Source organism: Syngnathus leptorhynchus, chromosome 11, assembly GCF_054491065.1.
Source record: "Syngnathus leptorhynchus isolate UIUO chromosome 11, UIUO_Slep, whole genome shotgun sequence".
Classification (NCBI taxonomy): Eukaryota; Metazoa; Chordata; class Actinopteri; order Syngnathiformes; family Syngnathidae; genus Syngnathus; species Syngnathus leptorhynchus.
Window position 1 is genome coordinate 9,389,040 of NC_141205.1, and position 122,013 is coordinate 9,511,052.

At 40.9% G+C, this 122,013-nt stretch overlaps 7 protein-coding genes across 13 annotated transcripts; 4 read left to right on the plus strand and 3 right to left on the minus strand.

The window, feature by feature from the left end:
* Positions 1-9,244: 9,244 nt before the first annotated feature.
* hrh1 (histamine receptor H1) lies at positions 9,245-11,199 on the plus strand. The gene has a single exon (XM_085924458.1). It carries the CDS (start codon positions 9,266-9,268, stop codon positions 10,877-10,879), a length of 1,614 nt encoding a protein of 537 aa, XP_085780584.1. The 5' UTR covers positions 9,245-9,265; the 3' UTR covers positions 10,880-11,199.
* An 865-nt stretch (positions 11,200-12,064) lies between these two features.
* atg7 (ATG7 autophagy related 7 homolog (S. cerevisiae)) lies at positions 12,065-37,173 on the plus strand. 3 transcript variants are annotated; one of them, XM_085923239.1, is made up of 19 exons: positions 12,065-12,499; positions 13,268-13,436; positions 13,748-13,802; positions 14,092-14,209; positions 14,268-14,345; positions 14,425-14,541; positions 15,374-15,520; positions 15,602-15,690; positions 16,412-16,554; positions 17,048-17,138; positions 17,389-17,533; positions 17,613-17,771; positions 19,684-19,878; positions 19,955-20,194; positions 21,174-21,289; positions 22,019-22,094; positions 23,222-23,302; positions 25,628-25,750; positions 36,806-37,173. In XM_085923239.1, exons 2-19 carry the CDS (start codon positions 13,283-13,285, stop codon positions 36,836-36,838), a joined length of 2,160 nt encoding a protein of 719 aa, XP_085779365.1. In that variant the 5' UTR covers positions 12,065-12,499; positions 13,268-13,282; the 3' UTR covers positions 36,839-37,173. The 3 variants fall into 3 exon arrangements, with proteins under 3 accessions (XP_085779365.1, XP_085779367.1, XP_085779366.1); XM_085923241.1 differs by having other exon boundaries at positions 12,066-12,499; positions 16,412-16,533; XM_085923240.1 differs by lacking the exon at positions 12,065-12,499 and adding an exon at positions 12,550-12,657.
* A 531-nt stretch (positions 37,174-37,704) lies between these two features.
* On the minus strand, positions 37,705-59,282 carry vgll4b (vestigial-like family member 4b). Of its 2 annotated transcripts, XM_085923243.1 has the most exons (6): positions 59,025-59,282; positions 57,717-57,790; positions 46,298-46,523; positions 40,983-41,232; positions 40,783-40,900; positions 37,705-40,263 (listed from the first exon to the last, which is right to left on the minus strand). In XM_085923243.1, the coding sequence occupies exons 2-6, from the start codon at positions 57,778-57,780 to the stop codon at positions 39,974-39,976; spliced, it is 948 nt and encodes a 315-aa protein (XP_085779369.1). In that variant the 5' UTR covers positions 57,781-57,790; positions 59,025-59,282; the 3' UTR covers positions 37,705-39,973. The 2 variants fall into 2 exon arrangements, with proteins under 2 accessions (XP_085779369.1, XP_085779368.1); XM_085923242.1 differs by lacking the exons at positions 57,717-57,790; positions 59,025-59,282 and adding an exon at positions 50,652-52,772.
* Positions 59,283-60,011: 729 nt separating this feature from the next.
* tamm41 (TAM41 mitochondrial translocator assembly and maintenance homolog) lies at positions 60,012-62,737 on the minus strand. 2 transcript variants are annotated; one of them, XM_085924205.1, is made up of 8 exons: positions 62,376-62,737; positions 61,785-61,967; positions 61,607-61,699; positions 61,283-61,433; positions 60,881-61,026; positions 60,641-60,806; positions 60,384-60,446; positions 60,012-60,282 (listed from the first exon to the last, which is right to left on the minus strand). In XM_085924205.1, the coding sequence occupies exons 1-8, from the start codon at positions 62,511-62,513 to the stop codon at positions 60,191-60,193; spliced, it is 1,032 nt and encodes a 343-aa protein (XP_085780331.1). In that variant the 5' UTR covers positions 62,514-62,737; the 3' UTR covers positions 60,012-60,190. The 2 variants fall into 2 exon arrangements, with proteins under 2 accessions (XP_085780331.1, XP_085780332.1); XM_085924206.1 differs by lacking the exon at positions 62,376-62,737 and adding an exon at positions 62,050-62,369.
* Positions 62,738-66,569: 3,832 nt separating this feature from the next.
* On the plus strand, positions 66,570-100,443 carry syn2b (synapsin IIb). Its single transcript, XM_085923795.1, has 13 exons — positions 66,570-67,012; positions 83,279-83,336; positions 83,575-83,666; positions 84,557-84,713; positions 85,427-85,516; positions 94,033-94,095; positions 94,286-94,428; positions 94,522-94,596; positions 94,677-94,779; positions 95,798-95,977; positions 96,074-96,140; positions 97,063-97,792; positions 98,021-100,443. Exons 1-13 carry the CDS (start codon positions 66,570-66,572, stop codon positions 98,175-98,177), a joined length of 2,358 nt encoding a protein of 785 aa, XP_085779921.1. The 3' UTR covers positions 98,178-100,443.
* On the minus strand, positions 87,560-93,058 carry LOC147049413 (metalloproteinase inhibitor 4-like). Its single transcript, XM_085924339.1, has 5 exons — positions 92,926-93,058; positions 89,228-89,325; positions 88,490-88,604; positions 88,286-88,410; positions 87,560-87,757 (listed from the first exon to the last, which is right to left on the minus strand). Exons 1-5 carry the CDS (start codon positions 93,056-93,058, stop codon positions 87,560-87,562), a joined length of 669 nt encoding a protein of 222 aa, XP_085780465.1.
* Positions 100,444-101,652: 1,209 nt separating the features above from the next.
* On the plus strand, positions 101,653-119,176 carry pparg (peroxisome proliferator-activated receptor gamma). 3 transcript variants are annotated; one of them, XM_085923132.1, is made up of 9 exons: positions 101,653-102,425; positions 112,196-112,483; positions 112,677-112,843; positions 113,625-113,763; positions 114,542-114,741; positions 115,962-116,079; positions 116,202-116,386; positions 116,673-116,916; positions 117,752-119,176. In XM_085923132.1, the coding sequence occupies exons 1-9, from the start codon at positions 102,374-102,376 to the stop codon at positions 117,997-117,999; spliced, it is 1,641 nt and encodes a 546-aa protein (XP_085779258.1). In that variant the 5' UTR covers positions 101,653-102,373; the 3' UTR covers positions 118,000-119,176. The 3 variants fall into 3 exon arrangements, with proteins under 3 accessions (XP_085779258.1, XP_085779256.1, XP_085779257.1); XM_085923130.1 differs by having other exon boundaries at positions 101,653-102,045; positions 112,193-112,483; XM_085923131.1 differs by having other exon boundaries at positions 101,654-102,425; positions 112,193-112,483.
* The last annotated feature ends 2,837 nt before the right edge of the window (positions 119,177-122,013 follow it).

Consider the following 122,013-nt stretch of genomic DNA (forward strand, 5'->3'; position numbering starts at 1 on the left):
ACAGTGGGCTACGGGAAGGTTGGTGGTGGTGGGGTAAGCTTCAAGCTGCACACAGAGATAAAGAGCACACATCGTGTGTGTGTGTGTGTGTGTGTGTGTGTGTGTGTGTGTGTGTGTGTGTGTGTGTGTGTGTGTGTGTGTGTGTGTGTGTGTGTGTGTGTGGAGAGAGAGAGAGAGAGAGAGAGAGAGAGAGAGAGAGAGAGAGAGAGAGGGGGGGGGGGGGGGGGGATTAGGCTGACTTTGACTGGCTGTGCTCCATTGTGACAGCAGCTCCAAAGAAGCTGCACACTGCCACATGATGGACATGGCTTGGAATTGCACAGATAACACCCCCCAGCCGCCGCCCCCATATAAACCCCCCCCCAAGCCAACTCTCTCTCTCTCTCTCTCAATCTCGATCTCTCTCTCACTCCCCCTGTGTGTGTGATAATGTCTCTTAGCCTCGGGATGCTCAATTTGTGTGACAGAAAAAACATGCACTGAAGGTCATTGGTTCTTGAAACTATGCAATTACACACTTTGATTTTCAGTGTGTGTGTATGTGTGTGTGGGGGGGGTGCAAAATGTGCATGCATGTCACGAGACAAAATGTCAGTGGCCATGTCACTGTAAATGTGGTCTTTGCAATTATTTCAACGCCCCCTTTGCAGTTTGCTATTTATAAATTCATGTCACTTTTTTCTACTCAACTGTCAAATGGTATGAAAAAATATATTTATTTTGGTTTTATTACAAAGCAGTTACCATTATTGTGATAAAAATGAAATGGGCAAATTGTACCTGAAACTGTATTGGGATAAGAACACAAAACGTAAACATGCATAGCGTCACCCGACAAGTTTTCATTATCATATTTTTCCACCTGTCTAGTTAGTTAATATTAAACATGAAACTTTGCGCTAAGTCCTGCCACCGTTAGACTCGCTGCTGTACGCGATTAAAACTGACATTGTCGTTGCAGTATAACATAGAAGAAGCACCTTCAAAGGGAAAAACAATTTCAGTAAAATATATTTCAACGGGGATTTACTTAATAACAATAATACTATTATGCAGTGATAAGCAGCAATATTGATTTTCATGCATTTGCATTTGTTGGAAAGTTTAGGGGGCACTGTGTAATTTCAAATAAATTTGGTTTATATCTTTTCATGCAATACTATTGTTTAGATATCAATATTTCGAAATTGTCTAAGTGTGAATGGAGGAGGGATTATTTCTAATGAGGACAAACAGCACACAGAAGGAAGGAAAACTATTTCCGTATTCATCCACTAGATAGAGCTACTTTTTCGTATTTGAAGCATGCAGCAAAACCAACTGTTTCCTGCAAAATGTTGTCAGTCTGTGCCATGTATCATATCCAACTTCACCATTCAATAAATATTCTTGCATTTTCTTGCATGTGGCATCTCAGCGATTCGCTATCATGTGATTGGGCTATGATAACAGCACCTTATCACTAGTGAGTTTTGACACACACCTGAAAACTTACCTCAGTCTCCAGGCAACAGTGCGACATTTTTTCACGGTCGAATCTCACGCTTTCAAAAATGGATGGGGGGAAAAAAAAAACATGTGCCTCCAGTCTGGCTTCTTACAGAGGAGTCTTTTTTATATATCGCTCGTTCCACATTTTCGGATCAGCTACGGTGTTGGTTTTGAGTTGTGGCATCTCCCCCCCCCCCCCTGCGGCGCTGATAATTCCTGCAATGCACAAATGCAGCAATAAAAATGATGAAGTTAATCTACCGCTGATGAAGCAAAGCTAGCGCTAATGACCTTCCATTAATTCTTGATTTGTTTTTGTCTTTTTATATTTTATGCATACAAACACATCAAAATGGAAAACAATGAGGCTTTTAATTGCGAGCGTGTGTGTGTGTGCGTCAGCGAGCTATTAAACCTTCTAAAGTGTTAATGGTGCCAGCGGGGTCTTGTCGCGTACGCCACCATCGCCATATGTTGACTGCATGCCCTGCATTGTACATATATTATGCATGCATGTATGATTTTCTTATGATTGTGTGTGTGGGTGCATGTATGTATGTATGAGCATGTGTGTGTGTGTGTGTGTGTGTGTGTGTGTGTGTGTGTGTGTGTGTGTGTGTGTGTGTGTGTGTGTGTGTGTGTGTGTGTGTGTGTGTGTGTGTGTGTGTGTGTGTACATTTGTGGGCTTTTTGTCTGTGTCCAGTGCATTATTCTTCATTAGAAACAGATGAGTGCCTCTGTCTATTCCCGGACTGCCCTTGGGTTCAAGTCAATCCACCACCCAGGCACCCAATACACACACACACACACACACACACACACACACACACACACACACACACACACACACACTGGAGACACTCAATTTAAGAATGACCTGGTTTACCAAGAATTATTTGTCATCCATTTTTAAGAGAAGCTGCCTCGATTAACACAGAGAATGTATAATGTATTTAGAAAGAGATTCTCTTCACAAGGTCTTTAAAAACATCAATTCATGACATCAATTGACCTTCGGCGTGCCTTCCTGTCTCCATTTTCATAGCTAATCATCATCGGGTAGCTTCATTTGACTTGAAAAACGGTTCGCTGGCTGGTCATACAAAGTTTTGCGCGATCTCGTCCGAGACGGTGAATCTGTATCAAATAAGACAAATTGACACAAATTCTCCCCCTTAATCCTCGCCGTAGGAAAAATAAGCGGCAAATCGGACAGCGGCGGTGGTGGCGGCGGCCTGCCAGTTAATTGTCAAATTAACACCAGTGAAAAGATGAGAAAGAAGGCAACATGAAGAGACTGCAGAGCAGATTACATAAGTCCTTCATTCACCTCACATGCCTGACTGTGTGACTGCAACACACGCCCAGCGAGGGGAGGGAAGCGGAGTAAATTGGAGAAAATTAAGTAGAAGAGGGATAGAGGGAGAGACGAGGGGATTGGGAAGACGAAGAAGAGGAGGAGGGCTATTGCATGAGAAAAAAAAAAAAAGCAAAAATGATGTAAAGGGCATATGAAGTGGGGCCTCTTGTCATTGCATTTAATGAGTGCTGTGATATTTGGCCTGGCACAAGAAAAGCACTCATCACATGTACTAGAAGAATTCAAAAGAATGCTGACAGAGAATGCAGAAATCAAGACACATTGATCAGCCTATTCACAGAATGAGTTTCATCATTATTTTTCAGAATTCTGCACATTTTTAATTAAAGTAAAAAAAAAAAGAAAAGCTCACCAATTATGTGAGTGAATGAAAAAGAACAACTACGCTTCTTTTGTGCTTATTATTAGTGTGTCCTTAAAAAAGAAATGACGCTTGCGCTTTTTGTCAGCGGGTGTGTGAATCATGCTTGTACAAATCCAAATGAGTGGATCTGGCAAGGATGAAGCATCTTGCTCAAGGACATGATAAAAATGGCACAGGATTCGTTTGAAAGGTCCAAACCACTGCTAACGTGCGCCCTCTGCTGGAGGAATATGTAATAACGTGAAAGGAGACTGGGGGGCGTTTCAGTTACTGGATGAAGGCTGCAATGCCATTCAAATACATGTTTGAAAAAAAAAGTCAAAACCAATAATCATACGTTACATTCAATTGCAAAATTTACAGAGGCCCAACTAAAGAAAATTTGAAGATTCTTTGGCTTTGCAGTAAAATTACAACCACGGATATCAACAACCAGCAGAGGTCAGTGTTAACTTCCAGAATAAATTTGCTCACGTTTTTCTATGGCGCCTATTTTCCATACATTGCTACTGTTAGCCCCCCAAATAAGAGTGAGTAAAAAAATTAATAAATATAAATAATGTTATGGATATTTATTAAGTAAAATTTGACTTGATTTCCCACACTAACCATTAATTAAATAAATGTGACCTATAATGAAAATGATTATTCATTCATCGTCTCGGATATAAACCGAGAGACAACTACAATGTTAAATATAGACTACAAGAGGCAATTTGGACTGTTTGCTGGAGTATTACTATTATTCCGTTTTTTTAATTTAATTATGTTGAACAAACATAAAGTAATGGTTGACCTCTTTTTATTTTTAAGTAGGCGTATATGTTGTTTAACTACACAATGTTGTCCAAATGTGTACCTATTCATTTCATCTCCAGCCTACGCCACATGTAGAGGAAGGTTGGATTTATATTTTTAAAGCTTTCAGTTAGTGATAAGTACATGGAAGGTGTTTTTCCTCTTGTAATCCCTCTCTGAAATAAACTTGGTCTTTGTGGTTTGAACTCCCTTTTCATATCAGCTATAAGGTTCTGCATCAACCCTGACCCGCTACCACATTAGTTTTTGTTCGTGGCCTACATATTGTGATCATAGATGCTTTCAAAATGTCGCTTTGTTAAACCCACACAATCTGCAGCAGGAAAAATAATGATTGTCTGCCATATACAGCAGATTCGTGATGACACTTTACACAATTATCAGCAAACCGCTTTGGAAATAACTATTCACAGTGGAGATACATATCAACATTCCATAATTAGGATGCATTAATAATCACATTCAGTAGGCAACATGTCATACAGAAGAAATATTTTTAGGACAATTGATGCAATGTGTACCTACCACCTGTTGATTTGAGGAGGCGTGCATGTTGCAAAACCGCGCAATTCTTCCATTTATATACGACAGAGTGTCTCATAACTTTGGACCTTTTAAAAAGACAAACTTTTTTCCGTACCCTTCCAAAGACACAGGCCCAAAGCCAATTCTTTTGACTTCCTGCATGATGTTGGTGCTCTCAATTCAACACAAGCAATAAATTACGCGCCATCACTTCTCTCCTGGTGCAACTAGAAAGCGCGTCCGCAAGAGGGCGCTAATTCCGCATACAAACGACTATGCATAGCTATGCATGCTTTGGCGAGAAAGATGAGTTTACTTTGCTGGGTGGGGTGCATAGCCAGCACCCCACCCCACCCACGGGAATAACATCCTGTTCGGCCACACAGGTTGCAAACACAGAGCATCAGAACTCTGCGGTCACAAGAGCTCATCCAGCTGTGTACCAGTAAATTATCCAGCTTTTAAATAATGTATCTTTGAACATATGTGCAAGAGACATATTGAAACAGACATAGCATTTGAATGCTCTTCCCGCATTCATACTCATACAGCCGAAAAACAACTTGATTCAAATATAGGTACTTGGTTCAATAAAGGATGGGAAACATTGCTCTAAGCCACATTTTTGCCCTGCAGGCAAGATAAATGAGTAGGAGGTGGTAAGGGGTCGTGATGATGTGTAGTTGCATCATTATTGTAAATAACTACCATACTTGAATTGTGTGTAAATGTAGGAAGCAAATGAGAATATGAAGAAAGCAATATAAATCGTCGGCAGCATTATTTAGAATTTGCATGAAACAATTAGATGACCCTTGCCATTAATTTTACTAATGTGCGCCCCCCTCCTCTCCATGGAAGTCTGGATCTGCTGCATCCCCTTATGAATGCGAGACATCTGTTGTTATTTTTGCCAACCTACGCCGGTTTCCATCTCCGGTTTGTTTTGTTTTTTATCTCAGCATCTAGTGACAACTTCACTGAAGGAGGAGACGGCGGGGGCTGTGCTACTGTTGCATTAGTGAATCGGAGCTCGTGCGACTCCATCAGGTGTTGCGTCAGGGGGGGACAAAAAAGCGCATGTTTGGAATACATCTTGGAATGTTAACACATCGACTGGTAAGAGCCAAATCTTCTATTTTGTTCTAGGTATAAACATAAACACGTTAAAAGGCTTTTTTATTATCTTCCTTGGATTTGTTTGAAAGATTTAGAGTCGAGACATGCGTGCGCGTTTTTGGGGTTGGTTTTTTTTTTTGCGTGCGTAAAAGTTGGGATGTGAGGATCCACATGCATTGCGAACCGTGCGCTCGAACCGTTGTTAATTATTTCTCATTACGCTTCTTAAATGATGTCAAGTCTGCGAACAGGACACGAGATGTGAGCTCGTTTGAATGCTTCCGTTGATGGCTAATGATATCAGAGCGGCACAATGGTCATTACACACAATTATATTGAAGGGGATAAATACAACAGTCTAGAGTTTAAGTTTCATCTCAAATAACACATTACATTTAATAATGTTCAATGTTTTGTCTAAAGGACTGGTTCATATATTGCTGAGTTCAATGGTGCAAATCCCAAAGATGTCTTTTTTGAATGAACCCCAGTTGCTATATTCATTAAACAGCCTTTTACCGAGAAATTGCCATGTTTACAATCGCCTTGGAAATAATACATCATTTATGTAAGACAAAGAGGCTCAGCCTATGACTCATGTCTCAGAGTCTCCACCAAGATCAAATCACCTGTTCCTGTATTCAATATTTTTCCCCCCTTCTAATTAGCATTTGACACTTTCCAAAGTTGTTATTCTCCCACTGACAATTGTCGTCATTACCTGTGACTAAACAGACAGGATGTTATACTGGTTCTTCTTGGCGCTTGAGTTTACATATGTCCAATAATAAAAACATACATCCAGCTTCTTATTTGACCACAAATGTACAATTGTGTACGATTACTAAAAGAAGGGTGCCTAAAAATAAATTTGCCACGTGCTGTTTTATCCACGACTAAAATTACCTCACCACATGTAGCAGGCTTTTCTAATCCATTGAGATCCAATATAGGAGCTGCATAAAAACAAAATCTCCTATAGTTTACAATGTAAAAAGCTTAGGGTGTACAATGCTTTTTTTTTTTTTTACAGATGAAGACAAAAATATTACATTGAGAGACGCTGAGTGGTAAGCGCTAGCGAGGCCTTGCCTGCTGAAATCCCTTCAGAAGAAAATGATAGTTTTTATTCCTTCTCGTACTGCATTTGGATAATTTATTTTTGGTCTAATCATATTTCAGCCTGTAATGTCATTTGAATCTGCCCAGGCACTTTAGGAATCAGTAGGGTTGGCAAATATAGCTATTTTCAAATACACCTCAGAAAACCAGCTCGTGAGCTGGCGCAAAATAACAGCATCTATTTTCTGTCTTCTGATTGGTTGGCACGTGTTCTGCACACATGACGAAAAATAATGTTGAAAATATATACTATTCACATAATATATTCTTTTTACATACCAGAAATGGTGTGTGCATGTGGAACTATTGGCTTGCACATGATGGCTAACCAAATAAATTAAATGAACAAATAATAGAAAACAGCCAAACCGGCTGAAAGTTAAACAATCGCCACCTAGTGTTGTGGAGGCCAATGTTAACCTATGTAAACTGCAACCTCAGGGTGTATATAAATGGCGGGAAGGCGCAATGTATAAGTGGTATGATAAATGTGAGTATACAGCCATACTGAATGGGATCTCATTCGCACGTTGATGAATGGTGTCATTTACTGCCGTGGAAAGAAAGCCGATGGCCAATGGCTCTTTCAATGAAGATACGTCGGTATCAAGTTGATCAACAGGCCCAACCGCCACCTGAGCCAATCTACCTAGACCTCCACCAAGGTCAAGCAATCCTAATTTGGGTGGACACCAGTCTACACTGGAATCATACAGCGGTCATTTTAATATGTATGTTGAGTCAAAAGCAATTTTGGCCTTCTGTTTTCTGTTTTTTCAAGTTGAGCCGCACTGTTTCACAGCAAAAGGAAAAACAAAAACTTATAGGTAGTTACAAATGAGGTGCAAAATATTCACAACTGGAAAAACAATGACCCGTAACAAGTCTGTGTCTACTGTGCTATCCTTGATAATGTACAGGGAAAATTCTCATGCGAATCGGTAGGTGCTTATGTTTTGGTTAGCAAAATGGTTCACGGGGGCTGAACAATGTAATGGCTACGTGTGAACGGTACCATTTATGAATAGAGATATTAACTGTGACTATGCTTGTTATCTTGAGAAAATCGAAGTGTCTATTAGAGGAATGTTTTCATGCCGTGGAACAATGCACCAGTTCACTTACTGTCGTCATCCCGAAAGGTGAAATGACGCACTCCAATTTACAGAGCAAGAGACGCCTATGAACGCAATGTACAGGATACACGCACAAACATCTGCATCCATGGCAGCGCCTTATTAAGTCTTCCCCCATCAGAGAGTCAGGACAGGAGCATGTCTACTGACAACATGAGACGTGCTGTGCAAATATGCAAAGGCCATGAATTTTTATGCGCTGTGGAATTCTTTGAATGGAAAGGGTTTCAAGCAGGCATAAACACACAATTAGGGACTCGGCTTTTATATCACAGTTTGTGTGCTGACTGGATTTACCACCATTTTATGTGGGTACGTCTCTGCGTGTGATTGAGTGTTAAAGGCAGCCAGCTGGACAGTGAAGTGTGAAGCACCAGAGGGTCATTTCCAACTTTTACTTAAAATATTATGGGAAGTGTCGAGTCACATTAACATTTTCGAAGCCTGATAGATTCGAAAGCACTCAGACATGTTTTTTTAAAGGCAAAAAAAGCATTACAGCTCATGAAAGTTTTTTCCTCTCCAACTGCCGAGTGTGAAAACCCCCCAGAAGTGTTGCATTTGACGCATTGGAGAAGAGAGAATCTAAATCATGGGATTGACTCAACACATTTCCATCAAGCCATACAGTTTAGTTTACGATTCATGATTTGGTGATTTCCACGGCGGAGTGTGTTTGGCAGGTTGCTAATAACTGCATTGACAATGTAATTAGTTTGACATCATAGCAGTGCAACCTAAAAGTGTCCAAATTAATCGATTAATTGACAACCAATCATTTAGCAAATTAATCGTCTCATTTTAACAACAGGCAAAATAAGACATTTGTAAACATCTGTTTTAAAAACAATGACCATCAATGTGCAATATTGCGTGACTAATTTTGTTGTTGTTTTTTTGATCACTAAATAGTACAAAATAAACGAAACCAATTGTTTGATAAACAGTAATTGGGGGGAAATGTTTATTTCATACATTGTAATGCAGATACAATCACATCCGATTTTGATTAATCGATTAAATAATCGATAGAATAATTAATTTTAGTACACACCTGTAGCTTTATCCTAAGTTCTACAAAAGCAATACGCTGAGGGGGTATAATTACTACTAGCCATCTAACATCTATTCTCCTTTATATTTTCAAGGTGTCAACAGAACAATCAATGGACCATCGATGGAGACCACAATCGTAATGCCTTTTCACTAGACGTTTTTGTTGCGTCATTAGAAGCTATTTGTCCTCAAGTTTGGGCTCACTGCTGTTTACCACCATGGGATTGGATCGATAAGCGCTCATCTCCTAGGATGGAATCTACTCTGTCACTCTCCAAGGTCCACCAGCACCTGAACACAAACAGCTATGACGACAGCAACAGCTGCAACAGTTGGGGCGGTCACCCGGATGATCCCAACGCCCCGACGATTAATCACACGTTCCCGGTCCATGACCAACTGCAGAGCGCCTTGCTGGGTGTCTCTCTAGCTTTCCTGTCCCTCCTCACCATTTTAATGAACCTGCTCGTTCTTTACGCCGTGAAAAAGGAAAAGAGCTTGCACACGGTAGGGAACCTCTACGTGATAAGCCTCTCGGTGGCCGATTTGATCGTCGGCACAACTGTGATGCCGCTCAACCTGGTGTATCTGCTTCAGGACGAATGGAAGTTGGGCAGAGCCGTCTGCCAGTTTTGGTTGATTATGGATTATGTGGCAAGCACGGCGTCAATATTTAGCTTGTTTATCCTCTGTCTGGATCGGTACCGCTCTGTGAGGCAACCGCTGAAGTATCTGAAGTATCGAACGAGAGGGAGAGCAAGTGTAATGATATCCGGAGCCTGGCTGCTGTCCATGTTGTGGATTTTTCCGATTTTAGGATGGAGGTCCTTCGCCCATGTCGAACTTAAACCCGAGGAGGAGAACAAGTGTGACACCGATTTTCGCTTTGTCACATGGTTTAAAGTTCTTACCGCTGTCTTGAATTTTTACGTGCCCTCTATTTTGATGCTTTGGTTTTATACACACATCTACTTGGCGGTAAGACAACATCTGCGAGACAGAGAGAGGATCATTCATCCAACAGATTCATTTGGGGAAAAGGACAATGAGCAAAAAGTTTTGTCATCAAACGAGTCCAAATCTGTCGAAAAAGAATGCGAGGCTCCAGTGAAACTTTTAAAAAGGGAGCTTGACCAGAAACTTCTAGAGCAGACATATTCTCTGGAAGAATTTGATAAAAGCAAAAGTTCCCTGTCGAGATCACACAGAAAAATCGGCGCGCAATATCCTAAGCCGACCTTACTTGCCATGACAACAAAGGAAGACAAAGTGTCTTCAAAACTAGTGAGGGACTCCTTACGTCCTGACGAGAAGAGTCCAGATGCTGCGCTTTCACTCGCTTCAACTTGCTCGCCACCAGAAAATGCCGGTTCAGAAAAGCACCAGGAATCATCTTTAAATGAATGTCACGTGACTGTCCCAAACTCGGTCAGCAATATCAGCCAGGTGCAGAAGTACACGTCCGTGCTCTACAACAACAAGGACGACGGCCCCGGTGGCTCCGTGCCCTGGTCCAAAGCGTCCGATGACGCCGAGGTAGACCCGGAGAACGAGTTGACTCTGCGGCAGACGTGGCAAAGGTTCATTGATCACTCCCGTGAGAGACTTCACAGCCTGAGGATCCACAAGGAACACAAAGCGGCCAGGCAACTGGGTTTCATCATCGCAGCTTTCCTGCTGTGTTGGATACCGTACTTCATAGCCTTCATGGTCATGGCCTTCTGTAGAGAATGCGTGCACCATGACCTGCACATGTTCACCATATGGCTCGGTTACATGAACTCCACCCTTAACCCTTTTATATACCCATTGTGTAATAGGAATTTTAAAAGAGTCTTTAAAAATATTCTGCATCTAAATTTGTAAGTGTTGCAGTGATTTTAAAAAAAATTCTACAGCGCAGCTCTGAATAAGAAAACACTGAAGTTGTCTTGTTTTTTTTTTGGGGATGGTTTCTCTGCTGATCACAACTGCACTTTGAAGGGAAGTCAAAGCAAGACCACTCTCGGTTTAATAGCTAATGACAAAAACTTTAAAGTGCTTTGATGGCTCGGTGCCACACGTTCCACCTGCCAGCATGCGCAAAGTGATGCCCTGCCTGTTTCAAATCCAACATGGGCCTGATTGTCACATTTGAGGTGACACTGCAGGCGTGTGTCTTTAAATGTAGATATTTTATGTGTCATTTCAGGTGTGTTTTGTAATTTTATCTGATTGAGACTCACTTTAATGCTCATGGTAATAAAGTGAACTAAAACTTTAATGACTTGGCTACAGTTCTGTGGGTGGAATGACTTTTTTTATGATTGCATGAATGAAATTACAAAAAGAAATGGTTTAAGAAAAAACATTCTTGTTGAATTAAAGTAATTCATCAATTTAAAAACAAATGGATTACAAGCATGTGTATGCAGCTCATTGTATTGATTTATTATTTTTATTTTATCTATATATAATTATATTTCCAGTCATTTTGAAGCCTGAATTTAATTTGTGCTGATTCAATATTTGGATTGCAGGAAGCTCAATCAGGCTCTAGAGCACATTATCACATTTTGCATCGGCTGTTATCACAGTGATTAAATCTCTGACAGGATAGTAATGAGGTCAAAATGATGTCATATTTGAAATGTTATTGGTAATGAGCTTCATTGTGTAATGGGATTGGTTACACGACTAATAAAATTCAAAAAGTTCTCATCACAGTAACTTTTTTGACAAATCATGACGTCACTGCGAAAGAATCATATATCAAGTCAAGTCAAGTTTACCCTAACCCTAACCCTAACCCTAACCCTAACTACAAACTACTAACCCTAATTACAAGCAGGTTTGATGCAAGATGGTTTTCTAGGTTCTACGTTGACATAAGAAATGGGCCTATAGAATATTAGAGAGAAATGCATTATGCTGTGAGAATGTAATTTTTGAATCTTGGATTTTTCTTTTGACAAAACATGCCACATACACGTTGTTGTAAAGCTGCATGACAATTCCACTCTTTACGTTTTAATTCAGCAGTGTACTTTTTGGACGGTGCCTAACTCATCTGGTCCTGCAGCATTGTCCAAACTTCCTGGATCGTTTTCGTTTAAAACAGCTCCTTCCGGAACGTTGGACACCAATGCGTTACTTCATTTCAAGTCTCGAATTAACGGTAGTGTCGATCGGGATTATCAACGCTTTATGTTCGATTTACTCTGCACAGCAGTGATCGCGCGGATGCACAGTGTTTCTAACTTGTGCGCACTTTCATGATGAAAAAAACCCGTACCTACAGCTTTTTGTCAGTATTCTCCTTCTTTGTCGTTTGTGCATTCGTGTTTACCTTTTTATTTTTTGTATTTTACTCAATGATGTACGCACCATAAGATCGGCAAGCTTTGTGTTTTAAATTCAGTTGAGGTCTAATACCCATGATGCACTATATTGTGGTGTCTTGCGTAATCACGTGACCAAAGGAATACGGAAGCGAGGCTCTCCAAGGTTAGTGATCAAGCTTGGGCGTCAATTTTGACAGCGTTGTTTGGTTGCTTTTGACATGAGAACATTTGGAGAATGCAAGGCGGTTTTATTGACCTAACCGTGCTGCACCCATTCACAAGTGTTGCGTGAGTTTTTTCATTAGGGATCGTTGGCTAAAAGTAGGTGAAAAAAAATCTGAAATATTCAATGGGGTTTTGCATCTAGCATTAAAACCCCACGGGTTATAATAAAAAAAAAAAAAGATAAATGACATTGATGGTAAGGAATAACAGTAAATGCATATTAAAATTGTTCAGTACACATTTTAATTTAAAAACGAAATTCCCAATTTAATAATTTTAAGCTATAAAATCAGGCAAATCAATTATGCACATTCTGAAAAAAAATGTTTTTCCTGTGTGGGGTTCGTTGTAAAATAAAATATCTCTACATCTGTGTTTATTCTAGCACTGAGTATTTATTATAACGTCGGACAATTCAGTCCAACGAAAAGCAAGATCAATTTCCATTGATAAAATGAAACAAATAATTAAAAAATAAAGTTACTTAGTTGAATTAATTAAAAAAAATGTTTTCATATAAATAGATCCAGTGAAAACTGAGAGGAACCGAATAATTCTCAGTAGCAGATAGTGACGAGCGACTGAATCGGTCACGTGACTTTTTTCTTAATGCGATCCGCGCACCTACACGAGGCTTCAATCATGAATAGGACACATGCGCTGATGCATCAATGTTGATACTAATGTGTCAATTGTTTTTTGGTAGCCATAAAGTGTCTTGATGGCGGCATCCAACTCTGCAGACCTCAAGCTCCAGTTTGCACCCTTCAGTAGCGCGCTGGAGGCAGGCTTCTGGCATCAGCTCACGGAGAGAAAACTCAATGACTACAGACTGGACGAGAGTCCCAAATGCATCAAGGGGTACTATTACAATGGTGAGATGCAAATATGAAAAGTTTTTTTCTGTGACAATAAAAAAACAAAAAAATCAGGGATGCCCAACTTCGTAAGCATCTCAACACTTGTACAATCTGTCTATCCCTAACTACCCATTGAACTCCACAAAAACATTAAGCACATGGGAGATGTAAATCCATTAAAACTAATGTGAAAAGTGAGCTTTAATCCTTGGTGTGCTTTTTGATGACAACATTCATTAATATACCTGAGAGGTGAATTGTATTGTGGAAAAAAAAAAAAAGAAGAACGTGTAAAAATAACTACTTGTCACATGTGTTTGATTCAGGTGATCCAGTTGGTTTGCCCACTCGTCTGACCTTGGAATTCAGTGCGTTTGATGTGTAAGTTAGAAGACTTGTCTTGGAGCCAAGAGAGCCAGATGGCAACAATTTGAACAGATGAAGAGGGGTTCCAAATTGTAAATGAAAAGTTGTCTTGACTGTGATTGACAGTCAAGTGGGCTTAGCAGCAGATGGCATTGTCATAACCTCTTTGACCAAAAGCCTCGTTCTAATCTACTTTGTCAAGCCTCACTCTAGTATCACAAAGACATCGCACCTTTGTGCACTTCAATGAAAACTGTCAATTATTAATGTTAGAAAAACACTTTTTGTATTTTTGAACAAACAGAGATGGGTCCACACCTGCCCATTGTTGTGAGGCTGTTGGAAAACTGTACAACACCAACACGCTGGATGCCTTCAAGAGTACTGACAAGAAGGCCTTGCTGGAAAAAGAGTCCGAAGAGGTAAAATAATGCACGTCAGACATCGAGAACAAAAATCTTAACAAATGTTGTTTTGTAGCTTTGGGCTGCCATACAGTCCGGGGATGCATTCACCAACCCGAGCATCCTCTGCCGATTTATTCTGCTGACATTTGCGGTATGTGCAATCAGCGTTTTGTAAAATGTCACATGCAGGTTAGGGTTAGCTAACACTTTTTGTTTTCAACTTCCTCCAGGATTTGAAGAAGTACCATTTCTATTACTGGTTCTGCTTCCCCGCTCTCTGCTTCCCAGAGGGTATAAAGCTCATAAAGGAGCCTTCTGTCTTGACAATGGTTTTTACAGCAAAACAGGTTGGTATTATTTATTAGCTTGGTTAAAATATCCAATTTTACAGTCATCTAGAAGTTTCATATCCGTTTCTGTGATTATCATCTCACTTCCTCTTTTGCCACTGTTGTTACATCACAGTCACAGAGCATACAAGCAAGTTCATGTTGGAATTATCAACAGTAGCTATCAGAACTTGCATTATTACTATTTCATAGTGGCATAGAAGATTAAAAAAAGTCTTGCCGTGTAATTTATTTTGTAAATTAAAACCCGATTTAGACTCATAATAATCTGTAGTCTGTAAATGAAAAGCAATATTTTGCCAATTTGACAAACCACAGAGTCTTAACGTGTTGTTAAGAAGCCTTCCAAATTTGCATGAACAAATAAAATAAGATATATGGTCAGACATTCTCTCAAATCTCAGACACTGTGGGAAACATTCGCCATTCCCTTCAAATATCTAAAATATGTTTGGACATAAATATCTGAATTAATTTTACAGGTCCTTAGAAATGCTTTCAACAGCAGTCTGTAAACTACATTTTCATTCGGTGTCCTCACAGAGGTCTTGGGCAGTACAGAACAGCCTTGGCTCATTATTTTTAATGAAAAAAAAATTCTAGAAATCAATAAAATCCGCAGTGCCTCTTCCGCTATGCATCACGTTTCATTATGCTTTATTAAATGATGGATATTAAAAAGTATAAGTTATTCATGATTGCCCTTCTCATGCTGGATAGCTATATAGCAGCAGGGTGGGGGGGGGGGGGGGTTCGTTAGATCTCGCCACCATACGTCATAAAAAGTTTTCTTATTTATTTATAGCCTCTAAATGTGTCTCTGCCTCAGATCTCAGCTTTGCAGGAGGCCTATGATGGCCTGTGTATCAAAGGCAGCACCACTGCGGTTCCCTATTTCCTAATGAAGTACACGGATGACGCCGTTCAGTTGGCCCCATTAGCGGAGTGGGGAACATTTTTCGCTGGCATGCAAAAGGTTTGTTCTAAACGTTTTTTTTTTTCTTCATCCTGACGCTGAATAATATACACATTCCTGTTAATGGTTTCTACGTTCTAGGTCGCTGTGGGCGTGTATGACCCGTGTACTCTGTTTCAACATCCAGGATGGCCTCTGAGGAATCTACTGGTCCTCTTAGCCAGCCAGCGGTAAACACTCAACTCTGTGGATGTCTTCAAATAATGACAATTTGCACTGGCATACGAATATGAGGAGGTGTTAATTACTTTCTAAGAATACAATTGAAATGAAAAAGCCTTTTATGACACCTAACAGAAATATCATGGAAAGGAACAGGAAGGTTTTTGATACTTTCATTCTTTAGTTGCTCTCTGAATTGAAGTCTCAAATTTTTCAGACGTTTGTGTCGACATGTTTTGTTGAACTTCATTGTACAATTTTCCTAACTACATGACTTTGACAAGAGGTTCTTGTGCAAGCGATTTTTTTAATGACCTTAATGAAATGATATTTAAGAATTATCACAGTGGGCCAGCAGCACTATAGCAGATTCTTGCCAGCTCATAAATGCCCCCATCCCAAAGTCAAGTGTAAACCTTTAAAATAATTTGCCGCAATCACTGACTCACGGGCACTTTTTAGCCAAAGTAAACGTCATCTATTTTGTTCCAAGTCTTCCTAAGCAAACCGTTAAAACATAATTGTTTATTCTGCTGATGGGAGAAAAGTTGTTTTTCCTTGAATTTGAGTGTTGTGTTGTGTAAGTGGCTCTTCAGAACCATATTAGGGAAAATGCGCTGCTGCTATGCGAACTTGTTTGGATAAAACCCTGGTGAGAATTTGCCAATGTGTTAGGAAAAAAAAATCACATTGCATGCCCATTAATTTTGCATTTATTGTTTGTGTTAGGGATGCAAACGTGGACACAGTCGAGGTGCTATGTTTTAGGGATAGAACCCTACAGGGAAGCCGCTCCATTCAACACAGTGTCGTTTTTCACGTCAAACTACCGGAACTCTCATCTGACTCTGGTAATCTTTTTGGGGGGCAAGGTTTGTCTTTAGGTTTGTTTTAAATTATATAAGCTAGCACTGTGTGATTGCTTTTGTTCAGTTGCTTTTAAAATTCAAAATAGAAGTTGTTGGGTTTTTTTTTTCATTCGTAATTGAAATGAAGCCTCCATTTTTTTCATTCTTTTTTTAAGCGGTGTTGATTATGCATGTGCCATTGTCTTCACGCATGTCTTAACTGACTTGACGCTTCTCTTCCTTCATGCATAAGGGAAACTGCGAATGAAATGATAATAGTGGGAGGGGAGCGGTGGCACTTAGTCATCTGTGAAGATTTCCAATGAGCTCAGATGACGTATCTGAGTTTACCTCAAATGCCTCTATGCCAAAAGCTTCATAATTGGCTCGTACAGTATGCACCACCTTAATTAGTGACAACTAGTGCTCAAAAGTATTTGCCATCTGTTGTATTTACTTTCCCTTTGTCACATATACAAGCAAATCGTGTTTATTTTGCTTTTGTTAATGTCTGCAGCATGTCCTAAGAGTGTTGGTTGGGAAAAGAACGCCAAGGGAGCGATGGGACCCCGAATGGTCAACCTCAGTGAATGTATGGACCCCAAAAGGTAAAATGCCGCCCCCCCCCACCCTGAAATGGACAAAAATGGGTCAATATTGCTACTTAAATCATATTCCACTAATGTTATATTATTCAGATTACCCATTAAAACCACATTTTCTGACATTGGTAATTAACAAAAGATTTGCTTGGTTGTGTAATGTGAGATGAATAAAAAATAAATAAATCCATAAAGCTAAATGTACCTGAAAAGACTCTAGCCAAGTCTTTTTAATTGTGATCGCTTTCTCTTCCAGGCTTGCCGAGTCATCGGTCGATCTTAATCTGAAACTGATGCGATGGAGATTGGTCCCTTCGCTGGACTTGGACAAAGTGGTTAGCACCAAGTGTCTCCTGCTGGGAGCAGGAACACTAGGCTGCAATGTGGCCAGGACGCTGATGGTGAGTCTGAAATTGATATATTGATGTAGTTCCTAAAAATAAAAAATATTAAAAAAAAGACGATACTTTCCTTGTGTAGGGTTGGGGAGTGAGACACATCACCTTTGTGGACAATGCAAAGATCTCCTACTCCAATCCGGTACGGCAGCCTCTCTATGAGTTTGAAGATTGTCTCGGAGGTGGAAAAGCCAAAGCCATAGCTGCCGTGGAGCGACTCACCAAAATCTTTCCTGGTGTGGTGAGTTCAGTTAAAATCCACAATAAATTGATTTGTAATATCTACGACCACATATGCTGAAATGTGCAGATATCTGAGGTAAGTCTTATTAACCTTGAAGCTAGTCGAGTCAAGTCATTGCTTGTCTTCTTCAAGTCGCTCACTCACAACATATATTGGAGAAATAAAAACAGAACACAAAAAACAGATTTACTCCTTAAAGGTTAAATGAATAAAAACGGAGTATGGAATAAAATATATATCCTGTATGGACTCCGCCCACTTTTGAGATTCTCGCCCTATACCAAGGGAAGTGCAAGTTCCAAAATTGGCGACTTGAATCTGACTCATCAAGTCATGTGACTGGAGTCAAGTCCCCTCTACCTCTGGCAAACATGAATAATATAATTGCTTCTGTTTGAGATGTGATGGTTACATCATGCATAAAATGAAGCTTTGTGATATAAATGAATCCTTGTTAGTGCATCATTGTTTTTATTTAATGAGCTCTATCCGATGGGACTTCGGTACTGTCAAGAAAGTGTCAGTGGAAAAAAAAAAGTATAAATAAATATGAATCAAGAAGCAGCTCTGTGCTGATGCGTGTGGCTTTGCTTTATAATGAATGATGACTTTTCTATTCTCTGGTTGAAAAGAGAACCAAACAGTTAGTTTAGATTGAACATTTTAAATCACATTTTTAAACTTCTTCAGGAAAAATATGCCTCAAAGTTCAAACTATACTGGAGTTGGATCCATACGTGTACATTTTTTTTTTTAGTAATCCAGTATATTGATAAATGTTGAGCACGGTCTGGCAACGCTCAGTTTAAAGTTTTGAAAGTAAATTTCATTAAGCACAGAGTTGGTCACCTTTTCTATTCCCATAATGATTCACTGTCCGACATGACAAATTAATTTCCCAGCGGGCGGTGAGGCCAAATCTGCAATATCAAAGTGAAATCAAATCCACTAAATTTGCAATTAGACCTGAAAGGTTGCTATAGATGAAAAGTGTATTTTCCTGGAAGGTAGAAGTCGTGTTCGCCTATTTACAGATTTTTTTTTTTTTCTTCCTAGAAGCAGTCACAAGTATAGCAGCCTCAGCCAGAAAAACAAGGATAATCATAACATATGTGTCAAAATATATATATTAAAAAAAATCCAATTATGAACTGTCATCAAAGTGACTCAAATTTTCACATGCATTAGTAACCACGGTAACACAAACCACAATTGCATTCAAGCACTTCGCACCTTTATCCCGAATGATCTTGCGACTTGGAATGTCACCTCGGAAAGTTTTGCAGCGCTTGCGTCAAAGTTAGCTTGAGGTTGAAGGCCGAACAGTTTCCCACTCAATGCGGCATTTCTTCTGCTCAAGCTACTGTTCATGTGAATTTATTTCTGTGCTGGAGCGGAAAATATACTGCCACTTCCATCGGGAATCATTTCTATATTTTGGTCTTGCATGCATACTATCACTCACGACCATAAACTAGTTCCCTGTGCTGTTTTTTTATATTGTTCTACAATTTAGATTATTTTTATAGTTGATTGAGTGATTTTTTTTTGTACTTCTTTTTTTTTTTAAGTTACATATTTTCATCAAATGTTTACTCTTTAGTTTTCAGTACAGGTGCTTTGAACTGGTCATTTGAAAACAATATAAAATAATCCTGATAATAGAGATAATATGGAAAAAAAAATAATTGAGATATTTTTTTTTTTTTTTGCTGTGTAACACAGCCGTTGTGTTTTTGAGTATCCAGGCAGGTGCCACATTTTCGTGCCATTGCTCTCGGTAGTCAGAGACATCCTCCAGGGAAATCATTTTCCACTGGATTGCTCAATGGTCGATGGAAACCTGACATTTCCGATGTTCTCCCTGATTTTACCTCAACTAAACCCATGCTTTTCCATCTTTCATCAGAATGCAGAGGGCTTCAACATGAGCATTCCCATGCCGGGCCACCCGGTGAATTTCTCCCAAGCCACTCTGGCCCAGGCGCAAAAAGATGTGGAGCAGCTGGAGAAGCTCATCTCGGAACACGATGTGGTCTTCTTACTAATGGACACGAGAGAGAGCCGCTGGTTGCCCACCGTGATCGCGGCGAGTAAGAGGAAGGTAAGGATTGGTGTGAATATTTAACAACTACAGATTCTATGTTGCTTCACAAATTGTCATCCGTCTGTTTCGGAAGCTGGTGGTCAACGCCGCTCTGGGCTTCGACACATTCGTGGTGATGCGCCACGGCCTGAAGAAGGCTCGCCAAAATGCCGGTGGCGACGCGGACTCCTCCCCTTCCTGTTCATCCGCATCCTCTTCGTCCTCCACGCCAGCTGGCTCGGCATCCTCTGTCCCGACGTCTTCCCTATTCTCCAACATTCCCGGACACAAGCTTGGCTGCTACTTCTGCAATGATGTTGTGGCACCAGGAGATGTAAGAACCCAAAGAACATCGTATTTCTTTTGTCATGAGATGTGTGTCAGTCTAGCTATTCAAGGAACTGAGACGACAGTTCTGCGAAATCCAACCTGTATTTATTCAACCAAATTGGCTCGAGGTGGGCCTCAATAAGACATAATGATGCTAAGAATAGTGAATCGCTTTCCAGACGATATGTTTTATTCTGCTACTTCTCAAAGCACCGCACTCATTGACCTCAACAGGTAGCTGTTTTTATCAAAACACAAGCACGTTGCGTTGCTGGGAAATTGCCAGCTCCCCCGGTTCGTGCAATTAGAAAAAAAAAAAAAATCCTCTTGCAGGCTTATTATGGTGACCACGTGCAGTCAGATAATACCTTTCAACATAACAACGTACTGTGAAGCTGAAACAGAATTTTGTCTTTTTTTTGGATGCTTTCTGTTTTGGTCTTTTCCCTCCCTTCACTGCATGAGTACGAGTCATTTTACAGAACGCACTCATCAGGTATTGAAGTCTGTGTTCAATTGTAGCAGCCATTCAGCAGCTCTCTGCTCTCTGCTGTGATCACTCTAAGAGGCCTACGGCTAAATTCTGACTGTAATTCTCTATTTTGTAATGCCTTCATCTGAATTCAGATATTTTTGCTTTTCAATACATGTCAGCTTGCCCTCCTTCCACACGCATGTGCGCGGGCCGTTTTAGAGAATGGCCCTAATGTGTGTCCTTGCATGACTCCATTTTTTTATTTTATTTTTTTTAAACTTTGGATTTTTTCTAGTCATATGCAACAATTTGTTTCTACAAATCTTGCATTTTCAAAAAGGAAACACCTCATAGGAAATCACAATATCCCATAACTGGGGAGCTTGTAAGGGAAGTGCAATCGACAAAAAAAAAAGTGAGCGTGCAAGAAATACAGGTAGCATCTAATACAAGAAGACACATTTTTAATCTCAGTGGTTTACCTTTTACTTTTTTTTTTTTTAAATAGTCAACCCGGGATCGGACTCTGGACCAGCAGTGCACTGTAAGCCGACCGGGCCTGGCTATGATTGCAGGAGCCCTAGCAGTGGAGATGATGGTGTCCATTTTGCAGCACAGTGAAGGGTGAGCACAGTTGCCACAGCAACGTTATCCTAAACAAAAGTAATGACAGCCGTGTATTGTATGCTAAGTGATTTTTTTTTTCAACTGTCATATGAAAGAATTGAAATCCCACAGTTTTTCGAATTTAGCAATATGTAATTAGCGTATTACTCTTTCTATATCTTATTTTTCTCCATCATTACCTTTATTTTTGTGGATTAAGATGTGTCAAAGATTCAAATGATTTTCAACGGTTGTCATTTTCCAATAAGTAAATGTCATAAACTATTTAATTCGATTTTTGATAGTTTATCCTCATTAGTCTATCTCAAATGACTTTAATCGAGTGGCAAAGTACATTCCAAACCGAAACTGACAGCTAATCAATATTAACGTTGAATCTCTTAAAATATTAAGGTATGATGGTCGGTCCCCCGCCCCTTGTGGTCAACTGAATGTCAGCTTTGAGTCCTTCAACCTCTTGATTCTACTTAAACTGCCATTTTTTTTCTTGCATCTCGTAACCAAGGTTACTTAGTGCAACTCATTTGTCTCATTTGTGACTTTTAAATTCCTGATGCATCGTCGCTCAGCGAGTGCTCATAACCTTTTATTCCTCAGTGCTGCTTTTCTCCATGGCGGCAGTGTTTGATTTGATCCAAATTGCTCATCATCACTGCATGGTATTCACATGATGGATGTCACCTTGTCTGACTCTGCTCCTCCCTCCCTCCCTCCCTCCTTTCACAGCGGCTATGCGGTAGCCAGTAGCAGCGACGACCGAATGAATGAACCTCCGACGTCGCTCGGCCTTGTTCCGCATCAGGTACCGAACGACTCGCTATTCAACACAACATGGTTCCCTCATATACGTAGCTCCTCACACTCTCAATGATGATGCGGTACAGTTTTATAATACTTTGAAATAAAACCACATTCAGGAAAACAGTGAAACCTCCCAAAGTGAAAACCTGTATTGAGGTGATGGATTAGCTGTCAAGTTGTTGAAAGACAAATTAAGATTAGTGTCTAATAAAATTAAAAGATGTAATTTTTTTTTCCACTTGTAAATGAAACAGAGTACAAGATGATTTTGTGTATGTAGATAGCCAAGCTGTGCTTCTTTGCAACAAGTTCAGGTGTTAACTCTCTCACATGACATTTGCAGCATCATCTTTATCACTTTGTATTCATCACACTGACAAATTCTGCCATTTGCTCGACACATCTGCTGCTCATTATGTCCAAGGAAAACGGCATGAATATCTACTGCCGCGTGTGTGTGTGTTTGAATAGCTGGTGATGAGGATGGGAGGTGATGTGGTGAATGTTTCCAGCTCTTTTTCCTCTGTAATTAAAAGTTGCATTATGCCAGGCAAGGCTTAAAGTAACTTGGTTTTGTTATGTTGCACTGACTACTTGTGGCCATGTGAAGAAGGTACAAATCATGCGTTTGACGAGGTAGTTATATACATAAATGAGTCTGATCAAATTATTGAATTTATTCCTTTAAATGTCCATTGAAAAGAATACAACTTTTTAGAATTACTTATTTTTTGCGTTTGGATTTATTTTTGGAGGAAAAATGTATATTTTTATTTTTCGCATTTTAATATTAATATTGTAAATAATTGTACTATTTATTTGAAAAAAATGTCAAATTTTACTGCTGAAATATTACAATTTTTTAATTTTTTTAAATCATACAAAATAAGATTGCTAGTGTACGTGCTGTTCATCTCCCTGCCACTAGAGAACACCCTGAGCATGTTTTTCAAGCATGTGATGCACATGAAGTTGAAGCTGCTCCAGAGGCCTTCAAACGCTGGATTTATTGCCTGGCTAAATATATCCGTGACATTTTAACAGGAGTTACGTGGATATAAATGTAATGTGTGTTGATATGTTTACAATGTCAGCAAGTAGTTTAGTTTTTGATGCCTCTCTCCTCAGATCCGCGGCTTCCTCTCCAGGTTCGACAACGTCCTGCCAGCCAGCCTGGCCTTCGACAAGTGCACCGCCTGCTCGCCTGTTGTAAGTGGCACAACACCCCCCCCCCTCTCTTTCATCCACCTATAACTGAAGATTAAGAACTACTTTACATCAGCACAGTGGGCGGTGTTGTTTTTGACTTGTCCCATCAGGATTAAACATGGCGTGTGACCCAAAATGCAGAAATGAGAAGGGGGTGGGTGTAGAGAGGGTGCTGCAGGGGGGGGATTCCCATAATTCCTACTTTCCTGCTGTAAAGTCAGGAGAGCGTGTGTTGAAATGTTGCTCCTGGAGGACTGCGGAATGCCAAGAAAAGCTGGGAATTCAATCAAGGGGCAGTTGCTCACTGATGTCCACGGCTGTCCTACAAGCTTGTGTGTTTTCGGGCTATAGTCCTGCCATTTGGTTTCTGTCAAAGCAGCATTGTGATATATTGCATCACACGCTGAAGATGACTTGATTGCTTCATCACGTCTGCATGACATCTGAGTTTGATGGAAATACGGCAGAAATGTGTACAAGTCTATACAGGCCACACATTTGTGTTTAAAAAAAAAAAAAAAAAAACATCAAGCAGCTATGGACACTGACCGAACTGAGTTAAACTGTACCGCCTGGTGAAAACGTGGCTTGGGTGTTAAGAGGGAAACAGTGGGAGGAAGTGAAGGACTCGCCAAAGTCTCCCTTTTATCCCCCAATCTCAATGCGGTCTTTGTGTCTATAAAAAGCTCATAAAGCCAACAATCACACTTTCATGTGAAGAGCGATACAAGGAAGAGGGATAAAAAATTCTCCAATTACATTGCTAAGTGTCTCATTTCTGTGACTGATGTGATTATTAGCACAGTACCCGTCAGTGTAGTCGAGAACAATCAGGAACATGACAGAGAGGAAAAAAAGGTTTGCTTTAAATCCCACCCACACGTTTTCACCCTGTCCCTGGGTTGCTTTTGAGCCCACTTTTTTTTTTTTTTTTTGGTCCTCTATCCATCCAATTTCACATCTCAATCTGCAGTTTTACATTTTTGGCTCTTTCCTGCTCCTTCTGCACCCCGCTTCCCTCACTCCATTTGTGTGTCCAATCAGCAAGCCGTTCATTCGAGTGTATGTGTGTGTGTATGTGGGGCAGTCAGCTGTGTCCTGCCAGGTCACTATGGAAACAAAACAATTCAGCCCCTGTCTGGGTTGGAGCAGTTCATGTAGAGTTGGGGCTTTTTCACTGTGTGTGTGTGTGTGTGTGTGTGTGTGTGCGTGTGCGTGTGCGTGTGCGTGTGTGTGTGTGTTTCCTTACTCTACGTTGGACCGCATGCCAATAAAACTACTGATGTGGATTTGTTTTAAATGATGCCAGACGGCTCTTACTATGAGCTACTTATGCTAACAGCACTAAGTATGATACATCTATTCTTAGAATTTTTCGGGGTTTTCCATGGTTAAGTTCAAATTTTGTCCCTAGTTGGCTCTACTCGCTATATGATGATTGACTATACGACTTCCACATGATGAGAAATAAGACAGATCGTGCCTTAGATTGCTTCCAAAAAAAAAATTGTTTATTTTCGATTAATGAAGTACATGCAGCGTCTAACACCACATGTTGTTTATGGCCTTTCACTTCCTGTGTTCTTCTGAAATCCGCAGAGGCCTTCGTGGTTACTTAATGAGTCAGTGCATAGTTTTTGTGTTTTCAAAGCCAGCGACGAACGTGCCGTGGAGACCATATGTACATTTACGCAGGCAGTCAAAGCAATTGAGTCACCAGGTGTTTGCTCATCGTCTGCACAAAAAAATATCATGGGCTGAGAATGCATGACACTAAAAAGTTGAGAGGAAAAACTATGCAGGGAAAAAACATCATTTAGGGGCTTAGCTTATGTTATCATTTAATAGACACGGCGGCAAGGAAGGTGTCTAGTCAGCAGGAAAACGTCTCACTGTTAAGTCGATAATTAAAATAGCAATCCTGCAAAGTGCAGGTAGCGTTTAAAGGGACTGATCTGTGACTAATCCCTATTTGACAACCCCCCCCCACTCCCCCAAAAGTGTCCACTTATTGTTTTTCATGACTGAAATAATGTATTTAAATCATATTCTGTCCACTATTTACTTTGAAACTCAATAAAATACATTTTGGCTTATACACACTTGGGCTTAATTGTTGGTGCCTCTCTGTTGATGAAAGAAAAACTCACAGTGGTCACAGAACTAACTTGAATCTGACAAAAGTAAGAATAAAAAAAATGAAAAAAACAAGCTCATGAAACATGTTTGGACAAAAATAAAGATTGAAAAGATGCCAGTAAATTGAGTTATGAGATTGGCAATAAACTTGATTAAGAACTTGCTAACGTTTTTGTTTTTGTCTAGGTCCTGGACCACTACGAAAAAGAAGGCTTCCACTTCCTGTCCAAGGTGTTTAATTCTTCACACTCTTTTCTTGAGGACCTTACAGGATTGACATTATTACACCAAGAGACCCAGGCGGCGGAGGTAAAACACACTTTCACACAAATTTGTCATCATTAATGATCCCCATTGAGATGAATTATATTTGGACTCAACAGAGGGGGTCATAGAAAGGGTTAAATAAATAGTCATCAGTGGCTTGTGCAAGATAGCTGCCATAAGATGACAGCCAGCTTCAAAGGCAGATATAGCTGCATTGCCTCACTCTGTTGTCGTGGCAACAACACACAGTATATATGCCACTGCGGAAACCAGCAGTTCCAAGAAACATCCCAGAATACTCTGCGGTGGAATATGAGTGTTTCTCCTCAAGACTCCCCTCTGACATGAGAAGGAAGGGGGTGGGAGACAGAAATAGGGAGGAGGAGTGGAGGGGGGGGGGGTAAGGTCTTGCCAAGTTGTGGGAAAATCCCACGTACTTCCTCCTCGACTCCTACTCATAACACGGAGGTGGAGGAATGAAGAGAGAAGGCAAAAGATAACAATGAAAGAGAAAAAATATGTTTAAAGAAGCTTTTTTCTCTTCCGTCCTCCTCAAGGCACCTTCTCTCCATCTCCTAACATCTTTCTTCTCTCTGTTTGATGAGAGCGAGTACGCTGAAAGTCTCTGTGGCCTAATGTGGCTCTCTTCAATCAGAAGATGAAGTGATTGTTTTTTAGTCCTCAGCCCAAAAGCACCCCAAGTCTTTCCGGCAAACACATTAGCCAAATTCGTGGAACTTGAGAACAAATTTACCTTATTACAAGGCCATTCCATTAAGGGCTCTGAACCTTTTAACCCTCTCATCCTACAGGATGGCTCTCTTTTATTTTTTTTTATTTTTTACTTTTTTTCTTGGAACCCTTTTCACAAGGTTCAGAATAATTCCTGTTAAGATCCTTATCAGAGGTTTTTGTTTTTCCTTCCACACAAATGGATGTTGTAGTTCTACATGAATCAATTAGCGTTCCCTGCGTGGCTCATTTAAAAAAAAATAATAATAATAATTCTTAGTATGTGCTCTTATTTTCCTTAAAGATGTGTGTGTAACTTTTCTAATGCACGTCACCAGAGGGCTGTAATATGCACTTAGGGCCTATTTCGAGCAAACGGTAACCTGAGAAGTGCTTTTCATGCGGTCGCTGCAGGGTTTTTCGAGGAGTTCAAGTTTGGTTAAAGTTTAGACTGAACGCTCGCGTATGTGTGTGTGAATGGCGCCTTTGTGAGGGCAAACCCGTGGAGATTCAGTTAGGAGCTCTCACTGGGATGGAAAATGTGTGCCGTGGGTCTGGCGTCCGGCCAGTTAGGTGCGTGTGTGTTCTAAAGTTGTTGCATCATTCAGGTTTAAAGGAGAGAAAAAAAAAAAAATGTGAGTCCGTCTAAATTGGATTTGGCCTTTGAGTTCATCGTTTGATTTACAGTCACTGCCTCGCTATTGTTGGACCGCAGCGCTGGGCTGTAACTGCCAATTAAAGCCAGTACGCTGACTTTTATATCTCGCGCGCCATCCTCAATTTGCCCTTGTAGCCGTCATACTCTTCAAGCTTCTGCTGCCTTAAATTGTTTTGACTCGTTTTGTGTTTGAAATTAGAGTCGGGAATAAAACTGGTCTCCTAACAATTGCACTTTATGCATTCTGTGTATGTTCTATTCATTCATTCATCGATCCACGTATGAGTCACGTCCTCCTCCATCCGAACGATGAGTCCTTGGTTTCCTACAATATATTCCTTTTGGTCATTTCCAGTAGATTTTTGTTTTGGTTACCATAAATCTATCCGTGTATGTGTGTGGTTATCCCACACAAGAGGATGCGTGACCAAATGACCCTCACAAATACAAAGACTGGTTGTTTTTTTTTTTCCTCCTGCAAAGCGGGCCCCGGCCAGTAAGTCACAAGACCCGAGCGGCCATGTTGACCTCTTGAGAAGACTGTCTCACTTGTCACTCAGTTTGGTCTGCTGACATGTGCGAGACTCCTTTGAATACAGTCGTCATTTCTTCTTCGGATTCTATTTTCATTGTTCAATGGACGCTAACGTTAATTCCGAAGTCAAGATAAGCAACTCTCAACACAACCACTTGCTCGATTAAATCTTCTCTTTTATTATCACGTATCGTTTTCCCTGTTAGAGTTATGCAACAACAATGGCTGTCATTGAGGCTATTTCAATGAATGTTGCATCACTTTCTGCGTCACTATATCCAAGGTAATCTCCAGATGTGTTTGTGAGCGGTTGTTTGATAATAGCGTGCCACTAAATCACCCCCCCCCCCCCCCCACACACACACACACACACCTCCAAGCAGGAGGAGCAGCAGGACACCAAGCCCACCTACGCTTACTCCGGTCGCAGCTCCCCTACGTCAAAACACAACCGCTGACGATAAAGTTGATTTAGTTTTGCTGGCCGTCGGCGCTCTCAGGCTTTTCTCTTCCTGTCTCTCTAGCCCACATAAACACACCGACGCAAACACACACACTCAGCGGCGTCAGAGGGCCCCCATGTATGTCAAAGCTTTATCCAAACACAGCTACGGTTGCTACATGCAACAATTATTACCAGATGGAGAAAACACATTAGGGCTGCCTTTTCATTAGCAGCCTACACACACATACAGACGCACACAGTTTTTTTTTTTTAAGTTTTGAATTTCAAATTTTGTCCTTGGATGGTCTTGACTCTCTTGTGTCGACACATGATAACCGCAATATTAGAAACAGCTTCTCAGTATGATGCAGTGCAAACCGCTACTCTCGAAGATTACAAGTTATATGCTGCAATGCGACCAAGCCTCACCACAATTAGTAGGGAACAACCAAAAAAAAAAAAAAAATGCTAGCAATTGGGGAAAAAACTGTTCGGAATTGCTTGTATTAATAGTTTACACAATAACTATACCACACACTTTGATCCAAAACACATTTCAAGCTTATCTTACAACATGAACCTGAAATTAAATGACCTACAGATTCGATTTTTTTGAAAAATTCCCCAGTGAATTCCACGCATGCAGTGTAGGCTCTCGGCAAACAACCCAGGCTAAACTAAGCTCCGCCCCTGACTTACAGAGCTTGTTTTGCAAGGCAGAAAATGGGAATTCACTACAAACAGTTTTTTTTTTTTTAAGATGAATCATAGTTCCAATTGTCAGACACAAACTTCTACTTTTTGCATTTGTTTATAACAGGAACCGAACAGAACCGTGATTTTTGACGTACTGTTATAACCCGTTTAACCATGAAGAAATCATTTGCTGTGACTTGAACTTTCTCTCGGAGTGATCCGCTTTTGTATTTCTGTGTATTGCCTACAAGCATAGCACGCATGCCGGCACGCATGCCACCGGCATTCTGTATCATGGCTTGGAAGCATGCGTGTATTTTGGTGTCGTGTGCGTATGCAAACGATGCCGTGCCAGTCACCCGAATAATAAATACTCGCGGGGAATGCACGTCTGCTATGCACATGCATAGTTTACCTTCCTTTCTTTACATAGATTCTGCATTCAGTACAATACCTTGGGGGAGTAAATCTAAATTCAGCAACATGATGTCAGTCGGCGCTTGACTTAAAAAGCCGCCTCGTTAACCTTTTCCAATTCTGTCTTGCTCAAAGGTTACCGTCCTTTCAGGATTGTATTTTTATCTTCAACTAGATTCCCCCTCGCTTGATCCTTCAACTCCTGCACATTCGTGGCATACAATGGAGGCCATTGTCAAGTGTAATTATATTCGTCTTCTTCCTGGGTGGCTGCTGTATTGACTTGCAGCAAGCCTCCCACTAAGATGGAATCGATTTTCACAGAAAAGGTTTTGAACATTTTAGCGATTTAAAGATTTGAGTCGAGAAGAGATCACAGTATCCTGTTATTTGATAGATTGACAGACTTCCAGCTCTGGTAAAAAAAAAAAAAAAATGCACCTTTGACTTTGATAGCTGTCAATGGCAGTGAATGAGTTTAGGACTCTTAGAATTTCAATTTTGGACCAAAAAGAAACTTTTGGAGATGCATACTTTTCATTGGAAAGTAACAAGTGAGAACAGAAGTTACCGTGGCAACTCTGCTTGAATATTAATATTGGACGATGTGGAAATTTTCATTCATTTTCCTATCTATTTATTTTGATCGTATGAAATCAAATCAAAATAAGTTATCCCATCAACGTGTATATTTCTAAAGAGTCTAGATTGTTTCCAAACTATAACATGAGGCATTAGGTAACACACATTCTGTGTCAGGGCTTCGGTACGCAACGATGTCATCATTCCTCAGAGTCCATTCTTTTATTCAGTCCGTCGAGGTATGCAATGCAAAGAATTTGGTCCTCACCGAGCTATTCTCATTTGAAGGCTGCCATCATTCATTGGTTATTGTCATTTTTATTTATTTTTAATTCATCTCCTGAAGCCAGTTGGAATTAACCATTGAATAGACAAGTCTCTCCTAGCGCCACAAAACAATCTCAGCCTTCCAAAAAAACAACATTTTGATTTGAAGCGCCCATTACTGGCTACATTTTGGTTATTTGCTGGGGTCTGTAAAATTTACTGTCAATGAAATGATGAAGGTGCTCTAAATGTGGATTTCCATCTTTTTCATTGGACAGTGACTTTATAACCAGCAGGTGATAAGACCAAGTTTTTTTTTTAGCTAACCATTACTGTTCTCTTTATTATGAATAAATCCGTCCATGGGAGTTGGTGTCTTGAAGGGGTGGAGGGCAAAGGGGACGCATTGGCACCGACAGCAGCTGTCCCTGGCCAAAACAGGCTCATACAGAATTACTATCATCAATCACAGGCGAGTTATTTTCATAAACAGGACCCTTAAAGCCATCTTTTCCCCCCCACACGCATAAGGAAAGTATGTATCCTATACATGGCTCCTGCTTACCGGCGCCAGTAAACCCAGTGAGATGTCTTCTTCCGGACTGGCAGCTGGCTGGCCAAAGTCACGGAAAGAAAGACCCGTTAAGACGTGCTTGGACCACTTGGCAGAATTCACTTCTCTATTTAGCACCGACCCATCCTTATCTTTGCTGGCATATTAGTACTATTCCAAAAATCTATTTTTAGATATGCATTGGTTCTTTGTGATGCTCCTGTACATTAATGAATTGGTGTCATGGATGAGATAGAGCTAAACTGATAGACTGAGATTTTTGTAGTGTCAGGGAAAAAGACAAGTTTAGCCTGGGTTGTTAGTGGAAGTTACATAGAGTCTTTGGATTTCAAGTAGATCTTCTCAAAACAAATTTTGATGGGTAATATAAGTAGTTTTTTTTAAATGATTATTAATATAGCCATTGTTCTATTGCCTTTTTTTTTTTGGAGGGGAGACACATGCGCGCACACACATTGGCCACAATGCCAACTCTTAATCTCTTTCCCTGGGCACTGTTCCGTTCAGCACATGGAGGACAGTGATAGGATCGAGCCCTAGGAAATCGACAATGAAGAACACACACACGCACGGACGGGCACACACAGCATGCTTCATAGATCTAAACAGACAGAGACAAGGAGATACACATCTTAAGGGATAATTACCTTGAGCGAATTTATGTCTGAGAAAAAAAGACCAGCACAATATGTAGAGTTGGCATTAAGTTTGTAGCTTTTTCAAACAATGGTATTGCTTAATAGTTAAAAAAAGATTTGATCCTAAAACGGTGGCACAAAGAGGCTTTGTAGTGGAAGACCGACTGCTTGTTTGTTTCTCATTGTTTGTGGTTTACCAGGAACTTTGCAACAGTGCTTTATGTCAAGGCTTGTAAGCTTCATTCAAGCTTTGATTCTCTTGAAGGCCTCAAGTTTTTTTTTTTTTTTTAGAACATCGCACTGACGGAAAGGCTTTTGGGATTTCATAATTTGGGGTTTTGTCGTATGTGTGTGTGTTTGTATGTGCTTTTTATGTAAGGGGGGGTGTCCTTCCAGCCATTGCTCATCTGACCACACATCATTTGGCTTTGAGTCATGTCTCTAATTAAACATAGGGCAGGTCTCAACTGGCAACACTTGCACACACGCCGTCTCTCAAGTTGTTATTACTGTGCGGCTCGCTGCATATAAAGTAATATTGCCCAACCACAGCGCAATTGAGAGGCCTCACGCTTGTGTGCTCTTAAACACACTCAAATTGAGATTTGCTGCTGCTTATGGTTTTTTTTAAATGTTTACAGATGAATCCAAATTGGATTTAAATTGATCAATCTGTGATTGTAAAGCCTGGATAATAATAATTAAAAAAAAGCCTACACCATTTAGAATAAATTGACTCCCCCCAAAAAGTTTTCAAACTTCCTCAAAGTCTGTAGTTACGTTGTCATGCAATCTTGCTCACAGATCAAGAAGAACATTTTTTTTTTTTTTTTTTTTAAACCTGGCGGTAAATATTTAGTTTGTAACCAAGGTGTTGAAATTATGACGTTGGTGAATGTGACTCAGAAAATGTGTTGATAACCTTCAAGCGTACAGGAAGTGTGTCAGAGAAGTTACCGGAGGAGTGGGGACAGGAAAGAGGAACATGGGAACCAGGCAGATTACGAGGTGTGACAAAAGAAACAAGACTGTGGCGCTCATACTCTCCGCTCAATGCCAATTGTGGAGCTTTCAGCTATTCTGATAGTTGACTTTTCTCACCGTATGCTATTTTTTTCTCTGGCTTTTGTGTAACACAAGGCTATGTATGACTCAACCGTCCACAAGTCTTGAAGCGTTTCAGAAAAAAATCCTTGGAGAAGTTCAGTCTGTGTTGAAGTTAATACTGAAGCGGAATACTGGCAATCAATTTGTTAATGGATAGTCAATGTGTCACTCTTGTATTTCTGTCACAATTCGTAAAAGCAGAGGAAAAATCAACATTGAAGTCCGAACATCTCAGAGCATCATGTGACCCCCTGGAGAGAGTAAAACATTTCAGGGAAAGTGACATTGAAAAAAAGTGGGTCCATGTCTGTCGGAGTCCCTGGCGAAACAACAGGACTCAGCTGTTGCTCCACAGGCTACCACACCCGGCCGAGAGCCACTCGGTTTGTTGTTGTAGCTGGCCTCTATAACTCTCCAGAGACTAGCCAAGGTGGGGAGGGGGGGGAGGGACTCGAGGTACAAAATAGACAAGAGCAAATATGCGAAGATTACACCAACACTTTTTTTTTTGGTCTTTGCTCCATCATGATGAAGTTCAGCTCGGATCTTTGGGCTGGTGCTTTGTTGGATTAACCCCAGTTTATGAAAACATGAGCGGGGGAGGAGGGGGAGGATAAGAGGGGTGGGTGGGGGTGTCAATGGGGCTACGTGACTTTGCTGGGACTGGCTCACAAGCTGTGTTCCCAGTAAAAAAAAAAAAAAGTGCTTTCAAACGTCACCACTTTCCCTCTTGTGTCACCAGCACGTCAGCCGCCCTTTACCATAACCTCTTGGCATCCCATAATATGGAAGCAGACCACCAACGCAGACCTCCACTGTAGCTCAAAATGATTCATTCATTCTATTACTGGCATGAAAGCAGGATTTTAAAACATTCAGAGTATTATGTTAAAATTTCACTGGTCAAATTGCAATTTATTACTACGGTCAAACGTGATTATATTCCCGTCCTGACGTTATCAGAACTTCCCAGATTTAACCCGGTGGTCATGCTATTCTTTGGGCCCGCCTCTTCCTCTCTCCACACCCATTTCTTCCTCTTCCTGTCCCTGTGATGAGGTCGTGCACTCCCTTCAGTGTTCCCTCTTGAGAGGTCTTAATGAGGCCAGGAACAATGAAAACGCAGCAGGGACCGCGGACAATCCATAGCGGAAATGGACGAGCGCTCATTTCGAGGAGGGGGGGGGGGGACGCTTATGACTCTTTGGTGAGTCAGTCCAGCCGAACAGAGAAAAATAAGACTTATGTTGGATTTCTGGCCGATTGGGTTCACTTTAATAAAAGTCATGCTTTGGTTTCACCCTACTTGTGGAGAAAAAACTGACCAAATGACACCAAGCACCTGCAATACAAGGTTCCATTGTGACCTGGAGGTCACCCGTCTCAGACAGCGACTCACCTTTGACCGTCTCACCCCATTTTAAACCCGCGCACCAATGCACTGCAACTCAGGAATGTCAGAATGTCACGTCAGGCCACATGAGGTCATCATTTTTTTTTTGGGGCAAACTAGTCATGTTACCCTTGGGGCTTACTAGTACCTACAGGCAACTTGTTTTAATTATCGTTTTAAGATGCTATAAAATATATACAAATATAAATATGTATAGTATATGCGCAACAATATAACTAAAATAGTAATTTTCAATTCCAAAACTATAATGGCAATGTTTTGACTTCATCATGTCCTCCTAAGAAAGAGTCATAAAACAGACAAAAAGCATATCGAACCCTAAAAATAGTTTTCCATTGTTGCTTTTTCCCAATTTCCACACTGCTAATCAAAGCTTTGACATCGGCCACACCACCCATTCCGCGTGGCCCATGTTATTCTCTCCAAAACCAATATGCATTGTCCTCATTTTATTTTTTTTTCTCCTGCAACATTTCAAACATGTCAATTAAACCGAAAACGCTGCCATCGTCTCAGTTTCTTTTGCGTCACCCCTAAAAAAAAAAAATCCTCCTTCTTCCTCTTTCCTTCTTGGTCGGCAGCACAAACCACATCAGTGTGTGTGGCCCACTAATTGCATCTTACATGGAGCCAGTCTCCATGATGAAAGCTCCACTTTGTGCTTTGGTGTCACTTTTAATATGTAAAGCAGATGTGTGTTTAATGGGCGAGCCCATCAGCGGTTGTGTCGGAGAGTTGCGCACCCACCGAGGGCCCACCGCCATATACGCAAAGTCCACTTCGATTTTTCACACTGGAAGCGTTGCTACCTTTCATTCTGACCTTGCGGGTTTGATGATCAAAAATAATTTCTCAAACCGTTTTGCCATTTGCTGTCGACTGAAAATTGACAATGACAAAATAAAAAAAAACAATCGTATTTGTTTCGAGGCCAATAATCAATGGTGATAAATTGGCCGCTAAACGGCTCATGTGTCCGATCCCATCTCGGGATTAAGGATGCTGAGATATCAGCAGCAGCAGAGCTGATGGCAAACACAAACACATTACATGCAGCTTTAGCAGAGAAGCATCTTTAACTTCCGCCGGGGTAGCAGCGATAAGACCTATTCGCATTTTGAGATTGCTGCTCGATGGCAGCCCGGCCTATCTTCTCTAAGCGTGCGTGTTTATTTGTGTGTTCTTTTTAGATGCCCTCCTCTTCTTGTTTGTAGCGTTGAATTTGTTCTGTGACTGAGATTGAGATCAAGTATGCTTGTAAGGCACTTAAAACCTGAGTGGGATGCGGTTTTACTTTGTAGTATGTAGACTGTCGCTATCTAGGGTTGGCATATGTGAAATCTTGGCTTTTAATACAAAGCCGAAAAGCGTCTCTGGAACGGCTTGTAACTCTACTTGTAAACTGGTATATACTTTTAAGTCAAGATGCCAAAGTTTTTGTAATGACATCATGTTTTAAGTCGCCGTTTTACGATGGCCAACCAGATTTCTCGTTCGATGAATGTTGCATTTTAGTGTTTAACAAATATTAGTTTGTATGTATATACTTTTAAGTCAAGATGCCACAGTAGCGTTACATTAATGGTTGGATAGCGAGCTAGCTTGTTGGTTAGTTTACACTAAAAATACTCAATAGTTGGGTTTGTAGCTTTGTGTAAAAAAATAACAACCAACATTTAGTTAGTAAGTGGGATAGCTGGATTTTATACCGACCAAGTTTTTGTAATGGCATCGTGTTCTAAGTTGCCGTTTTACGATGGCCAACCAGATTTCTCGTTCGATGAATGTTGCATTTTAGTGTTTAACAAATATTAGTTTGTAAGTCATTTCACTCGTTTATCTGTTAACATATTCTGGCTCACTCAACTTGTTGGCTTCACTTTACTGCGCCTATTCAATGTTACATAAGCGACCCCTCTCCCCCCCTTTTCCACACCCCTGTCTTTTTATTTTGTGCAAATTACACACACACACACACACACACACACACACGCAGTCACATACACACAGATGAGCGCAGCATGGCGGGTGTCCAGAGAGGCTCACCGCCTTTCAAAGAGCTCTTCTCTCGTCATCCTTTTGATGCCGGCTGGCCAGCACCGCTGTTGTCCTTTGATATGAATTTGTCCTCATTCTCCACACTGTGAGGGAACCACAGCAGCCTGGAGCCCAACTACGCACACCAAAACCACGTCCCGATGATGCCCCGCGGCTAAGTGGCTCCTGCGCATGACTTAAGATCTGTGTCCCCAGTGTGGCCGCCTCCAGGGTCTCTAAGTGCCGCCATTTTTATGCGTCATGTCATATTAAGGTTGAATGATTTTGAAAAGTTTTTTTTTTTTCACTCCAACTTGCAATTTAATGCGCTATTATTTTTTTCAATGTCTTATGTGCATATTTTAAGTCACAATACGAGAGAATCAAATTTATGGAATGAGGCCTTCGTCCCCACTGAGGCCTGCACTGGAATCTACGGCCCGGCTACGTGGTTTAAACTAGCACTTTCGAAGGAATGCAGCATGGATGTGTCAAATGTGTGTGTGTGCGTGTGTGTGTAACATTCCAGGCAGTGTTAGAGGTATGTGAATTACGTCTTACAGAGCGGGAATGTGAAGAATCTGCTGCCACGAGAAGACCACTTTTGTTTACTGACGCAGTGCTGCCAAGGAGGCTAGTACTTGCGTGTGTATGTGCGTATGTGTGTGTCACATGCTCCTTTCATTTCCTGTTCATAAAGCGTTTAGTCATAATTGTAATTACATTAGAAGACAATCTGTTTCGACATTATATAGGGTTTTAAAAGATGTTTGTCGTCAATTTCTATTTGTTGTTTTCACTTTCAGTTTTAGGTATTTAATTTGCTTCCATTAACTGGAAGAACCTCGGTTTGCTAGTCAGCACTCGACAACGCAATTATAACTGAATTATGATGTTCGAGCTAACTCAAGATGGCGGAGGCAATGAGGTAGTTCCTTCAATTTTTGTACAAAATTTTGATTCCTAATGTGTTATGGTGGGTTTTGTTTTAACAGATTTGGGATATGAGCGATGACGAGAGCATCTGAGGAACCAAAAATCTTGAGATTTGGAACGTCACAGCCATCACGTTTCATCTCAGACCTGCACATCACGAACGAATACAGGAAGAGTTTCGATGTGAAAAGACCAAAACATCTTCTGACAAGTTACCACTAACTGTTATTCCCACATAATTTCTAACCATGAATGTAAAATTTTTGGTGTTTTGATAGTTAATATGTGACCTTCACACACTGAATGTTCACTTACGTTTCATGGTTCTTGAAAAAAACAGGTCTAAAACAAATTATGTAGTCATCAAATGGTGTTCACTTGGTCACGGTATTATTCTCATGTGCAATAAAACAAATATTACCACTTCTGTACTGATTACATATTGAATGTTATTTGATTGTACTAATATTAGTTTCATCAGTGTGTAATCAACTAAATCAGGGGTGGCCAACCAAAGACTCAGAGCCACTTTTTTTTACTGTTATCGCAAAGAGCCACACACACACACACACACACTGCTCAGCCAAATTTCTTGTGCGACCTTATTATGTCACGCACCAACATGATAATGACAGAAATGGACTCCAACTAAGACCACATTTTCAACAATGCACATTGTGTGCACTGTCACGCACACACACACACACACACACACACACACACACACACACACACACACACACGTTTGACAAAAATATCATATTGAACTCAAGCAAAGTGAACACGCACACAAAAAAACAAAAACAAATGTTGATATGAACGTAAAAGAGCCAGAAACCAGGCAAAGAGCCGCGAGTTGGTCACCCCTGAACTCAATACTGGAGCAAAACTTAATAAAAGGTGTCTTTTGTATCTTGATAGGACTTTGCTGAAATGCACAAAGCAGTGTACAGGCAGGTGGTGATTTGAAAGCACTTTATTGTTCATCAAGGCTACGTTACGTACAAAAAAAGGTGGCCTGCCAAAACCTTTTCAGTAGGAGACACAGCCACAAACACTTTGTGTGTATTCTTTTTAACAGTTGAGAAATCCTAGCACTAAGTACATGCTATTTGTAAAAATAAGAAACAAAGAAAAACAAAAAAAACAACAAATGGGACCCCAGAGTATGCGATTGGTCACCGCATCGCCCGTGTTGATTAAAGACTGAAACACTTGCATTTGTTTCAAATGTTGCTTTTTGGAAGACTTGGGTAAAGAAACAACCAGCGTTGGCGCTGACAACTAGTGGCAAAGTCACCAAACTTAAAAGGGTCGAGCATTTTTTTTTTCCTTAATTAAATAATTGATGGATGTAGCGATTGTCACTGACAATTTCCAGTGGCTTTTTTTTGTGTGTGTTCCTGCACTTGAACCTTTTACAAGACAACAAAAAAGATCAACTTTTTCAGCATGAAGAAAAAAATGATTATGAGGACAGAAAGAAGCAATTAAATAGCTACATATCAACAAATAATTGTTCCTTGAAAAATACCTACGATTTGTTTTCTCTGTACATCCTTTACGCACAGCGTAATGATGGTCTTATAGTTACCTATTAAAAAAGAAGTCATTTACCTACAGAGTGTGTGTGTGTGTGTGTGTGTGTGTGTGTGTGTGTGTGTGTGTTGCAGACAGGCAGCCTTCAAACTAAAGTATGGTAGTGAAATGACAAAAACGTTGCAAGCGGTTGACTTTACGTTTTTTTGCACTAACAGAAGCTCAGCTCCTGCAAACAGCGATTTCGTATAAGGGGCCATCTTAGTTGTAGTCCTCTTGAGCTCAATTGCTCTCTCAGTAAGAATGGAATGTGTTGCAGATGCTTTTTGTTTGTTAGCGTGTCCACTAAGTGGAAAATACAAAATCCACAATTTGGGGGAACACATGCGTGTTGACATATATAATTTTTTTTTGCCTGCAAATGAGATCATAAGAGTACTTAGTTTTCTCTCGCTCGAGACGCCATTTTTCCAAGACTGTGTATAGTTCGTTGGTGAGCATAGTGTGCTACAAGGAGCTAGCATGCGGTACCACTGATGGCTCAACATCAACGCTTGCCTTTGTTTTTGTTTCTCAGTTCAGTTAGCAAAATGTTTAGCAAAGCCTGTCCGCTAGCTAATGATGTTTGCTAGCACACGTTTGTGTTAAAAACAAAGAAGAAGAAAAAAAAAGATCCTCACACACGACATAGTAACATCAACGATATAACAACATGGAGTACAACTGATCCAGCAGTGAGTGTATATTGTCTAACGCGTGTTACGAGAAAAAAAAAAAAAAGGCTAATTAGAAGTAGTTGAAATGCTTACTAATAGATACCAGCTATTCAAAACAAAAACACATGCACGGGTAAAAAGCATTCGTTTACCCTTCAAACCTTAACGAGCTTAAGTGAAGTGAGGAGCCGTTAGCTAATCTTTCTTTCCTGTTAGCGTTAGCCAGGGAAGCCAATGGGGTAAGAGAAACACCGGATCCTTTCACACTGCTTTTTACGTCAGCCAGCTTTGCAGACTTGAAAACACAAAGTTGAAACCCAATTCCTGTAGTGAAACCCCAGTTTGCAAAGTAAGTCGGCCAAGTGATCAGTTATCGAAATTCTATGACAAAAATCAAGATCGGCATTAAAAAAAAAAAAAAAAAGAAGGCTTTTACTGAAACTCTACCATACATGGATACCCTCACCTTAACCTGAAACAGTACACCAGGCTTGAAAGGCTAATCCTGGCCCAGTGCCCAACCCAAAGTGTGTCAAAGGTCACACAGGTCACACCTGTATCCCAGCTTTTCATCATCTCCATTAATTAATCAAGTCATTTATGACCACTCAGTCCAGTCAGCGAAGCTTTGACGCGCAGTGTGAAAGAGGCTCAAGGTTTCTTTGGTGGCACCACGGTCAGGTGCCTTTTTGTTACTCGCTTTTGTGTCTTTCAAATGCAGAATAGCCAAACTACAGTTAAACAAACAACAACATAAAATAAAAAAGCTCTAAAAAGAAAACAGTTTCTTTATGTACAAATAACTACAAAAGGCTCACGAGGATGCCACGTTCAAGTTCCTCATCAGTTCCTTATTGCTCACTTGATCCTCAGCGGGGGTGATTTGTGTTAAGCAAACCAGCAGGCCGGGCGCTCCCTCAAGGAGGCCGCCGTCGGGAACCGCTGCCTCTTTAAAATCCCCGCCCGTCCTCTTCAGGAGACCAGAGAAGGGGAGTGGTTGTGGTTGATCATGCGGCTGTCGGGTGAGGAGTTGGGGCTGCTGGTGGATGACGACGGCGCGCTCTTGTTCTTGATCTGCAGCCAGGTCTCGCCCAGCGCCTTGGCAAAGTGGTCGTCCACCGAACCCGTGATGGACACAGAGTTAGTGGCCGTCGCCGTGGTGGCCGCTGCAGCCGCCGCCGCCGCCGCTTCGGGCTCCTTGTAGTTTTTGCCCAGGCTGCGACGGAAGTGCTCCTCGATGACAGGGTCGCACGCCGTGTTGGCTGCATGGAAGGTGCACATGGAAACAACATGTAAGCCTTGGAACAGATAAATGGGATTCTATTCACTTCAACCTAATTTTCACTCTCCAAAAGATGCTCAAGAAATTTTTAAAGCACTAAAGCAGATGAAAAATAAGACTGCGTCATCATACCCGATGTCACCTTACGTCTCCAGTTCAACCATTTTTAAAAAAAAGTTTCACGACACCTATTCCAAAACTAGGCAGCCATTGTGGGTGAAGTTAGTCATCAGAAAGCTAAATATAACTGAACATTGAAGGCTTAGGTGTGGCTTTTCTTTTTGGAGAAAGATCGAAGAAGAAATTGAATGATGACAATACGCATTTGCATTTCTTTAAAAATATATATATATTTCATGGCTTTTTACTGCAGCTAATTTCATTTGCTGCTTGCAAGTTTCAGCGCGTCTCATACAGACGGCTAACCCTGAGAACACATTGTTTCTATTTGCCCGGGAGCAGTCACGCAATGCAAATCTTTGTGCGTGTGAGCACTCACCGTGTCCCCTCCTATAGTTGTTAGTGAGGCTTGAGCAGCCGTTGTGTGAAAGCGGGCAGTGTGACAGGTTACAGTTGCGGTTGTTAGCAGGGGCGCATGTGATCACCGATGGACGATTCTGGAACGATACGGACATACGTTAAGTTCCCGTCATGATAACAGAAACAAACATCTCGGCTTCAACGAGTCCCGATCGTCACCTGCTGGCGTTCCGTGAAGGCGACGTGAGTTGGCGCGCTGCTTCGTTCCGCCACGCCGCTGCTTTTGGTGAGCGCCAGCGGCTGGTCCATGGCGGCTAAACTGGCGAGGTGGTGGTGGTGATGGTGCTGAAGGTGGGCGTGGCCGTACAGGTGATTGGCGTGGACGCCGAGACCACCGGGCACCACCACACGCTCCATGGGACTGCGACTCTGGTCCTTGGAGGAGCTACGATAGTCTCCGTGAGGTTTCCTGGGATAAAAAAACAGACAAAATCCATCATGATCACAATCTGAATGTTTTTTTTTTTCTGGGTGCTGTCGAACTCATTTGGACTGTTGTAAAAAGATGCTCTTGTTTTCTGCGGTTGAAGCAGTTCCATTTGAACGGGGACTATTCCGTCATCATTTTTACGTGATACTTTTCCAAAACGCAGAGGTTGCCGCAAACGTACGCCCAGTTTGATGTGCAATGGAGTTGTCATGCCTCATATTGCACGCGCTTGCTTGCACTTGAGCAGGTAGCAATTATGTTGTTGAGCCAGTCAAATGCAGTCTGCTTCAGTCTGTGTGTTTGGTTGTGTATTACACCCTTCCTGCAGCTCCACTTCCCTCCTACAGTTTGAGGCCCGGCAAAGGGATCAGGAGTCAATGTACTGGCTTTTTACCCATCTCTTTTTCTCCCCCCGCCACACTCGCATGAATACAGACGAATACAAAATACAATGTGGGGGTAAAAAAAAATAAAATGCTCCATCATTTGGAAGAAGACACAGTCATTATGTCAATGACTCAATAGGCACAATGGTAAAAATGCACCCTAAAAAAAAAAAACGTTTCGATGCAAGCATGTGACCAAGCAACCCCATTGCTGGCTCAAGCATCTGGACTCAAATAAATTGACCCCCCACAATACAGACTGGGGACAGAGGAAGAGCTAAGGAGACGTGGGGGAGGTTGGAAAGACTGCTCTGGGTGAATGGTCCATGCCTGAACAACAAGAAAGACTTGTTTCCTTCGTTTGTGCCCAAAGCTTACATGAGCAAAGAGGCTCTTTGCACCCCCCCCCCCCCCCCTTTGCTTTGTCTCCCTTGTTCTTTCACCGTCTGCTGCAAACTTCCTGCGAGATTTGGCAGCGTTCCTATAAAGCGCCGACCCACACACTCACAAAAGCGTGACATCGGGTTGCCATTTTCTTGCTCTGAAGATCCATCATAAAAAGCTGGAGAATGCTTAGAAGTTGCATGTGAATGCTATCATTCACCTTCAATTTGGATATTATGTGGAAATTTGGATCACGGTTGTGATTTGAGCGAAGGAGGAGATGTTTTTGTTTTTTTTACACTGGTGGTCGGTAAACTGGGGAGGCCGCCCACCCAGTCCCCACCGCCCCCACCACCTGAGTGTTTGGTTTCTTCCCAACTTCAGCCACTGCCAAAACACAGACGCAGTCATACCGCCAAGCCAGAGGGGCCGGCCGGGTTGCAGCAGCCAGAGAACGGAACCAATCAATGGCGGAGCAGTCAAATCCTCCACCGGCCCCGAGCCTACGCTTTGGCCCAACAAACACCGGACTTGATTGTGTGCCATCGGGCAAGCGAAAACCCACCTGCTTGCTACTCCTGCCAGCTGGTGGGTCTACACAATCAAACTTGCCTGACGAAGCTTTCTTTTGTTTTCATATTTTTATTGAGCATGTGCGGTGAATCGCGCACATTTTGAATTCGGGTGGACTTGTGAGAATGAGAACCATGTGACTGGCATCCGAGCGCATCACGTGACGCGAGCAGACGTCGTCTTGAATGTATTTTACGAGTCCCGGGCTTATGTGTAGCCGGGTATTAGTGGTGGCGGCTGTGGCCCGCGCTCACAGAAGGATCCCTTCGTTCTAAATCCAGATTCCAACCCTCCACCAAAAGTGCATGAATGATACGCTTCCATATGACTACTGTAGCCCATCTGTCATTAAGTGCAGCCTTTTAAGTGAGGCCTGTCTTCACGACGTCAACGCGGGAACTGTGACTGACTTGGTTCTTAAGCAAGGCCAAGATATTAAAGTATGACGCAACAAAAAACTGAAGAAAAAAAAAAAAAAATCAAGGATTATTTGTGTTGGTAATTATTTTGTTTGGCTCATCTGTAAGGCCGTATTTTAATTTAAGACCAGCAGCACTCTATTTCTAAGATGACAGAATTATTTTGAAGAATCAATTATTGGCTTACTATTTCTACCTTGATGTAAAATGATTGCTGCATATTCTGGTCCAACTGGAGCAGATTCGGAGTTTGTGGTACAGCTGCAAGAGCAAAGCTAAAACGTTTTCAATCATACGCAGGGATTTGTTCTCCTTGAAAATTAATCCTTCATCTTACCAAGACTTTTTGGACAATTCTATGCTTGATTGTGCACAAAGCGAGGTCCATAAAAGGCATGCTTGGATGACTTTGATGTGGAAAAACTTGATCCCAACGCCATCAAGCGTGGTTGGGACGATCAAGACCAGAGATTACAGGACTGACCGTCTTGTCGGACGACAGGCAGAAACATTACAGTCCTTGTTGTCTTCCAATTTCAGTTCCAGTCAGGTACTTGAAGTCATATAATAGAAAGTCAAATTTAGGTGATTTTTCTCCTGTATTTCTGGTTCACTTGTTTCAGTTAGAAACTAAAACTTGCAGGGGGTGGAGGGAAAACAAACAGTTCTCCAGGAAAACCCTCCCTATAAATCTTAAAACTGGGCAGATGTTGATATCCTCAGAGAGATCCATGGAGACAGGCAAAGAGGGAATGACACACACAGGAAACATCTGGGAAGAATCAGCGTGTAGAGAAAAAGACAAAAAAAAAAAAAAAAAAAAGCTGAAGGAGGGGGCGGATGAAGGCGCAACCGCAGGTTACAACCAGGCCTGAGCGAGCTCTGTGCGAAGCCACAGAATGGTAATATACAAATATATATATAGAAAGTGAGCCACACTGCAGGATCCAGAATACATATATTTTTTTACACCCAAATCCAGTTTACTTTTCAGGCTTAAGGCGGATGTTAAAAAAAAAAAAAAAAAGATTTATAATGACAGTATTATTTTAGTTTCCCTTGCACTCTGGCAACAACAAGTTTATATGTAGAATACAGGTGAGAAAAAACTAAATATTGAATTAGTCCAGCCAGCCTTTAATATTATTCCTGACACCATTCGAGCTGCAGCTGCATATTTTCAGGATAGGACTCAAACATGTGCTTGCCAGCCAAGTGACTCCAGGTTGGGAGCGAGAGTAGAGTGCAGAAAAATCCTTTGTAAAGCCCGGACGGATCGGATATGGGAACCCCAACAAGCACTCAAGAAAAGAAAAAAAAAAAAAATGTGGTTGCATGAATGCACACTGAATACAAAAAAAGGAACCCACATGTTTTTTGACTAGCTTTGATCAGATGTTCTCAAACATATACTTGCATCCGCTCTTTCATTTTCAGCTTCCTCCTCATTTGGCCCCTGGAGAAAGCTCTGAAGAGGACAAGTGAAGAAGAAGTTCCAAGTAAAGCGCGACTACAAAGAAACCTGATTTCAGTCGTGTGAAGCTACGGTCATTGCATGACCAACAACTGGAAACATTTCCTGCAACATAGGACAACGAGGAAACTGGTTTTCTTTGTGGGGGGTGATTCTTATTTGAAAGCAGATGAGAAGCAGTAGCGACGGGGACTTTTACAGTGCACCGAAAGGTTTACAAGTGTTGAGTGGAAGCTAGGAGGGCAGGCAGCAGCAAACTTCCAGCCCGCAGGCTCCAGTGAATAGGATAAGGCTTCTTTGTTCCAGACTCCACCTACCGCCTCAACCACTACTCGCGGATACTTAGAAATCAGGATTTAAAAATAATAATCAAAAAAAAAAAAAGAGCACAAGAGATTTGCTTCAGTTATGCCTGCCTGGTGCCAAGCCAAAGAATTGACATGATTAAAAAGTCAATGTTGGCAAAAGTGAACAACACACAACAACGTTGCCTTTCTCTGGCTTCCGAGTACTGCATGTGTGTGTGTAACAGCAGCTGGAGTTTGTTGGGACACTTTTGCTTTTGTTCTTCCACCAAAGTCTGACGACCCCGTGACGCTGACGGCCTTGTTGCGATTGGACAACAATAGGAGAGGCGACCTTCTGAGACGCCGCCCCTGAGTGGAGGTGTCAGGTGTCCGTCTGCACCAACTAATACTTTCTGTAGGTGCGGTAGACCACTTTTTGAACGGTAGAAACAAAAAAATAAGATGCTTGTTAATACTTCAGTATTATTTACTGATTTTATATTATGATGAAGTAAAGACCTGCCATACTGTTGTAAAAATCCAGAACATGGTATCAGATTTTCTGTTGCAGTGCATTGTAGATGCCCGGTGCTAAATTTCGGTGTGCAGCAAAGCGTCCCAAACTTTTTTTTTTTTTCTTCTGTGTGTGTGCGTGCGTGCGTGATGGCACACTTCAGTCATGTTCGGCCACGCCAATGAGTATGTAGGGGACTTCAAAAATAATTTCTGACATCAACTTGAAAGCTGATAGGACAACAGGCCTTGTTGTATTTGTTAAGTCAACCGTACGCTCCCGACAGTTAAAGTAGACATGACTGCTCAGTTATGGCTTTGAAAAGTAGAATGTAAATTCCCGACACAACGATGAGCGAGAAAACACGATGACTGTGCATAAATGTCAAGTTGGACACGCTAATCCTTTGTTATGTGAGCGCAGTCACAAGACCAGAGAAGAAAAGACCTTTTTTCCCATGCCCCCCCCCACCCCCACGTGTAGCACAGTGGCTCGACTCGATGTGTAACTCAATCTGCATGCAATTATTTATGTCTTATGTGAAACAAATCTCCAAACAATAATACGGAGGGAGGATTGTAAGCAGCTTTTCCACATTTCCACATCCGTAGGGTTTTCCGAGCAGAAGCAAACCGGCGGCATCTGACAAGGACGGCCATTTGGGACGCAGATCCCTTCCTCAAGCTGTTTGTTTACTAAGAAGCAGCGAGTATGAAACGCAGCAGGGTTCGGGCAATCCGCATCGCCGCAATAAATAATGATGGCTGCGGTCCCCTGACTGACTTCGGAGTACTGGATCCTCTGCCCCCCTCGAGACGGAATGTGGGCAAAAGTGGGCTATGTAAGTGGTGGGGACTTTTTAGGATTTCATAGTTCGAAGTAAAAGCAAGTTGACATAGGACGAGGGGGGAATAAATGGTGACAAATTGTTTTTTTTTTGTTGTTTTTTTTAAACATTACATAGATCAGCCTCTTAAAATACGCAAGTTGATCTCCACTGTACTCACAACTGCGCAGCGAACAGACGGCTCATCTTGGCCACGTGCTCGTTGTCGTCCATGTCGCTGTCCCCCTGCTCCCCACTCAGCTTCCTCTTGGTGGGGCTGATGGGTGGCGGGCCCGTCCTGTGGCTGGAGATGGATGACGAAGAGGAGGACGAGGAGGAAGAGGAGGAAGAAGACGAGGACAGGGAGAGGGACTGCAGTCGGGGGTCTCCTCGCAAGGCTGCTTCTCCTAAGAGGAGGAGGACACAAAGAAAAAGAAGCTTCAAGGAAAGTTTCAAGTCTCAAACAACTTTGTGCCATTTAGAGCTGGGTGAGTGTTTAGGCAACAGTTGTGTTGACTCGGTTTGCTCTTCCAGAATTAGCGGTGGACTGTTTCGGAAACCTGCGGACGGTTTCTGCTTGCGACTGTTTGTGTGCATTTCTCTGACTGACCGAGTCCACCGCCCCACAGTCTCGTCCTCGGTCTACAAGGCCTCCAGAGTAGCCAGTGAGTGGGAGCAAAGAAAGACGAGAATGAGGGAAAAGTACCACTGGCTTCGTCTCAGCTCGGGGACTTTCCACTGCTTTGGATTCATGCATCTGCCTGAATTTTCCCAAACAAAACATACGAGTCGAAGAAAAAGACAGCTTCAGCTCAAAACTCTCCATAACTACTCCCAAAACGGAGACAAACAAAAAGTTTGTTGCTAACACCAAACTCCCAAAGCGTTACAATATCAAACTGCAGCCTCTGTCACGCGGAGCTCGTTTGTGCATTGAAGTTGGAAAACTGCTACGTCCGCTTTGTACACTCATTCCACGTCACTGCGATTGATATAAGACAGGGACGCAGAAAAGTTTGGAAAATGCAGGCTTTTTATAGATATTTATGTCAGAAATGCATAATAGCTCTAGTGACTTGTGGCATTTTGTGGTCAATGCTCTTTTTATACTGACATAAATGCTGCGGAAACTTGTTTGAAATGTTCTTTTTGAGTCATAAATCACCAGGCAAAGAGCATAATAGTCATTCTTCATGTACTTACTGTCAAAATATCAATAACAAATAGGAATTAAAAAAAAAAAAAATCTTCTTTCTTTACATCTCTCTGTTCTCCAGATCATGGGAAAATAAAAATGTTGGATTGAGACAACTGGACTCTTGTTGAATTAACTGAGCTCAAAATGGCTGGTCACTTTTGCTAAATTAATCAACTTGAATCATTGGAAGGAAAATACTTGGGCTTTGGAACGTCAACTTTTCAAGTCATAATGACGCTCAAAACAACTTTGATCTACGTCAACATTAGCCAACTAAAAATAAAAATAATGATTCTTCTAAGCAGTAAGCATGCCGCAAAAAAATGGAAAGTGGGCCCATGAGCCTGGCCTCCCGAACAGTGCCACCCACCACCCAACTCCCAGTGGCATGCTCCCGCTCGCCCCACTGTGCGCCATGGCAACAAGGGATGACATCATTATATTTGACCAGGCAATAAAACAGAAGAAGAGACTTGTGACAGACAGCACACAGTCCAATCAGGATGCAGAATATTGGCACGGGCTGGGCATAATGTTTGGATAGGCTCGTTTTTCTGATCCAAATTAATTAAAGACACTCGAGTGGAACCTCAAAAGTAGAGCACAATCTGTTCAATAATTTTGTTGACTCGTTGAGTCCTAATGTCCATCGTCACACTTTATATGATATAGAATGAGCCAACTAATGGACTTGCACATTTAAATTGTCTTTATGGCTGTTAGAGATGCGCACAGATGACAACAGACTCAAATTTGCAAATGTGACCATATGTGCGACACGACTGACTTTGGTGCACATGTCGTCTTTCTACTTTTAATTAAGAACATCAAAAAGATGGTGAGATGATGAGAAACGCTTGTGAGTGGAAGTTAAACTCCTCTCCTCTCATTCGATTGGGCTCGCATGATCAAAGTCTATTTCTCTTGACGGAACTTCAAACATCTTAAAATCTGGATGAGATTAGATTACCAACGGAGGTGAACTCTCTCTCTTTTTTTCCTTCTCTCTCCCCCCCCTCAAGACACTCCAAGATGAGTCCAAGCTTGCCTTGTTATCTCCCTGCTTGTGAGCTTAAGTCCTAGGGCGATGCTTTTATCTCACTCATCACTCCAAAGGAAATCTAACACGAATCAATAATAAAGACTTGACGGATGTTCTTTGGAAAGTTCATTGGTTGGACTGGATCCCGGGAAAGGAGTGAGAGCAACAAAGTGAGGAAAATCCACAAAAAGTGTTATAAAAAGCAATAAAACCAAAATAAAATGGGGGATACTTCATCACTGTCATACAGCACGTTTTAAGTTATTGTTCTCTTTCGCAACTCCTTTTTTTTCCTCAACTATTGTGCTAAAACATGTCCCATTCTTCATTCATTGTACGTGGTTGCAGGATGCCTGTGCTTTGCTTATTGTTTTGGACGTATCGGCGTACATAATAGCGTTGCGGATGCACATTTGCGAGCTGGGGTCACTTGATAATTGCTAGGTCGGCATTATAAATGAGAATGTGTTGCGTGGGTATGTAAAGGTTAAACAAATAATGCAGTGCGACTTAGACTCTACTGCACTTTTTAAAAATGGACTTTTTTCCACATTAACCACTAACATGATGTGCTAACTGGATATGCTGGCGCCAGTCTTACGCTTTGAATGTGAGTTCACTTGATATATCTTTTGATGCACTGTCCATTTTTCTTGTTCTGATCTTCTGAGTCGGTTCTCTCTGAGTAAGTGTCTCCAAAAAAAAAAAAAAGAGTTTATCCTTTGATGCGTGTTAAACCGAGGGCAAGTGGAGGTCTCACATCCTCTGCCCAAGTCTCATAAGAGTGTGTCAAACCACGCACATTTCAATCATGCACAATATGTTTTGTTTATTTTCCAAATATACTGTCCAGCCAAAACGCCAATCTACATACGAGCAAGAGATTTCTAAAGCTTATGGCAATGCTACAGCACAAGAACAACATCACAACTACCCTCCACAAAGTTGTGAGCGTGTCTGGGCACGCATGGCTTTTCTTTCACTCTTCTTTTGAATCTTTTTGTATTTCTCATCACGAGGTGCATGTTCTGCTTAGTCAGCTAAAAGCAACCAAAGCAAAATGAATCAACTAATTTGACACCAAAACACCCAGAGGATAGGTACGTATTAAAAAAGACAAACACCAAAGAGTCTACTCCTCTCTCTTCAGTGGTGTAATTGGATAGATGGCGTGAAACCCGAGAGGCGAGACATCACAGTGAAACCTTCTGTTTGGATTCAATCCCAGGACAGTGGCACTTTCATCCTTTTTACTCGTCGCGGGGCATTACAATCATCTATGACAAGATTGAAAGCTACAGCTATTTCATAGAACAGCGCAACCGTTTTGTGATGCAGGTTGACTTCGGAGTCGTTCTCTTTTCTTAATGGCCATACAAGTATAAAGAGAAGGTAACCGCTGAGTAATAGAGCTCAATTTACGACGAATCTTTATTTGATGGGCATGACAAAAGAGAAGTTAGTCATTACGATTGTTGTGTTTTGTGTGCTTGGTAAAAATGAAAATTGATGTAGTACTCAGCAGCCAGACATTTTCCTGTTCTTGGAAATGCACCAAAATATACACAACCTGAAAAGCTGCCTGACATATAAATAGGTAGACTGCCACCAGCCAAGTGGAGATGAAGTCATAAATAATGGTTTATTTATGACGTCAAACTGATAACTAAACTGTGTGTTTGTAGTACAGTGTCAGTCTGAGAAAAATCTGCACAAATGTAAATTTAATAGCTTCTGGAAGGCTGCAATAAACTTGAAACAATAGTCAACTAGTCAAATAAACAAAACCAAAAAGCTTCTCAAAGCTACATTTCGATTTATACACGCACAGATTATTGTAATAATAAAATGAAACGCAGTTCCATCACAATATACGTTGGGTTGGTCTGTGTGTCAATCTTAATTGGTCCAAGAATTATTCAACACAAATAATGGATGTTTTTCCATCTATGTCTATGCAGGAGTGCGGAGACTTTTGCCAGTTTGCAAAAAAAATGACAAGAGAAGCTAACGTTAGCTGCGTAGCCGATGGCGGTGGATGGCGCTATGCTCGATGAAACTTGCGCAAATTTCACAACGTTAATATAGTTCGACGAGAATGCCCAAACCGCAGTTAATAAACTAATAACTTTTGCTGCTACTGCAAAAATCGGCCATTGACTACAGTGAACTTATTGCAAATGCAAAACAATCGATAACAGCGTGAGTGTAAAAGAATTGAAAAGACCACTTTGCAAGTTGTAAAAACAAACAGAAAACCATCGACAAAATCCCCCACCCGCCTTCCAAGTTTACCTTCGTAGCAGAGTATGCCAATGTTGTTGTTCATCTTGTCCAGGTACTGGAAATTCAACAGATCCATTTTCGTCAGTAGCATTTATCGCCCTTTTTTCTCACCTTTTACCGACAGCAAAAATAAGTCAGGTTGCTGGTTCTTTTTTTTTTTTTTTTTTCCTTTCAGGCGACAGACACCTAAGTTAAAAGGCCCAGCCTCACACTTTAGTCTCCGTAGAAAACTAACAAAAATCACCGTGATAGAAGAATACTTAAAGGTGAGTTTGGAGGAAGACTTAGCAAACGTATGCAATAATAACTGCAAAGTAGCGTCAGTTCTGCTCACAGCCAGCTGTAAGTAGACTGCACTGACACGCAGGCTATGTCGAGTATGACTCCAAAGCTGCCCAGCTCTCGCACTCTAAAGTGGATGGAGCCTCGGTCTATGACGTCACGCCAGTGCGGAAGCGCACAAGTTGCGTTCTCTCTTTGGACAACAGGTGGCGCTGAACACCAAAACAAATAGTGTGGAGGTATAGTATATGAAGGGGAAATGTAAAAAAAAATGTATTTTCTTGGGCTGCGGAGGAAGTCTGTACCCACACATGCACTAAGGCCAGAATTGTGAGACAGACGTGTTAACTACCAGGTCCTCTGAATTTTTAATAACTATTCATCCATTTTCTATGCAACTTGCCCCGAGGGCCATATTCAAATCCTGAAACTCAGAACTGTGAGTCTGCCGTGCTAACCACTAGTCCAGTGGTTAATGTGACGGTTACAGGGTCTATGGATTTCCTGTTCTACCATTCAGAGGCACTGAGCATGCTTGGTAAATCCCTGGAGGGCCTCACATCTCAGGGATGTTTTATGCACCAGATCAGCCTCTCCAAACATATCCCAACTGTGGGGGGGATGCTGGAGGGTGAGAGTGAGTTCCTCAAACCACAGTAGTAAATGTTGGAAGAGGAGTGGGGGAAAAGTACAGGAACAATAATCGCATCAAATAATGAGAAAGTAAGTGGGACACATATGGCAAATAGAACAATAAAAAAATCTGTGCTTACGGTCGTCATGACTTATGAGATACAATAGTTGATAGCACACAACCGTATTACATAATAGATGTTTTATTATTGTAACAACCCTTCAAGAAGTTATGAAGTTACTATTAGATGTTAAATATGCAATATGGCAAGGCCTTAGGAAGTTGAATGCGTGTAAACAAAGCAAAACAGCTTTTCGTTTAAACGTGTATGTCTGCTGCCCTCTAGGGCCCAGAAGAAAAAGTGCTAATAAATTAGGGCAAATGAAGCAAAAGGCATATGAGTTCATGAAAAAAATGATCACATCGATTCAAAAGAACACACACATAAAACCCAAACTTTCCCATGCGGGTTTGCAAATTAATACGGACCAGGAAGTTCCCTGAAACCTTCATTAATCGCTTAATATGGAAAACCGTAATTATGTGCAGAATTTAAGAAAATAATAATTTCAAAGTCGCCCATCCCAAATAGAAAGCCTTCTAATACCAACGGGTTCAAATCATCATCAGTCCACCATGACAACTTTAATATCCTGCTTCCAACTCTGTACCGCAAACTGACACCAAAGCATCATTTCACCTATAACCTAGCTCATAAACACACCATTTAACACTTCCCTCTTTGTTTTTGTACACACACACGCACACAAGCATGCCTCAACCCTCTCTCTGTTCCCCCTCCCGTTGCCTTTCCCAATCGAGAGCTCAACATTAGCATTAACTTCTTGGAGCCCCATTGTGTCCACTTTCACACACTCTCGTTTGCCTTGGTTAGAACAGAGAGCTGCTTTCATCGCTTTACAGCTGCAAACTACTGCGTTCCGTGATGCTGCTTGACTCCCAAGTCATTTAGAGACAATTCCTCCTATGGGAAAATGTGTCAAATGAATACAAGAGAAGAGGAGAGAAGATCAAATAAGAACAGTCCGAACCTTTCACCGAGAGGCGTTTTACAAGTATTGCGCTCATTAATAATTAGGGGTAGTAAAACTCCAGAATTCACTTGTACAAATAGTAACAGTTCCCTGTTATGTATTATTTTTTGCTTAGGCCTGAGCACAAAAATTCCAATTCTGGTTATCATCACGTTTGCATTCTAACATCCATCACTAGTGCTGTTATGTGTGGTGACATTGCATAAATTGCAAAAAAAAAAAAAAAAAAAAGCCAACAGAAAAGTCCCCTCTAGTTATGTAAATGCTGCGTGATGTCACACAAAACTCCCCAATTTTGTTCAGATTTTTCAGGGACATTTTCCCAAATTGCGCCACGTTTGAAATGGGCGTGCAAGCTGCTGCTTTCTTCTCTGTCAGGACAAGGTGATGACGGGCCTGCATGTTGTGACAGGCCCAGGCATCCCTCTCTCTGTCCAAGTAGTGGGCGCGTCTGGATATCAGCCCAGCAAAGACTCACCGGTGAGTCGTCCTCACGCTTTAGTAACGTGCTGCGGCAGGTTGAATCAAACACGAAGAGAACACCCACGGCTCTTTTCAGTTTAGTAAGACAATTGTGAAGAAAGTATGTTTTGGGAAATGGTTTGGAAATTAGATTAGTTGTTAGTATAAGTGCACACACATAATACTAGAATTAAAAAATGCAAGTTTACTTTTAACAGATTAATGTTGAACTATTATGTGTATAGACATACAGTGCATCCGGAAAGTATTCCGCTTTTATTCAGTGAGCAGTGATTTTAAAGTCCCCCCCCCCATTGGAAATGTTTGTTTACATTGTGACATCATGATGAGTTGTGCTGTCAAGCATTTGCTATCAAGGTGACAGCATCAAAAAAAGTTTGAAGCTGTAAATAAAATGTTTCATTACACGACATGGCGTGGCGTGGTAATTTGACAGCGTGTTGAATCAGCCGATTGACTTTTTTTTTTTTGTTTCAACTAAGGAGCGAGACGTCGGACTGTCATCAATACGGATGCAAGGGGACACGGCTGCAACGGAACACCGACACGCATCGTCGGCGTACTGTTGGTGAGCGGTAAAGGTGAGCAGAGGAAATATCAAGTTGCTACACCAAAACAATAACAACAGATGTCATTTCCCACCTATTCCGAAAGTATAATAATAATAATCATCATCATCAAAGATGCAAATTAACAACTCCTGAACTGTGAATGTTGACTGAATAATTTACTGGAATATTTGTTTTTCCTATTTGGAACAAGCAGTTATTTATTGAAGGTGTGGTGTTAATTTGTTTAAGTAGATGACACATCAGATGTTTGAAACACTTCATCTACTAAACTTCTAGAAAGGCTTTCAAGTTTTGCTCTGTGACAAACATGGAAGTGGAGTTTCATTTCATTCCGAGTGACTATGGAGAGGGCGATCAAAAAGAGAAGAATGTCAAGTATGTGTGGTCTGCACAGTCTGAGCGAAAGTTGCAAGATTGCCCAGTTGGTACGAGACGACCCGGCTTGGCATTTACAGAGAATGAATGAAGGCCTTGCCCAGGCACCTCCAAATTCCTGTTTGGATCAAATTGTCAATTTTAAAAACCTTTTAGCTACAACACAATTCAAAATTGTGACGGTGACCCTCTGACACGCCGCCTTTGTGACTCCTCAGCCGCCTACTCAACCATGAAAAAGAAACAATGACACAAGGAAAGGGTCAGTGAGGACGGGAGTGAATATAAGACAATAAGGGACTAAATGCGAATCCCACAACCCAAGCCCTCCGTGCCCTCTGACCTGTTAAGATGACCCGTCTGTCTACTAAGGCGCAAACGGCGAAAAACATTTGCTGTAATATGGAACTTCTCTGCCCTTTTCTTCTTTGGGTTGTAGCCGTTAGTGACTTGACTACGTCATTGCCTTTCTCTAGCGGTTTAATCATTGATTGCTTCCTCGTTCAAATTAAAGGAGGCCAACGTTTACTTTTTAAGCAGCTCTCGTGTCTCTCTGGTTCAACTCACTTGGTTTTGGGGGCGCAGGATGTAATGATTGAACAACAACTTGAAATCCCTAATTGCCCAATACAATCTGACGGCTCACATGGCATGACTATGCTGCTGAATCCAACAAAAGAAAAAGATCAAAGATGGAACACAAAGTTAATCTTTAAGTGCAATGACTGTGACTTTGTAAATGACCGGTGACCTAGTTATCAACGCATAACGGTTTATTCTTCTGATAAAAGCAGTGCTGATAGTAGATTTATGTATCTACTGCGGATGACTAAAAATGTGATCGCTGAAACAAGAATGACATCACGATAGTGTTATAAAATGTCGCCCATAGCTAGTTTGCCGCCTGGCATCGGAAGAAATCCAACGATAAATAACAACATTGGTTAAAGCCGATGATTTAAAGTTTAACACGTTATAGGAACTAAATGTATTGTCAGTATTTAAGAAAGAAAAATAAAACACTTAGCCAATGACATTTGGAAACAACCAAAAATGCCTTCATCAGGCAGACAGGATAGATGAGCAACATATTTGCTGCTCACCTTCCATATGCTCCTGCTATTGTCCGACTGTTTACAACCTGCCCGAGTCATGTTACGCCAGTTGAATCAACTGGCCGGAGGGTAGTGCTAAAACACACCCAGCCCATCCTTAACTTAACCCCCTCCACACACACACACATGCATCTTCAGTCAAACAACCTTTCCCGGTGAAGTTTAGACAAAGTGCCATGGTGCTGCCTCTCAAATTTCACTTTGAGTTACCCTTCTGGCAATCTCCAACGAGTTTCGACTGACAACCTTTTATAATGTTTGAAATATTACTACATACTGGGCAAGTTTGCAAGTCAGTCTTAGCTGGTGATTAAAAGACAGTTTAGACTAACAGACCGTTCCCAGCAAATCTACCATCGCGTAAGTGAGAGCTCGCCAAATCTGCTAATGTTTGAACAACCCGTGTAAATAAAGGAGGGAATGAGACACGGTTTTATTTCTCTCTCTCGAAAAACACAAGACTGGGGGAATTGTGTTACCATTTTTTTTTTCAAACCATGTGTTCTAATAGTTACGAAAAAAAAAGAGTAATTAAACTACATGTATCAACAAGCCTCAATTTATCTAAAAAATTCTCTCAAGTTGGAAATTGTCACAAAAAAGTCAACTGCTATCCCGAAATGAATTTCTACAAAGATTTACTCCACAACTGGTGGTGCACAACACCTGTCCAGGCTAGTGAGTATGAAATAGCTCAAGGGACAAGAAATCACTATCCATAAAAAAAGAAATATTCAACTGTGCTTACTCTTTTATGGGAAGAAGGACCGAGTTGTCCTGCCGGTTTGGTTTTCTGCTTTCAGAGGTAATATTTGAGCATTAACAAGAGGTGGCAAGTTTAAGACCTCACACTGTTGACTTGTCTGACAGCTATTTTATACTTAACACCCTATTTCACTTCTAATGTACATTGAAACAGGGAGTCAAAAAATAGACCTAAGCAACATTTTACATGTTATATTATACGATACAGCATAGTAATTGGCGTGGGCGCTGACAGGTTTGGGCCTCTCCCTGTGGCGCACACCCAAAACAGAGTTAGGAAAGTTCGTCACGGGTAACAGCAAATAGGTCGAGGCCTGTCGATCTGGGCTGGCCGGCCGCTTGTCTGAGTCGCCGAGCAGGATAGGATGACTCACTCGACAAATTCCCTCCTGCACTATTGTGCGTGCATTGTCGTGAGACAAAAAAGGTAGCGCGCAACTAAACGTGACAAAACAAAAACACAGCGGGGGGGAGGAGCAAGGAGCTGGCTTTCTGTTGATGCGGGACAATGCATGATGGGATACCAGCTGCTGACACGCGAGAGAAGCTGCGTCTGTACATTCCCAGGCTGCCAATACACAAGTGAGCATTTTTTGCTCGACATTCCAAGTTGCTTGGACACAACAAGGGCCAAATTGTGCATCCTTAGCCTGAATTTTCAGCATGGAGATTCATGGATTAGTCATAGAAATTTTCAAATGCCTTCCATTTTTTAAAAACGTCTTCTTGAGTTCTAATCCGTGTTGTTTTGAATGAGTATGCAACATCATTTTATGCGAGTATGTGTAGCATTGGTAGTGTTTATTTAATTTTATTCTATCCTACTGGTATTAATTTTCTCCATACAAAACTGCTGACTAAGCTTGTTATTGTTGACAATCACTGTTTATTCATCAACGTCTGACTATTTTGCTGCTGCGAAACTGTAATTTGCCCACGGCGGTGCTTAAAAGCTGATCCAGTTCTAAATAAGCACTATTCTCTGAATTTAAACGGTTGACTTCTGTTCGCACACGGGTCCAGCCCGCGGCAGAGAGGCCTGCTGAGAAGGATTTTGGCCATTTCCTCCTAATCTCGGAAGGAATTTTACATCGAGGAAAAAAAAAAAAAGAAAACCTCCCATGAATGGAAAGGATAAGACATTCAGGAAAGACGGATGTGGAGAAAAGTCACCGGAAGTAACTCGACTCTACTACTGTTGGCAAGCTTGTTGAACGGTAGCGTTGGTGGCAGTTGAAAGTGGTTATGTCTCATTTTCAAATGCATAAAGACAACTATTGTGTTATGTCACAAAGCGGCGCGGATGATTGCAGCCGAGCAGAACGTTGCACTCTTTCCTATGCTGTGAGTTCTATGGCTGCGGGAACATACATTTTTGGAAAAGGGCTTTCTCTTCTATGACGTCATAAATGATAGTCTATTATATTGTGTTTAATAACATGCATTTATATTGATGGAGGTGTAACGCCAATAAGTGTGCCAAAAAAGGCAGGTTAGCGTGCCGTGAGAAATCATCAGGTGTGCCACGGAATATCACTCACGTTGAACTAATCGGTTAAAAAAAAAAATCATTTTTCACTTCATATAATGTCGTGATGTAAATAATCTTCGTTTAAATTAATTAAATGCTCTTCCCTTAGATAAATAAGTCAGTCTTGATACCACAACTTAGATTTGATTTGGGAAAAGAGCGACATGCTTCTTTGTTTCCATTTCATGTGCGTTTAAAATCAAATCATGAGATTTTTAACATAGTTATACAATCAAGAATAAACCCCCCCAAAAAAACTTACGTTCTTCTTCATTAGCATGAACATATGACGCTGCTCTTGACAGAACGTCCAGTGGCGTCTCCATGCTGGGTTGCCTGTTGGATAGAGAATTTGATTTAAATACACCAACACACCAAATATTCAAGTGGGTATTTGTGGGTCCCAGCAGGCCACAACTACACACAATTCCACTAAGTAATGAGGGGTTCTTGTGTGTGTGTGTGTGTGTGTGTGTGTGTGTGTGTGTGTGTGTGTGTGTGTGTGTGTGTGTGTGTGTGTGTGTGTGTGTGTGTGTGTGTGTGTGTGTGTGTGTGTGTGTGTGTGTGTGTGTGTGTGTATGTGCTTAAATGTTGGTTTAGTCATTATCTCTAGTGTTTGGTTTTGGGGTGGAGAACATACGGCCTGTTCAAAAACAAACCACAAAACAGTTCAAGATAATCTTGTTCATTTTTGATTGACGCTGTCATTGAGGTATATGCAAAAAAATAGTTTATTGTGGGCAGCACGGCGGGTCGACTAGTGGTTAATACATCTGCCTCACAGTTCTGAGGTAGGATGGATGGAATCTCAGCTCCGGTCTTCCTGTAAGCATTAGGAACACTTCTTGAGAGTATAATAAATTGCAGATAGAATAATAAATGTATAGTTAAATGAACTCTACTCAAACTGTGTCCAAATTTAACATTGTTTTGGTGATAATACAGCACTTCTTTTGTATGTCAATACCTGCCTATTGAGATCCATTTCGAATGTAATAAGTTTCGACTTGAGTTATTTTAGTACTACTAAATTATTCGAGCGTTTAGTCCTCCAACTTGGAACAGTTTGTTCAACAATGGTATGCAAAGTATTTGTGGACAAAAAAAAAAAAGGCAATTTGGATTGCATTCCTCAGATGCCAAAAATGCCTTTCTGCTCATTATTTCTCACAAGAAAATATAAACTAGAAGTTTATTTCTAACTTTATTTACACTAGCACGCTGACAATGAAAGCGACAATACAAGTGCGTCCGCATTTCTACGCAGCACACTTGCATTTCTGTCCCACGGTTTCAATTTACATAAGACGCAGCCATTCGGTAACTGTCATGATGACAGAAAATTAGACGTTCGTTACATACGCTATTTGCCTATATATTTTGGCCAGTACCACTTCCTATCACGTAATTAAACGTTACTCCCACGCAATTGGCGGTTAAATCGTCACCGTATCCTCTATAATTGTTGTTTCCGTGTGAAAATATGATTAAATGTATTCAACATTTTAAAATGTATCAATCTAAAGCCGCCTCGGGACACTTTGCCATGTTTACGTTGATAAGCACGTACCTCCTTTAAGCGCCACTTTGGTATCTTCCAGTAGTACAACGTCCAAGCATAGGGAAACAAACGGTGAGGGACTAAAGTGTATATTCCACAGAGATACAAAGCTTAATCCGCAGTTTAACGGCTCCGTGGGGGGGAGGACAATAGTATAGTAACTGAGCTGTCGGGACCGACTTGGTTGTAAACGAGGGAAAGAAGGAGGAGGAAGGAGGAGGCAGGAATGCCAGGAATGATGGAATTCAGTTGCTAGCAGGTGGTGAAAGTAACGCACGCTGATTGGCGGAGCCAAGAGGGCATGATATCAGTATAAATTATGCTAATGATGTACGTCACATCCTCTCAAGGCGTCACCGCTGATACTTTTATGACGCATTCCCGACAATCCGGATGTTGCAATCTTATAAATAAGTTAAAAAAAAAAGTATGATACTAATATTTTATACTTAATTCAATGTGCATTTAATGCAAATCTTCGAATCTTCCATGTTTTTTTGTCAGGAATGCTTTTAGGTTGAGAAACGTGGGACTTCTCAGCAGTGTGGAACGGCTCAGTCAAAGCTAACGTTTCTGCAAAAGTATGACATGTCACATTAAATATTGACTTATGGGGAAAAAAATAGTAACAGCTTTTGCTCAAACGTTTTGACTGTTGAGTGCAATATGGTTTTAGCTGAGAGGCAACATTAAATGTAGTTTTTATCAAAAGTAATTGTCTTTGCTGAAAATGTAATGCAATAATCAAAAAAAAAATTATTATTATATATTGTGGGATTTTGTGGCTCCTCTGGGGATTTACATTTGATTATTCTGGGGCTAAATGTCTCAATGTTGAAATTGACAGTGCTTTTCATGAAAAATGTTCAACCTCCCAACTCTCCACCACGACATAAATAGAATTATTTGCCTCTGAATTTGTTATAATTATACCTTTGCATAACATTGATTGTGTCCTTACTACCAACAATAAATCAATCAATTTACTGCAAAGAATAAGTGACCATTATATTTTAATTTGGTACAGAAAAGATTTGAAGTGTATCAATTTGCCTGACATTGAATAAAAATAAATAAAAAGAGAGCATCACTGTCACCTACTGCAGTAGATGTGCAATTACAAGATGCACAAATATACACACAGATGATTGACAGAGTCCATGGGCAAAAGTGGATCAGGAGGTCTGAGAAACAGACGGTTTTCTCCTCCAGCCCTTCCACATCTTTAGTAGTTTCTTAGTGCTGTAGGACACCGTCTTCCACATGCCTGCAAGAAAGAGACAGACCAAAGAGAATTGTATAATTGTTCAAAACAAAACATAAAATCAACTACATTTGTCAAGCAAATCACAAGAAAGAGATCCTTACCAGCTGTCGCTATCCCTTTGATACTTTGTGTTATACTGGAGGATTTCACAATAGAGGAGATACCTGAAGATCATATATAACAAACAGTATATCAATAAATTAGCCAGCAGTGGCTTCATACAGCGCCATTTATTGGCAGTCTGGATATGAAGAGGTGAACATCTCCCAAGTAAAAAAAGTCTTCAAAAGTACCAAATAAGACCAACCACACTGTTTGCATGAAACCCATATTTTCTTGGCTGAAATTTGCTCATTACCTTGCTGCACAACTGCTCCACAGTCAGGGTCCTGAGCCATCTGCAGCAGGATCTCCTCTACGTCCCTGTTCTTCCCGGGAGGGTCCACCAGCCTGGTGATCCTCTGCTGCAGTGTGCGAGGCAACCCCATCAGCTGGACGAACTGACCCTCTGGGCTTTTATCGACCTGTGTGAAATTCAGTGACTTTAGGTGAACTGCAATTTCATATGGAAAATGTTGTCTTCTTAGGGAGCGCATACCTCCAACTTTCCTTGTTGGGGTTTGTAGACCACTTGGGGGCAGTCCCGTAAGATGTTGCTATAGAGAATGCGGAAGTGCTCTATGTTGTCGTTCACAATATTGGCCACCTTGGATTTATCCTCTCCTATCACCATCCTGAAATCACCTTGAGAGGACCAAACCAATTATTATACTTGATGGATCGCGACTAGCGACGCAGAGTGTGTGCTGCCACATAGTGTTTTGCAATACTTAATCATATTTGAAATTGCAAAAATAAAAAAAATACAGTACAGAATATGTTGCGCCTCAAAATGTCGTTTACTAATCCAGATAAATACACCTTTAACTTCTTATGTTGTTTGTTCGCAATTATCCAATTAATTTAGTGTGCAGTCTGTAATAAACACATAAATACGTACCGGCATATGAAAGGCCAGCTATCTGGAGGAAAAGCTCCTCCTCGCTGAAACTCTCTGGTAGCATAAGGAATGAGGCTGTAATAGCACTTTTGAGGTTGGCCACTAAAGCGGCACGCAGCTTCCCATTATCGCCCTGCACCAGCAATTTCACCTGCAGAGGATAGTTGGCCGTTTTGTCAGATTACAACTTCAACATTTTCCACTACATTTATTCTTCTATGACTAGTTCGTCCAAACACTTCTCTTCCTAATCAAAGTGACTGTCCCCTGAAATGTTCAGTACATAAAAACTAAGTAAGATTAAGTGATAATTAAATTACTGACCGGTTTGTGAAGCCGTCCCGCAGCATATAGGGTCTTCCAGTGCACGAGGTCATCAATTAGACACTCAGTACTTATCACACCATATTTAATAATCTAGGAGGAAGAAACACACATGTATGCTCTTATCTACTCTAAATAACTTAAACTTAGATTGCGCTTTTTTTTTTTTTTTTTTTACCCTCCCGTCGACGGGCACCAGCGTGTTGTAGTACATAGCTGCCCCATGGTCACTCTGTATGGAGCTGATTGTTGCGGGCCCCAGTAGTTTAAGGATGGAGTAATGTTTACGATTCTGCAACAAATTCATGGTGTGCCAAGTGACTGGATCATCCACCGCAAACACAAAGTCCAGCATGTTTTTCTGAAAATAAACAGAGAAAATGCACACAATTATAATTTCATAATACTCCAAAATACAATTTTTTATTACTTTTTCCTGGCACCTTTCTCTTCCTGGCTTCATTATGCTTTTTGCATCTTTAATTTTCCAATTCGTCCATTAAAACACTTTTTCTTCCTGAGTTCTTGCGCTCACTATTTCCTTCCTTCCCCTCAGACATTTATTGGCATGTTTTCCTTCCTAGACTGCTTGCCTTAGACCTCTTTTATTCTTGCATTTATTCCTCCTTTGTTTCAACTTATTATATTTTTAGTCCTACTGCACCAGACCAATTCAGCTTTACAAATCAAATGTTTTGTTCTTAATTCAAAGTAATCGCCATTCTTCGTGAACCACCCTGCTCTGTTTACAACTTGTGTCACTTGTTACCTCCATTTGACCTTGGCTGGTTCCTTGTTGTTTAAAAACTCCCGATCCATAGGCGAAAGCTAAACTGATATCCTGAGGGAATTGTGACAAAATCCTTCTGTAGAGCACGCCTGTGTTGTGCAAAACTGGTAGAGTCATTTTGTCACTACATCGAACGATCTCCCTATCGACAATACAAGCTTGTTACCGATAAGGGAGCCGTAGATATATAACTGACGAAGTCACTTTCAAAAAGGCTTAATAACATTTCAAATGGATTGATAACTAACTATTAACAACTAGACTACGCGCTTGCATGTGGGGGAAATTAAGGTTGACAACGTTCCCATTCACCGCTGTTGTCGCGTAGGTTCTACGTCACCATGTTTTGATTCACTACCAGCGTCGCGTAGGATACACGTCAGATATTTGCGCAGAGGTGGAAGAGGCTCATGGGAAATGAAGTGCGAGGACAAAAAAACAAGGAAGATCCCTTGTTAGGCCGGCAGATGGCCCCTTTGAAATGTGTTTTTTGCGTGAGCAAACATTGCTTGTTTATTATACCCCAACCTCAGAAACTGTGTGGCAGATATGCAACGCACCTGAACCCTGAGCCACCTACTATAAATTCCATCATAATAATAATTGCATAGTGGTCATCACTTGAAAGACTACAGATGTTTATGAGAGAACCTGGCAAATGTGCCATAATAGAGGAACGAGCACACATGCTGTCTTCCACGAATAGCCTCCAAGAACCATCAAGGAGTTCAAGAAGGTTAAAGTAAGTTATTTGACACTAAAAAGCAAAACCTGCTGCCATTAGTGTTCCATTGACTGTTCTAATTGAATTAACACACATTTAATTAATGCTAACAATCATGACAGTTTGGGTCATGTCTGTAGTCCACCATTAGTATTTGACAAGGATAAAAACCAAGGAAATTCCCAAAGGCCAAACATCACCAGCGAATGAATATTGATAAGGTCACTAAGCACTAATGACGAATGAGCTCCCTCACTGTGTGCAAGTGCCTTGGTAATCAGTGATGTACCAATGTCGCAGCAAAACACATTTTCCACCCGGCATGGTGTCACAGAAGAGTCAAATTAGTGCGGCTTAACCTGAGTATTTATTTCATAGAGTGATTTTCCTCATTATAGATTTAGCATGATTTGATATATAATTCAATACATAAGTGTGTAAATTGTAATGAACTAATTACGTATCCAAAATTTGAATAACCTTAGCAAAGCTGTCCTTAAATCCATCCATCCATCCATCCATTTTCTGTACCGCCTTATCCCAACGGGGGTCACGGGCGTGCTGGAGCCTATCCCAGCTGTCAATGGGCAACCCTGAACCAGTTGCCAGCCAATCACAGGGCACACAGAGACGATCAACCATCCGCACTCGCACTCACACCTAGGGGCGATTTGGAGTGCTCAATCGGCCTACCAAGCATGTTTTTGGGGGATGTGGGAGGAAACCGGAGTGCCCGGAGAAAACCCATGCGGACACGGGGAGAACATGCAAACTCCACACAGGGAGGGCCGGAGGTGGATTCAAACCCGCACCCTCCTAACTGTGAGGCGCATGTGCTAGCCAGTGTTCCACCGAGCCGCCCTTCCTTAAATCCGTTGATAAATTAATACATTTACTCAATTCACCATGAGGATAGAGACCTCAACTGATGCTTCTTTTAATAACAGCGCCTCTGCTGGTCACCGCTAGAAAGTGCAGTTCATTTTGCCTGAACCGCTTCAAGACCCGATAAATCAAAAATCATTTCAACTTATCGGTTAAAATATCCATCCCAATGTGCAACAATTCTTACGAAGCATTCTTATGCAATTTTCCTGATATTAGACACCGCCTACATGCTCATTGGATGGACTCGTGCACACAATAAGTACAAGCATCTCTCCAGCTTTTTGCACCCGTTGCCATGGAGATTACCATTGCTGTCCGTGCTATCGTGATGGAACATCAAAAGCACCGCCGTCATTAAACCAAACACACACACACATAGGCTTGTGTGGCTGCACAGATGCTCCACAACCCTCTGGGAAGATGGTAACATCCACTTTAATTTTCACGTCATATTACCTAAATGGCTTTTGATTTTTATTTCAGGAGGGACAACTGTCGTCTTGCGTGCATGCATTTGTTAAATAACCCAGGTTTGTAAATGCAATGTGTGCCATGTAACATGTAGGCCAGGAGGAGCTTATAGGATGTTTTTCCAGTTCACACGGCAAGCTCGGTGACTCACCGCAGTGCCCTCACGCGTCACCGAACAGAAACCGGCGGGTGCTCTCCTTGACTCGGCTTGAATGCATGCAAAACTATGCATGCATGTTTAACCGAGGAGTATGTTTGAAATTCAGCTGTGTGAACCACAACACAGTCAGAAATCCTTTGCATTTTTTTCCATTGACTTTGTTTTGTCAGCTGACACTTTTCTCATTACAGTGGAATACTAATTCATAAGTTGTCAACACATGTGTGTTAACTGGGGCATCAGTCATCATTAGCAAGGCCTGTCAAAAGAGATGAGAAGCTGTTGTTGGTATTGCTTTAGGGTGGAGGTTAAAAAAATAGTTGTACTAGTCTAAAGGATTAGGGTTCTGCTTGTCTTGCATTCTAAATTAGGTAATCAATCTCTTCTGATAGATGCACATTCGGCTGACAGTGTGGAACTTAAACGTTGGAACACGTTTTCCTATCCTTTTGGTGAGTAGTACCATTGAGAACAATTTAATAATAAATGCAAGCTTGTTAGTTAATTGCATCGGTAGACACAAGTGAAAATCTTCACGTTAGGCCTAATTAGTCTGCTACAACGTTAACATCGGTAGAAAACGGGGTGACTGAAGGTTTTATCGATACTCTACTTTACAGACTTGAAAATCATCACGGTGAAGTAATTCCACGTGCCTTATAAACTCATTAGACAGGTAACTTAATTGGCATTTAGCATGTTAGCCGTTAGTGCCTTCATACATGCGCAATAATGGCAGTTAGCAGTACATGTTTCTTTCTCAGCACGAATAAGGGTATATTTCATTTTAGTACCATTTTGTGTTTTTTAACTTCGACCCAACCAAGAGCGTAGGTCATTGACAATTTTTTCAAAGACCTCAACAGATTGAAAGCAAGCATGATTAAATGACCAATAAAGGTGAATTGCATGAAAAGCTGTTTAAAAATACGACCTAATACAGATAGGATAACATTTGTAGAGCTCATCTGAAATCTCAGCACTTCACCCTTTTTGTGATATTTCTAAGCCACAAGATTGTACGACCAGACCTTTTGCCTCCAGAATTGTCGAGTTGTGCGCTTCTCGTGCTCTGATCCTAATAAAATAAGACAGAGGGACGGATAGCGGTGTTTGTTTTTATACTGAAAGATACCACAACAAATAGCTGCTGCGAGACAAAGTTTTGGCATTATTTTGATCGTGCTTCAGTTGACTCAGCAAGAGATGATACAAAGACACCCAATATCCTCGAGAAAAAAAATGCAGTAAGCTTTGCTGTCATTGACATTTTCAAGCCTCCCCCGTCTCCCTGCAAATAAGAATTTGATATGGAACTGGAGGGATGGATGTTTTCTCAAAAGGTGGGTGGGGGGGTGGGGGGTTTACGTGTTTAAGAGATGGATGGCACGCAATGGTGGAAACCCCTTTACTGGTTGCACACGGCACACAACGCTACCAGGCTGCAGCACGACACACACAAACACACAGACAGGAGTGGTGTATGATGTAGGAGGAGGAGTGAGTGCGAGGGGAGGAGGGAGGGGGGGGGGGGGGTTGTGATAAGCAGAGCCAGCAGCATCCCTTCATTCGGCACGCAGGAAGTCAGGAGGCGGCAGCTATAGTTTGAGAGCGGAAGAGCAGCAGCATCTCACCCACAGGGGGCGACGCCACATCTCTCTCTCTCTCTTTCTCTCCCGCGCAAAACGCATCACGCACATGCAATCGTGAGAAGCCCAGCAGGAAGAACAACAGCGTGGAGAGCAGTCTCCTGAAGACTGGAGCAGGGCTGCGTCCATCGCCTCCATCCATTGCTCCATATGCTCTCTGACATTCTTCACTCAACCTCGGATTCTCACCTCTACGCTTCACCGTGACCCTCTCTGTCCGCCCGTGCGAGCTCTCGTTTGACCACTAACCCAAAGAAGAAGCAGGATTTCCCAACGCCGCCATGAACTTCCTACGCCGCCGCCTCTCCGACAGCAGCTTCATGTCCAACCTGCCCAATGGCTACATGTCGGACCTCCAGAGGCCGGACCCGCCTGCGCCCCCTCCCCCGACCGCCTCATCGCCATCCCAGCAAGGTCCCGTTGCATCCCAGGCTCTTGCCCAATCTCCCACCCAAACCCCATCCCAAGCCCCCGTCAGTTCCCCGGCTCCTCAGGAGCGCCGCCTGTCCCAGCAGGCTCAACAGCTGCCTCAACAGGCCCAATCCTCAGCCTCATTCTCCTCTGGCGGTTCCTCTGGGTTCTTCAGCTCCTTCAGCTCCATCACCAACGCGGTCAAGCAGACGGCGGCGTCCGCTGCCGGCTTTGTAGAGCAGTCGGCTCCCTCTCCTTCCCTCTCCAAGAAGTTTAAAATCCTCCTCGTCATTGATGAGCTGCAACATGAGTGGTAAGTGACCGTAGGGATGATCCAATAATATGACCCCCTGATCCTCTGCAAAGATAGTCGTCAATGATCAACACCACATATTCTGCTGTCATTTTCATTTGTGCTCCATTGTCCACTCGCCAGACCAGTTCCGAAAATAGCAAAAGCCTCGAAGTTGAGCTTTTCTCAAGAGGTCACGTGTGTCGTGCTTTCATCATCTTGTGCATGTGTCAGAGAGCTGTGAGTAAGTGTTTCATCCCTGGATAGCGCACATTGGCTAACAGGTTATTATCCTTACGCTAACACCGCATACATCACCCGCTGTCATAGAAGGGGCATGTAAGCTGTGAATAAAACATCACTCTTGACGGCTGTATTGTGTAATAACGTTTCTAACTCCCCACTTCAAATCATATAATATGTGAATCGCAAAGTACAGCCTGTCGTTGGATATTGATTGTGTGATGAGATTATGTAATTGTTCAAGTCCCGGCGCATGTGATTTGGTGATCGTCACGTCTTGAGTCTATCTTGTGTTGCTCAATATCGGTTAAAGGAGGCGATCAATTTTCAATACCGCCCACCCAGTTCGGGGTCATGGCGTGTATCCCAGCTCGCTCGGATCTACAACCATGACTGGTCACCAATCAATCGCTGAGGAAATGAAACCACTATTCTCTAACCACTGCATGAATTCTTCTTGGTTCCATCTTCATGAAAGATGCAGCTTCAAACAGGAGCACTTAGAGCACAGTCCACCGTCATGATGGAACAATGCCAGATTGTGATAGATTTCTCCCTCCGAGATGAGTGGCTAGTGAAATCATGGCCTCTTTTACGCAGAGATCCAGTAAAATGGTCCCATTAGAGTCGTAAGATCTGGCAATAAGCCTCCTTTGCTATTTACTCCGTGAAGGAGAGATATTGCCTCCACGGTGTCAGCATTTTTCTTTTTTTTATCCTGCACGCAGACATGTAAATACATGACAACATCAGCCTGCTGTAACGTATAGAATATTTCACAGGGCAGGAGATTTGAATGTGAAAATTTCACACCACTCGGCCTCCATTTTAGTATTCACAATTTACACATCATCGGGTTTCTGTTCCAGCTCTGCGACGACAGCCAAGGGTGGAGGAGACCCACCCGGTCCCTTCGTTCCATGTCAGTGCTGTTTGTACTGAACATTGACCCAGATAAATGTGGGAAACAATCTGATTTGAAGACAAACAGGCAGTAAGAGAAACGTAGCAGGAAAAAGCCAACAACAAAAAAACGCAAGTCCAATGAGTTTTATTAGCTGTATGATAGCCGTAGAAGACAGTCCGGCATTAAGACTTTTTTTTTCTTTAACCTATTAGTCAACAAAAGGCCGAATCCGTAACGACATCCAGTTTCACACAGTGACACAGCATCATACATTCAGATAATGTATGGCCCCCTCCAAAAGTATTGGAAGGTCAATTTCTTTATTTTGGTTGTATAAACTTTTGTGGCCTTTACATCCTTGCAAAATCAAATCCGGTCCAGAAATGATCCAATTATACCGTCTTCAAATGTATATCGCTTTCTCGTCGCTATTCGTCAACGATCGTGATTTTGACAGTATTCTGAGAGCATCGCCTACCTCGTCACGTTTCGGCCTTAGCAGAGTGAATACGAATGAAGAGATATGCTTTAACAAGCTTTTCATCCATTTTCTGTACAGTATGGCTAATCCTTTTCAAGGTCCTAACAGACTTCAGAAAAAAGGTGGACTTGTCAAGACATATCTAGAAACAGACAACCCATCCACGGTCACCACAATCCACACTGCCCAAATCCAAGTCAGACAAATGTACCACTACACCATCAACCTACTTTCACTCTGATTGTTTTTTCAAGAATGTCATTTTTTATCCTCACTACAAATCCATGTAATTATTTTGGAGCTAGTAACTGGTCCCACGGTGCAATAAAAAAATTTCACCAGTGCGTCGGTGGACTCTTATCACGCTTCTGTAGAAATGACTGCTTTTACAATCAGTCTTTTATGATTGTGTGTTTTATTCAAGGAGGTTCCCAAGCACAGTGGTGGCTTGAATGTGAATATGAATGGCAGCTCTGCAGTATGTTAATCCTGCGTCTCTTGCTGCGAGTGTTTTGGTGGCATATGATTGGATGGCGGCCACCCGTGATGCGGTGACGAGCAAATGTGAGAAGACGCCGCAGCCTGCATCCATAAAAGCATCACATTTTGAATGCATGGCCGAACAGAATGCAGTCTTCCTTTTTTTCATAATGTTTGCGGCAACTGTTTAATTAGAAAAATAAACAAGGCTCTGAAATATAATTGACATTTTAATACAGTGTGTGCGGATGTGTTTTATATTATGAGTGCCTGATGAATGGGGTGACTTTCGTATCTGTGATCCTAAAATACTGAAGGGCATTTTTAATTGGAAATATATAACATCTATTCAAAATTGTAATATCAGAAAATTACCATTTATATTTATAAGGCTTCACACGATTATAAATGGAATCGCAGTTCTATCGTTGCTTCTGGCATGTGAGTCAGAGAGACATTGCGCTAATATTATTGATTTTCCACTCTGCAAAAATTAACACAAAAGCTTTCATGCTCTTAACTTCCAAAACAACAACCATGTTAGAAATCCCTCCCCTAGATTATTTTCTATTTTATTATCATACCATATAAAATGTCATCAAATAACACCGCTAATTGATCAGCGTACACTTCACATACAGTTAGCAACTTTTATTTTGACTTGCCTTTGATTCAATAGATTATTATCATTAAAACACCCTGTGGTGGAAAAATAACTCTATAGACTGCGAAAAGCATCGTCTCACATTCCAGGGAAAAATACAAAGGGTCCATAAAAATAAGAAATCGAGCAACAGACATCATTCGCCAGGCGGCTAGAGTTCTATTTCCGATTCAGTGACTGGATGATAGTTTTCTGTCTCTATAGGCGACTCGCATTCCAGGTTCCAAAATGGCCAGAGCAGGGTCTATCTTGCGTCCCCATTACAATAGGCAACAATCAGTGAAATTGTGCCAGACTCTTCAAGAGCCATCCACCCAAGTGAATGGATCCATTCAATGGAATAACAACGAATCCCATTTTTCCATAAAACCTATTTTTGTCGTAAACAACCTTTTTGTTGCAACCAATGTGTTCTTTGATCGACACGGTGCAAATACAGGAAATTGGGTTTTGAAAGACGGTACCTGTCTTTCTCTCGATGTACAATTCATCAGGTGATGTTATCAGCTTTGTGATTTTTTTTTTCAAACCTAGCTAGATGTTGTTGCCAGCTACAGATAATTTATTCTTCCCAGAGAAAGGCATCCCATATCTTCTATCTGTCAAGCCAAGTGCCGTCCTTAGCTGACACATTCAGTCGAGTATCGTGCACATTTGCAATCGCAAGAGGCCCGTTTCGAGGAAAATGGGGGCTTAAGCACTCAAAGGGAATCCAATGCAAAATCCAGTAGAGCACCTTGCCAAAACGTGCTTTACTGTGCATTTAAACGTACAAGTACATTCCTTGGTTGACTTTATAGGCTCAATCAATGAAAAAAAAACTATTCATTTTAATTTAAGATCAGCAGTCTGGCAGCAATAGATGACCTTATTTGAAACACCTCCCGTCCTTCTCCTTGGTGCTACGTTGAAATATATTACAGGGTGATTTATTCACTCGGCAGTCACCTTTTTTGCCCAAAGTGTCTTACATTTAATCCCCTCAAAGTTTGAAAAGGTTAAACTTGAGATTTAACAGCCAGAAGCAGAATTTGGGTTGTAACAACATTCTTCTGACATTATGGAGGCTTTTCAATCACCACTTAGTGAAAAAAAGCTTTTGAGCAATCGATCATACTGTTTAAAGACCCCAGCAGTGATTTTTTTAACATTTTACAAGCCTATTTGACAAACATTGGCATCTTTTGCTGCAAGAGAAAATTGAGGTCCTGCCTCTAAATATCAGAAATTAGATATGATCCAGTGCCGTTTTTTGCAAACGTGATTCAAAAGAGAGGAGGAAGATGAAAGGACGAGCGTGTTTAGTAGCGCAGACGTAGCGGTTATATAACACGCTGTGAGCCCGCTGGGATGACGGGTGACAGAAAAGACAGAATCCAGGGACGTTCAAGGTGATTCCGGCATGATAAATAAAATAAGGCTCTAGTCTGGAAAAGACCTTTTTTTTTTTTTTTTAATTACATGTCATGGCCACCTCGCCTCTTCTTTTCCCTTTGCTGCTTCTGGTTGCCTTTCATCATGACAGTTAGTCTGTGTGCATCTCCAGAGAAGAAGACTGCTGCTACTCTTACTGCTGGCTTCCGGAAGTGATGAAGCAATGTGATAAGACACGATGAGTCAGCAGTTTAAGCCCAAAGGCCACATCTGTTCTCTTCCCCTTTGCTCTCTCAAATCAGGACTGCACATCACCCTTTTTACTCGTCTTTGTTCCGCGTCAGCACCGGTGATTCCATTTGGTCCAGCCCTCTGTTTTCTACAGCACTTGTTTTCATTAGCGTGCATGTTTTGGAGATACCCCAAGGAAAAATGTGCCTGCCGAGATTCAAATCCAGATCCCCTGATTGTGACCATGCTGCCTGAATTGGTGTCACTTCATTGGCAGCTATGTAGTGTTGTAGGAGAAGATCAAACAAGACGCGACCTGAGCAACAATCATTTCTTAACTTCACATTAATCCTTTTTTAAATCAAGCACAATCAAGAATATATTTGCATCATATTTCACCACTAGTAGATTTTATTTTGACACTAACAAGACCGTCACCACACAATTATTGTCACTCCTCACTCAACCTCTACTAATGACTGCATAATTTACACGGTGACATGGCTTTCTGATTAAAAGAAAAAAAAAATCATCTTTATTTATTATATGGCTGCTAAGCAGCAGATTCAAGATGATTGCACTGTTAATTGCACAGCTTACATGATGAATGTTTTCCTTGTAGCACTATTTATTTCTGTGCAGAGCTTTATGCTCGCTCCCAAGGGTCTGGGTCATTAGTGATTGCAATGGCAGCGGTTAAGTCAATACTTACTAACTAATCAGCATCAATTGAAGCTTTTGTCCTCAAGGTCTGCTGCAGTTGGATTACTACTCATTATTTGTTTACCTTTAGGCTTCTAGCTAATTTTGCACATGATGGGAAGTACGGTGCCTCCAGTGACTCTGGAGATCACGAAGACAGCAATTGCAAAATGCACATTGCACATTGCAAAATGGGACAATCCAACAATGAGTTGGACCATTTGAGTAGATCTTTTTATTTTTTTAAATCTAATATACAGCATAAGCGTTCTGACCTTTTGCTGATTGTTGGATATTGAATGAACAGATCACTTCATTTCCTCTGTATACAGTATATAGCCTTTCAAGGACAGAATGGGGCGGCCTTGTATAAATGGATATGTATGCTGCATAAAAGATGCTTTTTTTTTTTTTAAGGGCAATAGAAATGACTCCAGCAGCACTTTCTGTCAAGTAAGATAGACTAGCGATAATGACATATTGAGGTATCTTTGTAGTGAATCATTGTAAAGGAGTATTAAATCAACACAGTAACCTTTTCTCCCATCCCTTCACAGTTCAAAACGTGGCAAAGGGCAACCTTTGGCTTGACAATACAAAGAAAGAGGCATCGTTAAGTTTTCTATGTGGGCGCTCTGCAGATAAACCAGTTACCATGCGTGAGGCAAACAGATACCGAAAAAGGCCATAAAGAATACCGATTGGCCTCACACCAGCTGGTGTTACCATGGCAACAAGTAATTCTTTCTTCCTAACTAGAAACTAGTGCTGTCAGGAGACCTAGATGAGATTTAACGTTAAATTATTTGTAGATGGTGGGAAAACAGATTAAATAATGGTTAATGAATCAATTTGTATCTTTTATAAACGCAGAAAAAATGGTGACTTTATTCATTCATTCATTTTCTGAACCGCTTTGTCCCCATTGGGGTCGCCGGCGTGCCAGAGCCTATCCCAGCCGTCATCGGGCAGCAGGTGGGGGACACCCTGAACTGGTTGCTAGCCAATCGCAGGGCACACAGAGAAAAACAACCATCCACACTTGCACTCACACCTAGGGGCGATTTGGAGTGCTCAATCGGCCTACCAAGCATGTTTTTGGGGGATGTGTGAGGAAACCGGAGTGCCCGGAGAAAACCCACGTGGGCTCGGGGAGAACATGCAAACTCCACACAGGGAGGGCCGGAGGTGGAATCGAACCCGCACCCTCCTAACTGTGAGGCGGACGTGCTGCCCAGTGCGCCACCGAGCCACCCTGGTGTTTTTAATTTATTCAATTTTATTTCATGCTCAAAAATCAGCTGGATCCGGATCTTTTTTTAAAGTATTGTCTTTTTAAAAAATATATCTGGATCCAATTGATTTCATTTAGCACAACCACTTAATGAAATGAGTAAATAAAAATAAAAATTGCAGTGTCTAAAGGTGAATCTCAATAACTTTGAAAAGTTTAATATATTTAATTCAAAAAGTATAATTCATATATTAAATACACACAGCGGGCGACACAAAATGAAACATGTTTAAATAAAATGTATTACAAATCTAATCATATCCCAAACACACATGGACATACTTTGAACTGTCCTAGTTGCTATGGTAACATACTCATTAGAGACATCAGAGGTTAGTGCTAAAGTATGTTCTGCACTGATTATGATTTGTCTTAGTAGAACTCAAATTGCTGTTTATGTTCTAATGCACATTCAATGCCCAGCCAGCAAAGCCTTAACAGTTCTTCTCCAGCTTCCCTAAGTTCAGGTAATTTGATCTGCTGTGCTGTGGTGCAATGCAATTAGTCGACTGGGGCAAAAGAGACGCTCTCTTGTGCAGGCACATGGTATCTAATTAAGACATACAGTATAATCTCAGCTGGTTAAGTCTCAGGGGCAACAAACACACAATTGTGTTACCAGAAAGTATCCAAAGTACATATTGCGTGATGCTGGTTTACTTCCAAGGTTTTTTTTTTTTCGTTTTTTAATTCTTTCCGTTATGCTTCCACCAAGTAGAACACGCAGGCGAACTGCTTAGTTTGGTTGGGATTCAAGTCGACTGTGTTCAGTCTCACAACGGCGCAAACGCCCGTTTTTAAGGACACCCATCTATGTAAATAATTCTAGTGTTAGTTCAAAGGCCAATATTTTGTGTGACTTTACGGCCAAAGCCTTTAATTTGTAAGTTGTGCTACCTCGGGTTTGTTTGAGTTCCAAGGCTTGACTGTACAAGCATAACCATGACAACCAAGTCTTAAAATTTTCCTCAATGCAAAATATTTGAACTGAGAAGAAAATTGTAACAGACGATTGTGTCACTACAATTCTTTCAAAAATATCTTCATAATTCATCCCCCCTGCGTTAGGTGCAGACGGCAAATAGTAAACAGGTTTGCTGCCCGAGGTCCTCCTAAATGAATTCTGAGGTTCTGGCTTTGTTCCACGAGCATAAACAAGATGAAATCTGATCTTGTGTTAGCTGGAAAAAAGCTTCCATGTATCTCCCTTGTGAGGTTTATTTTTTTTTCTGCAGCATTAAGGTACAGTCGATGCGAAAGACCATTGTTATTTTTCCCGGCCGTCAGTAGAGGGATAGGACGAGCGTAAGCAAGGAGAAAAAGCAAATGGAGCGACAAGAAGAGTCAGATGGGAGAGCTGTGATAATAGCTGAAATGTTGTTAAAAACCAAAGAACACAATGAGCAAAGACAATGTTCACATCTATCGAAAGAAACTCATTCCTAACCATGGAAAACACAATTTTCTCTAATGCTCCAATGAGATACTCTTATAGATCAGCAATTCAGCTTGGCCTTAAGCCCATCTGAGCAGCTGCTCACTATTGCTTTGGCCCACTCAGTATTTGCGCCCCGGGGCATTGTTTTAAAACACACAGTGGGCTGCTGCATCTCAAACCCTGTCTTGATATTAGAACGAAGTTACTACAGAACTCTTAAACAGTCTTTGTTGTTTTAATTAAAGACCCTATTAAGTGAATTTAGAGATTTACTGCTCAATATAGTAAACATGGCCGAAGCAGCGGATGGTCCAATTAGTTTTAATCTCCGTCTGGTCAACCTCACAGTATAAAACAAGAATCAGACATCAATGTCATGACTACGATAACTCAGAAAATCTGTTGTTCTCATAATGACTTTTATTCAAGTCTGGCTTTTGGAATTTGTTTGAAATATAGCTCTTCTGTTCAACTGCACTCTTCCGTTTTTCAATTTGGCATGCATTGTGTGCCGCACTCATATTCATGCTGCAGGACACATAAATCAAGGGTTAAGTAATTGAAGCCTTGACTTGATAGATGTCCTTCGGCTGGAAAAATCTCAATGAATCATTTCCATCACACTAAAGAGATTAAGAAGAGAAGAGGGAACAATTCAGAGGTGCCTGTATGTTTCCGTATGTGCCGCAGCGGCTCCATGCCAGCGTGGGCGGTTTCACACTGCCTGGCCGCATCGCATTCGTGTCGTCGTGATGTTTGCATTTCACCCATCCCGGGGGGGTCACATGACATTTCTCTCAGCAAGTCCTTTTCACATTAACAGCCGAAACGAACATGTTGAGCTTACCTACGCAGCACAACTGCAAGTTGTGACAAGAAAATCTCCCTCTTGAGGCCTCATTTAAAGCATGCTGAGGAGTCAGTTCATACACAATAAATGAATAACGAAGTTTCAAAAATAGTATAAAGTGTTTTAATGTTCATATTTGTATTACTTTGCATACCAAAACAGCAGCACCTACCAAATGTAAACAGGTTTTCTGATGATTTAAAATGAAAACGTTTTGTGCTTCCTGCACAGTATTAAAAAGGATTTTCTCGACTTGTGGTGACGTCTGATAGTGATTAGCATTCCAGTTGACTCTGATGTGTGCGATCGCTCCACAATGTTTATTTATTTCTATCACTGAGTCTGCTTTGCCACTTTGCTGCATTTCTGTGTAGTAGTGCTTTCATTTTATTTCAATCTCATTGTCATGCAGCACACGGGATGCTCACTTATTATTGCACTTGCTGTTTCATAAATTAAGAACAAATTTTGTTTACTATACTAAGTGTGGATTTTCTTTTCTCCATTTCAGTTGTCTGTCATATTGTCATCTATTGTTGTAAGTTATTATCCGTGAACCAGACAGACTTTTCAATTCAACATTTTGACAAACATTCTCATGGTCATATCGTTGTTATTGTCATTCTTATTATGAATTATTTTTTTTGCTGTGTGATTTTTATACTCTTTACAGAACATTCAGACAAAGAGGCTTTTATAATTGATGTGCTTGTCTTACGGTCATTAAATTTGGTGGAAATATTTTTTTAAAACACTAAAAGAGGGAATAGAAGCGTTTGCAAAGGAAAAAGAATAAGCAGTGTAGCGAAGCCAAGCGCTGAGAACATTTCCATCTCCTGTCTGTGATGTCACAAGGTGTTAGGAAAATGGATGTCAAGGATAATAACAAGTGAATGGGGGAGGGAGGAAAAACTGCAAAGCTGTGCTTTTGTTTGGGGGGGGGGCGGGATAAAGAGAAGGCTTTTTACTGTATAGTAACAGAAAAGATCTGCGACACGTGCCTCGATGCTCCCGACTGTGCGCCATGGCACATGACCGCCCTGGGAGGCTTCTGCACTCAGCAATGTCATGGCTCAACACACACACACACACACACACACACACACACACACACACACACACACACACACACACACACACACACACACAGGCACACGTGAACCATCCATTTGTTAATTTTAGTGTGTTTGACTTTAAAGGTGCAACTAGATGTGAAATGATCACGACCATTTGGCACACTGCATTGCATATTCTACGTTGACTCATCATCACACGAGTCAGTTGGTATCCATCAGTTGTCTCTGATTCGCCTGTTTTAGAAATAACGTCTCTAACCATACAATGTGATGGTGCAACTTTCTGGCTCAACTAAACACAAAATTGGAGAATCGTTAGAACATATGCTACATTATCTTTCCACTATACTGTATCATATGGAGTGCTCTATCTCTCTCTCCCCCAGTTGTATTCCTTGGAAGGAGGGGAAGCAGAGTCATCTGGTTGGCTTAGTAGCAACTTGAGGAACAAGTTATCAAACTCAGAATGTGGTGAAAGTACCCCTGTTGTGCCGTATTTAAAAAAAATATAATGCCTTTCTTTCGATTAAAGCACTTTATCTACTGTGCATTATTTATAACTCATAAATAATCCCTTCTACTAGCTATTCTTGTGTGTTAAGAATCATGCAAGTCAGAGGGAAGAGTGATTCCTTGGTGGAGTTTACAAAGAGATGAATTTTATTTCATTCTAGACAGGATGATCTCCCTCATCATCATGGCGTGGATGAAATCTTTTTAATACATCAGTACGTTCTGTCCAAGCACATCCACGAGGCTTAGGTTTGGGATTTAGCGAAATTACAATCGCGCCACGAACTAATCTCGGTCGCTTCCAAATCTGAGGCTTGTTAAGGGCATCATACGAAGATCTTTGCACAGCGACAACTACGCCGCATGACTCCAATCTCAGTGTTTGAGTGAGTGATCAATAGACTCAAGACAAATAAATGCGTTGTTATCATTCAAGTCACGTTTTTCTTAAACCATACAAGACAAAAAAAAAAAAACATCATGTATTTACTGGAACAGAAGCTCAATTAGGCATTGAAATGTTAGCAATCCCCTCAAGCTTTAATTTGATGAATGATTACCTGGTATAGTATTTTTGATAACATCCCCTTAATTGTTTTTCTATGCAGAAATGTGTCTCCAGTGTTTTATCCATGCATGATATGACCCTGGCAAATTGTCACCAAGGGATGAAGTAGAAAACTCCTGCCTCCTGCCAATAACCAGCCCTTGGGGAAGGATTGATAGTGCTGTGTGCAATGGCGCTTGAAGACTGCAAAAGCTTGTTGCTCTTTATTGTCTTCTGGATTTTTGGCAGGGAAGCACCCTCGGTTCATTGAAACATTTTTAATGCAGTCCAAAAGCATGTTTGTATTTTTTTGGGTAGAAGCGTCTCATAATAATAGATGTTTATTCTCAACCTGTCTGAATAATCTCGTTCTTTGTTGGTTGTAGTTTTTATTTTTTTTTAAAAAAAGCTCAGAATTTCCAAATGGTCAGAGTGAATCTCCCCCTCAAGTTGCGTAATACTTGACGCGTAAGTGACGTAAAATGCTTCCGGTTCAGGCAGTAAACATGACTTGATGCTTTTACAAAAATTACATCACTGGCCTGTTTTCAGCAGCCTCTGTTCATCCTGCTGAAGCGGCACACTGTCGCCGTATGATATATTAATCTCGTTACTTTTCCACGTCATGCCAGGAATGCCCTTGTGCTCCAAATCAGCAAAAAAACTGCAACTCAGAACTCATGTCCAGCATATTTCTGAAAACAAGCCTGCATACAACAATGTTTACATCATGTTTATCTCTGAAGGAGAAATGTTGTCATGTTGGCATTCCGAATGATTAATAATCATACACGTTTTGTACCTACAAGCGAATAATTAAAGTTGATGTCTATCATGTTTTCAAATATTCCCTCCAGAGAAAGATCATGAAGCTTTAAATGGCTTTGTGTTCTGCTGTGTTTAGCAGCTAGTTGCTACCTTCATTTGTTTGCTAATTGGGTCTACGCACAGTCGGATAGGGTCAGACATTTTGTGTGGAATTAAGCCCAATGTGCCCATTGGAAACACTGCATTTAAAAGACCTAATTTTTTATCTCCTTAAATGCCGTTTTGTGCATTTTATGAGCGCTAGCAATGAAATTAACAGTGTTAATTGTTTTTCTTTGTTGTATTTTCAAAAATAATCAGTTGTTCAGTTTTGTTATTGTTTAGTAATAGTCTATCATTTCAAATTATTGTCGAGGGGCTTTTATTTAATGAACTGCGGCATGCCAGGTGTTTGTTGAAAAGCAAAGTACTGATTTGAGTGGATGCATTAAATGTCTGCGTAAATGCCTTTAAATTGGCGGTCGGACTATCTCGCTGACATATCGTAAATCTCCCACTTTTGCCTCGTAATAAACCGGCTGCACTGGCATAGAAATATTAATTTGTGACTCATTTCTATTAGAAGGCGTGCCAGCAATGAGATCAGCAGTTCTGGTGTCCTTGTCCCTTTTTGTACCCTTCGTCTTTAGCTCGTTTCAACACGATTCGATGTCTTGTGGTTGATGGATTGACACACTTGTACAAAGTAGTACAAAAAAAAGGAAAAGATGAGTCATCAATTAGAGTTGGGGCTACTACCTAAGTAAATACAATCTTTTGAGGGCACAGTGGAGATATTGGTGTAGTGGTTATCATGTTTGCCTCACAGATCTAAGATTCTGGGTTTGAATATTATTATCCCAAAATATTTTCACCGCTGTGCAAACTGGTTGATTGACGCCTTTCGGAACTTCGTAAACCGAGAACCCGCCTGAATTGTTTGTATTTGAAAAATACTCCTCAATCTCTGACTGGAGAGTGAATTTCTGTTTGCCATAGCGAGTCTTGCACTCACTTTAAATTTACCTTGTTGAAAAATGAATCATTGTGCTGCGCTTTAGAGACATGTGCTTCTAGCCACTCGTGAGTTGTGCCTCTCATTTTCACTGTGAGAGATTGGCCCACCTGCTACAATGCTGCAAAGAGTTTAGACGTCTCAATCCTAGATTAATAACAACACCGCAATGAGCTGTGCATCTATAAACTGCATATTTATCTGTTTACCTGTTCTTAATGAGCCTCCTTCTCTCATCTCACAAAAGTAGGAAAAAAGCATGATGGAAAGCCTTTTAGGGAGCAAGTGCGGGGATGAAAAATAATGTAACAGTGGAAACAAAAGCTGTCTTATTACAAGGACGATATAAAAAGATTAAATTGCTCTTCGAGGACAACGACAACAACTCACGGCTGGCTTGCAAATCTCTCATTATCTGCCTGTGGGAAGAACAATCTAGACTGCTGTTCCCCAGGCATGCTTTTATTTCTTCACTAAAGCGCCGTCAATGGAAATGCTACCACGTGTGTTTTCAGAGGGAATTTTCTCTCCACCTGTGCGATTATCTCAACGTGGGGCCTAAAGCTATGATGTTGTCTGCAAAGTCATTTGAACCTGTTGAAAGTCAAGTTATTTCTTTTTATTCCCACCCTTAAAATATCATTTTTCAATCATATAAATAGCACTGTATAATATTGTTCTGTCACATAACTGAATAAAAAAATCTAAATACATTAAACAGGCTGATTACAGCAAGGCTCAAGAGAATTTGAAATTCTGGATTTTTTTTTTTCCAAAAACATGTCACAGACAGCTGCAAAGTCGAAAAAAGATGCCTAATTTAATATTATTTTGTCTTCACAAGTATTCAAGTGACATCTAATTAAAAAGTGCTGTCACATTACTAGAGCATCTTCGCTACATCGCTGCTTATCAACCTCGCTCGTGACACATCCCGATGTTGGAATACTAGCATGGTTGCCAAAAATACACACCGAGGTGTTTGGAGCCTCACTGTGCCGCCGCTTAAATAATTCAAGCAACATTCTCACCCCAGGGAAGTCAACATGGCTGATTTGAGGGTTGCCATAATAATGCAGGCAATCAGAACCCCTCGACATTAAAGGACACGTGTTGCAATCAACAGTTGACTGTGTTGTTGCCGTGCTTTTTAACAGGCCACATAGATGACCACAGGGAATCTGTCACGTCTCGTACCCAGCCGTTCCTCCATGTTGTCTGTTGTCATGGTTTCGCCCGTGTGCTCGCCCCTCCCCTCCTGTGTGCCCCTGATTAGTTTGATTATGCTCACCTGCCTCTTGTTACCTGTCATGTATATAAGTCCTGTCTGCCCCCCCATGCCCCGTCGGATCATTGTCTTTCTGTCTTTTTGTTGCTGTTGTCTTGTTGTCGTAATGTCTTCACATCTTTTGTCTCACGTCCCTGTCGGTCAGTCATCTTGTTGGTTTTGGTTAGGAAGTCATGTTAGTTTGTTAAGTCATGTCAGTTTTGCCGAGTCTGTTTTGAGTTCCTCAAATAAACCCTGGTCCAAGCTGCACTTGGTCGCCCTGCTCCATTCCTCAATCCTGACAGAATCATTTGGACACGCAAGTGGCACTTTATAGATCAGGTTAATTGAGCCCATTTTATCCAATATCAATTTCTTTTTGTGTCTTGGGGTGGATGTTGCCGAGTATTAGCATGATATTTTAGCGATATACGTTTGCTAAACGAAAGGTTACCGCTCACGAGGCAGCATGCTTAATTTTAGCATTGGAAACACGCAAGTCTGTCAAAAGCTGCGACATCCATAAATTGTCGTCATGTTTTTTGTTCTGTTCTTCCTTTCGTTACCCTCCATTGATTCGTTGGGCTTAGCCCCCGCACCCTTGGCTGTCTCCGAGTACTGGACTCCACCGATCAATATTGAAAATGGGTCTGTATCAAATGATCCTGAAAATTGAGTCAACAGAGCTCATCCCATCAATTTTACCAAGCTCTGAGCCATGGAATAAATCGGCATATGCCTATTAATATAAAAGCTGAACATTGTCAACCCACCCTAGCTGAGTTAATTCATTGAAGGTGCGCCTTATAGCCCGGAAAATACGGTAGCTTTATGTCGTTAAGTCAACGTTTTTCAATTAGCGATTTTTTTTTTTTAATTAATGCATGCTATCTGCAATTGGCCAGGATTTGTGGCATAATACAATACTTGGGAAAAAAAACTTTGACCTCTGCCCCAGCTGGCCTGGGTGGGAAAATCCAGAATGTTATTGTGTTGTCTGTTTATGATGGGCGTAAAAAATTCTGTGTCACTCTGTTTTTTTATTGTGCAAGCTGGCAGTTTTTTTATTTACCGGACCAGAGGCGGAACCACATTCATTAAAGAACATGTCTACAGTGCCATCCATCGTCAAAGTTGCCGTTTGACATGGAAATTAGCGATGTGTGGCCTTGTGATGTTTTTCAATCACAGATGGTCTCATCCTAATGAACCGCACTAACGAGCAAGATTCCTCTGGGCTACTTCCTGAGAGATTTTATGGAGGACATTTTTAATTTAGACAGGTTGCCATGATTCCACAATAACTTGCTTTTAAAAATAAATATATTTTCTATTGCCTGAGACAAAGAAAAGATGGGTTAGAACGAGAAATTAAGAATCCACACTGCATCAGGTTCATGAGGGAGAGGAGGAATAAAAAAAAAAAGCTTTTCCACCAACTCGTTAATGGTTGCTTTATTTAGCTTCAGTTTGTCCGCTCTTGATGCACATAATGAAAGCCATCTGCGATCCTTTTTACGGCGCTGCGTAAAATAATAAAAATGTCCTGAGCAGCTTGGCCGGGAGTCTCATCATCATCCTCATCGATCCGCCTGCGTTTTCACTTGTAATCTGTTCCTACATCCGTCTTCAGCAAAGTGGCAGCCAAATACAGGAAGTCAGTTTTCATGGAGGCTGTTTTGACCCGACACATTCATCATTCAAGATCTTGTATGTCAATCAAAGGGAGGTGGTCACACTGTCTGAAATATTATTTATCTTGTACAGTGTTGTGAAAAAGTGTTTGTGGAAAATGCCTGTCACTCAATGGCGTCCTAAAAATTGAGGAATAGTAACTTTGTTACCCTTTTCAGACTGATGGATATGTCACTTATTTTATTACTCATCGGTTCTTAAATTTAATTGGATTGTCAGATTTTATTACAGCTTTTTGAGATATTTTGGACAAATTGATTTGTCAGATGGGTATTATTGAGGTGATTCGTGACTCGCCAGGTAATTTGGCTTGGTAGTGGTCAGTGAAAATGAACTGAATAGCCACATGATTCAAGAAGGTCAGGTAGCTTTCTTTTCGCCTTCATGAAACAAATCACCATTTAACTGTGTGTTTGCGTTGGTTATCTTTTATCTGATCTTCACCATTGATATGAGCTTGAACTTTAAAATGGGGAAACGATGCCAAAAAAATACATTTTGAAGGAGGCAAATGCATTTTCATGCCATAGTCAAAAGATATATATTTTTTTATGACAAGAAAATTTACTGATTTCAAATAGTACAAGCTGGCCTCCATTTTCTCTCTGATTATTTAAATAGTGTGTGATGTCCACTAGAGGGGAGTGTGGACAACTGACATTTTGCTAATGGAATTCTGTCTGTCCCTTTTTCTCTCTTTCAGGGCTAAAATCTTTCGGGGTAAGAAGATTTTCGGGGAGTATGACATCAAAGTGGAGCAGGTACTGTAATGCCGATAAAAAGAATCCCAATAAAAACAAAAAAAACCTTCATATAAAAACTTATGGGTTCAAGTAAGCCAACAATATTCTAGAACTATGATTAGATATAACAATATGCTTTGCTTCTCTACGCAATAATTCATGAAGAATTATATTATGCAAGTGTAAAAAATTGCTCCGATGTCAGTGCAATGTGTGTTAATAATTCAAGTGTATTATGTCTGCTATCTCCCCCTAGGCTGAATTCTCAGACATCAACCTCATTGCACATTCAAATGGAACTTGCACTGTGGATATGCAGGTCATCAGAGGTGGAGCTAAAGCGGCCAGGTGAATACCGTACACGTATTCAATCATGGTGATCTCAGATTTGTGCAAATGAGATACTTTGCTCCTCTCGGAATACTGCTGGAGGTAAAGCGTGGCTTAAGGAGCCACTTCTTAACCAACACAGGAAATGAGGTCGCTCGTACTGTAATTATGTTTTGTGGCTGCTTTATATGCACAGGCACACTCTGTTTATGATGAGTAGAGGTAGAGAAACGTTGAGAGGTGAAAGAAAAGGGGGCTTTATTGGATCAGAGATGATCTATCTGTCATCTTATTCTCTTTTCCCATTTGCAAAGAGTGTCCTGAAAAGCCAAAGGAAAAAAAAATACAGAATATTTTTTTTAAATGAGCAGTTATGACATTTAAGGCCTGTTTTGTTCAAACTCCAAATCGTCTAATCTTTAAAGCATTCAGTTTCAAAGTTTCACTCACAAAATGGTCGCCGAGGTCTGAGATCAGAAGGGAACTGGAATGACCTTGAGCTTCGTTGGTCACATCTGATTCAAATGTGGGTCTGGCCTTTTCTTCTAGTGAGTAATGAAGAGATTAGGCTGTCCCGTTAATTGCTGTGTCCTCTTCAAGACAGAACTGGAGGTTCTACAGAGTTTCTGATTAGTATTCGCCATGCACAAACAGCCGGTGGCGGTCGCACTGAATGAGATGTTTCCTCTCCTTGTCTTGCATTTTAGCCACACGTCTTTTTTCAATTCGATTTTTCTTAATGCGCTTTTATTCAGTGCAGCATGTGGAGATGAATGAATAAAAAAAACGAGAGTCGTGCTCAGTCGACATCGGCCTGCCACTGAGTTTAGCTTTCATTATGATCGATTTGATTTCATTCTCCATGCATTTGATTTGTTCACTTATTTCCTTCTGTGTTGCCCCATCAGATCTTTTAGGCCAGACTTTGTCTTGGTGCGCCAACACGCCTTCAGCATGGCCCAGAACGAAGATTTTCGAAACCTAATCATCGGTCTGCAGTATGCCGGAATTCCCTCCGTCAATTCGCTGGACTCCATCTACAACCTCTGCGACAAACCTTGGGCTGTGAGTCTCTTTTATAGCCCTAATTTGGCAGAAATGAAAGCATAAAAAAATTGTGTGTCATGTGGAGTTAGAGTAATGTCAATAAAATGTTGATATCAAGCCGCTATGGCTTGAAGCAATTGAAACAAAATTGGCGGAAACTAGCAGAGACACCACTTGCGTAATTTTCTGTCCAAACGGCCCGCTGAAGTGATTAAAATCAAAATTAAATATTAAATTATACTACCCAAGATTGCGAGTGTAGCCGCTTTAGAGTGCCTTAATGTGCCTGCACATGACACAGAGACAGACGGAAAACAGAGGAGGAGATTTTTTTAGTAAGACTTGACAGCTAGCATGTGGACAGGGGCTTTATGTTGCCATTTTGGATCATTTGCTCCAAGCATCAACAAAAAAAAAAATCTAATGTCATTGTGAGCCCAGATTCGTCTTAACATAGAACTTGAAACTATATGTTCAAATTTCAATTTGTACCAGGATAAACTAATAATAATATAGGATTAAAGTTCCAAACATAATAAATGCCTATTATGTAAATAGTTCTTCATCATGTTTTTTTTTTTTCATGAAATTGCTATTTGAATAATTTGTGTTAAAGTTAAATGTTAAAATTGCAAACATTATAAATACTTAGTATGTAAATAGTTTTTCATCATGTTTTTTTTTCATGGATTTTTCCATTTGAATAATTTGTGTTTTCCTTCACTCTCCAGTTTTCCCAGTTGATCACCAATCAAAAGAGGCTGGGTTCCGACAAATTCCCTGTGATTGATCAAACGTTCTACCCCAACTACAAGGACATGGTGAGCATCCTCTTATTATTACACAAGAAATGATTTCTAAAGGGGGTGGGGGTGGACATCATTCAAAGTTCTTGCTGTCACTTTTAACATCCTGCAACCACAAAAACGTTTTTGCTTTAAAGTCATGTTTTCTATTCTATTGTAAAATCAAAGAAGTGTGTTGGACAACATTCCATTTAAACATTTTATATACAATCTTTTTTTGGTACATGAAAATACAAAAAAAAAAAAAAACACACCACTATTTAGGCAAAAAGAAACATAAATACAATTCTGCAACAATTTCTTCAGTATAAAACATGCAGTGCTTCATGACACTTCACTAACACCGTACAGTTTATCATCATTATTGTGTGTTAATTATTAATACATAACAAACAAAATCATGCAACATTCATGTATATTTGTAAAATAAGCTTATTGTGTTGTAATACTTGATTGGTGGCTTGGTCCTGATACAATGGCTGATTAAGTAGTTTAATTTGTGCTAATCAATATATTTGTGTTACAATTTAAATAGCAAGTGAAATTAAAAGATGTTGAATAAGTAGCGTCTAGCTATCAAAATAAAAGTCTTTTGTTTCTAAAACTTTAAGGCTAACTGAAGTCAAGATTTATAATCACCAGAATGGTTGTCGTACATAATTTTGATTTATTTTTTTTATATATATATACAGTCTATATTCATTTGCATGGGGCAGTTCCATCCAATTCCAAGTATTATGAGTCTGGCACTAATTCTGGCCCACGTGTGATTTCCCCGAGCGAAATACTTGACGTTTTTATATGAATAATAACTATGCTGTCAAACTGAACATGTTAACTGCAGCCTCATGCAAATGATGGCTCTGAGGTAAATTATTTGCATGTGATTTTTTTTTTTTTTTTTTTTTTTTTTTTTTAGCAGCTGTTCCATCAGTGACTATAGTAATTTACGAAAATATTTTTTTTTCTCAAAAGCTCTGGGAGTGCTGTGTCATTGAGTGCTGAGCTGACAAAAAAAGTGTTTCAAATACTATTCAAAAATTTACCGAGTGCAATTAAGCCAAATAGTTGGCTGATGTTTTTCTCTCAGCACTCAAGCAACAGCTTTCTGGACCAGCTGAAGAGACTTAAGAGACTGAAGAAGCCTGCCAAAGAGACAGAAAATAATCCCGCCTAGAGGTCATTAAAGGACGTAATGTTTTTTCTGCAACAGGAAATTTTTTTTTTTTTTTTTTTAATGTTGGCTAATTGGAATAAGTCGCATAAAAAAATCTTGAAAAGCAAAGTGCATTAGGGCTTTTTGATAAAGCTTGTCAAGCTGTCATCTTTTAGAAGCATTTTGAAGTACAGAGTATTGCAAATTTGCGTTAAGTTAGTACTTAATAAAATAGACGAAGCATTTTAAATTGTCTCCTGAAATGAAAATTCTTCAGCATTTGTAACCAGCTGGTCCGCCTGGTCAAAAAGAGTTAGTAGAGTATAACCAAAAGCGAGCAGATTGTTGTTAAAAACAACATAGTTATAAGGCATCACCTGCTTTGACCATTTCAAGCATTTTAGTTTCTACTTAAATTGGTGTAATTAAGCTACAACAAAATTTTAGCAGCGAGCATTGTGTTATTTGCAGACAATGACTGTTAAAGATTCTGTGAGCGTAGCAATTTAGCTGATTTATAAGATATCACAAAGAGCTACTAGAGGAGAAGAATCATTTGAGAGTCTATACTAAATTATTGTGTGATGTCTTCTTTTTCCAATAAGCATTCACGCAGTAGCATTTTTAACAAGCTGGTCTTGAGACACTGCCGCAGATATCACAAAAGCATCCACTTAGGAACTTTTGATGTGTGAAATGAAACAATACTGTTCTCAAGCTTAGTGCCTAAAACAGCTTTGTAAAAAAGATTCATGAATTAGCATTGATGCAGCATTCATCTGGTAGTGGGAGCTCTTTCAGATATATCAGCCCAATTGACATGAACTCTGTTGCTATGTTAAGCATAAGCATCCTGACTGGAGGCGTCACATGGGTCAGATGGAGATGGAATCTTGAGTCGGTCAAGGGTCGGTCATGTCCAGGAAGTCTTTCTCGGGGACGTGGCCACCCCTGTACCAGCCGCAGGTTGTGTCGGAGCGCCGAATGCACGCGTACTGCCGTGCCTGCTCGCCATTAAGGCTGTTATCCAGCAGCCAGTCCGTCCACAAGCATTCGTTTTCTCCTGTGGACACGCACGGCACCGTGTAGCACACGTTGATCTGCAGAGAAAAGGCCATTTTTAACGAAATGTTGTGAAAACGTGATAGTGATGATGCTTTCTTACATAGTTGGATCCACGATGTCTATCAGACAGAAATTTTTACGTTAGTCTTGGCTGCACTGTTTTATGGTATTCCACAGGGTTCAATATCGAGGCCCCTGCTGTTTTTTATTGTGTCTGCTTCCCAAAATACATTTTCTATCTTATTTATCTTCTATGGCTTTTGTTTTAGTGTTTTATCGTGTTTACTGCTTTAATCGTAATAATTTATTGCTTTAATGGAATATTTTTCTGACTATTTTTACTCCATGTCTACACTTTGTACGGAGTAGTGTCTTCTGAGACGTTTTACAACACTCTGATGATGATCACAAAACTTTCCAATTATTTTTTTTGCGTTGCTATCCAAGTGATTTTATGGAAGAATCAAATTTGACGAAAAGTACTTTTTACTCAGTTTTTGTTTCCTGAGCCAAAAAGACAAATATGAATATTTATGCCAGAAGAATGAAAGATTCTGGCTCACTCTGCATTCACAGCCCATCTGGTATCTGTAGTTGAGATTCTTCCTTTGTGAGAGTGATAAATTGTCCCAAGACTCCACCAGGTCACACTGGCCAATGGAAAGTCGCCCGTCGCTCCATATACTTCCTGTTTAGTCAGATAGGAAAATAAAGTCATCTGATGCAATCATTTCGTAATAGGCACAAAAACATTGCAATGTAGATACCTGAAAGCAGATAGCCCGCTTTATTGTTGGAGTCTAATTTAACTCCACACAGCGAGGAGAAGACCGGAGTGTACACATACTGGATATCCTTGGCCTTGTCGAACCCTTTAAACATCTGCACATTTGAAGAAGATGTAGGAGCGGGTCAGGGTTATTATGCAATATAAATATTATTGGATTATTTATTTTTTTTGCTTTGTTCTAAATCGGTGCATGAGATGTAATCCAGCCAAAGGCAAAAACCTTTCTGCCACCATTTTGATTGCTTGCAATGTTCAGTGGCACTTTAGCAGTTGTTTTTGCAGTGAGTGCAGCCTAAATAAATGCTTCATCCCCTGAAGCCAGTTTGAATTGGCAACGTGGAATTTGTTAGTATGTGAGTAGGCCCACAAAAAAAAAGTCTGAAGAAACCATGCTCAAGAAGTCGTTTTGACTGTAAGAGGGCATTTCAATAAGGAATCATTTTTCCATTTCCAGAGGTCCTTCCAATGTGAATGAGACATTTTGTTTTTGTGTGTGGATGGAGCATGGTGGCAAAGAGTGGTCATTTGCCAAAAAGCCCCACACTGTCTTGTGGTTTGCCACACTCCATTGTGTTTTATATCCAGACAGACTATTTCGATATATGCAACAATGGACCAATAAATCTACAAATCTGATGGGCTGTCTGAAGTTTTATACAGTCCCATAAAGAAGGTATTGTCACGTAAGCACAGACTAATCTGAGACACGTCTCACCTTGATCATCTTTATTTCATATTGGATCATCTTCATGTAGGGGGAGGAGCTGTTGCTAGGCGACACAATCTTCTCCCCAGCAATCTTTGCTCTGATCACTGTCAGGAAAAAAAAAGATTGGACTTCGAATAAGGTGCAAAAGTAAAGTGTTATTTACATGCATACATAAAAAAATCACTTTCACTAGTCCTCTCGCTTACAAGCTTCCCATTGTCTTTTCTTCTTGCTCGACACAAAACAACACCTCTACTTGGTGTGCTGATAATGGAAAGAACTGGCAAATTGCTTCATCTAACACCAGGAGATGGACCAGTGACAGTCTGGTGTCGCTATAAAAAAAAAAATGTATATATATATATATATATATAATCGATACTCATCCCTCACCCAAGCAGATGGTCCATAAAGACATGCTGCATATTTATAACACTGCAATACAAATCTTTTATTGGTGATGAAACGCAGACTGTAATAGAACAACTGAAGCAGCGAAGTGGAAAAAAAAATCTGCATTCGTCTCGAGTATCCGTTTTATGTGGCTTTGCTTACATGCAACATCAGTCATTTTTATTAATTGTTGTCATATTAGTCATATGGAAATTTATTGAGCTATGGTTTGTTCATAAGAATATTTTGTTGTCGTTGAGCAGGGAAGGCAGTACATGATTGCTGCCTAAACAGGTTGCCACAAAGAAAGGTTATTATTAAATATGGTTGTGAAAATGATACTGCCCTCTATTGGCCTGGCATACCTATTACAGTAATTAAATGGCACCTCTTCAACCGTAATATGATATCACTGCAAAAAGTTGACTGCTCTGCTCATTTAGCTACCCTTCTAAAAGAACCTCAAAATAGTATTTGGCAAATTAGCTGGCCTACTTAAATCTTTCTCTTGTGAGTGCGATAATGGCTCAATGCCACCTGTTAATGGTAAGCGCATTGCTATGTGTACAGATCAAATGGTTGGCAGCCTGAGATTTGGCTGCAACCAAATATGGAGGAGATGGAACGATTCTTCAAGCAATTAGCCCCCCCCCCCCGCCCCAAAAAAATAGAAGAGTAACGTGCTTTTCCATCAGTGTAAATGAGTGGATTTATTATGTGCAGGTATCCTATGCCTGACATCCAAAGCGTTGGCTCTCTTTCAGGAAAGATTTGGATATTTTATGGGCCTTTTACCAGACATGCATGATACATTTCAAAATAACATAAAAAAAAACTTTGGCACTTATAAAATGGAGTTCACATCTAGGCAGCAAACAGTCGCGGTCACTATTAATTCAGGCCAGTTTACTTTGCTGCCTTAATGGGCAAGTAAACAGTAAGTTGACCATTCTAAACTTCTTATTTCCAGGTCAGAGTAGTTTGCTGCGTAAACAAGCTGCCACACAGAGTAAAAGAGGAACCAAACGGGGCCGAGGTTTGATGTGGGATCCATTGTTACAAATGCAGTTAGAATTTTGTACAAGACGATCCTTATTTTTTAGTCTCGCAACAACATAATATTGCAAACTTAAACCATGAGAACTGATGTGGTAAAAAACATCCCTCGGCCCAGATGAATCGGCACCCTTGTCATTCTCACAAAGCTGCACTGTCAGTGGTCTTTCACACTGATATTGTTAGTATGCAGACCATTGGGCCAAGTCTATAGACATGGAAATGAAGTGGAAGGAAGGGGAGAGCCATGGAGTAAGCTACCCTGGCCTCTATCCAGCACACACACACTCATTCGCTAACACACACATGCACATAGCTTGGGAATCTTTCAACGTTTGTACAGATGGGATATTAGTCAGATGTTCGGCTTTATTCAAAACTCTCACGACACAATCGGGTCAACCGAAGGCCGCCATTCAACAAAACAACCGTGATAGTGGAACCACTAAATAAATGTGTTTCCTTTCAATAAATTGTTGTGTGTGCTTTGATAAATGGGTTGGCAACTTGACAAAACTTTGGAGGCACATTGAAATGACTTATGTCAAGCCGTTGGGAGAGCACGATTAGATTCATCGTTTATTCCATCGTAAGAGTTTTTAGACCACACATATCTATTTTTATCAGAAGTATAAATGAACCTGAAACGCTGCATACTTTTTTTTAGATGTACACAATGTGTTGCTTCGAATGACATTACAGTACCATTTTCTGTGTAATTCCCAATGGACAACAAACACAAGGTTGAGTTTAGGTCGAGGTGTCGATAAATTTGACTGACCGGTAAAAAAATAGTTTGGTTCCTAAAAATTCAAACGTGCTGAAGTTGCGACTATTTAAACTTGTGCAATGTTTTGGCAACGGAGTTCATCATTTTTAACAATATTCTTTGTTCATATGAGGTCATTCGTTATATGTCAAATATATGGAATTAAATCCTATTCAGAACACATTTAATTTAATGTGTAACTGGGCAGCCTCACTCAGATAAATCTATCAAATTCTAATATGTCTTAATTGCTGTGAATTGCACGTGTCGTTAACATTGATATTGCTATCTCCAACCTGCCAATGATCTTCGATGAGATTCAAGTTTATGCTTCATCTTGTTTGCGTCTTAATGAGCATTCACAATTTCATATATTAGCTTTAATTTGTTTACAAAAAGTGTCATGTTAAATAGGCCGCGGCAGATACGATCAGTTTTTATTTCTCGTCAAGGACGGTGGCTACAACCAAAAAGTGTTTTTTTTTCTATCATCTTCCCATACCACCCTACAGTCCTCATTATATAAAGATGTCATGTGATCAAGTGCTGATTTATTTGGCTTCCATCATGAAGCATTGATTAAAAAAAGATCAAAATACATAATCTCTCTCTTTCTCTCACCCTCTTTTCTGTGCTCTCATAACCTACATCCAATTTGAGCCTGAGCACAGATTTTTTAAAAGCAGCTCTCAGCCTGGATTTTGCAACACATTTTGACCCTTTGACAGATACACAAGCTTTCTGGTGAAGCCAAGTACTCAGCCCTGTTGATTTTGGCTTGTGCTGAGACGAAAAAAGAAGAAGAAGAAAGACGAAAGAACGGGGATTATGAAAGCTAGGCAACTGCACAAGCAGAAGTAGGCCAAGCTATCTGGCATTTTTATAGGATTTATTCTTATGTGACAAATCAGACAATTATTTGAACACATCTTTGTGTTTCTTGCAATACTGTTGAACTTTGGAGCATTTTACAATGAGTTGAATATTATATTGATGAGTCCATTTTTATGTGTTAAATGTATCTAAAAAAAAGTGGCAAAATACAAAAATGTTTGGTGAGATTTTTTTTTAAAGTCACTTGTTGTTGTTAGTGTTTTTTTAAGTCAACTTTATGTAATTATTATCAAAAAAACGACTTCAGTGGGATTATGTATAAAAAAAAATACAAAGAAAAAAATTAACAATTCACCTTGCACCACCATAAGAGTAGTTTTTTATTTCTAATTAAGCTGGAAATACTTGCATTCAACATTTTTCTTTTGCAAAAATAAATGAAATGTTTGGGACAAAACTCAAACACACTTTAATCTCAGTAAGTAAAATATTGCAACAACACCAACAAGCTCTTAAGACCCCCCTTGGTGATGTGTGTTTTACTTCTCTCTAATTGGGCTCAGAAAACAAATCATCAGCAAAAGAGTCTGAAGTCTAAGCAGTGTTTTTCCAATTTTCTGCCTGAGCAGTAAGCTAATGGTCTCCAACTCACCCGTCTCGGCGCTGCAGAAGAGCTGCTGTGGGTGAGCTGGGTGGCAGCTGCATGCGTCCACAACCGTGCCCGCTCCCAGCAAGAGGAGCACCCAGAGCCCCAGACGTACACTCCTCTCGTGGGACACGGCCATGATCAAACTCCCGCTGGCTCCCACGGCTTAAACAAAGCCTGTGCGATCCCCTTGAAGGAAATTCAGACTTGCAGACAAGAGTAGAAGTAGAAAGATGAGCTCCAGTGGGCCCCGAGTGTCAGCAGCTGTGGATAGAAATGATTTCTGAAGAAAAAAGCTGCCACCCCCTCCCTCCTCCCCCTTCTTTCTCACTCTCGCTCTCTGGAGATCACGACACACGGACAAACTTACAATAGTTGGATCGCCTGGCACTCTGGTCCTGAATGCTGAGAGGGTCGCGCACAGGGAGTCTCTTATGCACTCGACAAGTTGAGCACAGCCTCCTCAGAAGAAAAAAAAACAAGCATCCTTTCCCCTCACTCATTTTGATCTCCCACCGCCTTCTTTGTTCTCTGCGGGCGTCCGTAGGCGTGTTAATTGCCACTGATCATGGAATGATTTGTTTTTAGCTAAAATGGCTGTGCCCTCAGCATGTCCAAGGCGAATGGTAATCATTCAATAGATTGATGGATAGAGAGATGGAAACATGGGAAGATAAGGACGAGTGATCCAAAGCATGCCACATCACATGACAAACAAAAGGTAGTATTATGAAATGTTTGAGATGAAGGATGGATGGAACGAAGGTCAATTTCTTTCAGAATCCAAACCATACCACAAAATGTCAGACAGTAAGAAGTAAATCAGAAAACGATGAATTTTCTACTGCATTATTCACCTGATTGCAACCCAATCGAGTATGCATTTCACTTACACAAGGCAAAAGTCAACTTAGCAAGGCCTACAAACAAGCAAAATGTTTTGAAAACATACAAACTGAATATTTTATAAAGGTCAAGCCTGATCCCAAGCCAATAGCATGTTTTTCACTTACTGAAGCCAAGGTCAACAAACAAGAAGCAAGTAAAATTTCAAAAGGCAGCACAACCCGCAATTTTATTGATTGTCTTTTGCACTGTTGTGTTGTTTTTCAGATCACGATGCCAAATTTCCCAGTGGTGGTAAAGATCGGACACGCCCACTCCGGAATGGGAAAGGCGAGTAATTCTTTAAGATTGACTGGGTTTTTGTTTTGACACACACCAACCTAGTCTTGTCACGTTGTGATTGTGCAAATGAAGTTGAGCCGACTCGCCGTGTCAACATTCATCCTTGCGCTATCCATCACCGCCGACGGTGTTAAAATGTTTCAAGCATACTAATTCAAACACCTCACGTGTTTCTCAGGTCAAAGTGGACAACGTGAGCGACTTCCAGGATATCGCCAGCGTGGTGGCCATCACGCAGACTTACTGCACGACGGAACCGTTTATCGACGCCAAGTACGACATCAGGGTGCAGAAGATCGGTGTTGACTATAAGGCATACATGTAAGTTCAGATTGTTATGATGACATCACACACAATTAGAGCTGACATTCACGAGAAATGTGACCGTGTCCTTCTGTCCTCCTTTTTTAACAGGCGAACATCCATCTCTGGTAATTGGAAGAGCAACACAGGCTCGGCCATGTTGGAGCAAGTGGCCATGACTGACAAGTGAGTGTTAGCGATGCTGTCAGATGGTGTGATTCGTTTTCTTATGTCGTACTGAGTCAAAATATCCTTTCACGTTGCAGGTATAAATTGTGGGTCGATACATGCTCCGAGATTTTCGGCGGCTTGGATATCTGTGCCGTCAAGGCCATATGTGGAAAGGATGGCAATGACTACATCACAGAGGTGAGGGAAACATTTGTGGGTTTAATCGCGCCACTTGAGTATATTTATATTTTCTGGCTGGTTGAAAATGTGTGCGCAGTATCAGAGGGAAGAATTTGGTCTTGGAAGCTTAAATTTAGCATGCCTGGCCTAATTTATGCCACTGGGACCAATAGACTGAATCCTTGGGGCAAAAAATAATTGAATTTAACCTGCAAAACACAATCGGAATTGATTGTCAAACATAACAGATTATTTTTTTCGTCCAGGTTTTAAAACAGCTCCCATGTGTATTAATAACATTTCTGTGACACTTTTGTTTAGATATCCCGAGGATCAAGTATTATAGCACACTTTACACAATAGTTTTGTGTTGCTGAGACACCCTTCAACCTTTCCTATATGATAAATAAAAACGATAAGAGCCTCAGATGTAAAAGATATAAAAACTTTGATGTAGCCAGCAAAAAAGCAAAACCAGACTAAAAGGAAGGTAAGATGAAGGCATCACAGGCAATAATTGCAGTCACTGAAAGCACAAGTCATTACATCGAAACCAGCGGCAATGTTGGGCAAATTGTAAAGGAAATTTGGTGGGGAAATGAGGCATGAAAAGTGCGCGGGGGGGAAATCAATTAAAATCGGAGAGACCAATAGAAGAAGAACCTGAGATCAATATGACACAATGGAGTCGCCACACACATTTTGCGGACCAGGAGTCACCTCCTCATCACCATCCGTGACCTGGTTGCTACGGTGACATTTCAAAGAAAACCATTCATCCTATATAAGAATGTTAGTGTATGTGGAAGGGAGAGGGAGGGGGGGGAGGGGTTGACCTTTTCTTCTATTATTTCCTCTTCCATCATTGTGTTTGTTTTTATATCTGTTCACCATCTTACAAAGGGAAGTACAGTGATTTTATTTTGAAAACATAACCTGAGGGGACATGCTGATGGTCGCAACATTTAAACTTTTGATTGTGTAAGATTTGCCGAACGGGGCGGGGCACTGCCCGGATCCCTTTGTGTGTTTTCAGGTGGTGGGCTCGTCCATGCAGCTGGTCGGCGATCACCAGGCGGAGGATCGCCAGCTCATATCTGAGGTGGTGCTGGCTAAAATGACCCAAGCCCTTGCTGCCAAGACATCCGCTGTTTCCCGTTCGCCTGCTCGCTCTCCTCAAGGCCAAAAGACGACTGCTGCAGCAGCGCCCCCACAGGTAGAGGAGTGACACTGCAGACCATTCAGCCCTAAAAGACACATTTTTTTCCATTCCCTCTGGCTGTTATCCTCCCTTTCCGTTTTTCTCTCGCAGAGTGGAGGTGTTAAAGATGGACCGACTGATGCAAGCAGAACCACCGTCCAGCGTCCTCAACCTCAAGGTTCTGTGAACACCGCCCTCCATGATTGAATGATCAGTATTGATTTGTACACATTTGTACTCCACATCATCTCATAGTGGTGTTCATTTCGGGTGGACAAAATATTGATATTGTGATGCCGGTTTTGTTTTTCCTCATGACCCTGCTGATACAAATATAGATAAGACCGATAATATTGCAATACAGCGATGATGCGATATTTAATATACTGCAAAAAGGAAAGAGTGGGAAAAAGTCTGTAGTGCATAATATTTATGTGGCTGCAAAATGGAAAACTTTCAATTGTTTTTATCTTCGCCCAGAAGATAATACTGTAGAAAGTTTATAATGTGTCACGACCTAAAATTGGTGTTATTTTTCAAATTAAATTTTGCAAATTCAATGTTGGCCGCATTCATAATCAGATAACAGAATATCTTTAAAAGAAAACACAGCATACACTGCTCACCATTCCAACTGACCTCATATTTATTCTTTTCTATCCGCGCATACTGTTCACTTCCGGCATCGTCACGCTATACAGTAATTGCTTTTTGCTCATCCTCATACATCATCTGACTCCAGCAAACAGAATTTGATTTGCGGAGACATAAACATCCATAAGTTGGGGGAAACAAATCTAATCAAATGTCATTCTTTTTAACATTGACCACGACTTATCTTCATAATTAAAAGTGAAAACTTGAAGCAGTTGTCTTCTGACGTGATGCTTTACTGCCATCTTCTGGTTTTTACTGTTCAAACTGGTAAAGAAATGGGCAAGGTCCATAATTAAGTCATAATAGTATGATAAAAAATACAAATAAAAAATATTCTTGCCATAATCATCAAAAAATAAAGTAGTAATTTCATTTAAATAAATGTAACAATGTAAATATATATCAGAATAAATGTAGACAATGTAAAATTTGTTTAATTCTAGGTGCATCAATCAAACCACAGAGTGTGGAGTCACCATCAGAAACAAATAAGAGATCTTCTGAGCCTCCATCTAAGTCCACCCAAGCCCAGAAACCAGCTCAGCCCCAGAAGCCAAGCCCGGTCCAGAAGGCCACCTCGGTCACAAAGCCTCCAGTGCAGAGGCCTCCTCCCATGACAAGAGCACCCTCTGTCACAAAACCCGCTCCAGATTCTGCTTCTTCCACTGCCGCTCCGGCCAAAGTGTCTCCTTCTTCGCCTGCTAAATCGGCAGGTCCAGGCTCCCCAGTTTCAGTTCCCACTACGGAGCAGCCCAAGCCCCAACCCCCGGGTTCCCCGGCCCAAGCCCCGGGTAAACCGAAGGATCTGCCGCCAAAACCCACTCCGCCCGCCAAGCCCATCCCTCCTGTCCGCAGGAACTCCAAGCCGCAGCTGCAGCCAAAGCCCCAAACGCCCCCTCCCCCCAGAGCCTCATCCAAACCTCAATCCGCCCCCCAGAACCCGGCGCCTGCCGAGGCCTCAGAGGCGGCCTCGTCACCCGGCACTGCGCAAGAGGTCCAGTCGCCGGCCAAAGCCAATCAGTCCCCGCCTATAGTGCAGTCTCCAGCCAAGGCTCAGCCTCAGACCAAGACTGCATCCACGTCCGAGGACCCTCAGTCCGAAACTGCCGCTGAGCCTGCTGAGCCCCTGGAGGACCAGCAAGCGTCCCAGCCAAAATCCCACCCTCTGCTCAAGTAAGAGCCTTGTTGTCAGCACACTAGCACCCGTGCTAAAGCTTCTATTTAATCTGACGGTGTGTTCTAGTGTAGTGCTCGATTTTATCGTCCAAGTGTCTCTGTTTAATGCGACAATGTTTCCCAATGTTTGACATCCTTCCTCATCCCGTCTTCCTATCTCCCATCTCCCTTCCATCCATCCTTGCTCCCTTCCTTCCTTTCCCATTCTCTCTCCTCCCTTCCCAGTAAGTCCCAGTCACTGACCAATGCCTTCAACGCCTTCAGCGACTCCTCCTTCTTCCGCGGGGTGTCCGGCTCCGGAGGCGGCGACGGCCAAGAAGAGGCCAAGGCCGAGACCATTCGCAACATCCGGAAGTCCTTCGCCAGCCTTTTCTCTGACTAGACACCGACGTCTACCATTCTGCCCTCATTTACTCCCCTCTCCCACTCCTCATTGGCCAGCGATGACTTGATTGACATTTCAATGTGACGCAGTCTGAGACGTTGTATGTGCGTTTTCAATTTTAAGTGTGCCGTACCCCCCTACATCCGTCCGTCCTTCGTGTCAACTTGTCCGTGCGAGTGAACAGTGATGCCCCCTGGCCCGGATGTTAAGTGCATGTCGCTGTGCCACAATAGATGGAATGATGAGTTATGTCACTGATATACCCAAGATAGAATAGCACAGCATATTACAGAATAATGTTTATTTTTCCAAAAGCACATTAAAGAATCAGAACTATATGAAAGTATATTACAGAATGTATATAGTATATATGCAGTATACACACAGACACACACACACACATACACACACACACACACACACGCTATCAAGCCAGTAGCTTTTATCGGTGACATAACTGTTTCGTGAGTGGCTGGATTTATAAGCATTTTAAACTACTTGTGATATACTTGATGGTTTCCCTCGTAGTTCGCAGTAAACCCATTATTTGGTCCCGCTCAGTAAAACTTGTGTGTAATTTTAAAAAGGAACCAAAAAAAAAAAACATGTCAAATTATGTGTACCTATGTAAATCCAGCCTTGGTGTCTCGTCTGCCGACTGCCTATCGACGTGAAGGAATTTGCGATCTTTTATCCGTGTGTGTGGTTGGATGTACGTATGTGTGTGAGTGTGCATGTGTCTGCATGGCTCTTCCGAGAGGCCGCGCCATGACCTTTGGAGTGTCTGCCAGGAGCTCTATCAGTGTTGAATTTTGCCTTTCGTTGCCTCTCTCTAGATGTTGTAGCCTTATCGTGTTTTCAAGTCGCAGCTTTGTTTGTTCGCTGTGCAGACCTGAGTCGACATGGGATTCATTCATCAGTTGCTTACCAACAAAAGGGGCAAGACCAGAGTTTCCAATTCACTGTTCGCCTTTAAGCTCCACACTACAAAACGCAGATGGGCCAGATGGGCATTGTTGTTTTTTTTCAACATATATTTGGCACGGTTGTGTTCCGTTTCCACAACCACAGACAAACCCAGATAAGTGCAGAATAATGTACTTGTATAATGTATATTAAAAAAAATGATTGTTTTCATAACATAAAATGCTAAGCAAAAAAGGTAAGGTGAACAATCTGTGGCGCCAACTTTAGCCGGCAATGCTAATGTGGCTAATGTGGCTAGCTTTCATAAGCACGAATGAATTTAAAAGAATGAAGTCCCTGGTTAAAGCAACGTGACGAAGGTGATTTGGACCCATAAGAGTCAACCCTGTCAAGTATTAAATGAATGCATTTCAAAGAGGAAAAAAACGCATGTCTGCTGCTGTGACTGGTGATCTCGTTCCACCTCTTGCGTAGATCTATCTACAGTATTGTAAGTTGTTGATTATGCTCATATGAAGACATTGAGACAGTAGTGCAATAACACCTTGACATGACTGTTGAATGGCGTCACCCTATTATCTTCATGAATATGAACGTACATGTGAGACTTGTGTTACTGTTCGACATCTTCCCCTTTGACATTCCTTTAAGTTAGAAACCGACTTTCCAGTATCAACGATGAAAATGACAAAGAAGAAGAAGGGTGCTTTTGCACAACCTTTGGTTCCTTTTAATCTAGTCTAACCCTATTGGTGAGATTTGCTAACTCGTCATTGACCAATAAACAGGTGCAGGTCTTCCATTCCAAATGCTGTGACCAAAGTTCTTTGTCTTTTTAAAGCTGATCCATAACTTTGGTGTTCACACTTGAGCTGTATCGAACCGCACCTGAGTTTGGTGAAACCAGATTCATTTGCCAAACTATTTCAAATCACAACTGAATTACTTAGAGTAGACTGTGTTCATACTTAGGCTTAGATGTGTTACAATTCATTTCAGTACAGTTCCGTTGGTTTTCATTTGAGCAATGGTGCACACAAGATAAATGAAACTACACCAAACAAAGTAAAATACCTGAGCTGAAATGACGATATAAGCATAAGCATGTGTCCGACCAGGGCAAACCAGACCAAAGGGTGCTAAGACCATTAAGAGCGGACTAGATCTGAATGAAAAGGCAACCCGGATAGCATTCGCTTCTGTTTAGCGTGCGCTAGTTGGCATTTACTGTGTATCCCTTGTCATGTTGCCAACAAGGTAACTTTATTGTTTGAATGTTTGTTCGTATGGATGGATGTACTGTATGTATAGACGGGCGGCAAAAAAAAAGATCAAAAAGGGCAGGAAAGAAGTGAAGCTTGTATAGTCCAGTATTTAATCATGGAAATAATAAGACATCCAAGCCTTGCCGTATGTAATTTTAGGATTTGTTAACACTACCATCATGGCTGCCTATCAGTTTACTGAGATGATGCCAGGTTGTTTTTAACTTCCACATGTCACCCATCTGTATGTGCCATCTCAGGAGTTGATTTATTTTGTAATAAATGGATTGGTTGATTTATTTTTGGGAGGCTATATATTTATGGCAATCTAGTAACAAATTTTGTTTTTTGTAGTGACTGTTTATATTTGTAACCGCAAAATAGTGCTTTGCATGACCTGGTGACTGATGACCCTGTTATTTATGTACAGATGATTCATGTTAATAAAGATGTGACTCCATCGTCTCTCAGATGAAATCACACTTGATGGTATCTGCTCAGTTGTGCACTAGATGGCGATCTGCGCATGTGGAAAAGTTTTATTGAGGCTACATGACTAAAAGCAATTGTGATTAATGGAGCTAGCATACATGGTAGTACAAAATGGTACAAAATTCATACATTTTGGACCCAAAAAAAATGGAATTGAACTAAAAATTATATACATTGTCGAATAGAGTGGAGTGGAGTCGGTCGGGTCGGGTCGGGTCAGGTCAGGTCAGGTCAGGTCAGGTCAGGTCAGGTCAGGTCAGGTCGGGTCGAGTCGAATAAATTGTTGAGGATCGTAAGTATTGAACAGGTTTACCTTTTCTTGCAGTTTGTGGTTGAGGGTTTGTGATTAGTAGTATTGAACAGGTTTACCATTTACGATACTCGGTCTTGACTGTTTACGAGCATTTAAGCGAGAGGAAATCATTCCTAACACACCCCACACCATAGGATTATTTCTTAGGATCATATGTTAGGGGCATTCGAGAATCAAGCCTTTGCTGACTTTGATGGGAAGGGATGCTCAATTTTGGGCCTTGTCTTGGTAACCGTATGCTGCCTAACTTGAAAGACGCGTAGGCAGGTCTTGTACAAACGGGAAATGATGAAACACTAAAATACCAAAGTGTTACGCCTACAGGAAAGAAAAACTTCTGGGATTTATTCATAGGAATTCCAGATTCGACAACAAAATATTCTCGAGGGACCACGCGTAATGAATTCCAATCAGTCGAACTTTATGAAGAGTCTAACTGTGGACTAGTACTAAGAATTAATCTAATGTTTTTGTTGAATACTATTGGGGATTATTCCAATCCCATTGTTGAAGTAAATAGTCACGAGTCCTACAATTAGACTGAAAACTTTATCTCTAAATTCTCAAATACCTTAAAAAGTATCTTCACGAAACTTTCATTGGTAAAAGTTCCCAGAACCGGTTCAGTTTGTAAATTGACGTTTGAGTGAGTTTTCACCAATTTCAAAAGGCAACCAGGAGCAAACGAGCCAAACTCGTTTAATTCAATTTATATCGGCGGGGACACAACGACTGCCTGTTGTGTAATTATGTGCAATTGGCGCTCCAACGGCGTCTCCGAGATGGATGCGAGGAGGAGGGGCAGAGGCTGACAAGAGGCCGGCAGTCGGATCAGTGGAGGCGGCAACAGCTATGAGAAGCCACCGTGGTGAGGAACTGGAGCTCCACAGGGAAGCAAAGAGGAAGCAGATTTTAATGCATGCATAAATAAAACCGGCTCAGTTATTTTTGCACATCGGCGTAATAGGTTCTGATTTCTGATTGTATTAGGGGAAAGTTTTTTTTTTTTTGGACGGAACCGAGCGGTACTTTCAGGGTGGATTTACCCGTGCGCAACTCACTTGGTTGGGCGAGGCGTCCACCGGGATACGGGGGTGGTGGGTGGCGGTGATGGGTGTCTGGGGGGTGCGGTTAAAGGACGCGCCAGTGGCAGCCAGTCAGGTGCTTCTGGTCCATACTTTGAACGTGACTTTGACATGCAAACACCAGGCAGAGACTTTAACCATCAAGGTGATCGTAGTTATTTAGGTAAGTTTGCTTTATTTGTGTTTTTCTTCCACGTTTACGCGATTCAATTATCTGTCATATAGTGGAGATGTTGCGCAATCTTCTTTTTTTTTTTTTTCCAACAGTTTTGTTGAAATAGTTTGGTTAGTCATCATGACTCATCGCAATGTGGATATGCATGAAATCTGCTGAGTCACTTTAGAGTGATGTTGTTTTTTTTTTTTTTCCCCTTTTGCCTTCATGACAGAAATGTGCTGCTTTTGAAAATATTTCACAACAACTATTCAGTGACAGTGCTACTATCAAATATTGAGGCTCTCAACCTGTCACCATCCTGGGACCCCAATTTTTGCATGGTATTATAGCAAAAACAAATCAAACAAAGAAATAAACAATCCAACAAAGAACCTTCTAAAGCACATTTGTGATTTGAAAATGAAAAGTTAAATGTCAGATCTTGATGTTCAGAAAGTGAGGAGGAACGTCATAATTAATCACAATTGCTCTAAATAATTAAGAAAATACATTTGAATAGAAAAAAAAGGGACATTTGAGATGGATCAAATTGCGAAATTCTGAAATCAGAGTGGACGTTCTTAATTCACTCAAGGTTTATATGACAAGGACCCTGGTGACAAAGTCACTGCCAAAGACATGGGGCATATTTCTATATTTCAAAAGCAGTGATTTATCCACATTTTGGAAACATTTGAGCTGAGGTATGTGCGTTCAAGCTACAAATATTTTGCTGAGGATCTCTTCCATATCTACCATATCTACAGATGGACCAGTTGAAACATGTAGTTACAGATTGCATTTTGTAAAATGGTCAAATACTTCAAGTGTTTCTTTTTTTAAAGTGTTGTGTTTGCATAATTCAACTAAAGGAACTCGGGAGTTAATCGTGGCGAAGAAAACTTGCTGAAGGAAAAAAGCCTCTTAGATTGTGTGGTATAAGGGGAAATAAGGAAATCCCAGAAGGGAAAAATCAAAAATTCATTTGATTAATGTAATTCCAATCTGTCCATCCATCTTCTACATCACTTGTCCTCACTGCGGTGACGGATTTGTTGGAGTTTAGCTGATTTTTAGCGAGAGATGGGATTTATCTTAGATTGGTTGCAAGCCAACCGTGAGACCCTTACAGGAATAGTTTTAGAGTGGAAGGAAGCTGGCGCCTGGGGAAAATTGACATTTCTCTGACCGATGAATATGTTAAAATTACTAAAGAGCCTGCCTGTATAAAGTATAGAATTTAGATTTTTTAGAAGTTTAATTTTTCTTAGGTTTTGCCTGGTAAAGCAGCACTTAAACCAGTCTGTTGTGGCGCTGTTGCACAATTGTTAATTTTGCAAGAATGTGTCGCAATGACCGGCAGGTGCAGTCGTGTTTTGTAAAAAGTAGAAAAGGAGCCGTTCAAACTTGCACTGCCAAAAATAGACAATTGGTCCAAATGACGCGACCGTTTTCATTGAAGATGACATCAGCAGAAACATCAAACAATCATTCTTACTCGTATGGTTCTTTTTTTTTTTTGCCAGAAGATTTATTATCACTGTAATCAAAGTATCCTGTAATAATGTAAACAAAGAAGAAGTCAATTGCTCACACTCAGGGAAAATTTGACTGCATGTTGGTCAGAATAATTAAGGGAAAAAAAACTGAACTGAAAATTTCAGCACTGACTGATGTAACAGGTCTATTTTAAATTAGGGGAACTGATTATACATACTGAAGAATAATCTTTTTTTAGACGAGGTTAAAGGACTCCGAATGATTTGTTGAAACTCTTTATTAGCTCAATTACTACAAAGAGTGACGATTGTATTAGATTTTTAATACAACAGTTTGAATTTTGAAAAAAAAAATTTTTCATTGAACATTTTCAGTGAATTGGATTTTTTATCAGCCTTTTTGGGAATTTCTTTTGGGTTTAATTGTTATCATATTTTTTCAATGCATTTCAACACACGTCAGTTATATACGTGAATTTGGGCCAAACCAGTCCCAATCCTGTGTAATTAGCGTGGGTTGAAAAAAATTTGCCTTGTGTGTGTGTCTGTGTGTTTGTGTGTGTGTGTGTGTGTGTGTGTGTGTGTGTGTGTGTGTGTGTGTGTGTGTGTAGCGTGAGTGTGGCGTGAGTGACTGACTGAGACTTTGCTCCGCCGTCATAAATGAAGGGAGTGCCTCAGATAGCATCCCATCGTATGTTGATGTCGCCACCTCACATGGCGTGCTTCACTAGACATATTTTCATTTCTATCTCTTCCACAGCGCAGATAAGCAAGATTAATAGAATGCAAACAAACACGTAAGCCATCTGACAAGTTGTGGGCCGTGATTTAATTTTGACAGTTTTCGCGGAAAGCCAACCTCTGAATTAGCTTTATCAGTGAGCATTAAGATCTTGTTGATTTAGTGAAGGTTTAAGGTCGGAGTTTTATTTATTTGTTTTTTTTAAATTAGATGTAATTATTAACAGCAAAAGCTAGTCATGTAACCAATTCCAGTCTTTTTACAACATTTTACCCTGTAAAGCTTATTTTCTTGGAAAAGTGGAATTAAATTTCTAGTACCATAATAATAGCTTCTCTGTTTGACCATTTCCCAGCCATATATTAAGCCAGGCAAACAAAAAAGTTTGGTTCTGAAGGGGCCACATTACGGGGAAAAGACACGGCAACATCTTTACTGGTGCCCAGTGGATTTGGAGTTCCTCCTCTAGGTGATTGCACGCCCACCAGCCCCTTCCAAGTGAAGTTCTCTACTGAGTTCCAAAGAAAAGAGCCAGCAAAGAAAGGAAAGTGTCTTCATTTAATGACAGTGCTGACTTATAGTGGACATAAAAAGTCAACAGCCCTTTTATATGCCTGTTCTAAGTCGTTAGTTGGGATCTAAAAAAAAAAAAAAAAATGATACAGCAAGAAATGCGTAAACGATCTCAGTCACCAATTCGTGTCATAACAACATGAACATATGTTTATAAAGTGAAGAATTTCTCTGCCAGTGGACTTTAACATAGTTTCAACAAAAGCAGAGTACAGTAGCCTTTGTTCCACTTTTCTATTGCTATGGGAATACAGTAATTCAAAATCACGCATTGATTGGGTCAAACCCTGTGTCTTCTGGGACTGATGAAGATTTTGTGTGCCCACAGTATTACTGAAGCCTGCATTGCCATAGATGCATGACATCTCTCAGTTAATACTTGCCCTGCTCGGGTCATGCTTGAGCTGGAGCCTATCCCACTAGTCTTTTGGCTAGACAGTTAGCCACTCAATGGCAAATTTGTTAGGTAAATGTGAGATGTATTATTCTGATGTATTTTGTCATGGCCTCAAATCTGGCATCATTTTTCTCAAAACGAGTTCATATTCTTGACAGTGATATCTGTAATTAAGACGGGGAGCTATATTTTCGTAGATGACGTAAAAACTGGCGTCTTTATTTTTGTGCTGCGGAGGGTCTAATTTATTGTGTCTGAGAATTTGTTCTTGAGATTCTTGAAGAGCATAATCCAGCACACCTGACAATTTGGTGACTAGACCTTAGAGCAGTTAAAGTTGTGGCGTAATGCCATTTTGGTGGATTTCCCTTGAATGGCCTAGAATGACCTCGTAACAAAATGGATTCATTTATGCCTTTCACCAAGCTTGTAACTCAAATTAACTGCATAATGTCAATTTATCTTGGGGAAGGTTCCAGTCAATTCAGGACTAAGTCCATTTGGTGAACTGATTCGGACTAACAGCCACCTTGAACTTTTGTGTTTTCTAACTCCCATTGCTTACTTAACGTCATCTTTTGCCATGTTATTGTCTTAAGGACGCAACCCCCTCGCTTCTTTTCCTCAGCATTTCGAGGAACCGAGGCACGGGCCTTCCCGTATTCTACCTCGGGCCATTCTTACCACATTATCTCATCTCGCTCCTTCCCATCACGAGACATTGCAGCATTTGGATTAGACTCAGCTCAAAATCGACCTGAATTGAATTCTTGCGACCTCAGCTCAACTATTCGTTTTGTATACAATACCACACATGCGCTTATATACAGTCTTCAAGGCCATTCCTCTTTGCGACATTGTGTGTGTGTCTGTGTGTGACCTTGACGACGTGCGCCACTCCTTCTCGTTATCCACGAAGGAAGTGTTTGTGACTCAAGGGACTCATCAACCATTAACTCATAACTATTTAAAGGAATTGGAGGAAAGTTCACGTCCTCGAATTATTGTGAAAATTACCGTTTCCCCATACACAATATGTCAATTCTGAGGCAGTGTCCAGGTAGTCTTGCCAAATTCATTAAGACTGTTCCCCGACCCCCTCCCCCCCCAATACACTTGTGATAATCTCAACTCAAATATGCTTATGAAAACTAGAACACAAATACAAAACAAGATGTTCAGTATTGGCCACACTTTCACATTACATGCCCATGCATGCACCTTCTGCGTCCTCGTGTGTCTTTGTTTGCATTAAGACGGTGAACTTCGGTAACCCCGCGGTCCTGAGGACACACCTTACGATTGTGTGTGTGTGTGTGTGTTTGGACCTGGAAAGCTCAATCCACTCTATGACAATGGAAATTTGTTTTTGTTCACGAGACAATAAATTGAAGCGATATAACATCAGTCCAGGTGCTCTTACAGTCTCCTTGTTGTTGATGTTTGGAGTTGTTATATATACGCGTTCATCTTTGCCCCCTCTGTGTCAAAATAAAAAAGTAAGTGAATGATTGACAGCGGCAAACCAATGACAGACCGTCTGCCTTGTCGAGTTTTATTTCCTCAAAAAGTTCGTTTTTTTATGATAACTTAAATTATTTTCTCTCACTCCTCCGCTGAATGTGAAAGTTACTTTTATATTAAGTTTATATTTATATAAAGTTACTATTAAAATGAATTCATTTGGGACAGGGTCACTTATGTCATACGTTCGTCACTTGCTTAATCAAATAGATGACAAGAGTTTTTCAATCTTTACAAAGCAAATAGATCTCAAAGTAAATATTTTCCTTTTGATGTACACTAAAACCATTTTGGGTGCATATCAGGTCATCTGGATTGGATACGCTGACATTATTTGTAATGCATCACAAATTTTCAAATGAGAAAATGTATTGGGAGATTTTTACTGCCCAAGTGTCATTGTTTAAAAATAGCGGAATGTCCAAGCTCAATTTCAGATTTGGATGATTTGTATTTGATAGAGGGCAAAGTAACATGAAAACTTAAGAGCTGTCTATCATAAATAAATAGCTGTAAAAATGGAAGTCAATTGAAGACATTGCACTCAAACAAATTGAGAGCCGTAAAGAAGAAAAAAACTATTCTGTCATTTATTTTGTCGATTAATCCATGAATCAGCTGCCAAAAATCAAACATTTATTCAAAAAGGAAGACATTATTTCAAAATGACACATATCATTCTCCGGTGTCGTGATGTTGCATAGTGAGAGGTCGCCGCTGTCACACGAACACCGAGTGACTGCCAGATTGGCGAGAGAGAAGTGCAACCAGAGAAGCAGCGTCAGGTCGCCTGTCAGACCAAAGCGACAGGAAGTCAGCTGCATCTAATGTCTGACACTTCTCGCCCACACTTGCACTTTTGACATTTTCACGATATAAATCCTCATTTTTTTTTTTTCACGTTTGTTCATTCAATGACATTGTGTAAGGCCCTGCAGCAAACACACACACACACTGCTTATATTATAGATTAGTAATCATAGAGTCATAACCTGAGCACATGATGCTGAGCTGTCTGAACTTCTGCTGAGCCCAGACTGTCAGGGAGAGAAAATGTGGGGGAGTGTGTGTGTGTGTGTGTGTGTGTGTGTGTGTGTGTGTGTGTGTGTGTGTGTGTGTGTGTGTGTGTGTGTGTGTGTGTGTGTGTGTGTGTGTGTGTGTGTGTGTATGTAGTTCCCTTTCTATCGGTCATCACTTCCTGAGGAAAAGCATGACTGCGTACACGGACATACACACGCGCACACACACACACACACACACACACACACACACACACACACACACACACTCACACATGCACAGGCATGCAAACCTCCTCTTCACTGTCAGTTGTTGGCGAGTGAGCTCATGGTTAACACTGAATTGATAAGGACAAACAGGGTGAGTGGAACATCGTGTGTGTGCTTGTGTGTGCTTGTGTGTGTGTGTGTGTGTGTGTGTGTGTGTGTGTGCGTGTGCGTGTGTGTGTGCATGTGATTTATGTCATTGTAGTGCTTGAGCTACTGTTTTTATACAGTTTATCATTTAATCCTTTTATAATTAATTAGAATGTTGATGATTAAACATGAAGCAGAGCAGACTGACCTGCGAAAAAAACAAAACTTAAGAGTGCAAGTGAATGACTGAGCACAGTAGCACGTGGTTAACAAGTGAGGGGTTGTCTGTGATCAACAGCTGACCGATCCTGGGTGTACCCCTCACTCAAAATCAGCCCAGCAAATGATTTGATGTATTGATAATGAAGAACAAAAATCTTCTGGCGGAGTCATGTTTCAAAACTTTTATTTTACAAGCCTTGTCTTCATTCTTACTTTTCTGCTCTGTTGATAACGTTGAACAACTGCCATCCCGTATCATTCCTGTATGTCACTGCAATTAAGAAATACAAAATGACAGTTCTTAAAGTTCAGACCATCATTCACTTTTGTGTGATTACAATGTTACACTCCTTTTTTTGCGTATTTTCAAAGCAGTATGTCCTCCCTCTCGTCCCGACCTCCAATGGACCGTGTCGCCCTCCGCTTTCCGATCTTTTCGGAACACGACACCAATCGGAATCATAAAGAGATCAGACAGTCTGGGCGCAGTTTCACTCTGAGGCGATTTTGTTGATGGTTTCCAAACCACACGTCCTGACAAGCTTTTGAACCCCGTCACAGTGAATTCATTACCAACAGAGCAAGTGGGTGCTCGATAGGCCAGACCTTTTTTTTTTTCTGTCGCACTGATGTTTGATCATGAGTGGATGGGGGAAAACCCCGTCAGGTTAATATGCCTGAAGTTAACAACAGCCACTAATGGCTCTCTTAAAATTGCTTTGTCATCATTATACAATAATATAACATAGACACTGATAACTAAGATTCTGTCTGTTGTGGCAAAGGCCAACCAGGTTGGTTTGGATGTAGCGCGTGAAGGTGTACCTAATGAAGCGGCTGTCGAGTTCAACTTTTTTTTTTTTCCTCCCTATTTTAACATTGGACACTTGTGTCATGTCGGACTGACCGTGCAAAAATGAGAACGCTGAGTTGTTTTAAAGGTAACGATTGACGCAGACAAGCCTTAGTCACTACAAACCACATGCAGCGTGAAATAACTTTTTTTTTTTTTTTTTAGGAAGTGGCTTATCTTGCTACACTTTCCCTTCATATGCACGCCATATTTATTGGAAAGCAGTGTCATGATTTTTTTTTTTTTTTGCATTATTCCTGATTTGTTTTTGTTTTTCATGGGGTGGGCACATTTTTCTCATGTAATGTTTAATTTTTTTGTGTTTGTAAGATATTTTAATATCTTTACGATCTAAAACATTTAACCGTGGGGAAACAAAACAAATAAGGGAGGGAGTAACAACTTTTTCACTTTTACTATATAAGCTAAAAAGTGAACATTTTTGGTCAAAGGGCTAAAATTTCTAACAATGTTTAATGATGAATATTTTGGAGATATTTTGTGATTCAACATGTCATGGGGTGTGGTGGATATACATTTCTTTGTCAGTTTCACGGCTCGCCTCTTAATAGAGCTACGTATTGTTTTTTTATTATTAAAGGTGAGGCGATAAGGCCAGCGTTGAATGCTGCAAGACCGGTTCTTCATTATTGTCTCTCTTGCTCAATACACATCTGGCTTTGGTATCGACTTCTCTCGTGTGTTTATATTGTTCCCTCTTCATGGTTGAATGTATGCGTGGGTGGCGTTTACACCCCTTTCTTAATGCATGGCTGACACATAGACACAAGCAACTATCCACACCTACATTCACACCCAGCATGAATTTATCAATGACAAAAATCTAAGATGTTCAGTCTCTTATCGTAATTCTGGTTCGCCGTGGTTTGTATTGTTCAAAATGAAGTAGAATTTAGAGTTGATCAAGTCTTTGGCAGAATAAGAGAGCAGAACTCCAGCAAGATAGAGCAAACCTGATTTGGACTGTTTGAGTTGCTAAAGACAATTGGTTTGATTTCTTTTTGTGAAATCCTGACAAAAAAATAAATCACCTGGTGTTGTCATTTTTGCAGCTGCCATTTTGCGCTCTGGCTTAAAAGATTTATTTTTAAAAACCCAAATAGTTTATAACCTAAAATGATTTAGTAATTGGAAAGAAATGAAGCTTGTAAGTCAAGATATCACTGAAATTGTGGCAGTTGGCTTGACCGTTGGCCTTTTTGTGATGTGATGTCATGACTGAGACAAAGTCCTCATACAAGGTACACCAGTTCTGACATGTGGCAAGCCAAGACCTGGGGCGACACACTCACAAACGACAAAACCACACTCATGTTTCATCTTTTATACCATTTTGACAGTGTGTTTGCTCACAGACGCACGCACGTTTCATTCATTCGCTGCATCGTGCGGTCACGGACTCATGAACAGAAAAGGTTGTTATTATTGCCATGTGATTAACGAGATTCTCAAGCTGCAATGCTTTGACATCCTCATCTCGAAGCTTTCTATCCCCCCAAACATGTTTTCAAACTTCGGGCGTGTCTATTTTCAGTACAGATTTGGCCGACAGCCTAAAAATCGACAGCTTTCTCCAGCTATAAATAGTCAGCTTTTTTTTTTTTCCCCCCCCAGAAGTCGCTTCCAAGGTGGTGGAAGCTGAAAGTTGCACACAAACACAGAGCTGCAACAATGTCACTGTGAAGTGAATTCTAAGTAGTTGTTGCCACATTCCAAAGCAGTAAAAAAGGAAACAATAAGGTAATTGAAGAGGATGTTTTTTTTTCCAGCCCAGAGCTGTGCGATCCATTTTTATAGCTTCACTACCTGTCGTCTTATTTTAGTTCTTGCATAATTCAGCTCATTCATTGTTTTTGTTTATTTTCGGGGGGGGGGGGGGGGGGGGCGCATTCAGGCATTTTTTAGCGATGTTTATCAAAAGTTTATTTTCAGACTGTAGGCAGTACGTGCCTATTGATTATTCCTAACCTTTCATCGCAGTATTTCACGCTCTCATTGTTGCATAGGCCACTCTGGGCTTTCGATTTTTTTTCCTCGAACCAGAAAAACACGACGTCATTACTCCACCAATGGACATTTAAAATGTTTAAAAAGAATTGTTGCCAATTTTTAAGACAGGATTGGGACCAAAGGTACGAGTAGAGTTCGTCTTGTTCCGACTGTGTCCCAAACTAGCTCCCTGTGGAGGAGAGATGACAAACTGCAAGGTTGAAGTCCAATACTACTATTTCAATTTTATGTATGCACTTTTTTTTTCCGTGACACAAAACATGCATCGTTAGCACCACATGCATGTGAGCATATCCACATCTCCCAGTTGACACTTCCTCCTTATTTTCTTATCTCTTCACCAGCCGCCCCCTCTCCCCACATTCGTTCTTTCTTCCATGTTTTACATTCTTTTTTGCTGTTTTTCTTTGAAGCAAGGACATATGCGGTAAACACGGAATTGTTGTATCGGCAAACACGTCAACGATCCCCGTTTCTCTCTCCTCTCTCTCTCTCTCTCTCTCTCTCTCTCTCTCTCTCTCTCTCTCTCTCTCTCTCTCTCTCTCTCTCTCTGTAGCAGACATGGTGGACACCCAGCAGCTCCTTGCCTGGCCCGTGGGCTTTAGTCTAAACGCCGTAGATCTGCCCGAGCTGGATGACAGCTCCCACTCGCTGGAGATGAAACCTCTGACCACGTTGGACTACGCCTCCATCTCGTCCTCGTCCTCCTCCCTGTCGCCTTCGCTCTTGTCTTCCATGACGTCCGTCGGCGTGGCCTATGACCCCAGTCCGCCGCAGGGCGAGGACCACCTCACCAACCTGGACTACACCTGTATGCACAGCTACAGGACTCATGGAGACTTGCACAGTAAGTTATAACTGATTCCTGATTTGTGTAACCCAGGGGAGTCCAAAATACAGCCTGGGGGCCATTTGTGTTCCACTCCAGCTTTTTTATGTGCACTGCGCAATTTTGAAAAATGTTAAGAAGAATGTTGTACAGGCCCGTATGTTCAATGTAGATTTAGTTTTTTTGAGACATCCAAACCTCTTGCCGACAGATTCCATCAAGCTGGAGCCAGAGTCGCCCCCGCAACACACTGACAGTCCGCCGCTCTCCAAGCTCCAGGACGACGCGTCTACAGCCGCTCTCAACATCGAGTGTCGGGTGTGTGGAGATAAAGCTTCTGGGTTTCACTATGGCGTCCATGCCTGTGAGGGATGCAAGGTAGGAAGAAAAGAGCGAGAACAAGATTTTAGATTTGGACTCTGGAAGTTTGACTGTATTCCTAACTTATTTGTTAAAATAATTATTTGTTTATTGTTTTTTTTTTTTTTTTAAATCATATTAAAATAAAAATAAAAAAAAATGAGGTTCTTCCCAAATTAGTCTCTTCTCACTTTATCGGTACATCTAGCCCTGCACCATTTTTGTATCGTGTATAAGTTTAATATCATTTGTTAAAATATGACATTGTTTGTTGTTTTCCGAGGGATAGTGTAAGGAAGAGTCATTGTTCTTAAGTCTCAAGGGAGGGGGGACTCACCAGAGGTCAGCCAAGGAGGCAAACACTTTAATTGTTTTAAAAGAGAAAACATTCTTTATTAAGGTGGGGTTTCACCCCCCCTTAACTTCCTCCTCCTTTAAATAACACATGATTTAAAAAAAAAAAAGAAAGAGAGCAGCTGCTGCTGCCTAGGAAGAAGAAGAATGTGACTTGAATACAATGTGTCCCACCAGAAAGTATCATAACCGGTGACGTATTTCCTAAAGAAGTTATAAGTATAGTAAATACCTCCCTCTAATAGACACATCAGTTTCCCATAAGGAAACGAGTAGAAATTATTATAATCTCATTTCATCCATATTGTTGTTCGCACATTTAAGACTCAACTGCACAGTTGCTAACCAAAACAGCAGCCCCCATTTAATCACATTAACCTTCTCAATTAGATGCCAGAACCAAGAACATAAAACGCAACCATAATAATTCTTTGTGTCTTTCCAGGGTTTCTTCAGGCGCACCATCAGGTTGAAGCTGGTGTACGATCACTGCGACCTCCACTGTCGCATTCACAAGAAATCTCGCAACAAATGTCAGTACTGTCGCTTTCAGAAGTGCCTGAACGTCGGCATGTCACATAACGGTAAATAGGTTGCCTTACCTTTTTGTTATCTGGGATTGGGAATGTGAGGGATTATTTTTTACTCCAAATATGTTCAATTTTTAAATTTAGCATGTAACTTTATTTACAGTCACAATTCCAGTTTGCCACATTTGGGCTTTTTATTATTTGTATTTAATTTAATAATAACTTGATATGCATCTGTCTCTCATATCTCATCACTCCATATCACATTTCCTCTGCGTAGATGCAAGGTTTTGTTTTTTTTTGGTTTTTTTTATGCGATCAATAATTGACACGCAGGGTGAATAGACCGACTCTGATTTGCTATGTCAACGTTGCGGGCTCCGTGCCCAGTTGTTTGGTTCGTAAAAAATTGGTGGCCTTTCACCTCCCAGTCGCACGCAACTACTTGAATAACGGGATGATAAATGACATTTCATTGTTGTACTAAATATGCATTAAGGCCAGATTTTCTAACATGTAATTTAATTTGCATGTGCCAAACGTATCATCATAATTGACTCTGTGAGTAAGCAATGTGTACATAGAAATTGGAAAACAAACTGACACTGAGATTAGTTTCATAACATTTATGTTTGCTGCCATAAGTCGAAAGTCCACCATTTTCATTTCATTTCAACATTTACCATGAGGGACAGCAATGGCCTGTTCATCACTACTTGCACTTTTAATCCAAATTACAATTCAAATTGTTGTGACTTGTATCTGTCTGACTTCTAACAAGTTCCTGTGTTGTCTTTTATTTTTATTTTTTTTTGCTCACATCATTTCACAGCTATTCGTTTTGGCCGGATGCCCCAAGCCGAGAAGGAGAAACTACTAGCGGAGTTCTCGTCCGACATGGACCACATTCACCCGGAGGCGGCCGATCTGAGGGCCTTGGCCAAACATTTGTACGAGGCCTATCTCAAGTACTTCCCCCTCACCAAGGCCAAGGCCAGGGCCATCCTCTCTGGCAAGACCGGAGACAATGCGGTAAGCGGCCCATTTGAACTGAACGGCAAAAATCAAAAACAGGTGTTTTAATGCATGAATCCAATTATCGGTTGCCATTGCAAAGCTTCATTTGGGATGTGGCCTCTAAGCTTAGTGTCACATCAAGATTTGTGTCTTCAGTAGGTTGTAATAGAGAAGCTGCAAGTGTCACAGAAAGGCTGGATGTCCCTGGAAATATATAAACAACAAAAAAAACATTTAGTTGGTACACAGCAAGTTGTGCAAAAGTGCCACGCTGCACACAGTGTTGCTCTAATCGACAAGTATTCTCACTGGTTTCCACATGTCTTGGCTCTTATGTTGTAGTGGTCATGCTGTATAACAGGAAACATGGATCTGCACAAGTTTTTTTTTTTTTTTTTATCTATATCCAGATGGCAGAACACATTGTTCAGTCATAACTTTTGTTTTTTGTTGGATGTAAACAAAATACATTTGTAATGCAACAATGACTTCTGACTGCTATGGTAATCATGTGTGTGATGTGGTGTTGCTATGGCAACTGAACTTTTAGGGACTTAAGTGCGACTGATCCTCAGAATTGCAACAATGAAGATAGTTGAATGCACATGCAGCCATGATTATTGTGAATTCCTGTGTAGTCACTTTCATAGTGACTACATATTTCTTGGTAGCAGAGAAGCAAGAGTAACAGAAGCTTTATCTGTTGCTTGTTTCTATCAAGTCGGCGGAGTTCAAGGCTCGTCAGTTAGCTTGTTATGACTGTCGGTGACAGTGATAGCCACCAAATGGTTCGGAATCATCTGTTTGTTGCAGGGCGTCTCACTGTGCTTATTTTCTAAAACTCTTTTGGAGAGCACCTGAGGTCACAGGCCGAATACAATCAACTTTGCTTGAGCAGATTAACTTAATGTTTTTGAAAATTAGTTGGAATCAAAATTGACAGTGAGTCGCACAACAACAACAAAACAAAAGAGGGAGTGGAGGAAAAAAAATGTGTCTGCCCTGCATTGTGAGACAGACGACTTTTGTTTGCGCAATAACTGCCTACCGGGAGTTTGGTGCTCGGGTTTATTTAGTCCTGTTTGTGTTTACACTGACCAAGTGCCAGTTGTGGTGATGTTTTAACGAGTACAATGTTCCTGAACAGTGTGTTAAAGTCATTGGGTCATCTGTGAATCTTCTTGGCATTCCTTCAGTCATTCATTTATTTGTCTTGACTCTCTCATGTCTTGCAGCCTTTTGTCATCCATGACATGAAGTCTCTAATGGAGGGGGAGCAGTTTATCAATTGCAGGCAGATGCCCATTCAGGAACATCATCAGCAGATGTCCCCTCCTTCCTCCACAAATGGAGGTAAGCCACCACCCCATCCCCACTTTCAAGTTGGCACCTACTCTAAAAAAGTAACACAAAGAAACATTTTCAAAATAAATAGAGTAGAAGAACGGTACACCCACACTTTTTTTGATACGCAGGTGCTCTTCTGGGGTCGGAGTACAGCTTCGTGGGAATGACGAGCGTCACGGACCACGGAACGACTAACGCCGTCGAGCTGCGTTTCTTCCACAGTTGCCAGTCGCGCTCAGCTGAAGCTGTGAGAGAAGTGACGGAGTTTGCCAAAAGCATCCCGGGATTCGTCGACCTGGATCTCAACGATCAGGTGAGATGCAAAGCTTCCTCTGGTATTTATTCGGTTTCTTTTTATTTCTAATAGATTTATTTGTTTATTTAATGTTGTATTGTTTTATTGTTGTATTGTTTTATTGTTTAATGTTTAATTTTTAATTTTTAATTTTTAATTTTAAATTTTTAATTTTTTAATTTTTTAATTTTATTTTTTATTTGTCGTTACTACATATACACGACTCCAGTGCATTTCCACCTTGCTACTGGAATTTCCCCAATTTCTATTTGGATTCTATTCTGTTCTGTTTTGTTCTTCCCAGGTGACGTTGCTCAAGTACGGTGTGATAGAGGTCCTCATCATCATGATGGCACCCCTTATGAACAAAGACGGCACCCTTATCTCTTACGGCCAAATCTTCATGACGCGGGAGTTCCTCAAGAGCCTCCGGAAGCCTTTTTGCCATCTACTGGAGCCCAAGTTTGAGTTTTCCGTCAAGTTCAACACGCTAGAGCTGGACGACAGCGACATGGCACTCTTTCTGGCTGTCATTATCCTCAGCGGAGGTGAGGGGTCTCCAACTGTTTCCGTCAAGGAAGTTTTGAAGTCCTTTGAGAGCCATGCTAAATTCATAAAAATTAAATAAGATACAATGATTGAAGTTTCACATTACATATTTCAAGTATTTGTGGGTTATTGAGGGAGGATGAAGGGATTGTAACTTTTCCCCTGAGAATTGCATGGCGGGCCCGATCAAATGCTCTCACGCATTGTCTGTGGCCTTATGAAGTCTGCCGTCTCAAATATTTACAGTTGGAAAGGGAATGAGGAATTCCTCTAATCAAACAGTGGAAATCTTTAGTCACATTTATGATAATTGCAAAATTTAGTTTTGTTGATAAAGTGTGGTCAGATGTCCAGTCTCTGCAACATACTGTTTGTTTTTCTTTAGGAGTGTTAAAAACAACACAACTGAGACAGATGAGATACAACAAACCACAAAAGTTATTTGGCTTAACATTTGTAGGGCAAATCCAAAGTATTTTGAGTAATGGTGCTGATTAGCGTCATGGTAAAGGTCAGTCCTTGAACCCGATAAGAAGGCAAGTCTGACATTTAAGTCGCTTATTAACTTAAATAGGTGTGACATAAAGATAAATTGATTATTCCTAGAATAATCTGATCATTTATTTTATATAGACTTTTATGGCCCAGCGCCCAAAGTATTCATAGTTGCCCTTCACACACATCTTAGATAAAAAAAAAATGGAGTCACAGTTATTCATTTATACATACACCATTAAAATAATTACAGAAAAAAAATATTGCACTTGATCAAACCATCATATAAACCATTCATAACATTGTGTACTCTTTTTTTTTTTTTTTGCTGTGGCCCAGACCGTCCGGGCCTGTTGAACGTCAAGCCCATCGAGCAGCTCCAGGAAACTGTGTTGCACTCCCTGGAGCTGCAGCTGAAAGTCAGCCACCCGGACTCCCTCCAGCTGTTTGCCAAACTGCTCCAGAAGATGACCGACCTACGACAGATCGTCACCGACCACGTGCATCTCATCCAGCTGCTCAAGAAAACCGAGGTGGACATGTTGCTGCACCCGCTGTTGCAGGAGATCATGAAGGACTTGTATTAGAAATGCGAGGTTGCTACAAGAGACGATTGAGAAAGCGACAAGGAGGAACGGGAAGGTCAAGAGTCTAGACTGTGTACACTCATCCCTCCCGTGGTTCGGCCTTGCAAAACCGCAGCGTGCGGTTTGAATTTGGACCCGAGAGAGTTCCGATTGGCAGGCTGGACGGACTCACCCAGGGCAAATGTAACTGTGAACTCCACACGACGTGTTTGTTTGTCTGCGGTCTATCTACATGCTTTCACACACAAAGCACGAGAATGTTCATGATGTTCATCGATGTTATCAAATATAACTTAAAAGGTGCCATCTTGTCAGCTACATCTGAGCGAAGAGACAATCAGATGTAGTCAGTGTCAGCTGACAATCAAGAAGAACTATGTGCCTTCGGCTGCACAGTATTAAGCATACTATACAGTGGAACCTTCAATCTTGCTCTTGTTTCAGAACCACCATTTTAAAAGGGGGAAAAAAATATCAATTATTGTATTTAAAAATATGCTTTATATTATTTAAATGTTTATAATGGCCTATATGATCACACTCTACTGTATTGTATGAAAGCATGCCAAAGCATCAAAATCAAACTGAATCTAAACCATTAACAGTATTTGCATTACAATTTTATACTTCAATTTATTTGACATTGTGCTGCTCTTTCTAGGGCTTGGACACGGGGAGCAATATAATATATACAGGTGCCTTGAGATACTAGTGACTTGACTTATACGTTTTTTTACATTGTGATGACATCAGAAGATGCATTGACCAGGAGGAGATGGCCGAGTGATTTTGAGCAAGCAGAGGGAAAAGTCGAACTGTGACTTCCTGGTTGGCTGATACGTACAGTAAGTGTCAAGAAAACCAAGTGTAGTGTGAAAAAGCTTCTTGGGTTGAAGTCTTAATATATTTGCACACCATTACAGCTTGAATTTTGTTGTTTGACTTCTGGGGTGTCAACTTTGGAGGTTCCACTGTACATATATAAAACATATTGTTTATATTTCCAATTGGTTATCTTTATATGGATGCAGTTTTTTTTTTGTTCAAACTATTTTTGACTCAATGCAGAGTTTCAGCCGTGCCTTGTCGATCGATTGTTGGGATGTTTTCTTTAAGATACAAACACAGATAAAGGGATCTGATTGGTTGTTGTAAATAAATCTAGATTATATTCTAACTTTTCTCCTGTGGAACATTGCATAAGAAGCGAAAAAACATTTCCAAAAAGAGCTTCGCTAAGAAGCTCAAATCTTGGAAGCGTGTTTTACGATGGTGACATCAGCGCCTCTTAGCAAATGCATACACACCCCGGTGGTGTGATTGCGACACTCCTTTTTTTTTTTTTTTTTTTTTTGGCGAGTTCAAAACTACATTTATATGTTTACGTAACTTGCTTTGTTCCGCTGCTTTTAACACGTCGTCTATAGAGGTGAGGTGGAAGCGTTTGGGGTGGATCACATGACAGCCGTCGGGGTCAATCTGAGGACGTTCACATTAGCTGTGAGGTCATTTCAACAAGACCACACACACACACACACACAAGTTTACATCTTTCATTTAAATGACTACGTTAAAATGCTTTCAACACACTTTGACAGCATGTGAAGAAAAAAGTAAATGATATTTCGTTCCAGGGTCAATAAAAGTATATTAACTGCACAGTTGATGTTTTTAAGTAACGTTTTGGCATCCTACAAATGTAAAAATATGTTTAATAAGAATATACAACTAAGATAAAATAAAAGTAATAGTTATGAGGATTCAACAAATTACTGGGTTACATGTAATTGACTTAAAGTTGAGTTGACTCCATGTATCACACTTTTTAACATATCAAAATCTAAAAGATAGGTTAGAAAGACAACATGAAAGTGAAAATAAATTAATGAAAATTTCCATGTGGCAGACGTATGCGAGGAAGTTCAGTTGATTAGTTGCATCCTGCAATTACGAAAGTCTTTTCAAAAGTCATATATATATAAGTAATACATTCAATAAGACTCATTAAAAGTAATATCAATTGCACAAATGACTCACCCTTTGATGTGAAACACTTCCTGATATTGCAATACTTTCCATTTCCTGTCGTTATTCCTGCACTTTCCCGTCTTTCATCATTTTATTACGCTACAGTTCATGAGAGGGTCAAAACATATAGGTCAAACGAATGCTGTGGCCAGTATGTATTATCTTTGTACGGGACGATCGTTTTGGCTATCGTTGGATTACATGGGAATGAAGACTGAAAAATTCCATCACCCTCCTGTTTGACGCTCGTTATTCCCAAGTGTTGATGTTTGATGTGTGTCATTTTGTGCCAAACAGTAGTTTTTTTTTGTTTCTTTTTCAAGGGAACGCTTTCAAGATGTCACATGGGACAGTATATGGCGGCGTGAGAAAGTATAGTGCAGAGGAAAATAACCCTTTTGGAATTGGCAAGAGATGGTGGGGGATTCACGCTCGGGGAGCCGGATGATCCTCATGGATGGAAGAGGAGGATGATGATGGTGATGTTGGTGATGCTGGTTCTATAAATGCGTCGACTCAGCATATCCTCACTTTGTTACAACCTGGTCTCTGCTGACCGAGCGCTGCCAAGATTCCTGAAGGGGCAATGTGCCAAATCATCTCCTCGCCATCCATCTCCGTTCCGCTCCAAAGATAGAGTGGGAGATTTAGCTCAGGAAGTTCCGTTAAAAAGAAAGGGATTTTTTTTCCCCCTTTTGTTTTAGTGTCAAAAAGGAATTCCACTCCTTTGTTTTGTGAGTCTCAATCCTGAAATAATACACCTGCCATGGGGCCCCTCAACATTGTTTGTTTTGGCCTTTGCATGGAATAACCACTGAAATTCCTCCAAGCCTCGATGGTTTATTATGACCATCAAGATAACATGTTACACTTTGGGAAGAAAAAAAACAAAAAACAATCAAAGTGTGTCAACTTTATGTGTGAGTACTCTTGGGTAACTGGTCAAATTATAAACAGAGAAACTAAATAGTGTTTATTGAACCCCGATTCATTGCAGGAGTTACACTCCAGACCCATCCGCCATATGGTGCTCTACAGTTTGGTCACTTTGGTTTGAGAATGTATTATTTTTACATTTTGCTCTTTGAGTCGCCACAGAATTAAAAAAAAAAAAAAAGTTGTTTTGTCACCTTCCAGGAAAGTACTAGCTACCAGACATATGCGCAAACAAGTCCAAATTTGGCCCTCCACAATTTTGTGACTTTCGTTTAATTAAAATATTTTCTCATTTCATTGTTTGCTGCAGAACCAAAAAGCATATGGTCCATCATCTAACATTGTTCTCCACGAACCAGGAGGTAGCAGTACACGGAGAACAGTTTTTTTTTCTTTTAATGGTTCTTCTTGCTACTATAAATATATTTCAGCGGGACAAACCATCAAATTCACTCAATTTCATAAAAGTGTAAGCCTGCTGTCGAGCTTGATGTTTGCTTAAGAACCAGTTGTTCTGGCTGTAAACCTACAGATGGATCGCAGTTAACAATCTTCCATGGCTGCTGAGAGACACTTGGATGCCCTTGTGTGTCAATAAAGGTGAAGCCAAATCAGGTCACTATTGTCTTTTAGTAGTCTTAGCGTACAAAATAGAAAAACTAACTTTTGAAGGTTTGTAACCAGATAACCTTAACTTCTGATAATAATCACGACAGTTGTGGCTGCGCGGATGGGGATATTTGTTTTTGGTGATGTCATGAGCTGCATCATGACATTAGCTTGACTTGTTTTCCCACACTCAAGATCTGCTTTATTTTTATAAGATCTCCTATAAGTAAGTTTTCAGTGTTTGCTGTTCAGAAAAGTGGCGTCATATCTCCCTCTGCAGGAGTAGTTCATCCTCTTCAGAGCCAAATTAAACACTGACTGCATACCTTCTGTTGATAGACAGAGGCAAATAACATTATTTTGACAGAACGAGGCTGTTCCAAGTCAACCCTTTCAAGATATTTCATGTATCTTTTATTTGAATAAATGATACAAATATTC

Coding starts and splice junctions, on each gene's coding strand:
- hrh1 (XM_085924458.1), top strand. CDS start 9,266: ATGGAATCTACTCTGTCACTCTCCAAGGTCCACCAGCACCTGAACACA.
- atg7 (XM_085923239.1), top strand. CDS start 13,283: ATGGCGGCATCCAACTCTGCAGACCTCAAGCTCCAGTTTGCACCCTTC. Junction 13,803..14,091: donor GAATTCAGTGCGTTTGATGT/GTAAGTTAGAAG, acceptor TTGAACAAACAG/AGATGGGTCCACACCTGCCC. Junction 17,772..19,683: donor CCAAAATCTTTCCTGGTGTG/GTGAGTTCAGTT, acceptor ATCTTTCATCAG/AATGCAGAGGGCTTCAACAT.
- vgll4b (XM_085923242.1), bottom strand. CDS start 50,733: ATGCTACTGACGAAAATGGATCTGTTGAATTTCCAGTACCTGGACAAG. Junction 46,524..50,651: donor TGGCATACTCTGCTACGAAG/GTAAACTTGGAA, acceptor TCCTCCTCTTAG/GAGAAGCAGCCTTGCGAGGA. Junction 40,901..40,982: donor CCTTCACGGAACGCCAGCAG/GTGACGATCGGG, acceptor GTATCGTTCCAG/AATCGTCCATCGGTGATCAC.
- tamm41 (XM_085924205.1), bottom strand. CDS start 62,513: ATGACTCTACCAGTTTTGCACAACACAGGCGTGCTCTACAGAAGGATT. Junction 61,700..61,784: donor TGGTGCCCGTCGACGGGAGG/GTAAAAAAAAAA, acceptor TCTTCCTCCTAG/ATTATTAAATATGGTGTGAT. Junction 60,283..60,383: donor CAAAGGGATAGCGACAGCTG/GTAAGGATCTCT, acceptor TCTTTCTTGCAG/GCATGTGGAAGACGGTGTCC.
- syn2b (XM_085923795.1), top strand. CDS start 66,570: ATGAACTTCCTACGCCGCCGCCTCTCCGACAGCAGCTTCATGTCCAAC. Junction 95,978..96,073: donor CTGCAGCAGCGCCCCCACAG/GTAGAGGAGTGA, acceptor TTTCTCTCGCAG/AGTGGAGGTGTTAAAGATGG. Junction 96,141..97,062: donor CCAGCGTCCTCAACCTCAAG/GTTCTGTGAACA, acceptor GTTTAATTCTAG/GTGCATCAATCAAACCACAG.
- LOC147049413 (XM_085924339.1), bottom strand. CDS start 93,058: ATGGCCGTGTCCCACGAGAGGAGTGTACGTCTGGGGCTCTGGGTGCTC. Junction 88,605..89,227: donor ATGAAATAAAGATGATCAAG/GTGAGACGTGTC, acceptor TCAAATGTGCAG/ATGTTTAAAGGGTTCGACAA. Junction 87,758..88,285: donor AGATGGGCTGTGAATGCAGA/GTGAGCCAGAAT, acceptor TTTTCTCTGCAG/ATCAACGTGTGCTACACGGT.
- pparg (XM_085923130.1), top strand. CDS start 101,964: ATGCGAGGAGGAGGGGCAGAGGCTGACAAGAGGCCGGCAGTCGGATCA. Junction 113,764..114,541: donor CGTCGGCATGTCACATAACG/GTAAATAGGTTG, acceptor ATCATTTCACAG/CTATTCGTTTTGGCCGGATG. Junction 116,917..117,751: donor TGTCATTATCCTCAGCGGAG/GTGAGGGGTCTC, acceptor GCTGTGGCCCAG/ACCGTCCGGGCCTGTTGAAC.